Consider the following 122,811-nt stretch of genomic DNA (forward strand, 5'->3'; position numbering starts at 1 on the left):
GTTCTAGCACCCCTGCTGTTTATCATTTATATTAATGGCCTGTCCAACTGTTTAAAGAAAGCTACCCCCGATGTCCCAATCATTTTAGGAAATCCCTTGCCCGTACTTTTATATGCAGACGACGCTGTCCTTTTGGCACGTACACCAAACGCCTTACGTCTGCTTGTACATAGTTTTGTAAATTTTATGGAGGGACTGGATTTAAAAGTTAATTTTAAAAAGTCTTTTATTATGCCTTGTGGGCCGGGCAAAAGGAAACTCGGCACTATTCAAATTGGAACAGATAAACTTGAATCTGTCCATAAGTTCCCTTATCTGGGGTTGGTTTTCGCTGCGAACGGCTCCTGGAGTGGGCACGTGGCCCACGCCACGAGCAAGTTCTCGAAAGCCAACAACTCCGTCCTGAGTCTCCCACGCCCTAAGAAAATCGGCGCCACTAAAGCTATTGTTCAAATTTTTAAATTACAGTGTTCCCCTGTTGCTACGTATGGAGCCGAAGTTTGGGGATCGGCCAGCAGCATTGATATTCAAAGAGAGGAAAACCGTTTTTGCAGGAAACTGCTGGGAGCACCAATTTCCTCTTCCAATTTCATCTGTCATAACGAACTTAACCTCCCATTTATAAACGACTTTATTAAAGCAAGACCAGCACTCTTCTGGATTAGAATCTGGAGGAATGAGGCTGCTGCCCTTACGCAAAACATCATTAGGGACTGCCTCAATAGTGATAATGGCATACAGATCCCCTGGTTTAAAGAAGTTTCTAAAATATTTAATGAAATTGGAAGAGGTATTTTGTTTACTGAGCCAACGGCTATCGAACCAAAGGACAAACATGAGGTTCAAAAGGCACTCTATGCACTTTATCGTAATGAACGGCTTGGAATTGAACTACAGAAATCAGGGGTCAAAAAATACATTGGTAATGGTCTCTGTATGCAAATCATGCCACCCTACCTATCACTGCCTATGTCAAATTGGGAACGATCTCTACTGTTTCGTTTAAGGGCAGGAACTGTTAAATTTCTGCTCTCTTTTCCTCTGGGGTATCAACACCATACTGTTCTTACCCCCTGCCCCTGTGACGGTACAAGCACTCAAGACGATTTGCACTTTCTGTTTTTCTGTAAATATTATGTGAGATATACCAAATGGCTTTTAACCCCATATTTTAGAAAACTCAGACCTCTTACACTTCAGGAATCCCACATGCTGCTGCTCACCCTGGACAATGATGAATTGACATTTCGCACTAGCACTTTAAGACTAGCCATACGTGCACGCAAGACTATGGAAAGTCCTTGTAATCAGATTCAGTCAAAAAATACTACTGCTAAAACCTTATAAGCTAATGGAATTTATTGTCTATCCTCTGTATGAATTGTTTTGTTATTATGAAATGTAAATTAATTATTTAATTGCTTTGTATTATGTGTATGCATATGTTCTTTGATGTGTCGGTACTTTTATGAATTTTAACAAATTCGAATAAAGGTCTTTTGAACTTGAACTTGAACATTACTCTTAACAAAAATTGGGACTTAATGGCTTTAATTTGCTCTTTACTAGTCACACAAGGACTAGAGAACAGTTCCGAACACCCTATTGAAGTCAAATTATTTTTAATGTAACTTAACCAAGGGATAGACAGGGCTTTTTCCAAGGACAGACAGTCCTGAATAATTTGTTGGTTTAGGTTTGGTGGCTGTTGCGCCCAAACCCTTAACCAGCCTAGTAGCGGGGCCACTGCTATCTGGTCACTGATATAACCCATCCCTAAGTCCTCATGAATATTAAAAGTGGGGGCAGAGGGGGGTAGAGACAGCATTTTCCGAAAGAAATTATTTTCAACTACTTGGATATTGGGAGAAGCCTTGTAACCCCAGACCTCGCTACCATAGAGTGCCATGGGCAAACACTTCGCACTGTATATTTTTAATAAAGCAGGGAATGGTTTACAGCCTAAGCGCTTTGCGAAGCCCAACATACCGCCTGTGGCACTAGCTAAGATGTTCTTTTTTTGAGCACGTTGTGTAACCCAGGATGATCTGTCGTCAAATGTTACCCCTAAATATGGGAACGACTGGACTTTCGTTAATTCCTGGCCATTGCAGAAAAATTTCACCCTTTTTGCTTTCCCTGAGCCAATCGACATAGAATGTGATTTTTTAAAATTAACTAATAAGTCTAAAGAGACCATAAAATCATAAAATCCGTTTAAAAGAGCTTGCAATCCTCTCGCGGTTCTAGCCAACAAAACTGTGTCGTCTGCGTATAGTAGAGCAGGAATCATTTTTGAACCGGTTTTCGGGGTGTCCTTACAGATCGTATTCAGAACCGGTCCTAAATTATTAATGTAAAGCGAGAAGAGTAGGGGAGCAAGAATGCACCCCTGTCTTACTCCCCGCTTAACCTGCCAAGCATCAGTCTGGCTTCCATCATCCCTATAACGGACGACTGCGGTTGTGTCGTCATGGATTACAGCCAGGAAAGAGATCAAAACCGGGTCAAGCCCCAAACCGGCTAATAATGCCCATAATTTTTGCCGATTTACGAGGTCGAAAGCGGTGGACAAGTCCATAAAAGCTAAATGGAGGTCCCCCTGCTTAGCGACTGTATATTTTCCTATGATAAGGTGTAAATTGAGGCATTGGCCCACTGTGCCCCTTCCTTGTCTAAACCCATATTGTAAATCGGAAATAATGGATTGCTCCTCTAACCACATAGTTAAACGAGCAAGAACTACTTTACCCATGACTTTCATGGCAGAATCGAGGAGAGAGATAGGCCGGTAGCAAGCCGGGTCATCTCTTGAACCTTTTTTAAAAAGTGGGACAATAACGGCTTTTGCCCACGATCTAGGGGCACCGGCCTCAGAAGCTGCATTAAAAACACATGTTAAAAGTTTCGCCCAAAGCTGTGGGTCTGCCCTATAAAGGTCCGCTGGGACACCGTCCGGACCAGGGGCTTTACCAGACGCCGTGGCCTCAATGGCCTCCCGGACTTCCTCCTCCTTAAAAAGGATTCTTGAAGCTAAAGTGTCATCCACATAATTTGTGGGATTAGCTTCTTTTATCTCCGAATAGAGACCACTGAAGTGAGCCACCCATTTGTCTGGCGGGATAAGACATTCTTTGATGGTATTTTCCGTCTCATTAAAGAGGGGACTATTTATCACCTTCCAAAACTGGCTACTGTTTTTCTGTATGCTTGCATCCGTCAAATCATCCCATGCCTTGGACTTTAGCTCGCTTTTCCTATCCTTTATTGCTTTTTTTATAACATTTTCTTGCCTCAGTTATCTTACTGGGGGTGCACCCAGGTTCTTTAAGGGCCAGTAAGAGAGCAGAGTGAGCACTAGAACAGGCATGGTCAAACCAGTTTTTAAACTTCCTAAGTTTTGGTTTCCCATGGGAGGTGAGACTCCCCTCGACGTGTTTGGTGATTCTGTCGAAAGCATCCAGAATCACTTTCGGTTCCGCCCCTGAAGAAAGACACAAGCTGAAATCCTCTGTTTTACTTTCATATAAATTAACGAGGAAATCAGCCGGGGTAATGACATCCCATCTAAGTCGTCTACCCTGACTTGTAGGCTCAAGATTTAAGTTAGAGATCAAAGGCTGAGTGCCATATTGGGGCGCTCGGATGATGTTAAAATCGATTTGTTCCAAATGGTTCCTCCCACATCTCATCGGAAGGACCCCCGTGTGCTGCCCGATGGGCCCCGTCACCAATCGCCTTCCGTCTACAGCATAGACGTCTTCGGGTACAGCTTTGGGAAGAAGCACTAGCCCTAGCCTGCATGCCTCGTTGTGGTCCATAAACATGCCAGTGGCCCCTGAATCCACCATGGCCACAACGGGTATCCACTGGTCATGCACTCCCACGTGCACCGTGAGAAACAGGTGTCGTTGTCCCTTAGAGACCAAGTTGGAAAGTGAAGGGATGGATGAGTGACTCCGAGATGCCCCTTCTTTGGTCTGGGAGTCCTCTAGTTTTCCGCCGGTACATCCACCACGGCTGTTACCGACCGGTTGGCCCGATAACGTGACGTCTTCGGTTTGGCAGGGCATTCACGTACGTAGTGGCCTTTTTTGCCACAATATAGGCACAATCCTTGTTTACGGCGTGACTCTTTCTCCGTGGCTGTGAGGACCGCTCGTATTGCGCCGATGTCCATGGGTTCTCCCTTGGATGCGGTGGAAGTTTCAGGACTTCCCACTGTCACATAGGATGGAAGGGAGTTTCCTTTTCTCCCATGATCCCCCTTTCTTTCACTTAGCCTATGTTCCAGCCGTAATACCAGGTTGATAAGGCCCTCACATGTCTTGGTTTGTGGGTCAATATGAGCCACGGCGTCCTTGAGCTCATCGCACAGCCCGTGATGGAAGAGCGCCGTCTGTTTAGCAACAGGCCACTTGGTTTCCGCAACCAGCCTTCGGAACGCGTTGAGATACTGCACCAGGTCGTTGGATCCCTGTCTCAACTCAAGCATTTCACGGTCCGCCGTGTACGAGTCAGCCCTTCTGTCGAAGACTTTCAGGAATTCCTCGCGAAAAGCACCCCAATCACATAAGAGGGGGTCGTCCCTGCTCACCAGAGGTACGGCCCATTGTGCCGCGTTTCCAGCCAAATAGGATATAAGGAAAGCCACACGAGCCTGACTCGTGGGGAACGCCCTTGGTTTGCACGATAAATGTAGCGCCACTTGTGTGAGGAATACCTGCACTGTGTTAGGATCCCCACTGTACCTCTCTGGTGTTGCCAAGGGGACGGCTACCGGCATTTCCACTACTACCGCAGGGGTCTGGTTCGTGACGGAGGTGCTGGGCGTGAGCGGGTCCAATTGGATAGCATCCAGTCTGGCTTTTACATCGGCTGTTTCTTGCCTGGAGGCAGCCAATTCGATTTGCACGGTCGCTAAAGCAACCAGCACATCATCAAGTGTTGCCATGTCTGTTATCGACCGGGAGACAGTTAGTGTTATTAAGGTCGGATATTTTGTAACGCCCTGAACGTCTCAGGATCGTTTAACAGACACGATAATGAGAACGCAACCACTTGTGAAGGTTTAGTTATTTTAATGAAGGCAAAAATAATACAAGGAATAAACAAAGGCTATAGTCACTGGAATCCTCCAGGCTAAGTACGTTACCAGCCCACAGCACGGATGGTCCTAACCGTCCTCTGCATATACGCCGATCCCGGCGTATGCCAACAGAGGGCAGAAATGAAATGGCCGACAATGCCAATCGGTAGGCTGCGAGGGGCACGAAGAGTGTTGGGGAGAATCGAGGAGTCAGGGAAACACCCAGCCGGGGTCTCTACCTGAAGGGAGCAGCCGCTCAACCTCTTCCTCAGACTGCACCGGGACGCGGAGTCACCTCCTGGTGATGCGTCACCGATACCCCAATCACAAGCAAAGAAGACTGAACCGAGAGCAGCCGCTCGATCGATCCTGTGGACTTCCGAGTCTGTAACGCGGCAAACACCTCCTGGTGTGCGTTACAGCTGGCAGTCCCTGTATCTCTGGTCGGGCTGGGAGTTACGACTCCAACCAGCAAAAGCGCTCTGCGCTTTGACTCAGCCGAGTCAAAAAGCGAAGCTCAATGGTTATCCGGTAGAGCTTCCGGGTCCTTCACAGGTGACGATGGGGCAAGACACGGCCCAGGGAGTAACGACTCGACCTACCTCCGCTCTTGCCTTACTGGAGCACCACTCCGGAACACTGCTCTTCACTAAGCAGGTACGTCGGTGTAAACACAATATCCGACAGCGTTGTACCTCCCAGTTCCTCCCTTTATAGGGCGTGTTTTCCTTGAGTTATGTAACAGCTCTCCTGTTTACATAAGGGCGTGTTTTCCTTGAGTTATGTAACAGCTCTGCTGTTTACATAAGGGCGTGTTTTCCTTGAGTTATGTAACAGCTCTCCTGTTTACATAAGGGCGTGTTTTCCTTGAGTTATGTAACAGCTCTCCTGTTTACATAAGGGCGTGTTTTCCTTCCCTCGCATGACAGGAATTCTTGACAGTCTCCGAGTCTTCTAGATGGCTGATCCTTGATTCTGTTTCCGTGAGCCTAGAGTTGGTATCTCAAATATCTTTCGTAATAGCCACGATTTCCTCCTTTGTGGATTTCGCAAGGTCATGTACTTCCTCAAGTTTATTCAATATGATATCCATTGTGTCGTTGACGTCCTTCGTGCCCTTGATAGGTGAGATCGGGTTAGGAGGTTCGGCCTTGAGCCTCTTAAGATTTTTTGCTTCTTTTTCGCCCTTAATAACACTTGCAACGGAGTACTTGCACAGAGTTTCTCTACTTCACCTTCTGATTGACAGGCCCAGTGGTAATCCCAAGGGCTAGTGAGGATGCCAACGAGGATGAGTAGGATGAGCAGTGTGCAGTATGCCGGGATGACCACCATCAATTTGGAGCACAACCCCTGATCATAAAGGGAGTGGAAGATACCGAAGCCCTTTCTAGGGCCTATGGTCCGTGCGAGCTCAGATCAGAGGGCTCAGAGGGTCTAAACCAGAGGGTATGACTGCACCATTCCGCCTGCCATCTCAATATAGCCTGTCTTTATACAAGCTCTCATATAGTGCCTTCTTCACGTACTCGCCTAGTTATTGAGGTTTTGCACACATGTCTCATCACGTTTTAAGTAGCAGGGCCAGGAAATCGCTTGCATATGCCCCCTCCAAGCGCCATACTCACACACATTAAACAGCAACAGCCCCTCAGAGATTTCGATTTTAAGCCGTTAACTCGCCCGTTAGCGGACCCGCCATTTTGTGAGGTCTTCAGTTTTCACCACCATGAGGAAACACAGGTGACTCAAAGATATCACAAGTGACTCAGGGGTACCACATCATGGGGTCAGCGGCAGCGCAAATACTTGCTTGTTGCTGCAGGGTAAGTGCAGTTCTTATTATGAGTATAAATTTGTCTCCGTTAAAGTTTAGGCTTTAGGCGCGTCCGCCAATTTATATGCGCCGTATGCCGGCGCAGCAGAAATCGGCATTAGAAAGCGGTAGCCAGCGTGCTCAGGTCCGTACTCACTCGGTGGCCTCGTAAGCCTCATAAGCCTAGTTCCTCTCAATGCAAGTATGCAAACAGATACCACGGGCTCAACCGCTGCAGGAGTTGCTCCGTGGCTCCGCGGCCCACTCGTTGTCGGCAGGGTTTCTGGTATCAGGGCTCTCACATGTTTCTCCGCATCAGAGCCGCATCCGCATCAGAGCCTCGTAAAGTCCCAGGATCCAGCCTCGAATGGGACCCGCATTTCCGATCCCCGAATCCGTCATCTAAGCCGTTTTTGCCGCATTCTAGGCATTCCAAAATGTTAAGCTGGTCACCACGGGAGGAGTGAAGCTCTACGCCGCCATTTCTCCCGGCGTCCAAACCACGCCCCCCTTATCTTCCCCTTTTATAACACCTTAACAACAAGTGCTCTGTCGAACTGGAATTGCCAACTAAAGTCCCGGGCCCTGGAGTTACAATGTATGTCCATAACTACTAACCAACAGAATGGGGTAGGGGGAAAGGGAAAAGCAGGGAAGGAGACAAACACCCCGTACGTTGAGATTACATGTCATATTCTCTGTATCTTTTGGGTAACACTGCTGCTCTGCCAGTGCGGGTGCGTGTAGTGGGTACCGGTGTCGTGCGTGTCTCCCTCGTGCATGCTCTGGTTTCTCTTATACTCGCGTGCTGGTCATTATTGGGAGCTGTGGAGGTCTTTGGTCTGGTGTCTGATTCATGGACATTGTGGTCTTCTTGTGGTCTGAGTTGTCGTGTGTCCTCCCGACTCCTCTGTTCCTGTGCATCCCCTCTTTCCTCTCCATTGTCTCTTATGTCGGCGTTTCTGTGTGTGACTGTCTCTTGTTCATACTCCTCATTGTCCGACTCCCACCCGGTGTTTCCGGTACTTGATGCGGCTTCTCTTTTGTCCCATCCAATCACTTTATTGCACTTGGCCATTCTGTTGTGGAACCATACTTTGCCATCACTTAGTAAGGCAGAATGTGCGTAGGTTTCTTTGACTTGCAGGGGTTCACTGAACTTGCTGTCGCCTCACTCGGACCCACTCCCCTCTTTCCAACGCAACATCTCGTACTCCATGCTTCTTGTTGTAGTGGTCTGTGTAAATTTTCTGGGCCTTCTCCAAGTTGCTGCGGACCACCGCCGGGAACCACTTATTTTGAGGCGTCTGATTCATCCATACTGTGTTGTCTCGTGTAAACGGGTCACGGCCTCTTAGGATCTTGAACGGGCTATATAATGTCGACGTGAACGTAATACGATAAGCCCATACGGTATGCCTAATTTCCGTCTCCCAATTCTTTCCTGCGCTGATGGCTGCTTGCACGGACCCTATGAGCACACGGTTTAACCTTTCTGCTAGGCCATTTCCAGCTGGATGGTACACCGGTGTATGTTTGGTCGTGATGCCGTTCCGTTTCGTGAATGCTGTCCATTTCTCTGATGTGAACTGGGGGCCGTTGTCACACGTGTTGACTTTCGGAATGCCCTCTCTCAAGAATGTGGCCGTGAGGAAGGTCACAATCCTCTCTGCATCAACCTTTTCACACAGTTCCACTTCTCGCCACTTGTAGTATCGATCGATCAACACAATGGCATATTTGGGTACACCCCACGAGTCGAGAATGGAACCCAGAATGTCGCCCGCCAATTCTTCCCATGGGCTGGTGGGGTTTGTGAACTTCCCCAGAGGTGGTCGTAGCATGGTTTGTGTTTTGTCTGCGTTGCTGCATTGTGCGCAGGCCCTCACGTGCTTCTCCACCTGGCTGTCGACAGCGGGCCACCAATAAGAGTTTTTGACTCGGCTCTTCGTCTTAACGATGCCTAAATGGCCTTCATGCAGGATCGTGAGTAGGCGGTCCACCAAGTGTTGTGGAGGGATCACTTTGTCCCCTCTTAAGAGGAATATGGCATTTTCACTGATGGATAGTTCCTCTCTTCCCAGAATTTTTGGAGGTCGGCGTCCAAGTGTTTCTTCTCCGGCCACCCCTGCGTGACACACCTTTTTACGGTCTCGAGATGAGGGTCTGCCTCATACTCTGCCTTCCATTCTTGCGCGCTTATGACCTCTTCCTGGTCATTGGTGAAGGCAATCATGTACTCGTCCCATTCCGTTTTTGTGGCTGCCCCTTTCCTACAGGAGGGGTGTAGTGAGATTTGGTGGTACGCCGCTGTGAGGTCGATTGTTGAGAACCATTTGATCCCCTTGGTCTGGGCCAACATTTCATTTATTTTGGGTAACAGGAATTTGTCCACTATGATGTTTTTGTTGAGTTCTCTAAGGTCAATGCAAAGACGCACCTTATCATTAGGCTTGCGCGTGACAACCAAGGGTGCCAATCATTCCGCGCTCTCAATTGGCTCGATCACCCCATTGTCTTCCAGGTGTTTTAGTTCCGTTTGTACCACCTCCCTGCAGTTGAAAGGGATGCTCCTCACTTTGTGGCATACTGGGACGGCTCCTTCTTTGAGACAAATCCTGTGCGTAAATTTTGTGAGCTTGCCTATGGAGCCGCCGAAGACCACTGGAAACTCTTCTTTCCATGTTCTTCCTTCAAGAGTCTGAGGGTTGTCATTCATGAGTATTTGTGTGGTACCACCCGGGTTCAATTGAATCCATAATGCCCCTTGGTCTGCCCACCCCAACACCGAGGGACCTTTTTCGGCTATGTACAGTTTTCCCTCTGAGGTCTCCCCTTAAACTCAAATTGGAGGGGGCGGAAGCCTACCATGGGGATCGTCTCTCCTGTGAAGGTGACAGGGTGGACATCTGTGGGGTATAGGTGAGTGCCTAAGGTGCGCATGAAGTCCCTCTCCCAGATATGGCGCTAAATGATGGTGTATGGGGAACGTGAGTCTGCCACCATGGAAACCTGTATTCCCCCGATAGACAATACACAAGAGGGCTTCTTGGTGCTGTAACAATCAATACCTAGAATCTGGTCATCTATGCATAAAATGCAGTCATCCTCAGCCTCACCTTCCACCCATTCGGTGTCAGAATCCTGTAAAACACATTTAACAGCGGCATTGCTAGGCTTACGTCTACACACTTTTGCAAAATGACCCACCACCCCACAAAAGGAGCACTTGACTCGAAATGCTGGACAGCGTCTGTCATTAGCTACATGCGCAGGACTACCGCACCTATAGCAACAGTTCTTGTGGTTGCTAGAGGCTTTGTGGGGTCTCACTTTGGGTGTGGGCTTCCTATTGTATTTTGCCCCTGCATTGGGAGGAGGTTTGCTCTCATGGGGTTTGGCATCAGTCACTCTGCACACTGTGGTTTTCCTGTCACAGTCTTTTTTCGCAGCAACTGCGCACCGTTTGGACAGTTCCGCTTTCTTGACCATGGCGATGATCTCGTTGAGTGGTGCGTCTCCGCTGACCCACAACTTCTCCTGTATGTTGGTATTGACTGTGTGCATTATTATCTGGTCACGTAGCAGATCGTCTTGCAGGTGTGCAAATTTGCAAGTGACCGCTAACCGTTTCATTGCAGCCACGTAACCTTCCACTGACTATGTATCTTTTTGTTTCCTTTGAAAGAAATGATATCGGTCTATTGCCGAGCAGACCACTGGCTGGTAGTGACTGTCTAAATCCTCCAGCGCGTGGTGAAATACATCAGTGTCATTGGGGAGTCTAGTCTTTTTTACCTCCCATTTCATGGCCGGTTCCCCTGGTTTTGGCAGGAAGGGGACCGGGTTTGTGAGGAAAAAGGTTTGCGCACACATGCTGGCCGGGCGGTGGGACCAGGAACTGATTGTAGCGAAGCGTCTTAATCACGAAGAGGTGGAAACACAATGCCCCCCCAGAAATAACCAGCTGGGAAAAATCACTTACGGTGTGGGCACAGGCAGAAAGTACAGCACTGCTCAGGAAGGAAACTGCAGGACTCCGTAAGTATCCTCACAGCACTCACGCACGGGAATAACAATGTTGACAGCAGCGCTCACCTCGAAGAAAGCTAACACAAACACCTGCACCCCAAGCACACGAGCGCGCGTCACCTAATATTTCAGCTGTGACTCATAACAAAATACACTTGCGGCCTGAACCCACAACCGTAAACTCACCCAGGCCACCAACCGAACACCTAGAGTGCCCGGATCTTAACTAAAAGCATGAGACAAAGTGCCACCCTGAGTTAACATAAATACACCTATATAAGATACACATATCCAGGCCCAGCTGCGATACGTTCCTAATGGCAGTTTGTTTAGTAAGTTACCAGTTTAGACGATTAAAAATATATATCTCTTATTAGCATATTTCATAGACTTATTAGTTACATGCAGAGGTAATCACACATGCGCAGCCCTCAAGTGATAAACTATTGCACACTCTACACGATAACTGAATGCAACTATGTTTAGTGCTATTTTAAATCTCGCAGACGCGATCATCTGTAACCAAAGGAAAGAAGTGATGCAGAACAAGACAGATGTAGTGTACAACTGTTTGCTTTAATATAACGAATATAGAGGAGCGCACATGCATAGTATGTAAATGTACTCATGCTATGAACCCTAGATGCGATACTTGTTCATATATATATGTATATTGTTTTCAATAACCTCAGAATGTTGCTTTAAAAAATGCAATAAAGATATTTAAAAAAAATTATAATAATTTACATATTGCACATATCAGAGTACAGCTATTTTTTCGCAGGTTGTGCACACTAAGTATGAGCCATACTTATCAGATCATAAATCTTCTGCCACATTGTTGGATCCATATCAGGGAAGAGGGGGAGAAAAAGGGGGGAAAAGGGAGAGAGTTGGGGAGGTACATGATGATTTGGAATTGTCCATCTGGTAAGTATATCTAATTGTTCAGAGTGGTCACAAAACCACGCCATTCTTCAACGGTATTGAGTCCACGGGTAATAGAATCTACCCGTCTATCCAGCGGCATTCTAGTCTTCGGAGAATCTCTGTAATATTATCACCTCTTTCCGGTATGGTGGCCACGTCGATCACCTGCCGTTTGATGTCATCAGCAGTGTGGCCCATTGTCTGAAAGTGTGTGACCAAGGGTGCGTTCAATTCACCGCATCTTATTCTGCTGCCACGTTGATTGATCCATATCTTGATTGGATGCGAAGTCTGACCAATATACATCAAATCTCAAGGACAACAAATGCAATAATTTACATTTAGAGAGTTACAATTAGAGAATAAATCAAGTTACTGTTTCTTGTTAGTGTACTCAAAGACCTTTGTATCAAATGAAAAAATACAAGCTGTACAATATCCACACTTGAAGCGACCCTTTATTTGTGGGAGGCCCCATATACTTTCCATAGTTCTCATCTTGTTCCCTTATGTACTTGATGTTGACGAGTGTACCAGAAGATCTTCAATGTTTTTGCCACATTTGAAGGCAAAAAGAGGGTTCAATGTTCGTGAGCAAGTGCCAGTTTTGGTTAAATTGCTTGCACACTTTGTTGGTACGGGGGCCAAAGGTGGTAATACAAATTAGTTTGCTACATGAGGTCTTTTCTTTGGTGGCCATCAGTTCTTCCCTAGGGAAAACCCACGCACGTTTCATGAAGTTCCTCACTATTTTGTTCGGGTAGCCTCCACTGATCAATTTTGTTTTCAGAACTAGGGCCTCTGGCATATAGTCTTCTTTTATAGAGCACTTTTTTAGAGCAGTTTCTGCGTAGCCTTAAAAACTGACCAAAAGGTAGCCCATCATGTAGTGCTGTGGGATGGTTGCTTTTATATGAGAGAAGGGTATTCCTTTTGTTTGGTTTTCTATGAAGGCTGGTATATAGTCTACCCTCCTCATGTCTGATGGATAAGCCAAGGAAAGCAATTTCAGATTTTTTTATGGTGGCAGTAAAGGTAAGGTGTTTTTGGATGTTGTTGAGGTACAGCACGAAGTCGTGAGAATCGGCTTCACTCCCAGACCAAATCAGGAAAATATCATCGCTATACCGCTTCCACACAGAGATGTTGGAACGATATCTATTCTGATGAGACAGGGCATATCTGATTTCAACATGATCCATGTGAATATTCGCCAAGTTTGGAGCATAAACTGCACCCATCGGGGGGCGTGGCTTGGACGGCAGTGGTAATGGCCACCTGATCCTGTCGCTCGGTGCTAGGAGGAGCGATATGTGTGTCATCCTGGAACCACAGTGAGGGTATGACGGAGGGAGCACAGGATTCTCACCCATAAAAGGATGCGGCGTTCGATGGGACTGGAGGAACTTGTGCCTATAGCCCAGTCTGCCTGAAAATCCAAGTTGAAGACAGCGGGGCCCTTCAGGCTCGAACCCGCCAAAATGGCGGCGACCGTGACGGCTGAGAGCTGACAGGAAATGAGGTTGTGTTGTTGAGACTTCTAACTGGCTTCACCACACAACAATCCCGGACACTGAAGGTGGGTGTATATACCTATCGATGCACACCTTGCTGGCACGAAGAGTCTAATTTGAGCAGCCAAGTTGACCGAATTCGATCTGACTGACCCTGTAATGGCGCATGTATGACCCACTCAACTTGCAATTTATCACCCCCATGGCGCATAAATATAAAGCGGACCCAGAAGAGTGCAGCGCCTACCTGATATGATGCCTGATGCTGTCCCTATTGCTGCTGGTAATGAAGAAAGTAGATCGCCATGAGTAGAGTGATGCCTGTTCCTAAAATGGCGGAGATGCTCCCATAATCGAGAGAGAAGAAGCGCGTGCCCGAGTCTCTGTGCGCGATCCCCTGCCTTCACTCTACCGTGCTGACTTCTCCCCAAACGCAAGATGGAACTTTGAGGAGTAGAGCAGACCTGTCAAATTAACTTAGCGCTCCAGTGACACCTGCGGCTCTCACTTGTTCTGTTTACTCGTATAAGGGCAGATTGAGGCTGGAGGTTCTGCTGATGGTTGGCTAAACTCGTGCTGCAACCTACGGGCCGTCTCCCTGTGAGGCATGTGACCAGTTCAACTTATTTTATTACCAGTATCAATGCCAGTATTGCCAGTATTCCCAATACTGCCAATTAATTCATTTCAGCATTAGTCCATTAATCCATTTCAGCATTGCCATACCAGCACTGCCATACCAGCACATACCGGCATTGCCACTGCACTGCCACTGCAACTAGAATTGTCTCTAAATCCATATCCATACCGGCTCGCACCCACCGTCTAAGGTCATCAAGCGACAACACCAGTCGGGGGAAAGCTTGGCAGGTTGCTAAACTTGCGCTTCTACCTACGGATCTGGTATCTAGGAGGCAAGTAGCCAGATCAAATATCAACGCAAGAACTACCAATAACTGCATACCAGCTCCTGCCCGGAACCACCTGCTAAGATTGACCAGCGACGCCCTCAACAGAGGTAAAATCCACTGGTGACCTCATTATTCCTTGTGGTGCGTGTGGTGCTTGTGCTGCGTAGACCGTCTACTCAGTGCCCCACTCAAACCTGACCAAGTACTGCCATTTTTGTTGCTTTTATTCACCTGCTCACTGTGAGTGGTAACGTTCCTTGCTGACCGACCCCAGTTTGGTAGTCATATTGCTATCTTCCTGCCTGCAGACGCCGGTCTACTTCTACCACAGATCCTTTACACCTGTGCAAGATGGCACACAAGGAGTCCAGAGCTCCATTCAAAAAGTCTAAAGCCAAACCGACGATCTCGGACTCTCCAATAAAAGTCAAATCGGATATAAACAGCGCAATGGACATGATCTTAAAGAAATTGGCCGCTGCACATGACCTGACAAAGTCTACTAAACAAAACACTAACTCCATGCAGCTGGAACTTACTGCCATCCGGTTAGACATGAGCACAATTAACTAAAAAATCACTGACGAAGAACAAAGGATAAGTGATATTGAAGATGTAGCCTCTCAAACCAGCAAAGAACTTAAGTATCTCCGAGACACCACCAGCGAGCTTAAAAGACCTATAATATGCAAACCATTGCAATATAACACACGGAGGCCATCCTTAACTTTGCTAGGAAAAACCATCAGGTCTCCTGGGAAGGCCAACGAATAACTTTCATGCAGGTCTATTCAAAAACGACGGTGGATACAAGGAAGGGGTTCCTGTCTCCAAGGGATAAATTGAGAGAAAAAACCATCCAATTTTCCTTTGCAGGCGCAGCAAAGTTCAGTATCTTTGAAAATGGCAAGCCGCACTTCTTCATAAATCCCAAAGATCTGGCAAAGCACTTAGAAGCATCGCCAGTACAAGAAATGGAACTCTCTGCAGGGGCCTAGAATAAACGGAAGACATGATATCCTTTGGTTTTCTGTAAATGTTTCACTCTGCTCTTACCTTCTTATATTCGTAAATGTAAATGTTCTACAAGTGTTCTCTGGTTGCTGATATAGCCTGGCACTGTTATCACAGGCGTAAATGTAAATGTTACACAAGTGCCTCGATTATACTATACATAGGCGGGTTGTGGCTCGTCGTACTTTGGCTAATTTTCACGCTGGTCACAGGTTATGAGTGCGAGTAGTACTTCGTTCACCACTTCTATGAGTGAATCTGCATCTTAGTTCGATGGTTTTATGCATAACTTGCACGTAATTGATGCAGCAATCAGGCACAAATGTTTGTTTCAATAGACCATGTTCTTCATGAAAATTACAGATACTCTATACTCTGATATTTTAGTTCACTGGACAGGGCCTAATTCTGTCTTTACTGGTTAACAAGACATATTGACCCTAATTGACCCTAGTGGCTAAATATTACATACACTAATAGCGGTAACTGATACCTACTGAGTATAAGCCGCAATTACTATTATTGTTACACAAGTAATGGATCTGTGCTAACTCAGTTTGAGTTACTCCAGGTTAGAATCAATACAGGTTAATACCCTCCCGCCTGCCAATTGACGGACCTGCCGTTGCAGCTCCTACATCCAAATCTCTCAGGTAGGGGTGGGAGGGAGGGGTGGGGGGAGGAGGGAATGTGGGTAAAAATATATGTGGTTGTTTTCATTCGTTTGTATGTTTCCTTTATCTTTTTTCATATTTATCTTGAAATGACAGTCATGCTCTACTCTTGTTAGAATGTCAAGGACAGGACCCTTGTGGGACAAAAGAGAGACGTTCCTACCAGCTGTCCTCATTTATGAAACTAAATACATTATTGTGGGATTTGCAAGTGGTGTTTCACGCCTACTATATGGGTATAGCTGATTCTGTAACCATCAATAGATCAGTCGACGTCTCAAGTTAAAAATATTGCAGAGGACCTCAATATAGTCTCCCTAAATGTCATGGGGCTCAACCACCCAGTTAAACGTAGGAAAACCTTCGACTACTTGGCTAAAACCAAAGGTGACATCATACTCCTTCAGGAAACGAAACTCTCAAAGGAGGATGTTGGTTTTATCAATCACAACTGGATCTCCCAGATCTCCTGCTCTTCAGCGGACCATAAGAAAAAAGGAGTTATTACCCTTAAAACCAGAAATTCCAATATCACCACTGTCTCACACACACATGATGATGAAGGGAGGTGGTTAGTCACACACCTGAATAAAGGGGATGACTCAATCCATGTTCTCAATATTTATGGCCCCAATTCCTATGAACCCAACTTCTGGGAAACGGTCTCAGATACTATAGGAAGCTTTCCCCAAGATGATCTCATCATAGTGGGCGGTGACTTCAATCTGACTCTAGACCCCCTAATCGACCGCCAATCCAAGTGAAGATATCAAACCACTCGCTCCCATGAGGTTGTCCATAAAATCTGCTCCAAGTTCAACCTAAGGACTCATGGCGCCTTCAACACCCGGACACACGCGACTATATATTTTATTCAGCCACGCACAATTCATGCACTAGGATTGACTATATCTTAATATCAGGATCCTATACATATCTTATCGACCAAACGGACATTGCTCCTAAACTAGTGTCAGACCACTCTTGCATTAATACCAAACTAGCAGGTACTCATTCCACACTTCCTCCTAAAAGGTGGCGATTTAATGAGGAGGTCCTCTCCGATCCAGTAGACAAAGAAAAGATTGAGAATGCTATCCAGGACTACATTATATATATATAGATCTCCCAGATACAGACACTTTCCCCCTGTGGGACGCGCTAAAGGCAACCATAAGGGGGAGTAATCATAGGGATTAAAGCAAACATCAATAAAAAATTAAACTCGGAATTATGTTGTTATGTTATAACAATTTTTATAGCGCACTAATACCCGTAGGTGTCTAGGCGCTGCGGACATCATACTGTAGAAGGAGACTAGTTTCTAAAGAGCCATGTTTCGAGATGTTTCCTAAACTCAAGTAATGAGGGAGTCCTCCGAAGCTCAAGCGGAAGTGAGGTCCACAGCCTAATGGTGCTAAGTCTGAAACTCCTCCCACCCCAGTTCATCGTCCAGACTCTAGAGGTGGGCATCAGAAAGGCATTGGTTGAACGTAACAGTCTGGTAGGGGAGTACCAGCTGAAACAGTGCCATAGAAAAAGTGGACCTTGTCTATAGAGTGCTTTATGTGCTATACAAAGAGCCTTAAATTTAACGCGTTTGGCAACTGGCAGCCAGTGCAATTCTCGAATCCCGTCCCTAATAGATTGATATTTAGGGACGTCCAGCACCACTCTAGCAGCAGCGTTCTGTACCGCTTGTAGTCTTCCGAGTTGGTTCCGCTGTAGATTTATATATAAAGAATTACAGTAGTCCAACTTAGATAGAACCAAAGAGGACAGAACAATTTTCCTCGTGTTTTTCGGGATGAAAGGAAGAATTTTTCCTAATTGTCAGGAACGCGGAAGACACCACGTTTGAGACCTGGGATTTGAAATTAAGTTTTTCATCTATTATAACTCCCAAGTTTTTAGCCTTTTCTACTGGTGTGGGAAGGGAGCCCAATGAACTTGGCCACCAAACAGGGGACCAAAGAGGGGAAAGCTTTCCAAATAGTACCACCCTGGTTTTGTTCGAGTAGAGCTTCAAGCAATGCCTGCTCATCCAATTGCTTAGAGCGACCATGCAATCATGCAGTTTGCTGGAGTGGTCAACATCTTTGTCTATAGATGAAATGACCAATTGGGTGTCGTCGGCATACGAGGTTGAAGTGAGGTCAAAGCTTCTAATCAAAGGGGCTAGCTCGGATACATATATGTTAAAAAGCGTGGGACTCAATGAAGAGCCCTGTGGGACCCCAAAAGGCGTAGAAAAAGATGTATATTTAAAATTGCCTAGTTGCACTGTCTGTGTTCTGTCTGTCAAAAAAGATGTTAGCAACGATAAGGCTTTTCCTCCTTGACCAATGGCCCTCAGACGTTCGATCAGTAAAGTGTGGTCCACGGTGTCAAACGCTGTGGTCCGGTCCAGGAGGATAAGGGCTGCTGATCCCCCACCATCCAATGCCGTGCGGATTTCCTCAGTTGTTTTTATAAGAGCTGTCTCTGTACTATGACAGGACCGGAAGCCAAATTGACTGTGATCTAGGGTATTGTTATCTAAAATGTAGGTGGAAAGTTCCTTCTTAACAATTTTCTCTAGTATTTTTGTAGGGAGCGGGAGCCTTGCAATCGGTCTGTAGTTTGCTGGATCTGCTGCATCAAGGCTGTTTTTCTTTTAATATCGGTAGTATGCAGGCTTGTTTCCACCCTTTTGGAAAAATTCCTTCTAACAGCATCTGATTGAAAATGCCAGATAATTGGGGATTGATGATATGTGCATTGGAAAAAGAAATTAAGCTCCTAGAAACCTCACATGCCAAGGCACTAGAAAGTAACGATATCCTTGACCAACTAGTAAAGAAAAAATACAAATATGATAAAATTGTGAGTAAGCGGGCGGGAGTGTGGGTCAACAAATTTAAGGCCCTCAAACACTGCAAAGGCAACAGAGCGGGCAAACTATTTGCCTCTTACCTCAAAAATAAGCAGAGACAGTTCACTATCTCTTCAATAAAAGACCCCAATAATAATATCCAAACTAAACAAAGAGAGATACTGAACGCCTTTAAATTCTTCTATGAGGACCTATACAAAAGCAAACAAACATTACACTCGGAAGAGTGTGCCAGATACTTAGAATCACTAAACCTACCAACCCTATCGGAGACAGAAAGTGCAGCGCTATGTAAACCCATTTCTGATACGGAATTAGCCAACTCTATCAGATCCTTAAAAAGTAAGGAGGCTCCGGGCCCAGACGGTTTCTCAGGTTCCTTCTATAAGGCATTCGGGGTGTCTCTACTACCAACCTTGTTAAAAGTTTTTAATACCATAGCCAGGGAGGGACGCACATCCAATTCAATGAAAGAAGCCAATATTATCGTTATACCTAAGGAGGGGAAGGATCCCTTATTACCTAAAAATTATAGACCAATCTCACTGATCAATGTGGACTGTAAAATCTATGCAAATATTCTAGCCACAAGACTGAATGGGGTTCTTCCAAAGCTTATCAGTAATTACCAAGTTGGATTCCTCAAAAACCGAATGTCTAATGATAATACTCGCTTATTATGTCACATACTTGAGCAAGCAAAGATGAAGCCTGACCCATCTGTAGCCATCACCCTAGACGCAGAAAAGGCGTTTGACAGAGTTTCGTGGTCATTTTGGAACACTGTATGTTGTCTTTTAATCTAAGTAGTCCGTACATCAACATGGTTAATGCTATGTATTCAGCACCTACATCCCGCATAGCAATCAATGGAAATCTTTTGGATGCCTTTACACTCGAGCAAGGAACTAGACAGGGTTGTCCTCTTTCCCCTTCCCTCATTCTCCTAGCCCTAGAGCCACTAATTCAGGACATTAAATGTAGCAAAGAGATAAAAGGTATACAATTTTAGGGACTCTCAGGTTAAAATGGCCACTTATGCGGACGATATTCTTATTATTACGGAGGATCGGAGCTCCTACATTAAGGGTCTAATGCGATCTATAGAAGTTTATTCATCCCATTCCGGATAGAAGCTAAACAGGGATAAATCTGAAGTTAAGCCCCTTAACATTCACTGCACCAGGGAGGTACAGGGCGAATCAGGCCTTGCATGGAAGCCGGGATTTATCAAATATCTAGGGATAGAGTTCGGCAATAATATCCTTGAGTCTCTTCAACAGAATGAATCAGTCACCCTGGGAAAAATTAAAAATCTCCTAGACGCATGGTCCCCATGATTCATCACGTGATCGGGTAGAATTGAAACCATCAAGATGATGATCGCACCCTTAGAGAATTACCTAATAACTATTCTCCCTCTATTACTGTATGAGCATTTCCACCGTAAATTAGATATAATCTTATCCAAATTTCTATGGCTTGGTAAAAAGGCCAGAATTGGACTGAAACAAACTTAGATTAGACAAATCCCTTTGGGGGCGGGGGGGTCAACCTAGCAGACTTAACTTTAACAAACAGCATTCTTGGCTAAACAGGGATCATATTGGTTCATAACACACGCGGATATACCCCAGTTTGGCTAGAAATGGAAAAATCCTTGCTCAATAATACAGCCCCAGCAACCCTTCTTACCTCCAAATTCACGAATGTCAGCTGCTCAAAATCCATATTTAGAAACAGAAAACCTGCCCTACTGAAATTGGATAACAAATTAGATATCAGCATAAGACGATCTAACTTGGAGTCCCTATGGGACAACGATAATATTTTATATAAAGGGACTCTACATAATGAGGCATGGATTGATAGAGGTATCTTGTTCCCGCACCAACTGGTCGACTCAGCATACCCCATTACCTTCAAAGACCTACAGTCCAAATATAATCTGGACACCCTGGAATTTTACAACTTTTTAAAGGTTTCGGCGGCACTAACGAAAGCTAAACTACTGCCCTCACCCCCTTCCCTTTCACAATACACAGAGAGAATAAATAAGTTGGGTCACCGAGTTTCTTGGATTTACAAACTTCTCCGCCCAAAACAATCTGCCTTGAATAAGAATCTTATCTCTTTTTGGGATTCACACTCCTCTTCCCTGATCTCCAAAGCTGAATGGTCCAAAACGTGGAGCTCTGTCTCCAGGAATAAAATCTCCCCAGCCCTTTCACAGACAAAATTCTGGCTCCTACATAAGGCTTATTGGGCACCAGCCCGGCTACTCCTATACAAGATTTGTGAGGACCCTAGCTGCTGGAACTGTAAGGAGGGAATAGGGGACCTCGCCCATCTGATACTATACTGCAAATGTGAGGAACCTTTTTGGGACAGGGTATTCGGCTTCATCTCTACACTATTCTCCTGTTCTCTTAAAAGGGAACTTTCCACACTAACATTCGTCTTCTTCAGAGTGGATTCATTAAACTATAAGGATAGTGCCCTACTGGACCTACTCCTGACAGCAGCGGTTAAAGCTATCCTAAATAACTGGAAGGACACACAAAAAAGAGCCTTTTAACTGCTGTCTAAACTGGGTCTCCCATCTTAGGGGCGCTGACAACATTGCTCTCCAAAATTCACCATGGAAACCCCCCCTTAGACATATGTGGGATAGCCTTGATCTATATTTAAAATCACATAAGCCGCCATGAACCGCAAATCTCAGTGAGGAGGGTAGGTCCTCCGTCTGACCACACCCTGATATTATCTGCTCGGCTAAATATTCCCTCAAAAGGGACGCATTTGAACAATGTTGACGTATAATATTGATAGATGCATTCTGTCTATTTATAATATGTTTTATAATATGTATTGGTGTATTCTTATTCATTATGTATTTTGCGTAATGTGGTTTAGTATATATCATGAGACTAGTTTTGAGGTGGTCTCTACAGCCCTTCATGTACCCTACAAAAGGGGTTGTCACAGTTCGAGGAACGCAACGCTTAGAATGGATTGCTACCACCACACCTACCAGGGTAATATGTCCTTTTTTATGGTTTTTCATGTCGTATTTTGTTTTTATCTGATTTTGGTATTTGTATTAATTTTTATGAAAACAACCAATTAAAACTTTTGAACATCATAAAAAAAAAAAATGCCCCCATCGAAGTGCCAGAACATTGTTGATAAAACTGGCCTTCGGAAAGAATATAGTTGTGTTGAAGTGCTATCGTTAATAATTATATGATCAAGTTTGTTGGCACTTGTGCGAGTTGTGTGCACGTGTCTAGTAAATTCTTTATTAGCATGGTGCTCTCCTCCTGTGGTGTGTTTGTGTACAATGAAGTGATATCCTACGTAGCAAGCCCATCTGTGTCGATGCTGAAGGGCATATCTTCAACCAGGTTTCTCATAAATGTGCTGTCTTTCACATAGGTTTCTTGTATAGGTACAGAGTCTTTGAGAATGAAATAGATGTATTGGCCAATTGGTTCGAGAGCTGACCCACAGCCTGATAGTATTGGGCGACCTGGTGGATTGGTGACATTTTTATGTATTTTGGGTAAGTTGTATAAGACTGGGGTACAGGGTGTCTCAATGTTGAGGTATTCAAATTCTTTCTTTAAGAATCCCTGTTCTTTGCCCTCAGTGGTCACTTTCAAAATTTCATTTTTAATAGTTGAGTAGGGATTTGATGTCAATTTCCGGTAATGTTTGGGGTCTGCAATCCGTGTCATACTCTGTACGATCTTGGATAGCGAACCCACCCCCTTTATCTGCTTGTTTTAGAATTCTTGAATGGTCTTTTTTTAAAAAATTTTTAGTCCTTCTCTTTCGGCTAAAGAAATATTGCTAGGAATGAAGCTTTGTTCAGATTTTAGTTTATCTATACCGCTGAGAATCATTTTCTCGAAAGTTATTATTTTCGGTGGCATCATGGCATTGGTAGGGTAAAAGGTGGATGGTGGTTTTAAACCAGAGACCGAGTCTTGTTTAGATTAATCGTTATCCATAAAGTAAAGTCTTAGCTTTTGGAAAAATAAGCCATTCACAATGCCTCCTCCCCCTTATTGCTGTTTTGGCAGTTCAAGTAACTTTCCCTGATCACTTTATTCCAGGTGTTCCATATCATAAGGTGCAGATGAGACCCCCTCATTGCTCGTGGCATCAAAACGTCGTCAACACACTCTACAAACAAACCACCTTCACAGACTCTTAGCATTGTTCTAGAGGACTGATTGATGATCTGAACATATTGTATTGTGGTCGTTTGTTGTACATAGAAACCTTCTTACCACTCAGTCACACCCATTTCAATTATGAGGTTCTATTTCACTTGGGATACCGCACACTTATGTACATTTTTTGAGAAAAATATCACTCAGTAAAACAGTCTGTTTTAATAACTATATCAGTATGTGACTGATTCCCCTTCTGACATTCACCGCCCGCAGAAATATTTGCCATTGGGTGTCCTACCTATAAAGTATCGGATTGCAGAACAAATCAAAACATTCACCCCCAGTCAAGAGATCGGGGTTAAATCCATCATTCTTTTGCTCACCATGCCACCCCAGTTTAGACCCGGCCATATGCAAATCCGTCTTGACCCTGCGCCCAATGGGAAGAGTCCAGTCCGAACTGCCAGGCCAGGTGCTCCCTGGACTGGAAACAAGCATCCTAGGACCGGTTTGGGGCTTTCAGTCCTCATCAGCCAGGATGGCGCTGAGCAGGTGTGAGTGTAGCTTAATCTAAGGCTAGTGGGACTACTCAAAAGGCCAGGTCTTCAGTTTCTGCAGAATAAAAGAAGTGAGGAGGCTCTTATGTGCAGTGGAAGGTCGTTCCACTCTTCAGGAGGGAGGTAGGATCTTTGATAGGATCTTTGGGGCCCGCTACATTGGCCTGTCGAGATGGGTGCTCTCCCTCGGCCTTCCAGCCATGTCCGTAACTTGGGCGTAACTATTGACGACTCATTGACCATGCACCATCAAGCAGTCAAGGTTACTGCCATTTGTTTCACCATCCTGAAATGGCTTAGGAAGATCATCTGGATGCTGCCAGATGCCATCCAGAAAACAGTGGTCCAAGCCTTCATCACCTCACGGCTTGACTATGGAAACGTCCTATATCTTGGCTCCAACAAGGCGGTGACCCGTAGACTGCAGCTGGTACAGAACTCTGCAGCAAGACTACTCTGCAGGGTTCCCAGAGCCACTTCCATTTCCAGCCACCTCCGTGACCTACATTGGCTCAGGGTGGAGAACCGTATTAAGTTCAAAGCCCTGAGCTTTATGTTCAAAATCAAAACAGGCACGGCACCACAGTATCTGCAATCTCTTGTTTGCCCTTACGCTCCCACTCGCCATCTCCGGTCAGCAACTCACAAAAACTTCACGGTACCCAGGTGCAAACATTCCAGGATGGGTAGAAGATCTTTTGCCTATCTCGGCCCTTCCCTCTGGAACTCTCTTCCCCTTACTATTCGCAAAGAAACTATTTACACCCGTTTCCGCAGATCCCTGAAGACCTGGTTATTCAACCAATAATCTGAACCCACTGCCGCTCTGTTTCTCACCCAGTCCATCCTGGCGCCGGGAAACCCTTTTTGTGTAGCTGTTGCGCCTTAAAAATTCAATAAATAAATAAAATAAATAAATAGGAGAAGGATCTACCACCAGATCTGGTTTTCTGTATGCATGGGATGTGGACAAGTTGGAGGCCATACAAGCAGAAGTGTCTGGAAAGTTTGTGAGGTATGCTTGATCAGTGTTATGCAGTGCCTAGAAAGTGTGGGTGAGGAGGTTAAAGTGTGATTTTTTGTGTATTGAGACCCAGTAAAACTCCTTCAGGTGTTGTGTGATGTGATTTCAACGTGGGAGGTTGAGAATGATTTTGGCCACTAAGTTTTAAATGGTATGGAGCCTTCTAGTGAGGTTTTTGTTGATCCCGGCATAGAGGGTATTTCCATAGTCCAGCTTGCTTGTGACGAGGGCGTGCATGATATTTTTCCATGTGCTGATTGGGAGCCATTTGAAAATCTTACCCAGCATCTTCGGTGTATGGAAGTATGAGGTGTTGACGGCATTGACTTGGTCAGTCATGTCGAGTCTGGTGTCAATGTCGAGTCTGGTGTCGATGATGATCCGAGGTGCTTGGTGTTATCGGTCCTGGCTCTGTTGGCTACTGGGTGGAATCCCACAGTGAAGTGCTCTTCCTGAAGATTACAATTTCGGTCTTGTCAGTGTTCGGCTTTAGACAGATGGTCTGCATCCAGTGGGCAATTTCAATCATGCGGGCATTGAACTTGATTGGGGACTGGGAGTCTTGTCCATAAGGGAGAGAATGAGTTGGTAGTAGGAGAGGATGTTGACGTTGTGAGATGATGCTGGCTAGAGGGATCATGCATGCGTTGAAGAGAGTCTGGTTCATGGAGGATCCATGTGGATCCCTGCAGATGAGGTCATGGATGTTCAAGATGTATAGTGCCAGGCTGATATTTGAGCAGGTTCGTCTCACCCGAAGAGCCAAGTCTTGAGGCTCTTCCTGAAAGCTTGCAGTGTGGGGGTTCATCTAATGCTGAGTGGGAGTTCGTTCCAGGTCTTGGCTGCGATATAGGAGAAGGATTGCCCCCCTTCCCCACTCTGCGGATGTGTGTGATTTCAGCAGGGCACGCTCGGCAGAGCAGTGGCTACTATTGGGTGTGTAGAAGGAGATTCTTTTGTTGCGGTATTGTGGTCCAATGTTGTGGAGGAATTTGTTGGCATGAGTGAGGAGCTTGAAGGTCACTCTCTTTTCGACAGGGACCCAGTGGAGTGCTCGTAGGTGCTGGGTGATGTGGTGTTGTCGTGGGATGCCGAGGACCAGTCTAGCTGCGGCGTTCTGGATTGTCTGGAGTTTGAGGAGTAGAGATTTGTTTATTCTGGCATAGAGGGCTTTCCCATAGCCCAGTCTGTTGGTTATGAGTGAGTGGGTGGTGACCTTTCTGGATTCGGGGGGATCCATTTGAAGTTCTAGCGGAGAATGCAGAGGGTGTTGAAGCATGCAGAAGATATGGCATTGATCTGTCGGTTCATGGGGAGAGTGGAGTTGAGTATAATGCTGAGGTTGTGAGTGTGGTCTGTGGATGGGTTGCCAAAGGTGGTGAGACACCAGGTGTTGCCCCATGCAGAGTGGGTGGATCTGAGGATGAGGACTTCTGTTTTCTCTGAGTTGAGCTTTAGGCAGCTGTTGCTCATCCAGGAGGCGATGTCTTTCATACCTTCCTGGTAGCTGTGTTTGGTGCTTTCGTGTTCGTTGGTGAGGGAGAGGATGAGTTGGGTGTCATTGGTGTAAGATACAATGCGGAGTCCGTATTTTCTGACGATGGTGGTGAGAGGAGCCATGTAGAAGTTGAAAAGCATGGGGCTGAGTGAGCATCCTTGGGGTACTCCGCAGCGGATATCTGTGGGTTCGGAGAGGAAGGGCGGAGTCTGATTCTTTGGGTTCGGCTGGCGAGGAAGGAGCGGAACCAGTCGAGGGCAGTTCCCCGGATGCCGACTTTGTGGAGTCTGGCAGTTAGTGTGCGGTGGGAGACAGTGTCGAAGGCTGCTGAAAGGTTTAGTAGGATGAGGGCAGCCGTGTGGCACAGTTCGAAGAGGGTGCAGATGTCGTCCGTGGCGGCTAGGAGGCCAGTCTCGGTGCTGTGATTGGTGCGGAATCCGGATTTTGCTGTGTTGTAGTAAAACATACTCCACTTTCCACAGGGGACACAACCTTAAAGATAATTGCAGTGTCCACAATCTGTTGGGGTGTAATTGAGATTCAGAACAAACAAAATCTGTTATTTTATTTCTCTTGAAATCATTCCCGAGCCAACCCTGCCCACTTTTTCAGTATTTTATGTTTGCGCACTGAAGACCGACCCAAAATGCCATGTGTCAAGGTATTTTCAAGATGCCAAAAGTCTTCAGCCTAAACCAGGGCCGCGAGGCTGGGGGTGTGACTGGGGAATTATCTGTGGTATTTCTAGTATCTTCCCACATGTAAACACTAAAATCCAGTTTTAAGCAGGCACTGTGCTCACAACAAACCTACAGACAGAAGTCTGGTAGTACAAAAAGCAGGGGTCTTCAGCAACCAAGCAGGGGCTCCACAAAAATTGTCTTGGCATCCACTTCTGTCACTTTGAAGTGCACTCCGAGTGTTACTGATAGTACAACAGATCTGCCAAGCAGGATTTGACACTAAGCTGTCAAGTCAATAGGTCCAGGTGGCCACTGCAGGTTTACACTGCAGCAGTAAGGTTACATGGTGTAGGCCTGTAGCGATGTTCACTGCCATGTTAGTAGATGGCACAATGTGTGCTCCAGTCCACATATGCCACTTACCTTCCAGGCCCTGAGTGCAATTTTCTACATCATACACTAGTGACTCACAGGCAAGTTAAATGTGCCAATTGGGAATAAGCCAATCTAACCAAGGTTAAGGGGGGAGCCTACTGGTTTCGAGGGTATTGTGCACAGAGTTCTAAATCCAACAAAGATATAGAGTCCGGCAAAAGGTAAAAAACTCCAGGGTGATCATGCAATAAAGGCAAATTGCCTTCCAAGGCCTATTAGCTCACCCATGTAAAGTTCCTCTTCTTTGTGGTTACCCAGTCCTTCATGCTAACATTGTGAGTGTATTAAATGTGCTGTTTATGTGCCCAGTGTAGCACATGAATGCTGTGCGTGAGTGAGCCAGAGAAATGGAGGGTAGCGGTATCAGTCTTGAATGCTCCTGGTCTTGCACAAGATGGAATTGTGAGTTCTCTGGTCCCAGACAGTAGAAGTGTATTGCTCACACCCCTGTATCTTGGGTGAGGAGACTGTAGTATCCTGTGTGCTGTTTTTCCCGGTGTCTGAACTGGTTTCTGGAAAGCTAAGAGTGGAATACCTAGACAGAATGTTGGTGTGTGGTCTGCAGTGGCAGCTGCGGGGATAGGCACAGTTGGTGAGGGATCGAGCCCTAACTGGACCTGCTAGTTAGCAACAACCTAGTTGTCTTGTTTCTCTGTTTGGTATGAGGTGTCTTAGTCTGTCACACATTTTATACAAAGGCCATTTGTTGTTGAGGAATCCATTTTGATTTGGTTAGGAGTCCATTTTGCTAATGACTTGCTCTGTGATACTCAATGATGGCAGGAGATGCAGAACGTGTGCAAAAGGCAAGGGACCTTCAGTGAGCCCTTGTACCCTTTTGTTATAAACAGCTTTTACGCAAGGCTAGCTCGGAAAATTAAACTTATGACACACCGCATTTAGAGAGCCCAGCACCAGCTATCAGTGTTGCACCATAGACTATGTTTAACATTCCTCCCTGATTGGGTAAAAGAATGTGGCACAATATGCTATTTTTAAAATACTTTGGAAAGTACAGGTCTGAATCATTGAGCATGTGGAAATCACGAAGGCCACCATCTTGTAGCATGCCGGTGGCACAAGCCATTGCCTTTCTCTGATTGGTTATGTTCTTGATAATCATGCGGAACTATTCTCCTGATCAACAGCATAAGATGCAATTGTGCATGATATGTAGAAATGCTCCTTGTGACTGGATGATCATTGGATGTATATTAAAATGCCCTTTGTTGTTTTCAACAATAACAGACCGCACTGGACTACTGCAAACTGGGTTGCTTAGCCTATGGCCCCGTGTACATGTATATAAAATGTATTGATAAAGTCTAGGTCTATTTTTATTCCAGCGTCTACATTGTCATGGAGTGTCTTCGTGGGTACTGCAGAGTTTTAGAGATTGGTGTTGGGTGAATGTGTAAACGAGACATGTTGGAGATGGAGTGGTTGTAAATGATCATTAGAGTTGCTTTTATGCAATGGAATAGCTGTTTTTTGTTTTGTTAGTAATGAAGAGAGGTCTGTTGTATCCTCTGCTCCCATTCCCTGTATGGCTGATCCGGTGTGTGGAATATGTGGCGTATCCTGTATGCTCCCATTCTCTTTATGCCTTATCTGGGGTCATGAATGTATGTTGTATCCTGTACTCCTATTCCCTGTATGGCTGAGCTGGTGTCTAGAATGTGTGTCGTATCCTGTGCCCCCATTCTATGACCTTGCCATTTTTGGCCACAAGAATTTAAACACAACCAAAAGTGTTAAATATAGGATTGACATTGTTTAACCTTATTTCTGTGGTTTTTACAAAAAGCTTTTATGATTCTTTTTGAATGTATTTGGAGAATTAAGTTTTTGTATGTTTCTGATTGCGTGAATGGGAATAAATGATTGAGATGTATGAATTGAATGTTTGGAGTGAAAGGATGAATGTGCTGGTCTGAAAGTTGTCACAGTATTGTTCATTAAGTGTTTTTTCGAGGTTTCAGATTGATTTACCAATTGGAAGGTTAACAAAATGGAAATTAAAGAATTGATTGATTTATTCGACAAAATATATGGTCTAAGGTTCATTTTGTTGGTTTCAAGATGCCTACTCATAATTGATAGTGAGTTTCAAGGATAGTTGCAGTACTAGCAATTTGTTATTTACCCATTCTATGTATGTCTCAGCTGGTGTCTGAAATGTGTATCATATCCTGTGCTCCCATTCCCTGTATGTCTGAGCTGGTGTCCGGAATGTGTGTTGCATCCTGTGCTCACATTCCCTGTAGGTCTAAGCTGTTGTCTAGAATGTGTGTTGTATCCTGTGTGCTCCCATTCCCTGTATGTCTGAGCTGGTGTCCGGAATGTGTGTTGCATCCTGTGCTCACATTACCTGTACGTCTCAGCTGGTATATAGAATTTGTGACGTATCCTGTGCTCGCATTCACTGTATGTCTGAGCCAGTGTTTGGAATGCGTGCCGCAACCTATGTGTCCATACCATGTATGTGTGAACCAGAGTGTGAAATGTCTTGTATCCTGTGCTCCCTTTCCCTGTATGTCTGAGCAGGTGCCTGGAATGCTGTGAGTGAAGGTTGTAAAAGAATATTGGTGTGTGGTTGTGAGGAAATGGGGTATATTCTATGGTATGGTTGTGTTTCTGTGACCTCACCATGTAATACACCTACCAACCCTTTTAGGATCAGTAGGTTTAGTTTGTTAAATGTTAGCTCAACCCTGGGTGGCTGTGGCTCTTAACAGCAAGGTTTACACAAAGGTACAAGTGTGAAGCATTTAAGAAACCACCAAAATAATTGATGAAGAAATAAATTTTTTTATATTTTATTATATTTTTTATATATTTCTAGAAACCACATGATGAAAAAGATCCACTGGAGGGATCTGGAATTTACAAGGTACAGTAAATCAGAAAATATCACTTAACCGCAAATAACGGCAAATCTAACGAATTAGGCACTTTTCACCAAAAAGTTGAACTAGTTGTAATGTGGTCAGTTAGAGTTACTTTGGGCAACAAACTTCAGCAGGGAGCCAGTCAAGGGGACCTGCAAGGCGCTCAGAAACCATTCCCTTCACAAAAGAAGCAGTCTTCCGACAGTCCCAGGCACTTTATCCTCGTTGCGATGGATTCCTAAGGCAGTGGTTCTGATGCAAAGGATACAGCATGCTGAAAATGCTCAAGGGTGGTGTGGATATGATGTGGTTGAAGGAGGTCTTCCTGCAGCTGCTCCCTGGTCTGCAGGTTTGGTGAGGTGATCCTAGCTACATGGTCAATGTCCCTTGAGGTCTTCGCGGGCCTGGCAGAAGTCCTGTTGCCATGAACTGCCAGCTGTCCTGTGTCACTGTCACAGCCAAATCCTTCCCTGGGCTGTAGCTTCTCCGCCAACCTTCCCAGGTCCAGCAGACCCAGATGCAACTTCTGACAGCCAGGTCCTGGTCCTTGGTCCTGCACAGCAATTAGGATCTACGATCAGGGAGATCACTCGCCCTTAGCAGACTTCTTTAACTGTTGTGTTACTATGCTGCGAACAGGAGGTCTGCCAGCTGCTCCTTTGCGTCTCTTGCCTTGGCTGGGCCTGGAAACCAACTTCTCCACTAGCAGGACACAGCAGGCTGCCTTAGGGTGCACCATTCAATCCACTCCCAAAAAGGCACAACCCTTTTCTTGGCGCCCAGAACTCCTTGGCCCAAGGGAGCTAAATTCCCCTGAAAAACTGGTTTGGCAACTGGTTCTCCCTTTCCTGTCTCTAGTGCAAGCCTGTCTATCCAGACAATACAGCAGCCCCTCTCAAATGTGGTTCCCATTTGCCCTTCAAAGGTGGTTTCTGCGTTGAAGCTCGACTTTTGGACCAACATCCTTGCGACTTCCTAGAGGAGGTAGAATACCTACTTCCAGTGAAGGCCCCTATTGTATCCTTTCCTGGGAGTCGTTAACACGTCTCCCATGGAAAGTGGAAAGCTGACTCAATGACAAGACTTCATGTGCAACAGTTAAGGGCACGGGGGATTAAAAGCAACACAGTGGGTTCAGAGCTCCCACATTCTCACTCTAGCAATGATGTCTCTTGCTCTGGATGTGACATTGTATCTCTCAGCAATATTAATATCCTGTGACTTTTAGGTATGTATTCACCCCTAATCACTCTTTAAACACTTCCCACAACGTAGCCACAGAGGTAAGAGAGCCCTGGTTCAAAATGTAGTAGGATAAAATCCCTTGGTGGGTTTCTGTTTAAAGACTGGGTCTAACAGCTCAGATGGTCGCAGCTGCTACATTATAAGTATCCCTGCGTTGCTGGCGATGGTCAAAGCCATCAGAACCGGAGAATGATCGGACAGAGTCCTAGGTAAATGTGTTAGAATTTCAAAGTTGCAAAATCCCCAGCACACAATTAAAATATGGTACAAATGTCTTAGTGCAAAGTGTGAGCACAAATTCGACACCAGTATATGGATTCTTGTTCTCCTTTCTTTTTTATTATTTTCTCAGGTCTTCAAACAGCCAACACGTGTTTCGTCGGGAAATTGTCCCGCGACTTTATCAAGGCTTTGTGGATAAAATGAGAAACATGTTGTGTCACCTAGTGACTTGCTTAATTGTGCAAAGTTGTTCATTTAAAACATCACCCTGTGGTTGGTGATACAACATGTGTATAGTTACAGACATGCACAAGGACTGTACAAAGTGAAGAAGATGAATGTCCAAAATGAAAGAGGGATTAAGAATCCAATCCCAAAGACCACAAGTGGAAATGGTATGAGAGAAGTGAATCCCATGTGGGGAGAAAATAACTATATATAAGAAAAATTATAATGCTCCTAGTGTCCGCACCTGTACGCTGTGCGTGCTATGAGTTAACATCAAGTGAGTTAGTGAGTCCTGATGGCTACGAAGTGACAGTGTTTAGTGGAAGTTTAGATCCCAATGAAGACATTTGTCAGGTCTATATCTGCCTTTCTTCTTCGTTAATCTATCCCTATTGTGAGAAAGACAAGATAGTATCACTATTGTGTCCATACCTTAATCTGCCTCAAAATACCTGCAAAATCATGCAGGCAAGGAAAATTCACCTACGTTGTCTGTGGTGATCCTTCCGACCCACAGAGGGGTGCTGTTATCCTAGAGGTCCGCCGGTGTGAGTTATACGTCTTCCAAAGTTCTGGCTTGACGTCAAAATCTATATTGACATGACAAAATATATTTATGTATAAGTATATCTCTGTGGAAGCGTCATCCTAAGTACCAAGATTGAAGGAACTGACTAACATGAAAAGGCATCTCGGTGTCCCAAATGTGCATAATCTATCAATGCGCTACTCTAATTCCAAAGATTCCAATCTGAAACAAAATGCCTGTATATTAAGGTTATCATAAAGGTGCCCCACATATAAACGCTATCCCTGTGCCAAAATATATGCAATATTGTTATTCTGACATACAACACGGTAAGTTCTTAGTACTATATTGCAGTCCACCCCTTATCAGTGCTGCCAGCGTATAAACAGTACAACTGTGAGCCCTTTAATTCTCCTCATAGCGTCTGGTTTAAAATGTAACAGTCCCACATTGGATCTGAATCGTAAATACCATGACCTCAACATTTGAAGTACAAATTAATTTTCAAAATCCTTACGGTTCCCGTTAAGCATTAACGAAGCATGCCACAATCCGGTCTAGCTCTTACCGTAATTACACATGAATCCTAATCCCCAATCCGCGGACGTCCATACTAGTGCTTTTCCGAGTGCGGAATACTCAAAACCCGTCTCGTTGCTGTGTAGTTAAGCCGGCATCTACTTCCGGGTATTGAAGAGAAGACTGACTAGATCTAAGAGGTTAAGTCCGGAGACCAGTGATCATGGCAGTTTCCTATTGCAAACAAACTAATTTGGCGGCCATCTTAAAGTTAAAACCGCTTTGTGATAAACCTCCCTTGTACAATTATAACGCAGGTTGAATCTTACCCGTCCCGAGTTCAACTTTGCCATATATTGTCGATTGCACATATCCCTAAATCTGCAACTCCAATATTAAATTCTTAGCTTTCAATAATCTCCCCAAATTATACGAGTAAGGTATGTCGTTCCTAATAATAGAGGTTAGACGGTTCAAAATTGTGTATAGTAGAGCTCTGTGATATTCATGCAGCGCGCTCGTGTCGCGTCAATAGTGCTGTGTGAATTTCTCTGTAAGAATACTAATTATCATCATTAAAAGTAAATTTATAAGTCATATGATCATGCCTTGATTCATGTTTTTAAGGGTAAACATGCAATTGTCCTTCTCTCATGTATTACTACCAATAATAATATTGCTGATGTGCCAAGCAAAATGGAGAGCACGGCACATGTGAGAATGTGTTCATGATATTAGAGGCATCTATACAGAATGACAAATAAGCAGATCAATGAATATGGCATCACATACGTTTACAGATATGTGCAGTAATATAGGTAGACAGTTTCTCTATATAATTATCTTCCTAAAAAATAATGAAGTTCTGAATCGACATTCAACCCTATCTCTGTGCTGCGCAGTCTGAGAATCCAAAGTCAACACTCTGTTCCCACCCCTGGGATGTCTCTGAATATGTTCTATGCCAAAAAACTCAAATCGTTTATGTAGTGTCTGTGCTTGGCAATGGGTTATATGTGCAGCAATAGGATATCTGACATCACCTTGTTTTACCGCTCTTATGTGTTCCCCCATTCTCTCCCGTAATGTCTTGATTGTACTCCCAACATAACTTTTTTTGCATTTGCATTCAATGATATAAACCACAAATTTCGTCATGCAGTTGATGTTGGTCACTATTTTGTAAATTCTATCACCTGGTCCTGTAAAGTCTGCCTTTTTGTTAATCGCCCAATTGCAGGTGCCACAATGTCCACACCCATAAAAGCCCTTAGATAGGTATGTAAGCCAGGTGACATTCGGCTCGGTCCTAGGATAACTTGGACGTAGCAAATTTCTGAGGGAAACACCTCGTCTATATGTAATAGTTGGTCTGTCAGTGATATGGTCCTTGAATGTTTTGTCAGCCTGGAGCAAGTGCCAATGTCTATTGAGACTCCGTCTCAGGACATTAGACCAATCATTGTAGCCAGTGATCATGCGTATCTTGTCTGGTTTTTGTATTGATACAGTGTATTAATTAAGTGTATCTTGTCTGCTAATCATCTGTATTCTTCGGTCTGCTTTAGACAGAGTAGCACTGTCATAGCCCCTCCTCTTAAAGCGTGCTAATGTTCCTTTTTTAAATTCTTCAAATCAGGTTCAAAACTGCAATTGCGTCTTAACCTGACAAGTTCACCATAAGGTATTGACTTGATCTGGTGGGCGCTAGACGCATGGAGAAATGCGTTGCACAATGTTTTTTTGTGAAAGAGTCTGCTATGCATTTTGTTGTCTCTTATGTACAGCTCAACATCAAGAAAGGAAATCTTATCACAGCTGTGTTCAAAAGTGAACCTAATGTTGCACTCATTGCTATTAAGATATTGGTAAAATCAGGTTAGTTTCTCACGGGTGCCAGTCCAGATCATCAGACAGTCGTCGATGTATCTGCCCCAGTATAAAATGGAATCATTTCAATGTGATCGCCTTGGGCCCCAGATCATCACCTCCTCAAACCAGCCCATAAACAGATTCGCGTATGAGGGTGAAAATCTGGAGCCCATGGCAACTCTCTGTTTCTGTCTGTACCACTGATCATTAAAAAGAAACCTATACTTCCACTAGGCACCGTCACTTCGTAGCCATCACGCCCCACTAACTCACTTGATGTTAACTCATAGCATGCACAGCATATAGGTGCAAACACTAGAGCATTATAATTTTTCTTATATATAGTTATTTTCTCCCCACGTGTGATTCACTTCTCTCATACCATTTCCACTTGTGGTCTTTGGGATTGGATTCTTAATCCCTCTTTCATTTTGGACATTCATCGTCTTCACTTTGTACAGTCCTTGTGCATGTCTGTAACTATACATGTTGTATTACCAACCACAGGGTGATGTTTTAAATGAACAACATGTTTCTCATTTTATCCACACAGCCTTGATAAAGTCGCGGGACAATTTCCCATGTTAGCGGCGAAACACGTGTCAGCTGTTTGAAGACCTGAGGAAATAATAAAAAAGAAATGAGAACAAGAATCCATATACTGGTGTCGAATTTGTGCTCACACTTTGCACTAAGACATTTGTACCATATTTTAATTGTGTGCTGGGGATTTGGTAATTTTGTATTGAAGTGACCCGGATCACTGATTTGGGGAGACGGGTGGTTCTCCCAACCTTGCAGCACAGAGTTCAAGATATTTCTCGATGTAATACCAGTGTTACTCTCCTGAGTGGCGCCACTAGCCCTATCAAACAATACCACTGAAGCTTACTACAACGTGTTAGAATTTCAACCCAGCCCATCGCATCTCTAGATCCTAACCAGAAATCGATTCTGGAAGATATTGCATCCTCTTCGTAATGGAATGTATACAGTCTGGAATAAGGGCATTCAACATAATACAAGTCTAGCAGTTTGCACTGGTGCCTAATATCCCATAGCTCTTCCTGCGCTTAGGTGTGTCAGCTGGACCTGTTGCCGGTGGTAGCCAAATCAGCTTGCAGCATTAAACTATTTTCCATATATTACAAAGCGAGGGGGGGTGAAGCGTCAACAAGCCTGTTTCTAACATTAGTGGGAAAAAAACAAAAAAAGCAGGGTCGAAGTTCGGCCCATATGTACTGATCAGCGTAATGTGTACCGAACCCAACAACCCCTGTACAACCACATACCGGTACTCTTTATCACAGAACATGTCCACAGACCTGAACCATAAGCTTTGTTTAACCAATATAACCACTTCCGTAGTGGAGGAAAGAAATGGAGGTACGAGCTCCAGATTTTGGAGAAATGATTAACCCCCGCATAACCAGCATGCATCTCCGGAACTAATGAAAAATACACACCTTAGGCCTAATGAGGTATGCAGTTACCAGTCGGACCTTGTGATGGTCATTCACCCCTCTCACATTGCATAAGAGCAGCCTAGCCTTACATCCAGAGCTTGCTCCAGTCATGTGTGTTGTGTCTGCAATTTTGACCACCCCTCTTTCTTCTAAGCTTTTCTGTCAAATCAGAACTATTTGATTAGAAGTATTTCTCCCATCAAAACACTGTGTCACCTGTGTTCTAGTAACAGTAGCCCAAACGGCCCTCCCAACTAACCCCTACCCACATTGTAGGAGTAACCTTAGCAGAGCTTTACAGTCTAGCCTCAAGGTGGCTAAACTGGCATCAATCACATTGATGCCCAGACTCATGTGATGCTCCGCAGTGTTAGATTTAACAGCAGTGTTAGAATACTGTCCTTGCATATAAATGAGAGATATAACTTATCTTGACACTGGGTGGATATTTGAGGATTAGTAGCTGGTGAATTGTGGGCGGGGGAGACCTTTTCTAACTCTCACACTCCACATACTCCAGCAAACTCAAAAACTACTGGCCAATCTCCCTGCTCCCATCCCCAGCGAAGGAAATGGAAAAGATCATCAACAATCAACTCATGACTCACACGGAGCAGAACCAGCTACTTGACGCCTCCCAATCCGACTTCCACATGCAATCACAGCTACGAAACCGTCCTGATTGCAGCCACTGACGACATCCAAACCCTCCTCAACCAAGGGGAAACAGCAGCTTTGATCCTCCTCGACTGCTCAGCAGCCCTTGACACCATATCCAACCACACACTGATCTAAAGATTCCACCATATCGGCATCCAAGGAGACGCGCTCAGATGGATCACCTCCTTCCTCACCGGATGAATCCAGAGGATCCACCTCTCGCCTTTCACCTCTGGACCCGAGGAGGTCACCTGCCGTGTCCCTCAGGGCTCATCCTTCAGCCCAACGCTCTGCAATGCATATATGGCCCCGCTGGTCAACATAGTCAGATCCCATAGTCTCAACATAATTTCCTACGCAGACGACACCCAACTCATTCTCTCACTCAACGATGTCCCTACCACCACCAGAACCAACTTACACATAGGTATGGCAAAAATCGCCGAATGGATGAAGAAAAATTGCCGGCAGCTAAACACAGACAAGACGGAAGTACTGAACTTTGGCAACAGCAGCAACACATGAAATGACTCCTGGTGGAAATCAGACCTAGGACCCGCACCCACTCCTTCCAACCACGCCAGAAACCTTGGAATCATCATGTACAACAACCTCACCACAAATCAACGCCACCTCCTCTGCCTACTTCCACACTCTGTGCATATACAGAAGATGTTCAAGTGGCTACCCCTCCACATGAGGTGCACCGTGACACAGACCCTCATCACCAGCCGACGGGACTATGGCAACGCCCTCTATGTAGGAATTGCCGCACACCTCCTACTGAGACTTTAAACCATACCTAATGCCACAGCCAAACTCATCCTCTGCCTTCCCCGACAAACCCACATCACACCCCTCCTCAGGCAACTCCACTGGCTCCCTGTACAGAAGAGATGACAATTCAAGCTACTGACCACGCACACAAGGCTCTAAACAACCAAGGACCCATATACATTAACCACTGCCTGAACTTCCACCAACCGTTGACAAGACTACACTCCGCCTCCCTTTCACTTACCCATACTTCCCGCATCGACCCAAGCAGAAGTGGAGGACCCTCCTTCTCACACATTGCATCAAATACCTGGAACAGCCTCTCCACACACGCACCTCCGGACCATCACCTCACTTCTGGAATTCCGAACAGCCCTCAAGACCTGGCTGTTTGAAAAAGCCTACGGGACCTGCAAGTGCCTGGACACCATAACGGGTGATTAGCCATGCTTTATAAATCCTTCTCGACTGAAGCCTTGATCACTGTGGAATTAACAGTTAGCCTTTCATAAACAACTGAAGCAAAGCTTCCAGTTTTTTATAGCCTCTATCCAAATATCAATGTCTTCAGGATGATAAAACACTGACCTTTCAATTGCCCCTTCTGTCCATTCAAGTACTGAGGATTTACTTTCGTATACTTCCCACTGTTGCTCTTCGGTCACCAATTAGGCCCATACAGTTCAGTAGTATTATGTTTGTAATAATTGTTACTTGGTGGGAGCCCAGTCGGAGAGGAGCGTGGTATAGAGATATTGCCTTTTTTCATGACAATTTATCATGGTAGACTCTGGAACAGGAAAAGGGCTTTGTCAAGCTGCTTAGTGACCATGAGTCGGTTTTGTAAACAGGACACATCACTGGATGTGTCATCCCGTCACCACAACCAGCAGTGACATCGAAGACCATTTCAATCTAAGTATGCGGGAATAGAGTTGATAAAATTGATACAATGTCTCTTGCGTTTTGTTGCTGGTTTAAAATGTGTATTGTTCTTATATACTTAATCAAAAGAATCACAAATGATAGATGGAATTCGGAATAAATGAAATACTCACCCCCAGTCTGTCGTATAGTTCCTATTTCCCTAAATAGGTTCTGCGCGTCGGGATAACATACACTACAGGTTTGACAGAGGACGGAGTCAGTCTGCCCCTATCGAGAATGCTAACCTTGCTTACTGTGTACCAGCTAGCTCAGAGTCCACTAGAAACTTCTTGACGACAAAAAGGGAATAGTTTCTGGCAACCACATGAACATGAAAAACCCTGATCCCTCAGAATCGTGGAAACACTGAATAACGTTTTGCTCAGCTAATCGTGCAAGCTTGGTTTCTGAGAGTTACACAGAAATAACAGACGGGCGTTTCAATAAGTATTTATTGAACAGTCAGTTTTCTCGTGTAAGAGATATGAGCTGTTACAATCAGAAGACAGTATGCGAGATATATAATCACAGCGTTATCAGCATAAAGAAATAGTATAGCTCTAGCATTGTTCAATACTTATGAATACATTCGTATACATAAAAACATGTAGCTGAAAGTACGGATACTCATGAGATGCGTTCCTAATTCTACCCAAGTGCACCTAAAGTAAGTGTAGGACAAGGAGAGAAGTAGGTGCTGTATGCTATAGGCTGATATGTTATAGTATAGGATGCCAAGAGTCCCCTCTAGGTTCTAGCAGCTTCATACCTTAGAATGAGAGAGTTGTGGAATCTCTTCCCTGGTCTCGAACTCCAACATCCCGTGAAGGGAGTCAGAACACTGGGAGCTGGATCTCTGCGTGCAGGATGGCAGTGTCTCTGGTCAGTGCATCAAGCTGGGAAGAATGGGCTCCTCTGAAGTTGAGCTCTCCTCTAATTTGCTTGGGCAAAGGCTGAATATTTATACCCAAAAGGTGCTATTGTTTGTTAGCATTGACGTAATGTTGTGCAGAGGAAGACGTCAGGAATGAACCCTAAGGGATTAGTGGTTCATGCATAATATATGAGTTCTTGTAGAAATCAATAATCCTGTACGGGGGAGAATCCCTGGAGTGTAAGGGTCTGTTTCCAAGAACTAGTTGTCACGTGGAAGGTGGTCGAATATAGGTGAAAGACCATGCCTATATTTGGAGTGCATGGCTCATGCCTAAATAAGGGTTGAGATTTCTAAGCCTAAATAAGGATAATATGAGTTATGCCTATATAAGGGCCTGTTTAGATATTAGGACCCTTATGAGGGATACAACAGCCACTCCTCTTTCCAAGAACGATATATGCATAAATGCTATACATAAAATAAAGTACCGTACAGGTAAAACGTAACACATGTAAAAGCAGTTTAAAACAATTCTAAAAACCATTTCAAGCATGTAATTTATATTGTAATGCAAACATGTAAAACATTTATCTTCCCAATAATTTATAAACCATTATAAGTGAAACGATGTATAGTTGTTTCTGAATTCTATTAGGAATATTTGTTTCAGTTCATTTTATAAGAATTGTTCTACTGTAAGCAGATAGCTGTGCCATGAAAAAAAAGTTGTTAATTTTGAAAATGTTCCAAGTTTCTGTTCTTTTGTTTTGAGAACATGGAAGCCGAATTCTTGTTTTTTTTTTCCCAGTACACTGTGAGCCAATTCAAAAGTCAGTGTCTGGGCTAGGGGTAAACATGAGATCATCTACTGTTGCAGACATAATATCGTCTACTATTGGTGACAGTTGGAATACCTCGTTTAGTAGGTCAACCACACATAGATGTGAGTCGTTGCTTTCAGCATCGGATGCTTCAGCAAGTTGTGCAGTCGTTGTTACCTGTGTGCCTGTTGATCCATCTCGTACCTCTGCAGCAGGACATGGCATTTGTGAGGTCTCAATGAATGCCATCATCAGTATTGGAAGCCATTGGGAAAACACAGAGCATGGGCCCTAAGCGGGTCCAGCAGAGTATCAACGTCCATTGGCGTGACCGATGGTAATGTCAGACAGATGTCCAGCACGCATTCTATACCACAAAACAGGCAGCAGAATACAGGTATGATGCAATCCTTCATCCTTGGTCAAAAAGTCAGGACGCAGTATTTATTACGCTCCCTTAGTCGAGGTGTTCCCAGCTGGATTGCTATGCGCTTGCGGCACTTCCGTTCCAGGAGAGCTTTCTCCAGGTCGCTGGGAGGGACGCTGTTTGATAGGCCATCCATAGCGTAGCAGTAGGAATAGAATCAGAACCCCTGCAACAATAGCAAGAATTAAGGGCAGTCCACCAAACACCGAATGGACGAAGTTTGGAACGATTCCGAGGACTGTATGGAAAGTGTTTAATAGTCAGGAAACTATGGTCTTAAATACATGTACAATTCCGCTCGTATCAGAAATGTTGAAGATACGTACCATTATTTCTGCGAAATGTGTAGGGCAGTTTGTACCTATCAGAGCCTGTATCTCAGCCGAAGTCCTTGCGACTTGAAGATCATAAGTTTCTCTGGCGGTGGTCAAAAATATGCTCTGTTGAAAAAGCATGGCTTTCATTCTGCTTAGAGTATCAAAACGTATAAAAGAAGCATTCAGTGAAGGCCATTGTGGTAACTCCCTGACTGTGTTTGTTGGTGGAAACAAAACTTGCATACAACAAGTAACCCTGGAGTTGACGGTCACTAGATATGGGATGCCTGGTAACATGCCACAGCAACCTTGATCATTCAACATGAGGTAACTCCCTTTAGAGAGCAGGCCGAATGCTGGATTAATCACGGCAGCTGGTGCGCCTGCAGGACAAGTTTGCCACAGAACCATTATAAGCCCCGTGTAAAACAATGTCTTCACATATAAGTGAACCGCTAAGTGCATTTTTACAGTTGGTACCGCTTAGAAACACTACACGTCCCCCATGCCTACATGTGTAAGTGTAAGGTAAAACCCATAATGTCCTAATGTATTCCTTACCCAACCTTTCATATTTGCCAGCTTGCTTTTGGTTAAGGCAATACTGAAATTGGAAAGTTGTGACCGGTAAATTGATACGGCCATGAATTAGCCATTCAGTAGCTGGGTTTTCTGCTACCGTGAATGGTAATTTTTCCAGTTTTTCAATGCACAGAATTGTATACTTTGCTCCCCTTTGTGCCATTTCGATCTGTTTATCTGTGAGATTGTATTCAGAGAATAGAGATTACGTGTTGATAAAACGCCAAGACACATAGCCTGCACGCAATGATTGCAGCGTCCAGCCTAATGACATTACCGAACGGAACAGGGACTGGCCTTGTTGTAGCATGGCTAAATCCTGTTTGAGTATGTCAATGGCAGAGGATACAATGTTGCCCAGAGAGTAAATTCTGGATGACAGAGTTGTTAAACCATTATCGATCACGGTGAGAGATTTTTCTACATTAATACGATCAAGTTTACGTATTCTCTCTGCGGCCTCTGCCTGTGAAACTTTCCAAACTCTATTATAAGCCGCATAGATGCCAGCATATATGAAACATTTTTTACGTGGTTTTCTTGGACCTAGCAAGAAATCCCTAAGGTCTGCGTCTTCTTTAAGTAAAGATAAGTGTTGTTTCACTTCGTCTAGTGTGGATGTTTGTAACCAATCTAGCCACAATTTCCCTACACTGTATGTTGTAACTACCCCCGGGTGCTGTCGTTGTAAATAACGGGGATCCGGCCTGTGGATGGTAAAACCATGTGTTTTATTCAGGAATCTTTCCTGACAGCGGTTAGTGTCTGTGGACCAGATTAACCATTTCTCCCAATCGGGGTCTGATCTGTTGTATTGTAATACTGTATCTATGGTAACTGTTCCCGGCGTAGTGCTATTACTCTTGGTATTTGCAGGTGTTGGTACACTAGGCAAGTTCAGGTCTTTGATTTTGGCTAGGCCAAGGCAAGATGTTTGTTGCACAGTGTCATTCAAAAACATTAATTTGCTGTGGGATGATGCAAGCTCTAAATAACGCTTAATTTCCCTGCACTTGCCAGTCTCTAGAACCCCAGACAGATTTTGTATCAACAGTGTCTTTCCAAAAGTCAAACCCTTGTCTAGACAGCAGGCAATAAAGACTGCAGAATAGATCTGTTTGGTATTAGTTAACATATTTTTCTGTGCAGTTTTGTTCACATTCCTATAGTAATAAGAAGCTGGATCTGATGTAATAAATCCTGAAAAATATGGAAACTTATTTACAAAAGGTTTTGAACTGCCCTTAGGTGGTGTTGGACAATGTTCCCATTGATTAAACAAACATTTCCAGGCATTGCAGATCTATGCAAAAAATGAGGACCATAGTGGTTGTGGCAGTACATTTGATCATAGTCTGATGAACCTTCCAAGTTTTCAGACATCAGATTACTGACAGTCTCAAAGTGCCAATCATCAGAATAGGTACTGGAGGTTATAAAATCACTTAATGAAATTTTGAATAAATGTGGAATTTTTCAAAGTTCCGTCGAGCCAAATAAATCAAAATCGACTTTGTCCCAAACTATACCATCTGGTATAGGAACAGCTTTGATGTTCACTGCAGACGAGTCTCTTCTTTCACAATGTGATGATTTCTGTGGTTTTAAAATTAAGTTCACCTTTTCACTTGCAAAGTCTTACGAATGTATTTTCCATTTACAAGCATGCTCATAGTTATTACTAAAACTAGCCAGAAAAGAAAGAAAAATATCCCGGATATTATCCATAGTTTTGTCCATGGTGAAACCAGATACGTCTCTTTCAGAAAGTGAAGAAAGTCTTGAACTTGCTGTTTGTAAGTTGTTTTGGCTGGCGTTGTTTCAGGTTCACTTGGATCCTCGGAAAACGTATCAAAGTCAATGAAATAGCCAGAAGCAGTTCGATCAATTGTTGGAATTGCAGCTGAATTTGATGACAGTGTCCTTGTTTTTAGGTCTCGCCTACGCAGCGCGCATGCGTTGCTTAGGAAAGAGACCTTTAGTAAATCGGCACAGCTTTCCCAGCACAAACATTCACGCGTTGCATTGCTTCATATGGCAACGCGTGCACATCTGGCGATTCACTTGCGGGAGCGAGCTGCTGGCGCCATTTGTCATCAATTATCACGCGTTGCTGCTCACTCCCGCAAGGGACTCGCGCAGGCCCCCTCCTCTCTCCCCTCCCCCTGCTACCGTACGAGGCACACGCACTTGTGCTTGTTAAAGTTAACTATTTCCTTTCCTGCTGCCCAGTAACGTTTTACTACCGTATTATGTAAGCAGCTTTTTGACGAGGGTAATAATAATCATGCGCAGCATGAATGGTTGTGACTACATGTTCTTGACATTTACTTCTTATATTACATTCTTTTGTGGTTTTTTCTATTGCTGAATTTTTGCGCTGCATACCTTCCTTACTGTAATGTGATGTACTGCGGTTGTTGTGATGTGCTCTGTTTTAACTGTTTAATGTTGTGTTTTTTAAATTGCGTTGTTTTGCTGCATTGTGAGTTATTGTGTTATGTTCTCTTTCTTACTTTTAATATGTCTACAAATGATGCTACATTTTCAGTTAGGAGCAGCACATTCATTTATAACTCCACTGACAATTCTATATCTCCATCTAAGGTGATAAGCTGCTCGAGCTCTTCAGCTGTTTAACATACCTGTTAGGCTAATATCGAGCAGAAACCTGTGTTAAATTAGCACTTTCAGGACTTGCTCTGTGTGTTATGCCTCCTACTCCCTAAATAAGGTTCTCCAATTGACCCTCCTTTTAGGCATCAGGAGATTTTCAGAGGCAGTTAATGACTCAGACCTAAGGTTGCCATCAGGAAAGCAGCTAACTACCCACTCTGTGAAAGTGCCATATGCTCCAGTGACAGAAACAAATACAACTGTCTACCCCTGCGGACATTTCTGTAATCACAGGGCAATAGGCTACTTACACACACATATTCCTAAATTGGGAAACTATTAGGGAGGACTTACATCAAGAGAGCTATTGTATTAAGTTCTGTGAAAACATGCGAGGAAGGGGTGGGGCTACTGTGGTGTATGAGGATATACACTGGGATTAGACTGGTGGCATTGGTATTTATTTATATATATATATTTAATCTTTATTTCGGCCAATTTGGCCATAAAAGATATACAAAAGAAGCACATATGAACATATAAAACCATCAGAGAAAATAATCAGGAAACACATCAGATAAAAGACCATACAATTAAAATTAGAACTTAAAATTAGGTGGGAGCCTGCGACTTTAAAATACGGGTGCGAATATGCCAGACATTAGTAAGAAATTTGGCTAGTGCAAACACAATTGGACCTGAAACGTCAGTTTTTAAAATTCTATACACCGGGAGGTACTCCCTAGAACCAAGGTTTCTAATGAGTGGTAGGAGCCAATAATTCCTGGCGACCTTGTAAGTTGGACAAAACAAGACCACGTGCAGATCGCTTTCCTCTGCTCCCACACATGCCGGACAAAGCTTAGTAGATGGCAGTGTTGACCAGGAGCAGGTGTAAGTTCGCAGAGGCAATGTGCCATACCTCCATTGGAGAAATAGCTTCCTGGCCAACACAGGAGACATAGCGTCCAGAACCCTCTCCAGCCGGTATGAGTCCTTGCTTTGCGCGAATACAAATGTTAATGACCCCTCATCCTTGCAGTCTAGGGCCATAGATAATTTCTGCTCGTGGTAAGCATTAACCAAAGCTCTTCGTGGGATCCTTAGTGAGGCGTTAGCTGGATCCGACCACAGGTCGGGGAGCCCCAATCCCGTACAGGACTTTTTTATATATTTTATCCACGGGATCTGTAGAGCCTTAGGGTGGGTTAGAAACTCCCTCAGTTCCGCCCTATAAGAAGAAAGTTCTTCGCTGCTCCATAGCCTTCGCCAGAAGACTATGGGTCTGAGACCTAGTTCATCTGCTATTGGTCTCAGCCCCAGGTCCATCCTCAGGGGGAGGAGCGGGGTACTGGACGGGAGTGCTACTATCTGTCTAATGAAGTTGTTCTCAGTAATAGACAAGCTGCAGGAAGCTGTGTGACCCCACATTTCCGCCCCGTACATCAGAGCTCCTCTTGCCTGAGCCTTATATATCTGAATAAGCGGCCCCAGCGGTCGATATGTCGAGCTTTTCATCAACCGGACGATGCCGCCAGTGGCCTGCACTAATTTAAGATTAGCCCTAGTCTGGTGAGTTCCCCACGACATGGTTTCATTCAACGTTACACCTAGATATTCAAAGGTGGAGACGCTCTCTAAACGTGATGCTCCCAGTAAAGGGTTCGGGCGTGATCTTGGTGTTGGGTTCAGGACCATAAACTTGGTTTTGGTAGAATTGATTTCTAACCCCCTATCTGTGCAGAAAGCCACAAAAGAATCAAGGATCCTCTGTATCCCCATAGGGGTTTTGGACAGCAGCAGGGTGTCATCTGCAAACATGATTGCAGGCACCCTGCTGCCATTCAATTTTGGGGCATCAGTGTATTCAGTTCCATTGAGATGGGCGATTACCCTGTTGACGAAGAGGCAGAACAGGGTCGGTGCCAATACACAGCCCTGTCTAACCCCCCTGTCAACGGGGAATCTGTCCGTTGGTTGCCCAAGTTTCCCGCACCTGACCCGGGCATAGTTATTATGGTGCAATCTCTTTAAAATTATCAGGATGTCTGGGGGGACCCCCATCTCAGCCAGAACACTCCAGAGTTTTCCTCTGGGCACGAGGTCAAAGGCAGCCCTCAGATCCACAAATATGGTGTATAAGCTACCCCCTTCCAATATTGCTGCCCTCCAGTAGATAACGTTCAGACGAAAAACCTGATCCACTGTGGAAACTCCCTTTCTAAATCCCGCCTGGTACGGGCTGAGGGCGCCTATTTCCTCCACCCAGTCCTGAAGCCGATTCAGCAGTATCCTGCCAAACAGCTTCTGTGACACGTCAATTAAACTGATTGGTCTGTAGTTGGCTGGGAGCAGGGGCGAGCCCTTTTTAAATATAGGAACCACCTCTGCCCCCAGCCAAGTACTCGGGATTTCCATGCCACGCAAAACTCCATTAAACACAGCAGCCAGATAGGGGGCCCAGACACCGGGCTCCTGCTTGAACAGGTCCCCGGGCAGGCCATCCAGTCCTGGCGCCTTTCCGCCTTTGAGTCCCAATAATGCTACCTTCACCTCGCCCACTGTTATCAAATCCCCGCCATACTCTGCCAGTCCAGTACCGATGTCAATCTTAGTTACTCCCAGCTCAGAACTGTAGAGAGACTGGAAGTGTGCCTGCCACACCCCTGCTGCAATATTTGGCTCTATTGCCGAAAGGAGGTTCCCCGACCCCCCCTTTACTACTCTCCAAAACATTCGGTGGTCTCTAGCTGCGAGGGAAGTGGTGAGCTCCTCCCACTGCTTCTCCTCCCATTCGGTTTTAGCATGGGTAACCAGTTTTTTATAAGCCCGTCTATTTTATCGCAGCTTCTCTCTGCCTGTACCCTCCTTGATGCTTCTAAGGAGTTCTCCCTTTGCCTTCCTGCAGGCTGCATTATACCATAGGGACTTGTGTTGCTGGGTCCTCCTCTGATTCTGAACCCTGCTAAAAAGCTCAGAGGCCGCTCCCTTTATAAGGTCCTCATGAGCCTGATATAATTTCTCATGGTGGTCTATATTGCCCACGTCATTGGCTAGCTCTCCCACTTTTTCCAAAATAGGGATTAAACCTGCGTAGAGCTTCGAAAGTTTCACTTGGCTCGAAGCTAGTTTATCCCACCTGATTCTTCTCCTGTTATTATCTAATAGTAGTTCAGGTTTGAACTCCTCCATAGTTGTTGTGGAGGCCTTTAGCCCAGGATGGCTAAGATCGAGTTCAAGGGCGTTATGGTCACTATCCAATCTCTCCACAACCCTAAAGTCCAAGATAGAAGACCAGTTCACTATCTGCACAAGGGCATAATCCAAGCGGGACTCTCTTCCCACTCTGTTGTACGTGGTTTTGCTTGGTACATCAGACTTAATACGTCCATTGCAGGCTCTAATTCCATACTTTAAGGTAAGGGCAGTAATCTGCAATGCCACAGGCGTCCATACCTTTGGGGAAGGTGCTACAACAGAGGGTACTGACCACCTGGACTCTTCTTCCATGGGGAATCCCTCTACAAGGCCGACCAGCGGCTCGAAATGGGAATTTAAATCCCCTCCCACTATGTAAGGAATGTCTCTTGGCATTTCCGCTAAGTATACTGAAAGCTCCTCTATAGTGGGAGATTCACGCGAAGCTCCCACTGGCCTGGAGTAAATATTTATCAGGGCAAGTTTCGCTAGGTTTGGCCAGGCTAATAAAACCACTAGGATATCCTCTGATGGCACCGGTAGGCGTGAAGCCTGGCATCCTAAGTGGGATGCCACCCAAGTTGTAAGTCCACCAGAGGGGCGGCCCTTACCCTCCCACCTAGCCGGGATGGAAAATGACTCGTAACCTTGATGGTTGTAATCTTCCCTTGCCCAAGTCTCTTGGAGCATACAAACATCCCCGGACTCGATGTAAGTTATCCAGTCTTGAGTGCCCAGTTTGCTGGCTAGACCAGCCACATTCCACCAAATTAGTCTCATGTGCGCTGGAGAAGCCACAGAACAGATTGCAGAGGTGGAAGAGCCAGCGCCAGAGCCAGAAACTACGCCAATTGCTCTAACAGGGTCATTTTCAGAGGTGGGTTCAGCCGGATCAGGAAGTTTACTGGGACCGTTACCCAAGGTCACAGGATTTGAGTCCGGGTTTGGGGGCAGTCAGTCCACACCATCCAAACCGTTCAGGCAGTTAAAACGATTGTGGTCCAAAAAGGGAGTCTCCGGAGGTCGATAAACTGGACGTGGAGCATATCCCCTATGTCTAGATCTTCGTTCCACCCTTGACCAGTTACCTTGTGGCAAATCATGGTGCATGCGAATGGGAGGGAAAAAGAAGGAAACTGGCAAAGTCTGTATGGTAGAATCCAGTGATCTATTTGACCCAGCACAAATGTGTAATACTGTTCCAGGGTCTCGAAAAGACACAATGATACAGTCCCCTGCTATTGATTTCCCCGACTTCCCCAACCAAGGTACCCTTCTTACCATAATGATCTCATTGTTGAGGTGGACTGGGAGAGGTCTGTTCCAATTCAACCATTTAATGGTTTTCCTCTTGAGTGAGTGAAAGTTCTCATTTTCACCCAGTTCTAAAGAAGGAACACCAGCCAAAACCACCATGAGGCTGTTAGCCTCTGGTGGTAGGTCTGGTCCCCGTGGTCTAGGGGCAGGCTTACCAGGGAATAGAGGGGCAGTACCAGCATTAGGTAAGACCCGAGGGTTTGAGCCAGTATCTGTACTTTGGAAAGCTGGGCCATCTGTCTGTGGTGGTAGGATGTTAGGAATGCTAGAAGGAATTGGAACTGAGATAGCCATAAGTGGCTGTAAAAGAGGAGCGGCAGTGGAACCCAGAGGAGGCCCCGTGTGGATCGGTGCGTTTTGAATATTGGGGAAGGTTCCTATTGGTAGGTTGGACTCGGTGGTTCTACTCTGTTTGTTGTCCGAGGTTTTCAGGGTGGTTAAGGTTGCCTCCAGAGTGGTCAGCCTGAGTTCTATTTTCTGCAAGCTCTTGCTAATGGGCAACAGGAGTGATCTAATTAGGGATTCAATGCTCCCCAAAGAGATGCCAGGAAGTAATGTGTTAAGTGGGCTCTTCCCTTTGTCGATGGTAGACGCAGTGGTAATAGTGTTAGTACCCTTAAGGGGAGTAGCCTTGTGCACATTAGCTAATGGCCTATCCAACATAGGTACGGACTTAAGTGACTTTCCAAAATCAGAGTGGGGAGTCTTGGTCTTCCCCTGACCACCCCTCAACTTCCTACTGCGCTTATTTGGTGGTGGGTCATGCACCTCTGCCACCACAGTTTGCTTTGGCTTGTTAGTCCTGGTTTTAGCTCTGGTGTGCGTTTGGGTGAGTAAATCAACTACCGTACTACTGGCAACTAGTAGTGGAGTGGTGTCCGTAGTTTGTTTAGGAAGTGGGCCAGGAATGGAAGAACTATCCCGTAGTAATAGGGGAACATCTTCTTGGGATAAAAGATCCTGGCTAGCATTAAGGGAACCTTCCTCTTGAGAGATAGGATAGGGAGTTATATCACTGAGGGGCCCATTTTTCAGGTGTTCAATCGAGCGACGTCGCTCTGCCCTGCGCGTCTCCAGAGAAGTTTCGTTACCTCCGTCACCCTTTACCGATTTAAAATAATTGTCCAGAGTCCCGGTGTTGCCTCCCCCCTCCTTCGCTGGTGTTCCACCTAGGGCCGATGATGGCATACCCAGAACCTATTTCGCAAACCAAATAGAATCAAGGAAATGCAGGTGAAAGAGAGTGGGCCCAGCCCAGCCTCCTGCGGCCCCTGACGGCCACAGACTGTCCCGCCCTTGTCCCGGGCTTATCCCCGGGCGCTCCCGCGCGCTCCCGCAACGCGGAAGTAGCTGTTTAAATTTGTAGGGGGAGGGTTAAGCTGTGAGTGGGGCGGGGCTTGCAGGGAGAGCGGCCAGGTGGCAGGAGACGCGGGTTAACAGGACTGCTGGGAGACGTAGTCCTGTCCCGCCGCTCGCAGCCCTGCACTCGTCCAGTCCTTCACTGAAACAATCCGCAGGTTTTGCACAAACGGCTCTCACGCCGCACCGGGACCCGCGAAGCGGGTTCCGCAAGGAGTGGTAGAGGGTCCAAAAAAAACGCCAGCAGCAAACAGCAAGTCCACAGGTATCCCGGGGCAGTGGAGCTCAGAAGGGCTTTTTCAGGCTGTGAGTGGGGCGGGGCTTGCAGGGAGAGCAGCCAGGTGGCAGGAGGCGCGGGTTAACAGGACTGCTGGAAGACGTAGTCCTGTCCCGCCGCTCGCAGCCCTGCACTCGTCCAGTCCCTCACTGAAACAATCCGCAGGTTTTGCACAAACTGTTCTCACGCCGCAGCGGGACCTGCGAAGCGGGTTCCGCAAGGAGTGGTAGAGGGTCCAAAGAAAACGCCAGCAGCAAACAGCAAGTCCACAGGTATCCCGGGGCAGTGGAGCTCAGAAGGGCTTTTTCAGGCTGTGAGTGGGGCGGGGCTTGCAGGGAGAGCGGCCAGGTGGCAGGAGGCACGGGTTAACAGGACTGCTGGGAGACGTAGTCCTGTCCCGCGCTCGCAGCCCTGCACTCGTCCAGTCCCTCACTGAAACAATCCACAGGTTTTGCACAAACGGCTCTCACGCCGCAGCGGGACCCGCGAAGCGGGTTCCGCAAGGAGTGGTAGAGGGTCCAAAGAAAACGCCAGCAGCAAGTCCACAGGTATTTATTTATTTTTTGCAGTTTATTATAGCGTGAACTCGACCCGAAGGTATTGAAGCGCTTTACTTGTGTGCCAGTTACATTAAACAAGGACAAAGACTAGGGGAGGGGGCCATGTGCTGTAATCATATTCCAGAATCAAAACTGATGCAGCGTACTGCATTAGAGTTGCCACTGTGTTAAGAACATTGTATCTTCTTCTGTGTGATACTGGAGTGTGCACGTGCCAAGATTTCATTAAAATATGTTCCGGAATTTAACATAGGAGTGGATTTTACTTTCAGGGTAACATAAAAAGGAGGATCATTTGTAAAAAAAAAAATTAAAAAAAAACTGAAATAGTATATTAAGTGATCAATAAAAATAACTAGTTTTACTTGACACAAGTTCCCTGTTCAGTGTGCACACAAACCTGCATGAGGGAGCCATTTTCGTAATAAGTTGTAACAAGAGATTCCCCAGACTATACATGAAACGCGGCTACTGATGATTTACATCAACAGCGCTACCGTATTAGTGTTGTGAAAATATTTGCATGGTAATGGAGGGGCTACTGTGGTGTCCGGTGACATGTGGCATTGTTTTCACCAAGATCTCAGAGCAAGAGGTTAAAGTTCCACAGTTGTAGTTACTGTGTTTAAAAGTTTATTGTGAAAGCAGCTAGCTACCCATTCAGTGAAAGTGCCATATGCTTCAGTGCAGGGCTTTAAGAGGGATGAACAAGCTGGGGGGTCTCTCAAATGGGCGTGACCGATGAAGTTAAGGGCGTGGCTTAAAAAGACATAAGCTAAAAATGTGTGCTTAGCATAGTGCACCGCCTGACCTGTATTTTGCTGTTTGTCATTGCATCCAGATATATGATACAACTATTCACATCATACCTACAACAAGTCAGGACTATTGGCCTTGTCAATGGTTGTTAGTTGCTTAAAGATAAATTAGCAGCAACTATGGCTTGTATATAATATTGAAAGCTTCCACTTAAAGCTCAGGTGACATCCCAACAATGTTGCTGCTCCTGAGTCTCAAAAAGAGAAGGGAAATCCAGAGAGAAAATGACTCTGTAAATGATTTCCCTTCTTCTACAACTTCAGCGGGCATGACGTCATGCCGTAACTTCCCCACTAGTAAGAAGTGAGCAGTGTGAGCACACGCACATCGATGTGCCTGTCACTGCAGACCAGAAAAATACGGTCTTCCGGTGCCAGGCCCCCTTTAAAAAACTGCTGGTGCTCAGCACCGCTGAGGCCCGGACCACTTAAAGCTCTGCTCCAGTGACAGAACCAAACAATTGTGTTCCCCTACAGACATTTTAAACAAGCATTGGAACTGCAATAGGCCTCGCCTTTGATTAAGTTAAAGCCATTTGCATTGCTAATGGTATTGTATAGCAAAGCAAATGGCTTTAACTTAAGGAAAGGTGAGACCTATTGCATTTTTAATGCTGGTTTCATTTTCTCGCTGAATCAGATTCACTTGTTACATTTGTGGAGACCGGTGTGTCTGGGCGAACGGTTACTTGAGTTTCAAGAGGGAAAAGTTCCATAGCATTGTTGCTTAGTCCTTCATTTCTCACTGGTGACTCTTCGATGGTGATAAGTCTTTCAGTTAGAACCTCTTGGATAGTAGCAAGAGGAGGGCGCCTGCTACTATGTTGGAGACCACGAGGCCCACTATGTAGTATGGGCCACATAGTGTGGTTTGATGAGGTCGATTAACACAAATCTTTCCTTCTTTCTTCCGGCAAGGGCAGGCAGAAGTACTGTTCTTGTTCCATGGATTGCTAGTACAGGTACTGTGTTTCTGTAGGAAGGGACGAACTCCTTATCCGTGATCTTCTCTCAGACTTGATCCCCAACTTTTGGGATCCAGACAGGCCTTGCCGGGACTGCCGATTGTTCCCCAGTGGCGATTGGCTTCAGGTCCACGTTGCTTAGTTTCGAACTTAGTTCATTCAGGTCCTGTAAAACAGCCAAACTATCTTTGATGTCAAAGGGTTTATTATCCGCCACTGTGCCTTCACATTCTAGATCAGATACCCACATTCTTGACCCAAAAAGAACCTCATATGGAGTGACCCCCCTAGAGAAGCTCTTGGCATGTTGTTAAGTGCATGTTGAACCCCATAAATGTGTTTGACCCAGCCATCTCCCGAACCCAATACCCTAGCTGTTATCGATTGCTTTATGTCCTGGTTTTTCCTTTCCACAACAGAATTTCCCTCAGGATGATATGGAGAGGAGTACCGCAATACCGCGCACATTCCTTCCACGGCCTCCTTGTAAGCCCGAGAGCTAAATGCGGGTCCATGGTCAGAATGGATCGTGCCTACTGCGTATGTGTCGATAAAGACTAACAAATCTTTTATAACAGTTTGAGCGTCAGCTGAGCGCTGAGGCCACATCCATAGGAACCTTTGGCACGAGTCCACTGCAACCATTAAGTATTAATAATTGCCATCCCTTTGCAAGGAACCGCAGTGGTCCAGATAAACGCAAGCTAAAGGTTTGTTTGAAATTAACAGGGGCGTCTGCGCAGGATGTTTCACTGTGGAGAATTTCATCTGCTGGCATACATCACATGCCAAGACATAGTTCTTGGTCTGTTTTCTCATGCCTGGCCACCAATATCGTTGTTTTAATAGTGAAACAGTTGCAGAAACACCTGCATGAGCAGAGCCTATCCCCTCGTGTGCTGCTAGGATTAGTCCTAATCTACGTTCCGCGTTTGGAATTACTCTATCCACCACTCCTGGGATTCGAGCAAAAGGAACGTTGTTTGCATTAATTAAATAGGAGTATTTGAGTGGAAATTTCTTTGGTAACATTGTGCCACTGTCTTTGCTTAAAGCATTGACAGCCAACATTATCTCACTATCTATTCTCGTTTTTGAACGAGTGATTGCGGCTTCATCAGCCAATGAATTTCCTGCAACGTGAACGCCATCACGCTGGTGACTCAGTGTATGGATCACGTGAGCCTTTGGTAGTGCGTTTTTCAACAAAGCTACCTGTTCCCAAAGTGTTTTATGCTTAATTGTACCATCTTTGGAATCTTTCAATCCATTTTTAAGACAATTTTGTAAATATTCATGTATGACTGGACACAGTAATATGAATCACACACTATGAGTGTGGGAAATTCTCGATCCGTGCTTACTAGGGCCAATATGAATGCTTTTAGTTCAGCTAACTGAGCTGTGCAGTCACCTAGAGACTGTGTTTTAGTGATCATTGGAGGAAATTTACCATCGCGCATGCGACCTTAAACGATTGCACACACCACTATAGGCTTACTTACTCCCCGTTGGGGTTGCGCTGAGCCGTCACTATAAATTATAAATTCATACCGATCTAGAGGCAGGATTTCAGTGGGCAGAGGATATTCTTGTTTATATTGCAGGAATACTTGCGGTTTCAAATTTGGATCAAATCTGTATTCTACATCCATTGCAGCAAGAGAATTAACCCATTGTATCCATCTGGGATGTAAGGTTTTTGAATTTGGAATGCAAGCCTTTGTAACAGTCTCTAAGGCTGGTTACGACAATAATATGTTTCTCCTGAGCCAGAGCTCTTTCTCTTGCTACTGCGGTCTGCACTGCTGTCAGAATTTTCTCTGTTGAAGTGAAATGCATTTCTGCTGTTGTGAACAAGTGTGATTTGTATGCAATAGGTACTGTTTCCCCTTCATTGAAAGTTAAATATGTGTACCCGCATTGACCCGGAATTATTCGGATCACCAAATTGCATACATTTACGCGCGTTTTTAAATGATTTGTTGCTAACATGTTAGCTTGAAGTGAACGCAGGATTTCTGTGTGTTCCTGTGTCCAATGATTTGCTGAGAAATCAGATTTAATTTGCTTGTAGAGAGGTTTAACACTTTCTGCGTAATCCAAAATGTATGTTCTGCCAAAATTCAGGAATCTCAGTATTGATTGCAAGTTCTTCAACATTTTTTGTGATTGTAGCAGCGCACACTTTTCTAAAAAGTTAGCTGCCAGGCTCTTGCCTTCACGTGAAAGTTCATATCCTAAAAATAGGACGTTAAGGTGGGTAATTCTTGATTTTTTAAAGTTGAATTTGTAACCCTCAGAGGTGATTCTCAGTATTACGGGGCTCACTCTGTTCAAGTGCCTATTTAAGTCATCGTCTGTTAGGTATATGTCATCGACATATGACAATGCTTCATCATCATAAATTTGTAGTAACTCTGTTATTCTCGCTGAGAATAACCCCGGGCTGTTCTTGAACCCTTGAGGTAAACGACAACATTGACGCGGAGTCCCCATTGTTGAGAATGCTGTTAAGTACCTACTTTCACACGCTATATTTTGGCAACAGAATGCCTTTGAGATATCTAATGTTGTTTTGTATTTTTAGCGCACAATGTTATTCATTAATGCTGCACTGTGTGCATTTGGCAGGCAAGTGTTTAACATGCGTTTAAATCTCTGTAATCCAAAACTAGAAGCTATGTATTGTCTGGTTTTGCCACAGGAAACAAAGGATTGTTCATTGATGAGGTGCAAATTTCAATCACCCCTGGTATTCAAATTGATCTAAGATCTCCCTGACCTGCTTTTTAGCTTCTTGCTTTATTGGGTACTGCCTTTGTGCAGTTGGTTCATTTTTTTAATGATATTATGTGGTGGGATGAATCCTCATCCCATCCAACATGGTTTTTGTATTATGCTAGGGCCTGGGCAATTGCCCATTTCCTGGCATGTGTGTATTTAAGGGAATTGGGATTAGGTCGGAGAAGGCTGGCATAATTATGTCCTCGCCATGTGGGCACTCCTTGACAAATACTGGTGGCCAATCACATTCAGCTAGCAGGATATTATAACCCTTTGATAGTCTTTCCCAGAATACCCCTTTAATTTTCCTGGGCTTTCTCCCTCGATTCGGAGTTTTATTTCATATAACCTTTGTGGAGCAGTAACCCTGGTATCAGCAGTATGTACTGTGACGCATTCATTCAGGTCCACTATCTCCAGAAGTTCCTTCAGGTTCTGGCGAGCTATTGAGATTTCTGCCACACTGTCCAGCCTCGTCTGAGCCCATTCCCCGTTCAGTAGCTGTGTCCTCAGGATTCTCTGCATGTCTGATTTTCAGACCTGCTACCCTTTTCCTGTTGAATTGTGGTTTTGTTTTATTCTCCTGAATGTGCTGTTTGTCTTTTGACTTGGTGTTTTCTCCTTTGTGGTCTGACTTTGCTCCTCTTTCGGATGTCTTTGATGAGATCTCAAAGGAATGAGAAGAACGTGTATCACTATCCTGATACCTGTCCGGTTTCTTCAAATTATCCCTATTCCTCCAGAGGGCTCCCTTTGAGGAGACCTACCTCGGGATTGAAATCTAATCTTTTTAGTATTTTGTATATAAGTTTCCCACTTCTTTTTAGAAGAAGCAGTATTTTGTTTAAAAATGTCCTTCTCAGGACTTTCTGCCAATTGTGGTTTTGATGCTTTTCCACCCAAATTGTCTCCAGTCTATTGTTCTATAATTCTGGGTAGTTCTTGTAGGCCACGCCCACAACATTGCCATAAATGTGTCGGCCACACAAGCGCAGCGGACGAGCGCAGCGGGAGCGCCGTTTGCGCGCCGAAGGCGCGCTTAAGGCAAGCTCGTCTGCGCTCGTCCGCGCCTCGGCAGCGCCCGGTGCGCCACCCGCGGCCTCGATCCCCCCGTCCACCAGTAGCTCTCCACACTTGACGCGTGAGGCTCTACTCCTCCTTAGAGACTTCGCTCATGAAGGACAATTGTCCTTCCAAGACTCCGCCTATCCTCTGCACGATTTTGTGCGCAAAGGCTTATTCACTGGTGGCTTGCTGAATGTCAGGTCCCTGCCCAAACACGCTCACGAAATCGCCCAGCTCATAGATAATCATCATCTTGATGCTTTATTCCTGACGGAAACTTGGACCCACTCTGACTGCAATATAGAACTGGACTGGGCTTGCCCACAAGACTTCAAAATCCTGCATCTCCCACGACCTAAGGGGCGGGGCGGTGGTGTCGGTGTAATCTATAGAGCGTCCTGGTCAGCAAAAACTATTGCTATGGACCCAGTGGTCGGGACCGAAATACTTGGCCTTTCCATCGACTGTCACCTTGGTACTACCTTTACGGCGGTGATCTGCTACCGCCCGCCGGGAGCTTTTAATTCTACTCAGCAGCAGTCGCTCCTCACCACCCTCACTAATATGGCTACCTCTCACAACAACCTGATTGTTTTGGGCGATTTCAACCTTTGGCCCAACGGCAGCCTCGATTCTGCACTCAACAATCTCCTACTCTCCTGTGAAGGAATGGGACTTTCCCAGCTAGTGAACAAACCCACACACGTAGCAGGGCACCAGCTCGATTTAATCTTCTCCTCCCCCCAGCTAGCACTTCTGAGCGACATTCTGCCAATGTGCTGGACTGACCATGCACTCATCAAATTTCATATAGTAGGTAGCAGGTCTTGCAGACCGGCATTCCACGGCCATGTACCCCCGTACAGAGACTGGAAGGCTCTGGACAAACTCAGACTGAATGGCCCAGTATTTGAAGTGGAAGACAGTTTCTCCATTACTCAACCAGTTGAGGCCAATTATCTATCCCTTTGTACAAGGATTTCCAGCACCTCGGAACGCCTCGTCCCTCTGAAAAAGGGCAAACCACAGAGACGAGCGCCGGCCCCATGGTTTGATGACTCCTTAAGAGCTCTCAAACTAGCATGCAGACAAGCAGAGAGAAAATGGAGGCAGGGTTACTCTGACACTCACAAAACCCTCTGGAAAGTAAACCTCCGGAAGTATAAAACTGCCATCGCCCAAAATAAGGCTAAACATTATTGCTCCATCATCACCAACGCCACGAACAGCTCAAAAAGTATTTTTCAAATACTCAAAAACCTAACCAATCCGGACTGTGTCACCTCTACACAGCCTCCTACCCAAGCCCTCTGCGACAACCTTGCAGTGTTTTTCATTAATAAAATAAACACCATTATTCACAACCTGAAAACACCTCCCTCTCCAGAAACTTCTAACACGCAGAGACCAGACACCAGCTCGCGAAACTTGTCGTCTCCAGGCTCTGTCCTCTTGGCTAGACTGTGGGAATTTCCTCCAATCCCGGCCTTCGAGTTTGAAAGACTTGCGCTTGGTATCACCTCGGGTTCTCCACTCGACCCCCTACCTCCAAAAATCTGGAAAAATTTTGGTAATGAACTTTTTGATACCATGCGCCTAATATGCAACCAGTCTTTGCATAGTGGCTTTGTCCCAACCCCTTGGAAACAGGCACTAATCACCCCTCTCTTGAAGAAACCCTCCCTGAGCCCAGACTGTCTTTCCAACTACCGACCCATCTCTCTGCTGCCTTTCCCAGCGAAGGTCGCCGAACGATGGGTCAGTTCGTGCCTGTCCGCCCACCTAGAACAAAACAACCTTCTTGACGATCACCAGTTCGGGTTCCGTCCTGCCCACGGCACCGAAACAGCAGTCTTAACTGCCATGGAGGATCTTCGCATGCGTGCAGACAGGGGCCAGCCAGTGGCATTGATACTGTTGGACCTGTCTGCCGCATTCGACACGGTCAACCATGGTAGGCTGCTGCAGAGACTTGGTGAAGTGGGAGTGGAAGGCACTGCATTGCTCTGGTTTCACTCCTACCTTCGGGACAGAAGACAGGCTGTCTCCCTTCCCCCTTTTCAATCCGCCTTTGCACCAGTACCCCAGGGAGTCCCTCAGGGCTCCTCCATCAGCCCCATCCTTTTTAATGTGTACCTCATCCCGCTAATCAAACTGATCCTATCCTTTGGGGTCAAAACAATAAATTACGCGGATGACACACAGCTCATCCTCTCGTGGGAAGGTGAAGATGCCATTCCTTTTTCCACCTTCCACGACTGCCTAAGAGAGACGGCTGGATGGCTACACAGAAACTCCCTCCAGTTCAACCCCGCTAAAACGGAGGTCCTGTTTTGCTCAGGCACTAAGATACCCCGTCAGTTTCCGAATGAATTTTGGCCTCCGGAGTTTAGAGACAAACCTCTGCCAGTTCCTTCGGTGCGCAACCTGGGAGCCATGCTGAACAACAAATTAAGTATGGAAACCCAGGTGATGAAAACTGTGGGGATCTGCACAGCCCTGCTTCGATCACTGCGGAAAATCATGCCTCTTCTCCCGGCACAAGCCAGGGCGTCGATAGTCAGGTGCACGATACTCAGTCGCCTTGACTATTGCAACGCCCTGCTCCTGGAGTCTCCAGTCACGATGATGGACCGACTACAGCGAATTCAGTCTGCCGCCGCCAAGCTGGCTCTTGGCTGGACGAGGAGGGCCTCGGCCACAGCGGCTCTGGCTGAGCTACACTGGCTACCCTTAAAACAACGAGTGGCCTTCAAGTCCCTCTGCATTGTCTTTAAGGCTCTGCATGGACTTGGACCCAAACCTCTGCAAGCCCTGTTTCTGTGGTACACTCCTGCCAGAGACCTGCGTTCATCCTCTGCCTGTCTGGTAAAGGTGCCCAGATTCAACAGAACCAGAACAGGGGGCAGATCCTTCAGTGTTGCAGCGGCCAAGCTGTGGAACAGCCTGCCCACTGACATACGTCAGATATCACAGCTTCTTCCATTCAGGAGACGTATCAAGACCTGGCTCTTCCCCAAATAAATTGTCCGTCTGACTGTTCTCCCGGTTATCCGTTAACAGAGTAATTTTCCAGCGCCAGGAAGCCTGCAAGGTGTCAGTCGCGCTTTACAAATTCTCAAAATAAAAATAAATAAATAAATTCTTGTGGTTGTTCGGTTAAGTCGAACTCCCTTAGGTGTTGGCGGATCCCCACTGATGCTGCTTCTCTTTTAACCCGTTGACCGCGGCGCGAATTCCGCCGTGGTGTGGGTGATTTATGAGTGGGCGTGGTTAAGACGGTCGGGGGCCGTCCGACGCACACGCCCACCGTTACGTCGGACTGCTGTGGGCCGTCCGATGCACGCAAAGGGTTAATATTGGTTAATATTATGGTGGATACCTGGTCAAAATTATTTAGTAATTTCATACCTAAATTCAGGGCAGGTTCTGCCCTGTATTAGTTTTGAATTTGTTTTAGGACATCTGGTATCACTGCTAGAGAGGGTCTACCATGAGTTTTAGTATATATTGCGGCAAAGACTTTTCCCCCAAGTGGTGCAGTCCAGCAGATGTGGTGTGATCCCCATTGGCAAGCAGATTGTTAAAATTCTTAGTTTTTCATAAAGGTTGGTATTTGGAAATACAGTTTCAATCTGTGTAATTTTTTGGACTATTCAGAATGGAATTTGTTCACGTGTTGTGGGGATTTACCCATGACTGAGTGTAAAGTCTGTGGAGTCTTTTTGAGTGTACTCCCATATTGAGGGGCAGCATTTGGTATAACCAATGGTGGCTGAACTGTTAATGTCCTAATGACATATAGTACTATTTGTCTACAGATTTTTATTAATTCTTTAATTTGAATTAGTAATTCACCTGGTGTAATTGTTTCAGTGTCCGGATGTGGTGTGTAGCCGGCTAGAATTGGCCATGTATCCCTGGTCTTCCTAATGGACCGAGCCTTGTTATGTCTTTTGTATGTGTTAGGGTGCCATTAAACCAGGTAAAATGTTCCTGGTATGTAAGTGGAACTTCAATATCCTCGTAAGGAGTATATTCCGCGGGTGCTTCATCCTCTTTGAAGTGATGAAAGCAATGTGTTACTGCATTCGCTGCTGGGAATGTAACCAACAGTAGAATACCTCTGTCTGAAATGCCTCGTGTGTCTCTATCACAAAGACTACTCTACCACCCCTAGATGATAGACCATATTTTATAAGTTTAACCGTGAGGGCTTTTCTTATATTTTGAGGTATTACTTCATACCCATCGTCTCCTTCCTCTAACCTTCTGTCTTGTGCGGCAGCTTGGAGGATGAGATCTCTTTTTTTTTTGTCTCCCGACATTGTGTTTAGTACACAAACTGGGTTTCAAGGAAACAAAGATAAGGTGTACAATTTTTGGAACACTGTGTCCTTCAATATTGATAAAAACCAACAGCCAATACATAGGATTTTCCCACTAAGCTGCGGCGGACCTTTCTTTACCCACTCCAGACGTCTTTGGAGTATGTGAGTAAGGGTCTCTGAGAAAAGCCCGACTGAGCTACCATGTCGTGTAGTTCCTATTTCCCTAAATAGGTTCTGCGCGTCGGGATAACATACACTACAGGTTTGGCAGAGGTATGAGTCAGTCTGCCCCTATCGAGAATGCTAACCTCGCTTACCGTGTACCAGCTAGCTCAGAGTCCACTAGAAACTTCTTGACGACAAGAAGGGAATAGTTTCTGGCAACCACAGGAACATGAAAAACCCTGATCCCTCAGAATCGTGGAAACACTAGATAACGTTTTGCTCAGCTAATCGTGCAAGCTTGGTTTCTCAGAGTTACATGAAAATAACAGACGAGTGTTTCAATAAGTATTTATTGAAGTCAGTTTTCTCGTGTAAAAGATATGAGCTATTACAATCAGAAGACAGTATGCAAGATACAATCAGAAGACAGTATGCAAGATATATAATCACAGCGTGATCAGCATAAAAAAAATAGTATAGCTCTAGCATTGTTCAATACTTATGAATACATTTGTATACATAAAAACATGTAGCTAAAAGTGCGGATGCTCATGAGATGCATTCCTAATTCTACCCAAGTGTACCTAACCTAAGTATAGGACAAGGAGAGAAGTAGGTGCTGTATGCTATAGGATGATATTGTATAGTATAGGATGCCAAGAGTCCCCTCTAGGTTCTAGTCAGCTCCATACCTAGGAATGAGAGAGTTGTGGAATCTCTTCCCTGGTCTCGAACCCCAACACCACGTGAAGGGAGTCAGAACACAGGGAGTTGGATCTCTGCGTGCAGGATGGCAGTGTCTCTGGTCAGTGCATCAGGCCGGAAATAACGGGCTCCTCTGAAGTCGAGCTCTCCTCTAATTTCCTTGGGCAAAGGGTGAATATGTATACCCAAAAGGTGCTATTGTTTGTTAGCATTGACGTAATGTTGTGCAGAGGAAGACGTCAGGAATGAACCCTAAGGGATTAGTGGTTCATGCATGATACATAAGTTCTTGGAGAAATCAATAATCCTGTGCGGGGGAGAATCCCTGGAGTGTAAGTGTCTGATTCCAAGAACTAGTTGTCACGTGGAAAGTGGTCGAATATAGGTGAAAGACCATGCCTATATTTGGAGTGCATGGCTCGTGCCTAAATAAGGATTGGGATTTCTAAGCCTAAATAAGGATAATATGAGTTATGCCTATACAAGGGCATGTTTAGATACAACCTATATTAGGATCCTTATGAGGGATACAACAAGTCAAGAGATCTGGTTTAAATCCATTGTTCTTTTGCTCACCATGCCACACCAGTTAAGACCTAGCCATATTGAAATCATTTTCTTTGCTCCTCATGGGAACAGTCCAGCTCGAACTGCAAAGCCAGGTCCTCCCTTGACCAGAAACAAGCATCCTGGGACTGGTTTCGGGGTATCACCCCTCATCAGTTAGATTGAATCCAGAGCAAAGTGAGCCCGGGACCCACAACTGGGCATACCCATGGCCCTTTATATGGTTCCTCCCCAGGGTGGGCTTTCCTATGGTACATTGGCTGTGCGGTGCCCTTCTAATAAATGCCTTGTCACTTTCTGTACATTCATACAGTTACTTCATTAAGAACACTGTCACATTCTCCAGCAACTTGCCCCGGGTTCTGCAAAGCCATCCCTTGCTTCATCACCCAATTTGCCATAGCCTCCGAACACTATATATTCTTAGCAGATCTCAACTACCACATGGAAGACCTTAGCGATGCCAGCACTGACAACCTAATAGAAAGCATGAGCAACATTGGCCTCATCCAACTCATCATCGACCCAATGCACATCGTAGGGAACATGCTTGACTCCAGCTTCATCTCCAGCAAAACAATAGAGTACCACCATGTCACAGAACTCACCTGGACTGACCACTCCATTGTCCACTTCGCCATCACAGGTCCCAATGCTACAGAAACCAAAGCCAAACCACCCAGCACACCTCAGCGCAACTTGAAAACTGTCTCAGACGGGAACTGAACAACACTCTCCATGCCAACTGACCGGACACAGCTCCAGACCTTAAACAGGCCATCAAGAATTTCACAGCCTGGATCCCAGACTATATAACCCCCCCACTGAGCCGAACAAGATCAGAGAATCCACAAAGTCTGTCAACTTGTTTACCCCAGAACTTCAGACCTCTCAATGAGACTTATTGGCTAGAAAGAAGATGGAGTGCCAGTAAGGATCCAGTGCACTACACCACCTTCAGGACATCGATCAACCACTACCACCTCCTCCTTAAAAAAGAGAGCCCTTACATGCTGCATAGAGATCAGCTCAAACCACAGCAATGAACTCTTCACCATCATTAGGAAATTCAGCCACCCTGCGTCCACCGAGAATATCATAACTCCCTTCTGGGATCGGTGCTACATGCTTGCTGACTACTTCCATTAGAAGATCGCCATCATCTACAGGAACTTTGAATCTCAGCTCTCCGCCAGTGACAGCCTCGACCTCCTCACACACACTGGCACTAACTCTGACCTCCGGCCGTTTCCGGCCGTTTCCTGGGACCTCCTCATCGTACAAGACACCACCTCTATAATTAAGTCGATGCACTCTGGGGTACCCACTGATCCATGCCCCCACCTAATCTTTAACCTTAGGAGCAAGGTGATCAGCTTAGCGCTCACAAAACCACTGAACAGATCCATCGCCATGGCCTCCTTTCCAGGAGAGTGGTAACACGCAGAAGTGCAACCATTCCTAAAAAAACCTTCAGCAGACATAGAGCAGACTGATACCCCTGCTCTTGTTTCCGGAAAAAGTCTTCAAGAGGTCGATCCAGAGGCAGCTGACCAGACTCTTGGAGCACAACAACCTCCTGGACTCCTCCCAGTTTGGCTTCCGAGCAAATCAAAGCACAGAGACCGCCCTGATAGCAGCCATAGATGACACCAGAGCCCTCCTGGACAGCAGTGAGACTGCAGCCCTCATCTTCCTTGACCTCTCAGCTGCCTTCAACATGGTCTCCCACCAGATCCTCATCGACAAGCTCCACCACATCGGAATCCAAAGAAATGACCTCAAATGGATCTGCTCCTACCTCACCAGAAAAACTCAATCTGACTATCGCCCTACTCCTGAATCCAAGGACATCATCTGTGGTGCCCCACAAGGATCCTCCGTTAGTCCCCCCCTTCTTCTACATTTACATGAAACCCCTAGCCAACATTGTCAGTTCGTACGGTCTGAAGGTCATCTTCTACACCGACTAGACCAACCTCACCAACTCCAGACAACTTACATAGGTGCACTGCCAACATCACCGACTGGATGAAGCACAACTGCCTAAAACTGAACACAGACAAGACTTCAGTACCCATGCATCACCTTGAAGCAACGCATGGCTCCAGCATTATCATGGACAACAAGCTCTCCATGAAGAAGCAAATCAACATGATCTCCGCCATCTGCTTCCTCACAATGCGCATGCGCCGCAAGATCTTTAGATGGCTCCCCACCAGACACCTGCATTCCGCCTCCCTCTTCCTCGCTTAAACTTCTAGAGTCTAAAGCACCTGGCACAGAGGCCACTCTTACTCCCACCTGGCAGCAAAGACCTGGAATGAACTCCTTTGCACCTGAGATCTGCCTCATCACTGAATCTGGAAAGGTCAAGACCTGGCTGTTCAACTGATCGGCCTATCCGGACAACAACACCTCACCCAGCGCCTTGAGAACCTCACTGATGATTTGCCGAGCTTAATACCCATTGATTGATTCTGTACAGTCATATAGATTTTTCTCAGTGGAGACTTTCTGATGCAGTTTTAACTCACACTTGCCAATAAATGCCTTGCTAAATTCAGTGCGGTCTTCAAGGTTGACTTTTGATGTCAAGTTAGCTCTCAATTTATGAGTGCATGGTCACATTCACTACATTTATAGTTTCTTCCCTGTGTGAACATTCTGACATATTACATTTTGTTTTGTCATCGATCCCTTGTCACATTATATTCATTAATAGGGTTTCTCCCTGGTGTGGATTTGTTTATGCTGCATTAGCTTAATTTTCTTGTGGAAGTCTTTATGAAACTCTATACATACATTGGATTTCTTTCCATGTAGATTTTCGGATATCGCTTCCATTTATTATGAATGCTTTGTGGCATTCAGTACATACATATGTTTTCTCCCCTGTGTGAACTTCCTGATCTTGTATTACATTTTGCTTTGTAATATATCAATCATAGGCTTGTTGAGCGCGACTACTCACCCGTAAGGGTCTCAAGGCGCTGGGGGTAGAGGTTCCAGTCCATCAAGGAGGGGGTCAGTCAAAGAGCCAGGTTTTGAGGTTTCTTGCGAAGATGGGGAGTGATGTCTATCTGAGGTGGAGCGGAAGAGCGTTCCAGGCTTTGGCCACGAGGAAGGCGAAGCAGCGGCCTCCCAATCTGGCCTTTCTGGTGCGGGGGTCCACGGCGTATGAGAGCTGGGCTGATCATATGGTCCTTTGGGGTGAATGGAATTTGAGTCGGCTGTTCAGATATGCTGGTATGGTGTTGTGGAGGGCCTTGTGTGCATGGGTGAGCATCTTGAAGGTGACTCTAGCCTCGATGGGGAGCCAGTGGAGTGTGTGCAGGTGCTGGGAGATGTGGCAGTGTCTTGGCAGGTGGAGGACCAGTCTTGCAGTAGCTTTCTGGATGTTCTGTAGCTTGCGGGTGAGGTTTTTGTTTATTCTGGCATAAAATGCGTTGCCGTAGTCGAGTCTGCTGGTGACCAGGGCGTGAGTGGCGGTCTTTCTGTGTTCGAGGGGGATTCATTTGAAGGTCTTACGTAGAAGGCGGAGGGTGTGGAAGCAGGACGACGAGACGGAGTTGACCTGGCGGTCCATTTTGAGCTCAGAGTCCAGGATGATTCCCAGGTTGCGTGCATGGTCCGTGGGGGTGGGCAGGCTTTAAAGGGCGGGAGGCCACCAGGTGTCATTCTAGGCATCGGGGTTTGGGCCCATGATGAGTACTTCTGTTTTGTTGGCGTTTAGTTGTAGGCAGCTGTTTTTCATCCATTTGGCGACGGCTTCCATGCCTTCTCGAAAGTTGTGTGTGGTGGTGTTGGGTTCATTGGATAGGGAGAGGATGAGTTGGGTGTCATCTGCGTATGACACAATGTTGAGTACGTAGGTTCTGATGATGGGGTGAGTGGAACCATGTAGACGAAGAGCGTAGGGCTGAGGGAGGACTCCTGGGGGACTTGAAGGACTGGGTTATTCTTAAGACCCAGCGGTGCCAGGGAACAACACCTGAAACCTTCGTGGGTTACCTGTTCTGGCGTACTAAACACAGAGACACGGAACACTTCCAGCGACGTCAGAGATCAGCGTTTATTTACTGCAGGGATACAGAGGTCACAAGAAGTACACAACGTGTAGGTTCTCGGAGACTGCTTCAAATTCGTAGAAGTGGGTCGGTCCTTTTATACAGGTTTTTGCCATAGCGCAGTATGGCGAACAAAGGTTACAACTCAGTTCCCACAATAAACTTCAAAAGGGTCGCGTTCATGTCTCAGGAGGCCGGAACATAATTACGACAGTCTTGCCGGTTCCCAACTGTAAAAACATATTTCCTCCGCAATAAACACATTCCATCCTAACCATAAACACATTAAGAGGAAGGACGAAAAACAGATGCAAGGAAAGGACAAGGATGCACAACGGGTTAGAAAAGAGTGTTGGGGGCAATAAAGGAAACTTGATAGAGGGGTCAAAGACCTCATGTCTAATGTATGCATGGCTGAAACAATAGACCGGCGCGGCAAGATGAGCCTCGAGCGGGGCCATCTGCCTTAGTCGTGTCGTTCCCCTCATCGTAAAAGTCACCTCAAAGAAACACGTGTCCTTCGTGTAAGCTTGAGAGTCCCAGGGTCACGGAGCGGACAAGAAGCCCGTTCGCTGGCTACCTGAGGGCAAGAAACAAAATGGATGCTGTATCTAATATGGAACCCGAGGGTCCAGATGAACGAACCCAAAAATGAGACGAACCATACGTGGCTGCATAGCGAAACTGCGTACACCCATTATACTCGTCATTTGCGGTTCGTAGATACCAAACTCATCCATATTCGTTACCACTCAAAACTGCGGTCCCGTGTCATACGGAACCTCAGACTCCACAGGTGGTTGGTGTAGGGTCAGGGAGGAAAGGGGGGTGGGGAGTCCAACCCACTGCGTTCTTCTGGACAGAAGCGGATCCAGTTGAGGGCCTTGTCCTGGATCCCTGCGTTAGAGAGTCTGCATATTACTGTGCGGTGAGACTGTTGAATGCCGCTGAGAGGTCAAGGGCTACTGTTTCTCCTTTGTCTAGTAGAGTGCGGATGTCTGTTGCGGCGAGGAGGGCGGTTTCCATACTGTGGTGTTTTCTGAAGCCGGATTGGGAGGAATCTAGGTCGTGTACTTCGATGAATGTGGCGACTTGTCTGTCGATTGCTTTCTCAAGGACTTTCGAAAAGGGAAGGGGACTTGGAGATGGGTCTGTAGTTTGAGGTCAGTGGGTCAGCCGAGGGTTTGTTCAGGAGGGGGTTGATCTCTGCATGTTTCCAGTCATCGGGGAACGAGGCGGTTGCCAGGGAGCGGTTGATGGTATGGCGGAGCATGGGTGCGATGGTGTCGGCGGCTCTGTTGAAGATGTGGTGGGAGCAGGGGTCTGTGGGGGCTTCGGAGTGGATTGACTTCATTGTCTTCAGTGGTGAGGGCTGTCCAGTTGTCAATCGCTGACTTTAGGTCGTCGGGGGTGGTTGGTGAGGGTTCAGTGTGTTGGTTCTCCTCGTCGAAGTTGTCATAGATGCTCTTGATTTTGTGGTGGAAAAAGGTGCTGAGTTTGTCGCAGAGGTCTTGTGAGGAAGGGATGTCGGTGGACTCGCTGGTGGGTTGGGCGAACTCCTTGATGATGTTGAAGTATTATTTGCTGTTGTGCGCATGAGTGGAGATTCTGTCTTCAATCACTTTTTTCCTCGTTTTTCTGATGAGTTGGTGGTGGGCATTGTTGGCGGCTCTTAAGTCGTTGTGGACTTCTGTGGATTTGGTGTTCCTCCAGGCAATTTCGAGGCGGCGGCAAGTGCGTCTGGAGTCTCGAAGTTTGATGGTAAACCATCTGGCTTTCTTGGCCTGGGTGTTTTACTTGAGGGGGCTATGGTGATGTATCTGTGCAGTGTTTGAGGTGCGATGTTCGGGTCGTCGTTTTCCACGATGGTTGGGGTGGAGTTGCTGAGTGAGGAGGTGAGCTGGTCGTCTGTGATTCTGGTCCAGTTTCTTTGTGGGAGGAGGAGCTGGTGTCTGTGGATGGTGGGTGTTCTGAAGGTGAAGTGGATGCATCAATGGTCAGTCCAAGGGAGTTCGGTGGTGTGGCTGAAAGTGATGGATGTTCCTGTTGTGAAGAGGTGGTCAAGGGTGTGTCCTGCTGAGTGCGTGGGTTCGGTCACGATCTGGCGGAGTCCGGTGTCACATTCTGTAAATTCATGTGGTTTCTCCCCAGTGTGGACGCTGATATTGCTTTAACTCTCCCTTTATAATACCTTGTCACATGCGATGCAGTTGAATTGTCACCCTCCATTTGGAATAAATGCTTTGTCACATTTTGTACAATTATATGGTTTCTTTTATGTGTGAACATTCTGATGTATTTTTAAACTTTGCTTTCTAATAACTGCTAAGTCGCATTCAGTACAGCCATATCATTTCTCACCAGTGTGGAATTTCTGATGTAGTATTTATCTTTGCCTAGTAATAAATGTCTTGTTGCATTATGTACATTCATAGGGTTTCTCTCCTACGTGGACGATCTGATGTCACATAAGATGAGACTTTCTAATAAATGCCTTTGCACATTCAGTGCAGTTGAATGCTCTCTCTCCAGTGGGGATTTTCTAATGCGGTCTATATTTTATAAATGCTTTGCCACCTTCTGTACATGGATATGATTTATCCCCAGTGTGGAATTTCTGATGTCGTTTTAGATGTCCATTTGTTACAAATGCTTTGTCACATTCTGTACATTTATATGGTTTCTCCCCAGTGTGGATTCTGCGATGTCGTTTTATGTATTCATTTGTTACAAATGCTTTGTCACATTCTGTACATTTATATGGTTTCTCTCCAGTGTGGATTTTCAGATGTAGCTTTAGTTCTCCATTTGTTATAAATGATTTGTCACATTCTGTACATGGATATGATCTCTCTCCAGTGTGGGATTTCTGATGTCGCTTCATCGCTCCATTTGTTATATATGCTTTGTCACACTCTGTACATTTATACGGTTTCTCCCCAGTGTGTAAGTACTGGTGTCTCATAAGGGTTCCACCAGTAATAAATGCCTGATCACATTCCGTACATTTATATGGTTTCTCCCCAGTGTGGATTCTGTGATGTCGTTTTAGGTATTCATTTGTTACAAATGCTTTGTCACATTCTGTACATTGATGTGGTTTCTCCCCAGTGTGGATTTTCTGATGTCGCTTTAGCTGTCTATTTCTAATAAATGCTTTGTCGCACTCTGTACATTTATACGGTTTCTCCCCAGTGTGTACTTTCTGGTGATTTATTAGGTCTCCACTAGTAATAAATGCCGTGTCACATTCTATACATTTATATGGTTTCTCCCCAGTGTGGATTTTGTGATGTTGTCTTAGGTTTCCATTTGTTACAAATGCTTTGTCACATTCTGTACATTTATATGGTTTCTCCCCAGTGTGGATTCTGTGATGTTGTTTTAGCGTTTCATTTGTTACAAATGCTTTGTCACATTCTGTACATTTAAAAGGTTTCTCTCCAGTGTGGATTTTCTGATGTCGTTTTAGCTGTCCAAGTGTTATAAATGCTTTGTCACATTCTGTACATTTATATGGTTTCTCTCCAGTGTGGATTTTGTGATGTTGTTTTAGCTGGTCATTTCTTACAAATGCTTTGTCACATTCTGTACATTTATGTGATTTCTCCCCAGTGTGGATTTTGTGATGTCGTTTTAGCCGTCCAATTGTTATAAATGCTTTGTCACATTCTGTACATTTATATGGTTTCTCCTCTACGTGGACACTCTGATGCTGCATTAGGTCTTTCTTTGCAAAGAACACTTTTCCAGTCAGTCATTGAAATATGGTTCTTCTCCAGTATGGTTTTCTGATGTTGCACTTGCTCTTTCTCTCCCTAATAAATGTGTTGTCACTTTCTAGATATTCATACGGTTTCTCTTCTGTGTCTTCTTTCTGATCCAGGTTAGCTCTTCCTTCGTAATGAGAACCTTATCAGACTGGCTTCAGTATGTCAGTGTGTTATTTCGTCAATATAGTTCAGGTGATCCCTAAGTGCCAAGTGTAGACCACATTGGGCAGTTTGGGTTTCCTGCAGTAAAATAAGACTTTGGCGAGGCATTAGCCTTCAAGGGAAGACATTTCGAGGTGTACTGTTTTTACATCACTTCCTACACAAGTGTGTTTAAGGCCTTCGCCTTTTTTGTTCATTACTGCATTTATTTCACCTGTTGGAAAAAAGAAAAACACTGGATAAGCTTAAATGCTGGGTCCATCATGAAAATCTATTGCCATTTAATGAGACATTTAATTGACTACATAGACAAGTGCAATGAAGAAATTCTAGATTGCACTTTCAATGTAAAGATGCAATAGGCAGAGCAAGGGCATACGATCCTTCCTTGACGCTCTCCTATCGCGGAGTGTGGAATCAAGGAGTAACCAAGACTCCAGTTGAGTCTTTTATGTAGCACCACAATTCTTCTGACAGCGGTTCTATGTAGATCCATAAGTGTCGGTTTTGATGGGGCCAGAGACTCAGCACTTACGTTTAAATGTGCCTTTGATTTGAGCAAAACTTCAAAGAGGGGTTTTGAAGTGCACCAGTATCTCTTTGAATCCCCGCGCTCACTCCAGACTATCAAAGGGAGTTAACATTGCTTTGTATGGGGTCAGTCTACTACCCCGTGAAGGCTAAGAGTGGGCCTCTTCCTCCCATCTGCCCAGAAAGACCCATCGGGATGCAGATACGTGCAAAATCACACTCCACCCTTGCAGTGTCTGTGGCTTTCTAAAATAGTAATGTTAACTTCGACTTTACCAGGAAAGAGGATTTATCATTACTATAGAAAATATATGAAACATGAAAAGGCTACTCCTTTCCAATCAGGAATTACAGCTTAAAGGTATTCTAAGGAATTCCCAGTTGTAGCCAATGAGAGGAGTGGGCCTTACAGCAGTGAAAAAGTCATTGAGCTGTTTGTCACTACCAGGACATGTAAAACATAGAAGTATATGTTCTGCCTTTTACTCACATAGCGTCCTGTCCTTTGGGTTACCAAGGGCCTTCCTTAGGGGCGACTTATAGGTAATAAAAGAGGAGTTTTAGGCATGGATAGTAGCTTTCAATGCCAAGTCGATGGGGCGGTAAACTTCACACACAGGCACTACAGTGGCAGGCCTGAGACATGGTTTCAGGCTGCATTTGTGGGTGGCAGTCAGTGTTGTAGCCCACTAGCAGCAAATAATTTGCAGGCCCTGGGACATGTAGTGCACTTTACTAGGGACTTATAAGCAAATTAAATAGGCCAACTGAGTATGAGCCCATGTTACCATGTTTAGGGGAGCACTTTAGCACTAGGAGTGGTAACGCGGCTGCAGAGTCCTAAAGCCATAAAAACAAGCACAGAAAATGGAGGGAGGCAGGTAGAAAGTTGGGGAAAGACCGCCCTAAGACTGTCAGGTCTAACAGAGCCTTTTCCAGTGAATGGACCACGCAACACAGAGCATCACAATAACAGTGGGAAACATTATCAATTGCTGCAAGGGGGTCCTTAATACTATCAGAGCCCGTGATAGGACCTGGACAATATTCTGAGCATCTTTCACATAGTGTAACTCCAGAGATCAGAGGCTCTGACCAGAGCTACAGAAGTAAAAGGAGGTTTACAACCACAATAAACACACATTGGCAAAGTCAAGTAGTCTCACTTTTTCGACATATAAGCTTTCCCAATGCTGCACAACATCGAGAAAGAACAAGCATTTGCAATGCAATAGGTCTCGCATTTGTTAGAGTTGGAGCTATAAGTATAAATATAAATATGTTTTACTTATGCGTTTAGTAGTGGATGGATGTGATGGCAATTGTGTGATTTACAATTAATTTATAAGCAAGCGTATCGATTGTGTTTCTGGTGTATGGTGCATACTGGGATACAGTTTAAAGCAATCCTGGATTTGTTTTAGCAAATGAATACTATACAGTTAATAAGGACACGATGAGAATGCTTTACTACATAAAGGGAAATGCTGGGTATGGACATACTGAACCCAAGAGAATAAGTCACCTGATTATTTTATTTGTTGGTTTTTAATAAACGTTAAGCAGTATGATGGTGCTCATTTTACCTGGTTTTTAACACCCCGTTGAATGTCTGCTATGAATCTGGTGCGATTATCCCTAGGGGCCACAACAAGCAGGATAAAGAGAAATTTCAAGGTTGTAACTGGTAGGTTTGTGCACAGACTAATGAAGCATAGCCAGAGGTAGTAAAGATAGGATGAGCATGGAGACAGAACCCTGGGGATGCACTGAATGCATAGGCACGGGGAGCAGAGACACAATGAGCAGGGCTACAGTAGACAATGTGGGCTGAAGCAGAAACAGGAATTACAGGTTATGAAGGCAGCCAAAGGGGGTGCATTTGGGGGGTGGACACACACACACATTGGAGCACGCGGTATCAACCAGGCATAAGGTAAGAAGAGGAGTGTTAGAATCCGGGTTCTCTGGTTGGCACAGGTAGGTACTTGTGTCAAGCAGGGAACCTTTCCTCTAGTCAGGGTAAGGGGGTACACTCCAATAATAACCCCTGCTCACTCTCTAGGTAGCTTGGCACGAGCAGACAAGGCGTTCTCAGGGCGTTTAGGTTAAGCATTTGTAAATACCCACACAGTAATACAGTGAACCTCCACAAATGGACTCCACACAGGATATATATCAAAAATACTTTATATAGAATTATCAGGCTTAGCACAAGACCAAAATGACGTTTAAGCAGGCCACAATACTTATTTTCAAAGAATTCTTAAGTTCTAGCGTAATTTTAAAGTTCTGTGCGCTTCGTTCCTGTCCGTACGTGTTAAAAACTGCTTGGGAACGGGTCTCACACGCACTGTAGGCGCTTCGGGATGAAGCATACACCCTACGGTGCGAACAGCCACAGTACCTTTACTTGATGAGTTCGTCATGGATGCTGCGCGGACATCAGGCGCAATGTACGGTGCGTTGTCCTCCTGGTGCGATGCGTACTACGGTACGTTAGACCATGGGCGTGCAGGGCTTCAGGGGACGGTGCATAGGTACAGTGCGTTCAAAGTTCGTCGCGGCGTTCGTGCCGTACCAAGAGATCGGCAATCTTGATTCGAAGCGCAGGATACAAGCGAACAGTACGCTCCGCACAGGGGAGACGTGTGCAACTACCGTACGCGCCGCAGCCTTTCCAAAGCAGGGGAAAGGAACGTATGCCGGCAGTACGGTTCGTAGGGGGTTGCGAGCTGGTACGGTGATGTCCTTCAGTCACGGTGCGAGCTACGGCTCGTAGGGGCAATTACTCGCGTTGCTTGGGCTGGCAGTACCTTCCTTCGCGGTGCGAGCTACAGCTCGTAGAGGGGCAAAAGACGCGTTGTTCGTGCCGGACAGCGGGATATCAGCTCACAGGGAGTACGCTGCGATCAGCAAGATGTACACACCAGTTCGAAGCGAAGATGTGAGGAAAACGGTCCGTTTTCCTCAGCGATTCCACGGCGGTGAAGTCCACTGTTCCTGGGACTTCGTTCAGGGGGCAAGCTCACTCACAAGCCCTTGGAGATCTTAAGCACAAGTCAAATAAAAGTCTTTGGGGTCTTTTCTTCCTCTTCTTCAGCACCAAGGGAACCACTGCAGGCCAATCCCCCAGGTCAGAGACAGTACTCCTCCATGCAGCTTTCCCGGTTCCTCCTCGTCGGACAGAGGTTTCTTCTTGGCAGGACAGGATCTAATTTCTTGGGAGCAGGGCTCCTACATTTATACAGCAATTCTTTTGTTCTGCCAGGCCAGGGGGGCCCTTGCCTAGTCCAGTCCAGTTTCTGAACACTTTGTTTATGCGATGCAGGCTGCTTCTTTCAGGGTACAGGGCAGAGCCATCAGACGCTCCACAGGGGGCGGAGCCAGCATTGTGATGGCAGAGCACAGCCCTATTCAGAGTCCAGGTGTACTCCTCCCACCCATCTATCTGCCAATCTTCCTATTCACCACCAGGCTACCTAGCCCTGCCCATCTGGGTTTCCCCAGCCCTGTCACTCACACAAGCCAGAAAGCAGATACACATCACGCAGAGGCGGGCTGAGATGTTTAGGCAAGCAAAGGCCAACTTTCTAAAAGTGGCATTTGCAAACGCAGAATAATAAAATAAACCTTACTAAAAGATGTACCTTATTATTCTGAGTTCAGGCATACTAAATTCGAATTTCTACCATGTTCCCTGGGTCTGTTAGGATCATAGAATGTAACAATTCTGACAGCCCGTTCTGGCCTATGGGAACAGGTAGCCTTCCAATAGTGAAAAACGAAAATGGCTGTAATTCACTATTAGGACATGCCACACACAACAGGGCTTGTCCTACCTTATGCTTACAATACACCCTGCCCTTGGGCCTACCATAGGGGTGACTAATATGAAGTTAAGGGAAGGTTTAGGGACTGGCAAGTGGGTGCACTTGCGCAGTCAGCATGACAGTACCAGACTGCACGCAGGTTCTGCAATGGCAGACCTAGACACATTTTACCAGGCCGCTTCTGTGGGTGGCACAACCAGTGCCGCAATCCCACCAGCGGCATTTGTATTTACACGCCCTGGCACTCCTGGTGCACTTTACTGGGGTCTGATAGTAAACCAGATAAGCCAATCATGGAATCCAACCAACAGATACACTTTACATAGGGAGCACTTGCACTGTGGCACTGGTTGGCAGTGGTACAGTGCTCTGAGCGGCCAACACCATAAAAACACGAGAGGCACAGCGACAAAAAGTGGAAGGGAGACTTACGCCAAGGTGCCAGGTCTAACAAGTGTCCCCTCCAGCTGAAACGTGGGGAGAACTACCCTACCCCAGGGAATTCCTCATCACTAAGGCAGAAAAATCTGGACAGACCGTCAGCATTGGCGTGATCTGTACCAGGGCGATGTTCCACCGTGAAATCCATACCCTGTAGGGAAATGGACCTCAACAGCTTTGGATTTTCACCCCTCATTTGCATCAACCATCTGAGGGGCCTGTGGACTGTCTGAACCCGGAAGTGAGACCCAAACAGGTAGGGTCTTAGCTTCTTCAGCGCCCAGACCACAGCAAATGCCTCACGCTCAATAGCACTCCATCTTTGTTCCCGTGGTAGTAACCTCCTGCTAAGAAAGGCTACAGGTTGATCTAGGCCCTCTTCATTAATCTGTGAAAGAACAGCCCCCACACCATGCTCTGAAGTGTCTGTCTGAACGATAAACTCTTTGGAGAAGTTGGGAGCCAAAAGCACGGGCACCGTGCACATAGCAGCTTTCAGGGCCTCAAAAGCTTTCTGACAGGTGTCAGTCCAAATCACATTCCTGGGATGCTTCCTTGAAGTGAGCGCTGTCAAGGGGGCACCAATGTTGCCATACCCCTTGACAAACCTCCTGTAGTACCCGGTGAGACCTAGGAAGGCTCTCACCTCTGTCTGGGTTTTGGGCGACTCCCAATTCAGGATTGTTTCTATCTTGGGTTGAAGGGGTGCCACCTGGCCACTCCCAACTTGGTGCCCCAAGTACACCACTGAACCCTGCCCGATCTGGAACTTACTCGCCTTGATCGTGAGGCCTGTGCTCTGAGCGGACAACACCATAAAAACAGATGAGGCACAGCGACAAAAAGTGGAAGGGAGACTTACGCCAAGGTGCCAGGTCTAACAAGGAGGATGAACACCCGTCAAGGCACAGAAACTGGGGTTGCATGCAATGGACACACAGTGGGAGCGAAGGTGACTAGTGAGAGCATATTGCAGGGATACAGTTAGCACATACAGCTGCAGAAAAAACAAAGTGATGTATCTCTGTGAGAACCCATTAGGAGGTAGCAAAGAAGTGTCCTGAATTTTTACACTTATCGTCCTAAATTTACACCAATGACAGTTGGTCACCTAGCTGATCGAGATGCTTAGAGTGCATTGGTGGGCCAAGGAGAAGGGGCAAAGGCTAGTGCCCGAGAGGAGGGAAAGGAAAGGCAAGCAGAGTGCTTTAGGTGAAGGAGACAAAGAAAGTGCTCAGGGGAGAAGGGGCAGTGAGGATTGCTTCAAAGGAAGGGCATTGTAAAAGAAAAACCCAGCGCTGGTAAATCACATTCTCAATGACATTGAGTCATCATGTAAACCTACCTGGTCAGTAAAGCCTTTGAGGGTGGAGCCATGCCAGGTTTTCACAATATCCACCTGAATCTTATTTACATGCGCTAATGAAAATGGGAACCAGAATGGGTGCGTAGTCTGGCCCTCGTCAACCTGCGTTGGATGACCCTGATGTATAAACAATTACAAAGCATTATCACTATGCTTCCACAAGAAGAGCAGGCATCGTTTTGATGCTAATAATCATATCCAAAATTAAACTCACATTTATAAAAAATAAATGCTCTCTAGCTAGGAAGGCATGTGTTATTGATATGTATGAATGACTAGATTATTGTCTTATTAAAAATACAAACATTTTGAAAAGACAAGCTGCCTGCCAAGAGTGCTGGTTATTCTTTCCTCCTCAAGTGTCACACATGGCTTGCCAGTCAGTCAGTCAATTTGGTCTTTCTTTCGATTATCAAAATCATTAAAGACATCGTACATCAATAAAGAAAAGTCTAACAAGTTCATATAAAACCGTTTGTTACATTCATAAAAACTTGTAGCAAAAATAGATCACAAGAATAAAACAGCGTTAAAACTAGTCGAGCAAGATAAATATCAATGTACATGAGCCACTAGTGTGCCACATAAGGGGGCTTTCACAATTTGGAAAACTACAACACTCAATTTTTAATTAGAAGGAGAATTTATATAAATGAGCAGTAAGATTAAGTTATTATAAACTCATATGTATTAAAGCTATCATTAAAAAAAGTTGTCACGACCATGGTGCCCTCAATTTTTGCTCAAATGAACCACATCCATCCCAAAAATGTAGCAACGGCAATCGATATGGGCTCACATGTGTCTGACATTAGAATCCTTGGCGCCTCTACGTCCGACCTTGTGCCGAGAATTGAACAGATTGGTTTGAGCCATCTCTTCCTGGGAAGCTGGTAAGCGGGGCAAACAAACAGAACATGTGCTATTGTTTCCTTCTGTAATGGACACACAGTGCATTTGTCTTCATTCATGGAGTGCCATTTGCAAGTGAAGAATTTAATAGGAGGGGAACCCACACTAAACTGATGGTATAATTTCCTATTGTTAGGTACAGTAATGAAATCCCAATAGCATTCATACTTGTGCTCTTGTTTATGGTCCAGAAATTCCCTCGTCAGCGTATGCCTTGTTAGAGTTGAGAATCGCTTCAGCATAATCATGTTCCAGTAGGCAGCCTTAAATTCTTTCTTAGATGGAAAAAGGTTTCTTGCGGGATTCTCCCATAAGCTACTCATCCCCATATCATTCAGGGTATCTTTTAACCTTCTTAACCAGGTGATCTTATATGAGCTATCAGACCCCTGGTTTCAAGAAGTGCTTGGGCGTACAGGGACAGTTCAAGAGTAACCCAGAGACTCCTCCAATATGCCACGGGTCTGTAGTGAGCTATATCCTCGATTTTATGGCAGCCCAAGTCTAGATAAAGAGGCATCAAAGGTGTTGATTGTGGGAGACCTAACAGTGCCTTCGGAAATTTGTTTTGGGCTGTAATCAAGGGGCTAGATCCTCAAAGCCCCACAACTCCGCCCCGTATAATACAGAGGTGCTGATTTTGGTTTTATAAATCTTTATAACAGGCGCCACTGGCTTTGTATGGGAAAGTCGCTGCTCCTTCATGAGTACTGTCAGTTGGGCGTGTTTAAGAGCCAGCATATCGATCTGGGGTTTCCAATTTAGTTTTCTTCCTAAAGTGATTCCCAGTAAAAACGTCAGTCTGCTCTAGTTGATCTTTGTTCATTGAGACACTCCCTTTGATGACTTTACGGTTGTGGAGAACCATAAACTTGGTCTTCTCCACATTTAACACAAGGTCATGATCGTGGCAAAATACCTCAAACCTAGTAAGGGCTGACTGCAGCCCCTTCTGGGTCTTGGAAATTATCAGAGTGTCGTTCGGGAACATTAGCAGTGGTATCTTCATGCCTGCCAGGCAAGGGGCATCTGTGGGGTAGAGTAACACTGCACGACCTTGTTAATGAATAGAGAAAACAGGGTAGGTGTGAGAACACACCCCTTACGGACCCCCTTCGAAATGGGGAACTTGTCCGTAACTTCCCCATTTGTTCCCCAGCGAACCTGAGCGAAATTGGAATCATGTAGGGTGATTAGGATAGCCAGTATTTCCATAAAAGCTCTCCACATTTTTGCACGGGACACCAAGTCGAAAGCCAATTTAAAAATCGATGAAGGCTGCGTACAATGTACCCCCTTCTATAATAACCACCCGCCAGTAAATAATCATAAACCTAAAAATATGGTCTATAGTGCCAGTATGTGGCCAAAACCCTGCCTGTAATGGTGACACAACCTCGGTTTCATCCATCCACGTCTGGATTCTACATAGTAACAGCCTGGCTATGATTTTTTGGATGCAGTCAATGAGGCTTATTGGCCTATAGTTCCCAGGTTTAGATCGATACCCCTTTTTAAAAATCGGGATGATCTCTGCTCCAGACCACGTTTCCGGGATGGGGGCGCTTCTAGCTATAGCATTAGCTAGTAGCTGAATATAGGTCACCCAATTATCCCCATCGTGCATAAACAGATCCGCTGGTATGCAATCTAGGCCAGGAGCCCTGCCTTTCGGGATTAATTTGAGGGCATTTTGGACCTCTAACCCAGAAAAATGCAGATTGGCGGTAGGGTTGGACATAATGAAATGGTCGGTGCTATCATCACTAGCAGCAAACTGGCCCTCAAAATGTGAGGTCCATAGCTCGGGAGCAACAGGATTGGCGGGGGCTTGGTTTGATACGCCACTGCCCCATTTGACAAGATGCCAAAAGTTGGCCATATTTTTTTCCCTACTGGCCCTAAGCAGATCTTGACAATGGTTTTCATCCAAGGTCCTTTTGGCTCGAGTTACCGTTAGCTTGTACCCAGCCCTTGCCTTTCTAATGGTGTATATGTTCTTTAATTTAATGGCTCTTGATAGTGTCCTGTAGGCCTCTCTGCAGGATTTATTGTACCACGGGGCTGCCTTTGGGCAATGTTCTTTCCTAGATGTTTTTATCTTTTGAGTAAAAAAAAAGTGAGTTTTGTGAACAGCTCATTGTGAACCTGTAAATTGGTTGAATCTATGTCCTCCTGGGTATTGCCATTAAGGAGGGTGGCTGTCGAGCGCTCAACCAGCGCCTTTATCTGTTCTAGGTGCCCTTCGTTAGCAATGACCTTAGCCCTTTTGAATCTCCTGGAGTCATTAGTGAGCTTAACTTCAACAATAGCCTTCACAGTTCCGTGGTAGTTGTAGATTGGAAGACCTGGAAGCTGCAGTGATACGACTAGGGGATTGTGGTCACTTTCAGTCCGTTCCTGTACTACCATGTCTTATAGGGAGTACCAGAACTCCAGGTTAAGAAAAATATAATCAATACGGCTGCTCCTCAACCCATTATTGAAAGTATGAGAGCCCCGCCTGTCTGACTTAGACCTCCCATTCACTGCCCCTACTCCCCATTCCAGGCATAACCCTTTCAACTGTAATGCAGACATTACCTTGTCTAACGCTGCCACCGCCAGGAGTCATTCAAACGACGTAAGCAGCGCCGCCACCGCCAGGAGTCACCAGCAGCCACAAACAACGTCGCCGCCGCCACGGGGCTCCGATTCCCGGCAGCCACAGCGGCGGCGCATTCCATCGACGCAGCGCCAGGAGGCGCATCTAAGCAGCATTGAGCCCCGCTTCGCGGAACGCGTGCGGGCAGCGCCGGGCTAAGCCCGGGCAAAGGGCGGGCCGTCTGTGGCCGTCAGGGGCCGGAAGAGGCCGGGCTGGGCCACCCCTCCGACATTGATGGTGAGTTAAGGTTCTGCTGTCGTGGATAGGCAGTTGAAAATGGTGAAAAGGAAAGTTGCCGTACCTAAGCATAATGGGGGAACAGGGGCAACCCTCGACTCATATCTAGTCCGAGCTGCAAGTGTGTTAACTGCAGAGATTGCGTGAACTGAAAGGAGACCGTCTATGGAGGTAGCGAATGTTACAACGGCTTTAATTCACAACACCAGCACGATCCCCGATGCCCAAGTGCGAATTCCAACACCTTCATTCTCGCCGGGGATACCTAGAGATTTTGTAGATGGGTCCGTAGCAGTGTCTTCCTCCATTTTTCCCCTTGAAGAGCTGACGGAGCAAAGGCCCTTGATCGCTCTCCCTAATGATTTGCCTAATGTCGTTCCCTCCCCAACTGCACCTACCTTAGGCAGGCGCACAAGGGGGGGTGATACCAGCTACGAAAAAGCAACAATTGGGAAAGGCCTCTAAAGTTGGGACGGCTTTTTCATCATGCCCCGAGGTCTTATCTAAAAAACTTTGGGCAAGCATCAAAGAGAAAATTGACACTATCATGGCACCATGGATTATTAGACTTGACTCGATTGTTGACACGGTTATTGTACTAGAACAAAAAAATCAACCGTATTTTTCCATCTGCCCAACCTCCTATAGATCCTTTGGTTACTTCTAGTGCTTCTGTTCAGCCGGGGTTGTTAGAGCCTACATTGACCACGGAGCCATCTCTTATTAGTAACGCTACATTGATACCTTCCATAGCGGACAGTTCCAGTGATGTCCTAAAAGCTAATCATCCTGCTCGAGAATTTAATTCTCCAAATGCTTTTGCCCCTAAGATAGGTAACACGATCACTGCTCTAAAACCTGATACCGGGACTTGTTGTGAACCAATTCCAGGTAAAAGGTTCACATTGGTAAAGGAAGCCTCGCACTTGGTTCTTGTCCTCGCTAATGTCCCTCGCTTGCGACCAGATCAAGTAGAGACATCTACTACCCTGATGGATAAAGTTCTACATTGGTTAACTAATAATATGAACATCAATGAATGGGGTGGTTTTCAACTAGCTAAAGAAATTATCATGGCTAGACGTGTTCCATGGGTGGGCGTTGGTGTGAAGAAGTTCAATGGGGATTGCATTGTTGTCAACTTTTCCAATGTGAATGTGCTTCCTAATGTACTAGCCAACTTGTTGCCCCCCCAGAAGAGGGCCCCTGGTATTATCCCTCCAACGATGGGTTTCTTTCAATCTAGTCCCATTAAACCGAATGCGAGCTCAAAGTTTGCTTACACACGGAATGGTCCGCCACATATGTTATGTTATTTTAATTTATTCAGCGCACAGCTACTCGGAAGTGTCCCGGCGCTATAGACCGCTGGGGAACACGTCCTGGCTATCCCTGTGAGATGGTCCCTTTCTGGGTATCTCCAAGGTGAAACCAGGCATCCCCGGCGTCTGTGGGGGGCCGTTGTAGAGATGAGGCAAGCTTAATGCCCAGAGTTGCCGAGTGTGTTCCTGGTTAGAGTAGGTACCGAGGCGAGAATTATCAAGTCCGTTTTGACCCTGGTCCACGACCCTGCCGCGTCGGGAATTGAACCCTGGTCCCTGGCCGATTCTCTGCTTACGGATCTGCCGCCTCTCACCAGTGAGCCACACCTCTCCACTTAGGAAGGTATTACCAGGTTATGTGAGTGAACTTAGTCTAGACAACAGATTCACAGCTCTCACTGATCTGGAAGAGTGCGATTGACACAGGGAGGTTGGCAGGGTTGTAGCGTTGGACCCCCCTGTAAGCAATTCACTGACTGAGGACCCATTAAAAAATCCACATTGAAGTAGTTTATTATCTACCCCTCTACTGAATAAAGGGAACTTAGTCTCACAAACGCAATTAGGTCATAGCACAGGTCGTGAGATCACTAGTCCCCCCATGCTCGTAAAAGCAAATCCTTCACTCACTAGCACTAGTAGAGAAGGTAAACTGTCTCTATTATCCTGGAATATTGCAGGTATCGGGCAAAAATCTGTGTCAGAGAATTGGGGTAATTTCATAGACAAATATGATATATGCCTGTTTCAAGAGACCTGGGCAGTGGACCCAGTTCACCGGGTGGGGTATCTTAACTTCTATATCCCCACCATTAAAAAAAACCAAGGGCGACCAGCTGGTGGGCTGGTGGTATGGGTTTGTCAGAATTTATGCTGTGGTATTGTCCCCATACTATCCCCGAATAGCGATATCTTAGCCCATGAGGCCAAACAAGTTTAACAGCTAACAGTGGCCCTATTTAATGTCTATGCTAGAGGCAGCAGGGGTGGTACAAGGTCAGAGGTAGTAGCCGCCCTGGATACCCAGCTGGATGCCCTCCCTAATTCTATTTTGTCAATTGTGGGGGGGGGGGGGGTTTAACACCACCTTCGAACCATTAGGGGTCGAGGAGCAGGAGATAGCAGCGGAACAGGATTTGATATGGGGCATTCACAAGCTCGAGATCCCCGCTGTTAAATAATGGACCGACGCTGCCATCCAGTTAAAGGTATTGTGTCTAGAAAGAGGTCTTAGAGCTGCTAATGGGCGCACTAGATCGGACCCTTCAGGAGCCAATACCTTTGATAACGGACGCAACTCCAGCCGGATCGACTACCTATTGGTAGACGTAAGACTCTGGCGGTGCCTCGAGGATATGGAGATCATATGGCGCATGGAAAGTGATCACAACCCTCTCTGTTCGGTTTTCTTAATATCATCCACAGAGAGGGTTGTGAACCCGACTGAGGGTCTTGTATCATGTAACTTGGTACTATCTAATAATAAGCGCCGGGTGAAATGGAACAAGATCTGTGAACTTCCTATAAAGTTGGCCGCTCTTAAATCAGAGGTTGTGGAACATACGGCCTCTATAGGGTCCAGAGTTAATAGCCCAGATTTCCCACTAATCATGTATGAATCTCATTTATCCTTATTTGCCATGTTAAAAACCTATTTTTTGCACGATGCTAGGTCCAGTAAGCAGTCCCATAAATCGAATAGGGCTGGCTGGTTTAATGCCAAATGCAAAATGGCTCGTAAAAAACTGAGTGAAGCGCTTAAATTCAAAGATCTCTCTGGGGTAAGGGAGGCCAGGGATTCCTATTGGCGGGAGCAAAGGGAGCTTAAAGAGAATGGGACAACGACAAGTGGCAAGATCTAAGAAGAGCCTGTGCAGCCAAAGATTCCAAGCAATTTTGGAACATTGCTCACTGGGACCGGGGAGGGAGCCCAGATACTCCTCAAAACAATGTAGCACAGACACAATGGCTTGCCTTCTTTAAACCACAATATGCGTGTGCCCCCTTGGGAGAAGTCCCACCTTTGTTTCCTTTTAAATTTTATCAAGGTACGGTGTTTTCCCCCAAAGATGTAGATATAGCACTTGATTGTGTGTTGGGAGAGAAGGCCCCTGGAATGGATGGCATTCCAGCCGATGTCTTTCTAAGTGACAGACTAACCTGGTGCCAGTATATTGCCTTTTTGGCCAACGCAGTGGCTAATGGGTCCCCAGTGCCACCTTCTTGGAAGGGAGCGGAGATTATCCCCGTATTTAAGAAGGGAGACAAATCTCTCCCATGTAATTATAGGCCCATTAGCCTCATAGATTTGATACAGAAGGTAGTGGGCCGTTTGGTGCTTAACAAAGTTCAAATGTGGGCGGAGCAAGCAAAAATCTTATCCCCATTTCAAGCTGGGTTCCGTCCCTGCATTAGCACCATAGACCAGGTTTTCCGGTTTATTACAATTTACTGGAAAACCGTGGTCTTGGGGGAAGGTTCATTATACGCTGTCTTCGTTGACCTTAAGTCGGCGTTTGATTTAGTATCACGTGGGAAACTATGGAGAGTGCTAGGGGACATGGGGATTGAGCAGGAATTGCTAACCTTACTCGTCCGCTTACATGAGGACAATTTTGCCAGGATCAGATGGGGGATGCAGGGTGAGGTTACCGACACCTTCCCAGTCGAGCGTGGTGTTCGACAGGGATGTGTGCTGGCCCCCACCCTGTTTTCGCTGTACATCAACGGAGTGGTAAAGTACCTCTCTCGAACGCCATCTGATGCCCCCACACTGGCGGGAACTTATGTCCCAGTCCTCATGTTTGCGGACGATACACTGATTATCTCCAAGACCCCGAGTGGGTTACAAAAGGCTGTGAATTCATTCGGTAATTTCTGTATTCAGCGAGGACTTGAGATTAACACTTCAAAAACCAAGTTTCTTTCTTTTAATCAGCATAAGTCCTTTAAGGGAAGGATATTTTTAAATAATATCCCCCTGGAACAGATGGATGTTTTCATGTATCTAGGCATCTCCCTCCAAAAAGATATGGGCTGGAAAAATCATCTGAACCTTACAGTACTAAAACATCACCAGCATACAGGTGCCCTGCTGATGAAACACAAAACGTAGTTTACTAAACCTGTAACTCCGGCCTTGGAAATTTATGACATCAAAGTGTTGAGCTAAGCTCTATATGGAGCTGAGCTATGGGGATTTAGCGATTTAAGATGTCTACCTGTGGCAGAAAGTAAGTTTCTTCGCAGCCTGGTCGGGGTTCCTCAAAGTACACCGATGACCCCACTTCGTTTAGATCTAGGTAGGAAGAAAATTGAGGATTTGGCAAAGTTACGTCCACTGTTATACTGGAGGCGACTATGGTCCACTCCGGAGCTCTCACATTTTGTTCAGGGCCTAAAAGATGTGATTGCTCTGGACCGCTTTCACAAAATAGGTTGGCTCAAATATTAGAACCATACTCACTAAACTTGATTTATTGTGTTTATGGGATTCCCCAGCTACTTCTGCCTTTCCATCCAAGTCGGAACTAAAGAAAAAATATTGGGACATGCTATTTACGTCATCATTTAGTGTGTTCACAGCCACTAGCTTGTCAGGCCGGTTTTTGGATTTCAAAACCAGGCCTGTTTGTGAGTTGTTTTGGGATCTAATAGAGAAGCCACTTGATCGGAAACTATATTTACAATTCAGGATAGGCTCCCTCCCTACAAAATCCTTTACATGCAAATGGGACTCATCTACGAGTAGTAAGTGCCACCATTGTCGGGCTGAGGACGAAACTATTCCTCACATATTTTTTGCATGCCCGCTATATCTGGCTCCACGCCGTAAATGGCTGAAACCAGCTTGTTCCTCCTTGGGCACACGGAGCTGTATGTCTGCTTTAAGAATTTTAGATTCCGATTGTGCTCCTAACTTAGCTATTGCTGTTGCTAAGTGTCTGGGTTGGTCATGGGCCATTCGCACTTGCACTTTAAAATCCCCTGCTGTTGATCAAACTTAAACATTGATATTTTACCTATGTTATGTGAGTTTTATAACTTTTTTTATTAAGGTTTTATCACGGTTTTGGACCTTTATTGGAATTTAATACTATCTTATATTGTTTAGTGTAAAGGTTATATTTATATTGTCTTGTGTTGTATGTTGTACATGTTTTCTTTGTGCTTTTATGACAATTGTCGAAATAAAGCTTCTGAAACTGTAATGCAGACTCAGTCCATCTTTTTATAGGCAGGAGATCAAGGGACAGAATGTCCCATTGTGAGTCCTCCTCAATACTGAGGTTGCCATCCTCGTGGTCAAGGGGCTCAAAGGTGCAGTTGAAATCCCCTACTATTATCAAATTACTGTGTCCCCTGTGCTGATCTAAAAGCTATCTAAGAGCACCACTGTACTAGAACCTCTACCCCCTGTGGTCCCTCTAGCGTAGACATTGATAACCAATATATCCGGAACATTAGCCATCCGGAGTCTGCTGATTATTATATCCCTACTGTCGATCTGGACTTCCTCCACTTTGTAGCCTGCTTGCGGTCTGACCCAGAAGACGAGTCCCCCTATGGGTCTACCCCTCTGTCCCTCCATGGACGGTTTATTAATAATGAAGGAACCCTGGGTGATAAGTTTGTTCTAGTGTCCAGGTTTCCTGAAATGCCCAAATGTCGTGGTTGTCAATAAATGCTGACCATTCAGATGAGGATTTTTTGGAAGAAAAACCAGCATTATTCCAACCAACTAAGGATAAATTTGGTTTATTTGGCCCTTGATTTGGAATGTTGGGAGTAATCAAGGGGTTGGGAGCGTAGGCATTATCCAAATCAATCTCACCAGATCCGCTAATGGGCATGGGAAACTCTGCATGAAGAGATGTAAAAAATTGGTCCAACATCACTGCACTACTCCTGTCCACCCCACCTTGTCCTTTGTCCCCCCGAGATGTCAATGCCTCCCACATATCCTACCCCTACCTGTTTAGTGTTCCTGTTTGGAGTAAATTCCATGATGTTGGTAGAATTAGGTTCTAAAACATTATCACAAATTTCCCTTAGATCGTATGTGCCTGTGGAGGATAGACCGGTATTAGAACCAAGTCAATCGATGTCATCTAAGGAGGCAAAAATGTCAAAACGGTTATATGTAGGGACTGAATAATTATGTTTGCCATACACTTGTAATACCACCCCGTGTGCTGCACCCGTTACCTGAAGGTGGGTGATGAAAAAAAGCCTAGCGGGAGGATGTTAACATCATTCATCTTGATTTCCTGCCCTTTCCATAATATGTTGAACCAGACCCGGAGACCCAAAACTTAGAACCACACAGTCCCCAGCCAGGGACTTGTGTGATTTACCGATCCATGGTACTCTTCGAGCCATTTTAAAATTGCGGAAGAGGTCTTGCTATATACCTGTCCCATTTGTCAACAGATGTAGTGCCCTGTTCCTCAATGTAGACCAGTGTTCCTGCTTGGTAGACGGTAATACTGGGACATTGGCCAAGACAACTGTGTAGGGTGTCGAGTCCGGAGGGAGATGTAAGGACATGTTGGCATTGGTATTGCTAATAGCACATTGCTGGGGAGCCCAAATACATGAATCACCCACTGTCTGAGCTAATGGAGGAGGTACACTGCTATGAGTGGGATGCAGTGATAGGTTGGCCACAGATACTGTAGCTGCGGGGGTTACGGGGCAATGATCAGTATTTGTGAGTGCCCTGGTGTGTGATACATTCACTAGCTGGGAGTCTGACCCTTCCCCCCTGCCGCACATTGGGATTGGTTAGCAGGGTGCTCGAAATACACTGCTCTATTTTAGCCAGCCTTACTTCTATCAGATTCAATTTGTCTAAGAGCGGGTTGTTCAGGGCTAGGAGTTTGTTCTCTATCCGTGTTCAAAATGCAGCCTCAGTTGGGCATGATAATAGGTCAGTTATTGCAGAAGTGGAGGTGGTTATACAAACATTGCTGGGAAAAGTATTGGTCTTTAAATTTGCTTCTCTCCCATTTTCACCCGCCTTACGATTGGTTGCTCTAGGTACCTGCTGGTTGGATTCGATGGGACCTCAGGCTTACCTTTATTTTGAAGGCAGTCCCCCGCGGACCAGACTAGTCTTCTGGCTCTGTGTGTGTACCATGGGGGTCTCCGAGGTGTGGGCTGTGCTCCCCAAGATGGAGAATGGAGAATGTGGTGGTGCCAATGACGTCTGACTAGACAGTGGATTTACATAATCGGTGGCAATGCAGTCAGGGAGAGACGATGGCGCTGTACCACTCGGGGGTAGTTGGGGTTCCAGTGACAATCTGCGTTCGGTCAGCTGAATCTCATGAATCAATGCTTTTTCAGCCCTAGAAAGGAACGCATCAAGTGTCTCCACAACACCAGAACCCACCAACGCCTTGCGCTTATTCATTATAGCCATAGTTTGTAATTCAGCAACAACAAGGATTGGTAGTTACAATGCTTACAGTGGAACATTAGGGGGGTGGTCCAGCCCAGGCTCTGCCAATCTCTGACAGGCAGAGACGGGCCCGCCCTTGGGCCGGGCTTTGTCCCGCACGCATCCTTTGTCACGGGTGGAGAGAGGCAGTGCTTTTATGCGCAGTGACCACGCCTCCCCCTCACTCACGGCAGGTGCGTTTTTAATGGTGCACCCTGGGGGTTGTAGTCTTCTCCGAGGGTGATCAGGCAGTTCCCAACGGGAGTGGCGGCACACGAGCGTCCCGCGTGCCGAGAAACGGCATTGGAAGGTCTCCCAGTGGTGCAGATAGCAAGGTAAAACAGGGACAGCTGTGAGAAGGTGGCCTGATATATGCTGTCCACTAGTTCTAGTGGGCACCTTGTATCAGTCCAAACAACCCCTTATGGTGAATGGTTAAAGACAACCTTAATTGAAAGCTATCCTAGTGGTAGCTATGGAGAGCAGCCTTCAGGCGAAGTCTTGAAGGAATGTAAAGCAGCTTGTTTTACCAGTCTTTAATCTCTTGAATGATCAAATGAAAAAAGACAACCACAACAGGTATATATTTAAAATATATGTATTTAGGTTAACACACACCCCGTCTAGTCTTTTAATGAGACTGGAGTTCAAAGTACTTAAGTTACAAGATAGCAATCCTCAGTAATAGCACAACTACACGTTTGGGCCCAAGGGGCGTACCAAACCATAAAGTGGTATAAGAACCACGACTGGGATAGACACTAGGCCTATAGCCTGTAGAATTGCTGGGACCCCAAGGAACCACCCAAGGTAGTGACACAGGTAAACACAACCAGGGGTTCCCGTTATCTTCTATGGGCAAAAATTTAAAAATTAGGGACACTTCTAATCGAGTCAGGACCAAACCCTTTTGGACTTAAGAAGTTCTAGGGCTAGCACCCTCGTGAGCACCGGAGTACTCGAGTTACCTCACCCAGGAAAGCCAGGTGCATAGGTGTCTTTTGGTGTCGGGTTACGTCGATTTCAATGGGAGCCTGTAAAGAACTGCTGCTGCCGTGAAGAGGAGAAGTGTCTGCAGAGATCCAAGCCTGGATCTGGGGTGGAAGGAACCTGAAAGCAGAGGGGACAGAGTCTGGGTCACTTGCCAGTGACCTAGGGCAGGATGGACCAATACCCACAAATGTCGGGTGCTTCAGGTGAGTTGATGGGTGTCTTGACTCTTCAGCCACGTGGTCCAGGAGGAGTTGACGAAGTCCACGAGCCGGACTCGAGCTGTCCCACGAAGTCTGTCGAGTGCTGCGGTGTCAGTGACCAGAATGGACCCCACAAACCATGGCAACGGTAAGTCACTGGAATTTAGAGAAAGGACTGCGGTGCAGACCAGCAAGGTCTGGGGGACTCACACAGCGAGGGTAAGTCAGGGTACGTCTGGGGCAACCAGGAAAGCCCAATCAGAAAAGGAGTTGCCTTCGTGGGGACCTGCTAGCCAACGGGCTAGTGATCGCGAAGGAGCCTCGAGCAGTCGCACTTTGAGCTGGCCCACGGGTCACTCGTGGAGTGGAGGCCAACAATCGTCGGTGCAGGAGGTGCTCAAGGCTGGGGTTACTCACAGCCCAAAGCACAACTTCGAGGAGGACCAGGAAGATAGTGTTGCTGCAAAGGTTCACGGTGTCCAGGGGTCACGGTTCCATGTCACCCACTATAGCCACGGGCCTCAGCTTTGCTGTGGACTCATGGTAGCCTCGGGGAAGTCTGGAAATCCACCTCTGGTGATGCAAAGACTTCGGCTTCCGGCGGGAGCTTCAGCGATGCAGACCGGTCAGTTGCTTCTTTGGTGCCTGCCAAGCAGGGGAGTCACTCCTTGACCCCAAGGGAGATCTCTTCAGTCTTCTAGTCAGGATAGAACGTCAAAGGTCCAGGATGTATGTTGCAGAGTTTCGTCCAGGGTATTCTAAAGTCCTAGGGACTGGATTCCTATACTTATAGTAAGTTTAGGGGATGGACTAACTAAGGCCCCACCTACGGGTGGGCCTGGAAAGAGGAGTGGTTACACCCATTTCCTTTGTCCAGTTTCGCGCCAGAGCAGGGGCAGGTAGCCCCTGCAACCGGTTTGAACTGGGCTATGCACAGGGATAGCTAACGGTCCCCTAGTGCAGGACTTCAAAGCACCAGAGAGTGCTCCCGCCCAGCCCCAATACACATCTGCCTGTCTGGGGTGGTGGTCACACCTCCCTTCGACAGGAAACCTATGGTCCAGGCCTCCCCTGCCGGAGTTTCGGTCAGCAGCAGGAGGCCAGACCGGTGTCTGTTGCAGAGGCATCCATTTTGCGATGCCAGGGCTCAGGAAATGCTACCCCCGCCACCAGAATTGGTGGTGGGGGTAGTATTCCAAAGTGTTTGACACCAAACACAATATGTTTTGATGCAGCCATCCCAAAGTTAGCATTTACAGCGAGGTTATAATGCACTTAAGAGGATATGGTATGGCTGTATCACAAAAGAGCCATAAGGAAGTATTTCCGAAAGCTGCAGAGGGGCTCAGATCATGCTTGGGCACCCTCTCACATAAAACCAAGCACTCTGCCTTCAGGATTGTCAAGGCCTGCCATAGGAGTGGCTTATAGGTTCATATGTGTCTGTATAGAGTAGTGCTATAGGTAGTCTATACCACTGCAAGGGGTGCAAGCACACCCTTACCCAGGCTGCAATAGCAGACCTGTGGTGCCATTTTGGAGTGCTTCCCAGGGGTGGCATAATATATGCTGCCCTGGTAGGCCTCTGAGGTACCTATGTCCTAAGTACATAGTATACCATATACTAGGGGCTTATAAGGCACTCCAGAGTCCATTTAGATATGTACCTAATGTACATGAAAACCATTTTAGAGAGGAAGCAGCTAGGCTGTGGTCCCGATTAGCAGGGCCACAGCCAGACTAAGGTCGAAAAACAGTGAAACACCAGCAAAAAGTGGGGGTACCCATGTGAAGCGGATCCTACTCTCCTACAGCAGCTAATACTAGAAAAGTCTCCCACGCCGCGGGGGAAAGGCAGCGCTTTTATACGCTGTGACCACGCCTCCCCTTCACTGGCGGCAGCTGCATTGTTGATGATGCAGCCTGGGGGCTGTAGTCCTCTCCCAGGGTGATCAGGCAGTTTCCAACGTGAGTAGCAGCACAGGAGCGTCCCACGCAGCCGACTGCCTGCAGAGCGGAAAAACGGCAATGGAAGGTCTCCCAGTGGTGCGGATAGCAAGGTAAAACAGTGGCAGCTAATACAAGAAAGGTCTCCCACTCTTGCCACTAATAGAAAAGTACCAGACTCCTGGAACAGGAAGGGATTTAGCGTATGACAACTCTACAGAGGGTTCATTTTACAAAGTTGAGTTTTTAACACACCAGTGGGGTATAAGAGGCCACTTCAGAGAACGGAGTATACTTCAGAGGTCAAAAGATTCGAACACCAGTGTGGCTGACTAAGACCCTCGTTTCAAAGATCGTGCAAATTTAGCTGTGATAATAATGCCTATATATCAAAGGGGGGGGGGGGGGGGAGTAGAAGCGTTCTGGGGGCCCCACTCAGCTTCTGGATATATATCACTAAATCAAAAAGGAGTGGAGCCAAGAGGCCTCGAAGGATCTGGCACAAATATGTAGAAGACCCTCAACGGCCATTATCCTCCATTGGTATGTTTGTTGCCCTTGGTGTAATCTTGGCTGATAGCATCATCTTTGGGTCTTTCGTTGGCCTCCACTAGGAGGAGATCCTGAAAAACTGGTTAGGATCTAGTTTGTGCAGAATACAAAATTTAAAATTACCTCTTTATCATGTGGTGCAATTTATTCTAAAAAATGATAGGGTAAGATTAAAAACGGTGGATGTGAAATATGTGACGTTCAATGTGTCCTTCACATCACTTTGTCAACATGTTTCAGCCTGCAGGCGCCCTTGCCGGTTCAATGGCTTTCGTCAAGACCTTCTTGGGGAGAAAAACTAATCCCTCTTTAAATTTCTTACTCCCGTCAGGTGGAGTACTATCCCCTGGGTTTGGTGATACCACTGGTTATAATAATTCCGGTATCAACAATCAGTAATGGGGAGAACGCACAGGAAGCTAGCGTCTGCATCACAAGAGTGCAGCCAACGCCTCTCTCCAACAACCCTATGGGGAACTCCTAAAAATCTTAAAAGCAGAGGAGAAATGCTTCCTTCGTACCCAAAAAAATGTGATACCGCAGGGTGCAGTATTTATTGGATATAATGTTACAAGACTAGAGTGATATTTGGATGTATGAACGGGATAACTTATAAATAGCACACGTTTACCACAATTCTGAGTTCCTCAGTCTCGGAGCTCGGGAAACGTGTCAATTCAAAGTCTAAAATAGGAATTCAACTGTTCGAGAATAACACTTATTTTACAAAAGACAATTACATTCTATGCACAATATAGATATGTGATTAAACTCGGCATCTGTTTTCTTTTAGCTAGCCATAATTCACATTAGCCAAATCCACAGAAGTCGGTGCTGTAAAATAAAGATTTCATGAGAATTTTTATGCTTGTGGGAGAATGTACGTTCATCATATGACTGAGAAATAAAAACGTCATATTTGTTTTTTATTCTCGGAGGGACAGATTAAGGAATGAGTAAGGGCGCAATCACACAACGCGAGCTAATGGAAAATAATTTTTTAATTAAGAACATGCGGAAAACGGTCTGTAAATTCAAACATATGTTGTGCTGAGGTTTTTTTTCTGAAATAGAAAAAAAACCACATCTGCGCGCGCATCCAAAAGGGGACCATTTTTAGAAAATCCCGAAGGTTTTTCAAATTAAGCACAAAAAACACATGGATTGTGTTTCGATGCCACCCGGCATTTATTTGCGGTTCAATCTCGCCATTTCTCCCGTGCATTTTATGCCAAGGGAGAATGACATTTTTTGGGAACAGCGCTTGGTATTTTCACACTTGACTGCCACAGCCAGTCAGGCTTTTAACAGCCATTCATGGCCTCCAGATAACTGTGCGGCTCAGGGGAGGGTGATGCGAGCAGATCCCAGCCTTTGGTGGACTGGGAATGGAGAGGGGACCATGTGCCTGGAACCCTGGCCCCAAAATTGCAGCCAGGCGAGCCCAGTGGTAAGTCAGTGCAGGCAGACAGAGAGTACACAGTATACTCATCTGCTGTCCGTCGGTCCTGTAAGAGCAGCTGATGTCTAGATGTCTCTTCAACCCACTGCCAACTCACTGGGGAGTTGGTGCAAGGTTCATTCCTGCCGTAGCTCTCTGGCCAAGACTCATTCAATGTTTACTCACAAGGGTCATCCCTGCTGTAGCTCTCTGGCCGAGACTCATTCAATGTTAACTCACAAGGTTCCTTCCCTGCTGTAGCTCTCTGGCCGAGGCTCATTCAATGTTTACTCACAAGGTTCCTTCCCTGCTGTAGCTCTCTGGCCGATACTCATTCAATGTTTACTCACGCTCTGCCTTGAAGCCGCACATGTAGCGACCACCGGGTTTGCACAACTCTGCCGTTATCCCAGCTGAAGCGGCGGTGCTGCTCAAATTAAACAGTATAGAAAAAACCACAGGAGTGTAACCCGTAGACCAAACTGAGATCAGGGTAATAACAATGTAATTGCAACAATATCTCAGCAGGAATTATTGGATTATATGCAATCGTATGTACAAGACATTACTAACACACAGAGAGAAAAAGAGGCTGCAAATACTTTGATTAATGCGCCCATAGGCGTCATATATTTAGACAAGAATAACGAAAGAGTCAACAAATTGTAACAGCACTGTTTGGTCTAAATACCAAAACAACCCTAAGGGAAAAGGTGTACAATGTGCTCGTGACATAGGTGTGACGGCGCAAGTGACAACGTGAAGAAAACCATAGCAAGGGGCGCAACACAGTATATACAGAATATGTACAAGATAAAGGTTCCAAACAACAATTTCAATTGTTCATCTGAAAATTTTCAAGGAGTTTTTTCTGAGGGAACCAAAAGATCAAAGAGCGCCAAAAGGATTTAGAGCTGATGGACACAGGTCGACGACGTTTCGATCCTTATTAATTTAGGATCATCCTCAGGACCAGGGTCGCAAATTTCAGGGAGTGCTGAGGCCCGGGGGAGGGGGATTCTGTCATAGAGGGTTCCGGGTAGACAGATGAGTAGATCACGAAGTGTCCAGGTGAGACTTCAGAGGGGACTGGAGTGAATTTAAGCGAAACTCGGTTGAGCTCCGCACACGTCCGTGGCGGCTTGGTGTACCTTCGTGAAGTTTGGACCACGACTCCCCTGACCTGCTTAATCTAAAATACTGAAGCGCCTTTCTGCGCTCCCTCCCCGGTTCCGCAGCTCCGCTCCTGCTAGCGAGACGCTTAAATTCACTCCAGTCCCCTCTGAAGTCTCACCTGGACACTTCGTAATCTACTCATCTGTCTACCCGGAACCCTCTATGACAGAATCCCCCTCCCCGGGCCTCAGCACTCCCTGAAATTTGCGACCCTGGTCCTGAGGATGATCCTAAATTAATAAGGATCGAAACGTCGTCGACCTGTGTCCATCAACTCTAAATCCTTTTGGCGCTCTTTGATCTTTTGGTTCCCTCAGAAAAAACTCCTTGAAAACTTTCAGATGAACAATTGAAATTGTTGTTTGGAACCTTTATCTTGTACATATTCTGTATATACTGTGTTGCACCCCTTGCTATGGTTTTCTTCACGTTGTCACTTGCGCCGTCACACCTATGTCACGAGCACATTGTACACCTTTTCCCTTAGGGTTGTTTTGGTATTTAGACCAAACAGTGCTGTTACAATTTGTTGACTCTTTCGTTATTCTTGTCTAAATATATGACGCCTATGGGCGCATTAATCAAAGTATTTGCAGCCTCTTTTTCTCTCTGTGTGTTAGTAATGTCTTGTACATACGATTGCAAATAATCCAATAATTCCTGCTGAGATATTGTTGCAATTACACAGCTCAAATTAAACAAGCATTTGCAATGCAATAGGTAATGCATTTGCGAGAGTTTAAGCTATTAGCATTGTAAATGACAGTGCCTGTTATTTATCGGTTTTGATAATTAACACATAAATAAAAGGCAGTGTCATTTAAAATGCCAATAGCTTAAACTCTTGTAAATGCGAAAACTATTTCTTTTCAAAGAAGCGGCCGCCATTATCCCGGGCTGCTTGGAAAGTGAAAGAGTGCATGGTTCGCTGAATGTTGCAGGAAAGCATGTCGTGGCTGTAGTATGAGAAACTCATTAAAGTAGTGTTTACAGACTAAATAAGACATACCATGTAACAACAGAAGTAAAAGTGTAAGTCCTCATGGGAGGTTACAAACTAAGACAAGGCGGTACTAAGGAGGCACAAACAAGCCTGTTAACGAATCAGAAGTCAGCATGTATGAAAAACATTGACACAAGCCAATGACAAATATGGGCAGACAGTGGGCAGGGCTTCACGTCTATTCTCGATTACAGCATGTCTCGCAGAGCAGCACATGCACTCCCCAAGTTCAACCTAAAAAGGCAGTTCTCCTTTTCTTTGTTTAAACTGCACCTGCTATGGTGCTCTTTGACCTGCCTTTCACCCTGGCTGTTGCTCTGGCAGCAGACACCATGTCACAACTCAACTGTAATAAGTTATTACTGTCTAATTGTGGCCAACCGTAATAAGAAAACAACAGATCTACTCTACTGTAATAATGTATTAGATTCCAGCCGAGACGTCACGGTGCCCCCAGCAACATACTGTAGAGAATATGAAAGGCGGGTCGCTGGACAGAAATGTCGCTGCCACCTAAATAAAGTGAGACTGGACATAACCCTCTATTTCTTCAGATCTTATTCCCCTGGAAATTCTTCTTCAATAGCTGATAAGGATGCACTTATTGAAACAGGTTTACTTACTGCACCGCTTGAGTTGCTATACGACAACATGAATATATCTAGGTCTTACCAGACATCATATACACGGTTTTGATACTGGAGCTACATAACATTTTGGCTACAAGTGAAAAACAACTGATTGTCAATACTAATGATTTCAAATTTTTCATTAAAAAGGTGCCACAAAAGTTTAAAAGAGCACTGAAGGAAAGAAGATGGAGTGCCTGACCAAGAACTATAACATAAGTAAAATATCCCTACCATATGTAAACAGCATATGGCAAGTCACTGGGAGGTCCATGACTTTATCTTGCAACATCCTTATAAAGTAAAACGGGGGTAGTTTATACCTTATATTATTCACACATTTCTAAATGTGTCAGCAAATGTGTTCTGGTATATTCTGTTGCAAATTCCTTTACCGCAATAAGTAGTTCTGTCTTCTACATGGTACAGTCGTGTACAGCACCCAAATAGATGAATGCCTCATATTAAAAAAAACCATACCACAGAATGCTTGAATCACATGTTTTAAAAAAACAAAACGCAGATAGGAATTCCTTTTGACAGCTGATTGACTCAGAAAGGAAGCTTCAGATCTGGGGGTAAAGCAAATGGACGTTAACCGTGTCAGTTAATATAAGCAGGGGCAATTGCAGATGTGCCAGGTGGTCCATACACCCAAGTAAATAAATAAATAAATCTGCAGGTCTTCAAGAATAAGGCTCGTTTTCATAGTTGCTCCTATTTATTTGCAAGACTTGTTTTCCTGCTAGTGAGCAGCTGATTGCACAAACGTGTTAAGAGGGTGCTGTAATTAGCACACGCACACATGCAAACGCTTTGGGGACCGGTCTTCATAGCACGCTAGTCCTCACAGTGGTGTGTGTCTTGTTTTGTCAGTTTTATCCAACACTGGGAGGAGCTACCAGTGTATGTGAAAAAAAGAAAACACACACACACTAAAAATACTTAGATTTTGAAATGTACTGATTTATGCAAAGAAGAGGAATCCAAAAATGACCCAGTGCAGGTTTGCATTTCTGCGCATATTTGGAATGTATCATGTGGAAGGTCAATGAAGGCCCTTGAGGGAGTTAAACGCTGGATGTCAACAAGCAGCATTTCAGTCTGGCAGAATGAGTGACGTGCCTTGGAATTCCTGCCATGGACGCCAGAGTCTCAAGACAACACACAGATGCACCTCTGACCCACATATGAATGTGAGGGGAGGCTACCAGCAGCGCAACATGAGACAGACAGGGAACCCATTACTGGAAACTCCGTGTAAACATAGATTTGAGGGACGCTGCAGGACTGCGCCACAGCAGATGCTCAATCTCCAACAAGATATCCTCACCCCAGTTCTTTTAATACTTGATTTTTTAAAAAATATTGCCCAAGGCATCAGATGCGTGTCATGTTTCCCACAATGTACACCAAGCCAAACATAACAGCATTTAGACGAGAAGCAGAGAGTAGCCTGTCCACATGTTGACAGAGGGCACACTATACGTCTCCCTGCTACAATTAGGTTAATAAAAAAATGAGACAATTGTTGCCTCTGGCCAAGAAATAGCGCAGAGATTTGAAACAGAAAAATAACAGTAGAGATGAACCCTGGCGTTTCCAGAGGTACGTAGTGAATTAGACTCCATTATAGCTATAAACCAAAAAGGAAGCACCACGGAGATGAGTCCATCTTTACACGCCAGGCCGAGGCAGCAGTGACAGCATGCGGCCTCCTCTGAATTCACGCAACTGACAGGCAAGAGAAGCTACACCCACCCTCCCTTCAAGCAAACGCACACAAGAAAAAGAAAATGAATCTACAGCAGACAACTTTTATTTTATGTGACAGTGGGACAGTAAATCTTATTTTGATAAAATTAAATTAAAACGCAATCACTGTACCTGTATTCTAATATATATAGTGCTGGGTCTTGGTGGTGGGCGCTCCTTGACAGATTCGCAATAGAAAATGTAACAAAAAACAGAATACGGATAAGCGCCGTCAATAACCTGATGGGTTATTACCAATAGTCTTCTCCACTTTCCCTTGCCCCCTCCCCCATCAACCCCCTACATGTTGAAACAAGCACCCCTGTCCCTTTGAAGACCTTTAAACTATGGCTTCACTTTGATCTTTAACACATTTTAACAACCGTTCTTGCTGCTGACATCACCCTCTGATAAAAACAGAGCCTGGCAATGAATCAGAGCATTTCCTCTAAGCAGCGAGCACCAGTAACATTACCCAATGACATATTCATATTTTTTGAAGCCATGAGGAGATTAATCGGCAGCTCTGCTAAAGACAAGGAATGTCCTGAGCTGCCAAGTAATCTCCCGTGTGTACCAAAAATATGAAACTGAAATGTGTAATGTAGCTGGTGCTTTTGCAAAGCACTACGGAATGAAACAACAAGCCCGAGAGCGAGCTGCTGCTAAAGCGTGGCTTGAGGCGAACAAAGAGCGACTCCAGAAGGGATCCCCAGAGCGAGAGGACGTGGCTCAGCAGTCAGAGCTGCAGACGTCGGAGCTGGGGATTCGTGTTTGAGCCTCGGCAGTCGGTTCAACATCCTGTGAATGATCCTGGAAATGTTCTTCTCCCTAAAGTGCACTAAAAAAACAACTAAAAAGCATTGATCGATATTGGAGGGGGTGGTGGGGGCCCACACAAGCACCATCGTGGGAGGGGTTGGGGGGTGGAGAGCACAGGAATATTAAGTGCACAGGCAAATGATAAGTGAGCAGGCAGCAAAAAGTTTTTGTTTTTTTTAAAAAGCCAAATCCCACCTTAGAAGGAAGCCCACACCAAGCTATCCTACCAAAACAAAGCCCAACTGACGGCAAACTTCTACAAGTGTCGCAAGTTAAATAAACCTAAATAAAATTCAAGCAACAGAGCGGGAAGCACGGCAGGGGAGGCAGCAGTTATGTAACTGTGGCATTGAGAGGGGATAGAACTAACACATATTTAAAATATAAGCAGGTAGAGAGCTGAAGTTGAACACTAACAAACAATAACAGGGCAGGAATCGAAAGCAAAAAAATAGTCCCTCAAGAACAGATAAAGAACCATAGTGGAATGAGACAGTACTAATTCCCTGCTCTGTGGGAGGAACAGAAGAGAGAAAGGAGGGACAAAGAGGCAGGACTGACCACTAGCAAGCAGGGATTTTTGAAGGACGCTGAAATAGACAAATGAACAGCAATGTCAAGAAAGGGGATGGACTTTATGTCCACAGACCGATTACAGCAGGTCTCAAAGAGACAGCTGCGCTTTCTAGCTCGACCTTAAAAAAAGCATTGAGAGAGAGAGCGTTTCCTGCCTGCAACAGCAGGCAGTAGAAAACCAATTAAGAAAATAGTGCTCCCCGGCTCCAATTAAAGCATACATGTAACAACCGAAGTAAAATGGCCAGTCGCCATGGGAGGTTACAATTCAGGACAAAGGAGGTACTAACAAGCCTATTAACCAACCAGAACCCATATTAACTAAGGACAATGACAAATATGGGTGGGGCGTCAATTACATACAACAATACAGCATGCCTCCTGGAGCAGCGTATGCGCTGCCCAGACTCGACCTAAAAACATTAAACATTTCACTGGGACTCATGCAAGATGGCTTCATCGCCGTGACCGTTCCTCACAATTCTGGTGAGATTTACTGTTTAATCAACACTACGTTAATCAGAACCTTAAAACTCTAGACCCAATCAGCACAACTTGCGGGAAACCGATTGAAGAATGTCTCCCTTCAAAATAATGGGTGGGTATTTAACAAAGGAAACTTGATCTAAATGTTTTGTTCTAGCAATAACATTTAGTATTTATTCTTCATTACAGATAAACAGGACAGTCTATGATTTCACTTACAATTTTCAGTAAACAAGTTTTCCCTGGGGGTGGGGAGGGCGGCCTACTTAAAGTAAACAAACTCAAAGTAAACTTGACTTAACTAAAAAGCAAAAGACACGCAATTGATGGACTGAATGCAGAACAAATCAAAACATTCACCACCAGTCAGTAAAAAGGTCACAAAGTGATGCCTCCATTATTAAAACAATGGAGTGTGTACACAACCAGGCAAGTGATGGACAACCGTCCAACGACACAAACAGCAGAGAATGCATGCGAGCCCCGACAAGAACACACCCCTAGTCCTCACAGCCAACCTGCTGCCACGATCAATGTACACTACTCAGGCAATATATAGCTTGGGTGGAAGGAACTCCATTAAAAAAGGCTGACATCAAAGTATGTGATCCGAGTGGTCACTCTAGAGACCTGTCACTAAGTGAGAGACACAAGGATTGAACCAATGCCCCACACGCAGGAACAAAGGAGATGGACAAAGTGCCAAGGAGAGCACCAGAGGTGGAAAGAGAGTGGAGGCAAGTGAGCGTGGAAATAAGACACAACATTAACAAATGGAGCACAATTGTGCCAAAGACACAAGAGCAGCAAATAATACGTGTGCGCGAGCATGCAAGACTTGGAACAAGTGCCCCTAGAGATTAACAACCAACTAAAACCGCCCCCTCCTCAGAACAGCAATCAGACTCGAGGCCCCGAAATCTGCACAGACCCTGGCTTGTAAAGCCTGCCTGTGAACGGGCCCCTCAAACTCCGCTTGTGTTAGTGGGGGCCCTTTTTAAGTGTGAAAGAGTCCCTCACACATTGAAATGAAAGTACTGCATGATGGGGGTGGAAGAGTGATAGAAGGGGTGGCACTGCCATGCTCGCGGGCACACAGCTGGTACACTTTATCCACTTAGTGCCCATGGATGCACACGTCACTTGTGCCCTCATGCCAGACCAATGAAGAGGGGGGGCGTGCTCTCATGCCAGACCAATGAAGAGGGGGGGCGTGCTGTCATGCCAGACCAATGAAGAGGGGGGGGGGGGGCGTGCTGTCATGCCAGACCAATGAAGAGGGGGGGGGGGGCGTGCTGTCATGCCAGACCAATGAAGAGGGGGGGGGCGTGCTGTCATGCCAGACCAATGAAGAGGGGGGTGGGGCGTGCTGTCATGCCAGACCAATGAAGAGGGGGGTGGGGCGTGAATAGGACGTGATGCCGCTCACTGGAAGGAAAGCGGACTGGCACAAGGGAAGGAGCCCTCTGACACGAGGACGTATTGAGTGCAGAATCCACACATGTGGCACGGGGCATCAGCTGTAAACAGAGGTCAGCAGCAGGGGTCACACGGTCAGGTTGAATGCAAGAGAGAGTCCGAAGAATGAACTAAGACCACGACCCTGGCTCGCCTGTGAAAGGGGGGCCGTGGTAACCCAGTGCCCACATCTATAAATTAAAACATTACACTTCGGCTTGGAACACGCAGCTGAAAACTGCACGAAGTACAAGCACAGCACCTCCGGGTGAAAGTAATGCGAGTGTCAGTGTCTGCCACCCACAACTCACCTGCAGCAGATCACACGGCGCGCTCACCTCACACAGCACCACAACTCACCTGCAGCAGATCACACGGCGCGCTCACTTCACACAGCACCACAACTCACCTGCAGCGATCACACGGCGCGCTCACCTCACACAGCACCACAACTCACCTGCAGCAGATCACACGGCGCGCTCAACTCACACAGCACCACAACTCACCTGCATCAGAGCACACGGCGCGCTCACCTAACACAGCACCACAACTCACCTGCCGCAGATCACACGGCCCGCTCACCTCACACAGCACCTTCGGATGAAAATAATCCGAGTGTCAGTGTCTACCACCCACAACTCACCTGCATCAGATCACACGGCGCGCTCACCTCACACAACACTGCCGGGTGAAAATAACTCGCCTGTCTGTGTCTTCCACCCCACAACTCACCTGCAGCAGATCACACAGCACCTCCGGGTGAAAATAATCCGAGTGTCTCCCACCACACAACTCCAATGCAGCCGATCACACGGCGCGCTCAGTTGACACAGCGCTTCCTGCGTTGAAAATAACTCGCCTGCCGGAGTCTGGCATTCAGGACTCATGTGGTCCCCCCGCCATTACCAGTGGCGTCAGAGGTGCGTCATCCAGGGGGAGTGGTCAGACGGGGGGGGGGGCAGTCCCAAAACACCCTCTAGTCACCCCCACCCGAAGGAAACTTGTTTGTTATGCCCCTTGGTTCGGCGCCCCTCCCCCAAGGGAGGGGGGTGTGTCTGGACTGGGGGCGGGGGGGCTTACTGGACCTTCCCCCCTCCCCTCCCCGAGCAGAACCGGCCTGGACTGGGCGGGGAATGGGGAGTGAAGGCGGGGAAGGGACGGGAGCAGGGTTCAGCCCAGTCATAAAGTTGAGCACAGGAATGTGGGGGGTTATTTATTTTGTTTGCATATTTACATAGCGCGAACTCGACCCGAAGGTATTGGAGCGCTACACGAGCACCGTTTTTACATCACACATTCAAGCTCGGGGAGATTACGGGATTTGCCCTGAATCACGGGGTGTGGACGCGACCCCGAGGCTCGAACCCAGGCTTCCAGCACCAAGGTCGGCAGTCTAGCCCATGCGGGAGGGCCCCCCTCTTCTACAGAGAGGATGGAGGGCTAGGGATGGAGGAGGTGCAGATCATGGCCGCCGCCGCTCCCTGCCTGCATCAGTGGTCACGGGATGGTGTACCACTAGAGCGCTACACCTCATATCTCCCCCTTTTATAACGCCTTAACAACAAGTGCTGCGTGAACTGGAATTGCCAACTAAAGTCCGGGCCCTGGAGTTACAATGTGTGTCCGTAACTACTAACCAACAGACAGGGGTAGGGTGAAGGGGAGACTCAGGGAAGGAGACAAACACCCCGTACGTTGTGATTACATGTCATATTCTCTGTATCTTTTGGGTAACACTGCTGCTCTGCCAGTGCGGGTGCGTGTAGTGGGTACCTGTGCCGTGCGTGTCTCCCTCGTGCATGCTCTGGTTTCTCTTGTACTCCTGTGCTGGTGTTTTTTGGGAGCTGTGGAGGTCTTTGGTGTGGTGTCTGATTCATGGACATTGTCGTCTTCTTGTGGTCTGAGTTGTCGTGTGCCCTCCCGACGCCTTCTTGTGGTCTGAGTTGTCGTGTGTCCTCCCGACTCCTCTGTTCCTGTGCATCCCCTCTTTCCTCTCCATTGTCTCCTATGTCGCCGTTTCTGTGTGTGTGTCTGTCTCTTGTTCATACTTTGCCATCACTTAGTAAGGCAGAATGTGCGTAGGTTTCACTGAACTTGCTGTCGCCTTTTTACCGTAATTGTGCCCGCTTCACTCGGACCCACTCCCCTCTTTCCAACGCAACATCTCGTACTCCATGCTTCTTGTTGTAGTGGACTGCGTACATTTTCTGGGCCTTCTCCAAGTTGCTACGGACCACCGCCGGGAACCACTTACTTTGAGGCGTCAGATTCATCCATACTGTGTTGTCTCGTGTAAACGGGTCACGGCCACTTAGGATCTTGAACGGGCTATATAACGTCGACGTGAACGTAATACGATAAGCCCATACGGTATGTCTAATTTCCGTCTCCCAATTCTTTCCTGCGCTGATGGCTGCTTGCACGGACCCTATGAGCACACGGTTAAACCTTTCTGCTAGGCCATTTCCAGCTGGATGGTACACCAAGGTATGTTTGGTCGTGATGCCGTTCCGTTTCGTGAATGCTGTCCATTTCTCTGATGTGAACTGGGGGCCGTTGTCACACGTGTTGACTTTCGGAATGCCCTCTCTCAAGAATGTGGCCGTGAGGAAGGTCACAATCCTCTCTGCATCAGCCTTTTCACACAGTTCTACTTCTCGCCACTTGTAGTATCGATCGATCAACACAATGGCATATTCGGGTACACCCCACGAGTCGAGAATGGGACCCAGAATGTCGACCGCCAATTCTTCCCATGGGCTGGTGGGGTTTGTGAACTTCCCCAGAGGTGGTCGTAGCATGGTTTGTGTTTTGTCTGCGTTGCTGCATTGTGCGCAGGCCCTCACGTGGTTTTCCACCTGGCTGTCGACAGCGGGCCACCAATAAGAGTTTTTGACTCGGCTCTCCGTCTTAACGATGCCTAAATGGACTTCGTGCAGGATCGTGAGTAGGCGGTTCACCAAGTGTTGTGGAGGGATCACTTTGTCCCCTCTTAAGAGGAATATGGCATTCTCACTGATGGATAGTTCCTCTCTTACTTCCCAGAATTTTTGGAGGTCGGCGTCCAAGTGTTTCTTCTCCGGCCACCCCTGCGTGACACACCTTTTTACGGTCTCGAGATGAGGGTCTGCCTCATACGCTGCCTTCCATTCTTGCGCGCTTATGACCTCTTCCTGGTCATTGGTGAAGGCAATCATGTACTTGTCCCATTCCGTTTTTGTGGGTGCCCCTTTCCTACAGGAGGGGTGTAGTGAGATTTGGTGGTACGCCGCTGTGAGGTCGATTGTTGAGAACCATTTGATCCCCTTGGTCTGGGCCAACATTTCATTTATTTTGGGTAATGGGAATTTGTCCACTATGATGTTTTTGTTGAGTTCTCTAAGGTCAATGCAAAGACGCACCTTATCATTAGGCTTGCGCACGACAACCAAGGGCGCCAATCATTCCGCTCTCTCAATTGGCTCGATCACCCCATTGTCTTCCAGGTGTTGTAGTTCCGTTTGTACCGCCTCCCTGCAGTTTAAAGGGATGCTCCTCACTTTGTGGCATACTGGGACGGCTCCTTCTTTGAGACAAATCCTGTGCGTGAATTTTGTGAACTTGCCTATGGAGCCGCCGAAGACCACTGGAATCTCTTCTTTCCATGTTCTTCCTTCAAGGGTCTGAGGGTTGTCATTCATGAGTACTTGTGTGGTACCACCCGGGTTCAATTGAATCCGTAATGCCCCTTGGTCTGCCCACCCCAACACCGAGGGACCTTTTTCGGCTACGTACAGTTTTCCCTCTGAGGTCCTCCCCTTAAACTCAAATTGGAGGGGGCGGAAGCCTACTATGGGGATCTTCTCTCCCGTGAAGGTGACAGGGTGGACATCTGTGGGGTATAGGTGAGTGCCTAAGGTGCGCACGAAGTCCCTCTCCCAGATATGGCGCTAAATGATGGTGTATGGGGAACCTGAGTCTGCCACCATGGAAACCTGTATTCCCCCGATAGACAATACACAAGAGGGTTTCTTGGTGCTGTAACAATCAATACCTAGAATCTGGTCATTTACGCATAAAATGCAGTCAAGTCAAGTATTTCTTTATTCGGTTTTTAGTAGATAGAAAACCATAAAAGCAATCACAAGAAACATTTACAATTCATAACAATTTTAAAAACGAAATACTGACAATTTATAAAAATACAAATATAAAAATACTATTTCCAATTTTCCTTATAAAAAACCATAAAAATCGCTTAATTGCTTCACTATGTTTTATATCTAGTGTCAGCAGAAGTTCATTACTAATATGTACAATATAGTAGCGATATAACACTATCGCTTTGCTCAGATAGGTTACCCTAGGGTGGGCACGTTTACAAATTTAGTCGATGTCGGAAGATGCATTTCAGAAATTTAACTATGCACTTCGACATCCACTCCTCCGCCAATGATTGTAACAATAACATAGCCGGATGGCACTGTCTTATTCCAACATGTTTTAATAGCGGGATTAGCCAGATCTTTCTATGCTCTCTGTAGAATTTACAAAAGAAAAAGGTATGAATAGTGGTCTGAATTGAGGTCTCATCACACGGGCACATTGATGGTACTGTAGCCCATTTGTTCCTTTCCGGAAAAGCAACCGGACGATGGAAAATATTCAACCTAAATCTTATTAAGAGAAATCTCTCAAAAGTGGTAAGATCATAGGTTAAGTATGGTTGAATTGATAAGGTTGTTTGGACAGCAACACAGTGTTGCACAGATGGTTTGAAGGCTTCTTTCGTTAATCGAATTTCTTCTAAATGGGCCAATGAAAGCGCCTGTAATGCCTTTCTTGATAGTGACCCGATTGTAGCGGGGGCCAAATAATATTTTTCCAGTCCCAAATCAAGTAAGAACCCTTTAATATAAGCCAACAATCCAATTTTAAGTGAGTGATCCAAAGCCATACAATCTACAATAATTTGCTGGGTGAGTGTATTTTTATCCACGGACCATATACGATGCCAAAGAAGAAGTGGCTGAATTTTTACTAGGTCCGTTAAATATGGGATTCCCAGTTCTGTGTGGCATGCAAAGGTAGATGTGCTTTTGGGTACTGCTAAAAGGAAGCGGAAGAATGTATTTTCTGCCATTTGTAAGTTTTTAATATTTGCATACCCCCACACTCCTGCTCCGTATAATGGTACTGACTGACACTTACCTCTGTATATCTTTATGAGCTCTGCTGGTGGTCTTCTGTCCAATTTTTTGAGAAGTTCACAAGAGCCATAGTAGTTCTTACTAGGTGAAATTTTCTAGACTCTATTGCGGGGGACCAATTTAACTTGTGGTCAATAGTAATGCCCAAATAGGGATATTGTGCTGTTACATCCAACTTCTCATTATATAGAAATATACTTTTTGACCTTAGTTTCGCCAAAACTACACTCATAACAAAAGTCTTTTTGATGTTGATGCGTAGATTCAGCTCTCCCATAAAATGGGAATACCTGTTTAGGGCCTTCTGAAGTTCTAGGGGGGTGCGTGCCAATATCACGGCGTTATCCGCATAGAGCAACGCCGGAATCGGACGGTTGTTAACTTGGGGAAGGTCCTGGCTCCCGTTCAACATGGCCTGCTCCAGGCCGTTGGTGTAAAGCGTGAAGAGAAAGGGAGCCAGGACACATCCCTGTCTCACACCCCTCTCCACTTTGAACGGCGCCGATAACTCCCCATTTGCCCCGTACCTCACCCTAGCTGATGCATTTGTGTACATTTCACGCAGAAAATTTACTATAGGTAGTTCCACCCTGTGGAAATATGGATTTTTCTGGTCAGTTATGTCCCCTATCTTGGACCCCAACGGTTCCATGTGCATGTCACAAGTACATGTATGTTCCCTCCAGTTCCAGTTATGAAGACGCAAGTACATGTGCGTCCACCGTCAACATGTCCTTTGACAGATCCGCCATGTATAGGCCGGATATCCCATTCCTAAATATGAAAGGCCATCGGCTTTATATGGTTCACTTATGCCACTTTTCAGTCCAGGCAAGTAGGCCCTGATTCTGTCATCAAAACTCCTCTTGCCTTCTGCCTCTGAAAGCTCCAGCCCGAGCCTGCATCTGTGACCATGAACTTTGTCTCATTCTCTGCGCGGCTCACGAAGCCTGACATCAGCTTACTCTCTGCCAAGAACTGTATTTCACCTTCGAATTATCTGCCTCCCCCCCCCAGCCGATGCATTCCTGCCTAGTAGTTTAAGTAAACATTCTTCCAGTTACCAAGCAAAAAGGCCCATCTTCTCTGTCCTCATGCAAGTAATTCATAGCCCTGTTACCATGGAATATTCCTACCCCCTCGCATTCAGTGTAGACACTTAGACGCTTGTACACGCACGCACAGTCAGTATAGAATAGATTCTGTCCGAGAGTCCCTCTTTTTTGGATAACATAGTTCTTTAAACATAGGATGTTAGATATGATTTGGGATTAGGTTGACTTGACCCCCCAGACTTCTCGTCTCCACATATAGAGCTAAATGTCAAGTCCCCGTCACCCCCTAGTTACACGTCAATTACACGTCATACTGCTGCGTGCGCATCTATGCCAAGTATTATCTTATAGATCCACCTATGTATTACATCATAACCAATCATGTTCCTTTTTACTCATTATTACACCCATTTTCGGTTACGCAAACCAAACGTCAATGTCCTTATCAATTGTTACGCCTACTGTATTCACTTCATTATAATGTATGTACTATAAAAGTTACTTCTTGTCAATAAAGTATGTACTTCACTTCCTGAACCCCCGTGGTGATGGAACTTGAGGCATCCGATTATAATCGATTATTGGAATAAAGCCCATTCCGAAACTCTGATATCACGGATTCTGCCTCTCATTTTACTGAGCTATTTTATAATGTTTCTGTATCAAATTCAGTCCCGGTAAAGGAATTTTTATTTACCACATGATGGCGCCCGAACAGGGACACTTTCTCATCTCACGCGCCGGCGGTGCGTTGCAGGCCCGGTCTCCTGCCACAGCTGGACGGACAATAACGCGTACCAGCAGGATTTCCTGTATCTCCCTCCGGTTAAACGGGGGCGACTGAGACTGCGATCAACACCCAGACGAGGCGGTGAGAAGTGCGAAGTATCCCGACCAGAGCCTAGCTGAGAGAGCAAGATCCGAGGTATACAGAGACCCACCAGTCCGAAGTCAAGTCCAGTGTCCGACGAGTCGAGTCGAGTCCAGTCCGAGTCAAGTTCAAGTTACTGAGGCCTTCCGTTTCCGAAGCTACCCGGTGAGTACCATTACCGGGGAGGCATTTCTGACGTGCACATAGGTTGTGCCGGTCAAGACGGGTTTGGGTACACAAATCCGGTCTGCACTGTTTTAGCAGTGTATCTGTACTGTTTAGCAGTATATCAAGTATTCCGAAGTATTCCGAAGTATCTAGTTATTGTCTAGTTATTGTCGAGAATTAAGCTTGGTGATTAGTTATGCAGACGATCATCATTGTTGTTTCAGTTAAAGGTTTAATGTTAAATGTTTAAAGTGTTTAAGTATGTTCTGTATATCGTGGTATGAATGACTGTTCATTATCGTGTTTATTGTATTAAGTCTGTTCAAATTCAAGTATCAGGTCAAAATCAAGTATAAGGTCAGTTCTCAATATGCCGCTCTTTTCGAAATTAAGACAGATCACTACCAGAAAAGGGGTTCTCGAAGAAGCCGTCCCTATTCCTCCTAGGGACACTCCAGGGCACTTTATGTATCACAAACATGGCTTAGACGCTATATTATTTCTTGATTTATGGGTAGACTATACCAAGGGATTACCAGAAAGTCAGAGGTGGCCCACAGCGGGGACCTGGGATGCAGAGTGCATCATGAAAGTCGAGGAAGAGTTATGGAAAAGAAAAGTCAGACAGTCACAGAAAGACGCCGTTGAATTATGGCGTAAAGAATCACATAGACGAACAGAAAAAGCACGTAGACAGGAAGAGAAGAGTAAAGAGAATTCCAATAAAGTTCGAGAGAATCTATTAATTGAGGAAGGTATCCGAGTGAAATCAGAACAAGTAGACAGACAAAGAAATGCCCTTATGAATGGTATGTATCCCCTTCTGGCCGAAGGATTACCTAAGGCTACTCCAGAGATACCGAAAGACTTGCCACCCCCATTATTCCCAATCAAGGTACATCCTAAGGGGCATCCTAGAACCGCAGAAGATGTTTTTCTTTCCTCATATTTAGATGACGCAGCTCCCGAGTATGCTAATTCCGTCCCACGTAGACCGCATACCAGGGAGGTCCAACGCCAAGATCCAGCACCCGTATCCCTGCAGCAACAAATCGAGTCACAAGTTCCGGCAAGCACATCTGTTTCTGCATCTGTTCCTACAAGTACTTCTATAGCTGAGTCCACACCTATAGTTGCTGTGTCACGTTCGACGAATCCTTTCACACCCGACGCCCCAGACGGGGCCACGGGAGGTGCTACCAATATTTTTTCTACGCCACCTAGAATAAATAAACTTATTTTCCAAGAGTCAGCGCATTCACGTACACCCAAATTCGTAAGTGATCGTACGCTTAAGGAACTTCTTATAGATTGTAGATATGACCCGGTGCTCGGTAAAGAGGACGAAATGATCCTGGCATCATTACGTATCAGACGAGCCGCAGGGTATTTAACGAAGCTACCAGGAATGACTGCGCATCTAGATAAAATATATCATTTTGTTCAAACAGGGCGAGATCCAGAATGTATTAACAGAGCTATGGAATACCAGAAAGTAGAGATACAGGGGGAACTGTTGCGTTTCCTCATAAACTGTGTGATCAGAAATCAAGACCGACCGGGGGTAGATCCGGAAGCAATGAAAATTCTTACAAAATGGAGCCAGAATATATCAGAAGGGAGACACGATAAGCAAAATTGTATAATAGCCATGTGCCGAAAGATCTGTAAAGAAATAGAACGCCTACACGAAGAGAGATTAGAGACAGACGAGTTCGAGCAAAGCGAGGAAGAAGGGTCAGGACTGCCCGCCGGACAGTCAGACACCATAGCCTATGTAGGTAGAGGAAGATCTTGTAATAGGAATCAGACTAGATGTCATACTGACCCAATACGTCCAATATGTCCAGATAATGACAGGAATTTCCAAATACCTATAATTAACATAAGGTCTAACGAGCATTCGTTCCAAACCGCCGACAAACTACTCCGAGAACGAAGGGGTTATCATTTTCTCGATTCTATGGATGAACAAGATTTAGCGAGGGCAGCTGTTCATTGGGTGGACAGTCCCGGAAAATATAGTGATGAGACAGTAGTACGCACATTTTTGAATCTCACCCCAGATGAGCAGAGGTTAGCTGGGATTTATATGATTCAACAACTCATTATACTATATCAGAGTCAGCATTCGGACCCTGGTCCCTTACCTGACATATTGACTGAATTGCTTATGAATAAATGGAGAGGTCCAGGTACCAAATTAATTAAAGAAATTCTAGTATCTAGAAAGCAGTATCTTCTTTTTGTATGCTCAGAGCATGTCTCATTGCCTGTCAAGGAAAGAACGACGTATCACCTGGATAGACAGAATCCCTTACGAGAAGTACACCCAATAAAAGGCGAGGACAATGAGTTTAAACGTGTATTTGTATGTACGCCTATATCGAAAATAGAATTGTTAGAAATGAAGAAAGTAGTACCCAGTCATGACAAGGACCCAGCGGGTTTTCACCGAGAAATTAAAGACATGTTACTCATGGGAGAGTATACCTACCCCGACATTATGACAATATTAAAGGTGTTGATGCCTACTGGCATTTATGAGAAACTCAAGGAAAAAGAGTGGGAGGTAGGTGATCAAAAGATAGAATGGTCAGCATTAGAAGCAGAAGAAAGGGCCCGAGGTCCAGGTTCGGGGCTTGGGGACAAAACTAAAGCACTACCAGGTCTACTAGTACAGGTACTGCCACGTTTATTAACTACGAAAAAGGAAGATTGGGGTACAATTTCAGCCTGTAAACAGAAGCAAGATGAAGACACTAGCGATTACTATGCCCGATTCGAGAAATGTTTTGGTATAAATAGTGGCATAAAAGCAAGTAGCGAATCATACCCGCATCTGTTTGTAACAAAATTAGTGGAAAATGCCCTGCCCCCAGTAAAGAATAGAGTATTAAAATTCGAAAGTACCTGGCAAGGTAACACTCCAACACAAATGTTACAAATGTTACAGTACCACCACAATAGAATTAAAGAGGAACAAGAACATGAACACAGACGCATGAAAGACACGAAAATGAAAATGCTAGTTTCCCAGACAGTTCCAGCTGAAGGACATAAAAAGGGTATGACACATTCCGATTCAGCAGGACCTGTAAAAGGGACATGCAATTATTGTAAAAAGCCAGGTCATTACGTACACGATTGTCCAGTGCTAAAACATAATATCGCCATAGGTAAAACACAAGAAAGATCACGGCCACTAAGACAAGATCAGAATGAACAAGGAGCTACGCAGCATGCCCAGGCCATGCCAGCCGCACAACAGCCAATACAGTTTGTGCCAGCTGCACCACCGTTGCCTGTTGCTGCCACACAGACAACAACACGACAAATGTATCAGACTGCACAGTATGAATATCCGGAGTATCAACGTTACGCATGAACTAGCCTAGAGAGGGAAGTTGACTTACCCCTTATCGAGATTCCTGTAGATCAAGAAGGACCTTATGTACATAGTGAATTATTAGGTCAAGATAGAAAATTTTTACTCGATACAGGGGCAAGTCGAACAACTATAAAACGAAGTGAAGTCCCAGGGGCACCCCTCTCAGGCTCACAGAATATTTCCCTTGGTTTTTCAGGAAAACCTATTGTTAATGAAGTGTCACAGCCTCTTCCACTTACGATAGGACCTCTGACCCGAACTACAGATTTATTGCTTACTAAATCATGTCCAGAAAACTTGTTAGGAATAAAAACGTTGAAAGCCCTAGGAGCCATAATATGTTGTTCTCCGGAAGGAGTAAGGTTGTTTTTACGTGATTTTAAAGGTCACTATGTATCTAGAGACATGGATCCCCGACTGCAGACTTTACCTACACATCTATGGGCACAAGGCCCTACTGATGTTGGTTGCATGAATATTACACCATATCGAGTCACACTAAAGGCAGGAGTGGTGCTACCACGAATGCGACAATACAAGTTACCACCGGATGCTGTAACGGCTTTACTACAAATCATTGACGAGCTTATTGCCCAAGGAGTAGTTGTAGAAACAGACTCCAATGTATGTAATTCACCGATAATTCCGATTCTTAAACGAACAGATCCTACAGCTCCGCCAGTATATCGATTGGTTATTGATCTGCGCGAGTTAAACAAATGTATTGTGCCACAATTTCCTGTGGTCCCAGATATCTCGTCATTATTGACAGCTATCGATTCCGAAGCAGCATTCTTTACTGTAATTGATCTCAAAAATGCCTTTTTCAGCGTCCCAATAGATCCGGAAAGTCAATATTTGTTCGGATTTAGTTTAAATGGGCGTAGCTTTAAATTCACCCGCGCACCTCAAGGATTTACAGAAAGCCCCAGCATCTATAGCCAAGCACTGAAACGAGAACTTGACAGTATCCACATGCCGGTTAACACTGCCCTGCTTCAATATGTCGATGATCTGCTGATCACCGCTAGAAGCGAACCCGAATGTGAGAAAGCATCACTGACAGTTTTACAATTTCTAGCCGAAAAGGGGCACAAGGTGTCCCCTTCTAAGCTGCAATTCTGTGTCCAGCGAGTTGTTTATCTTGGACACTCGCTGGACAAGGAGGGAAGGCAGCTTACACCCGACCGCATTCAGTTAATTGCTAACATGTCAATACCCAAGACACAGAAGGAGGTGCGGGCTTTCATAGGCCTCACTTCATATTGTAGACAGTGGATCCCTCAGTATGCATTTCTAGCAAAACCACTCATTCAATTGACAACACAGGAGGCAGCCACATCGACTGTTCTCCCTTGGACTCAGGAACACACACAAGCTTTTGAAAGCTTAAAGAAAGCTTTATGTCAAGCACCCGTGTTAGCAACGCCATGTTACAGAAAACAGTTTACACTCTTTGTTACAGAACGCGAAGGTACGGCCTTGTCAGTACTCACACAGGAACAAGCAGGAGCACACAAACCATGTGCTTATTTTTCTAGTACATTAGATCCCGTAGCTCAGGCTTTACCTGCATGCCTAAAATCAGTAGCAGCAACAGCTTTAGCAATCAGACAAAGCGATGCCATAGTGTTAGGACATCCATTGACAGTTCAAGTACCACATGCAGTAGAGGTTCTTGTAAATAGAACGCAAACACAACACTTGACTGTAGCGCGACTTACAGGATACGAGCTTACATTGTTTCAGCCACATATAGAAATCAGACGCTGTAACACATTGAATCCTGCCACACTTTTACCAGTAGTCGGAACAGACCCACTAGCCCATGACTGTATTGAAGTTATTACAATAACAACAAAACCCAGACAGGACTTAACCGATGTCCCATTGTCAGATCCAGACCTGACCTTGTATGTAGATGGTTCATGCATGAGAACAAGTACAGGAGAGTTAGTAGCCGCCTACGCAGTCACAACAGATACTGAGGTCATTGAAACTAATCGTATAACTACTTTGTCAGCTCAAGCCGCAGAACTTATCGCTCTGACACAAGCCTGTATTCAAGCCATGAATAAAAAAGTCAACATATACACTGACTCACGTTATGCATTCGGAGTTGTACATGACTTCGGCGTGCTGTGGCGAGAGAGAGGTTATTTAACTTCCCACGGTGCCCACATTCAGCACGGACCCCTCATTCATGCATTATTAGATGCAATACATCTACCCACTGAAATATCAATTATGAAATGTAAGGCTCATACGAAGGTTACTGATATCATTTCCCAAGGCAATGATCTAGCCGACAGAACAGCTAAACTGACTGCTCAAACTCAAACCCCCGATATGACAAAGACAATAGTCCCGACACCGACACATTGTATGACAGTTAAAGATCCTACTCTTGACGTAATTGACATACAGACACATGCTACACCAGACGAAATAAAGAAATGGACTGAATTAGGAGGGATCCAAACGGACCAAGGATGGATGATGAAGGAAAGGTCTGTATGGTTCCTTCCTGATTCAATGGTCCAAGTCATAATTAACACTATACATAGTCCAGCACATTTAGGAGAAAAAGCTATGCTAGACAGCATTCAACACATTTGGTTCAATAAACATTTACGAGCAGCAGCAAAACAAAAGGTCCGTACCTGTATGATCTGTTGTCAGTTCAACCCAGGAAAAAGCGTCCCCGTAGAACAAGGTGGATTTCATACCCCTAATCATCCTTTTGAAGTACTCCAGATGGATTATATCCAGATGGAACGATGCAGAGGATTCAAATATGTTCTCGTAGTTGTCTGCGCTCTGTCCCGTTGGACGGAGGCATACCCGGTTTCAGATTACACTGCCCCGACTACTGCCAAACAGTTGGTTCGAGAATTCTTCCCACGATACGGTTTACCACGTGCTGTCTACTCAGATAACGGCCAGCCGTTCTCATCCGAATTAATGAAACACGTTTCACTTCTGTTAGGATATCAGTGGAAATTCCACTGTGTCCGACATCCCGAGGCAGCAGGTCTCGTAGAAAGACATAACCAGATACTGAAAATTAGAATGTCCAAAATATGCAGAGAGAAAGGTGTCGACTGGGTAGTAGCGTTACCAGTTGCACTCTTTTACATGAGAATGGTAGCACACTCTCGAACAGGGCTATCCCCGTATGAGGTGATCTTCGGTAGACCACCAAATATGTGGGGGACGCCTATACCACGCAAAATAACTGATGTTGACTGTAATATGCTGACAGATTACTTGGCTTCCTTGATGTCTGCACTACAATCTTCTCGTTCACAGGTAGCTGCAGCCTTTCCCGACAACACTGAGGTGAAACCCCATGACGTTGTTCCGGGTAATCTTGTCTTTGTGAGGAATTTCGACCGAAAGACTCAGCTGGAGCCCAGGTGGAAAGCACCCAAGTTGGTCCTGTTGACCACAAGAACAGCCGTGAAGATCGAGGGCCGCAAGGGCTGGATTCATTCAAGCCACATCAAGAAATTTCATGGACTATCTTCGGATATAGACATTGTGCCCTGCACTCCCTCACAGACTGATACAAAACTCCCTTTTGTTGAACCTAACAAATCTGAAAATTACAAACTAAAGCTTAGGCCCAACCAGTCGAGCAATTTGATTGTTTAAGTCCTCTCCAAGGTGAAGCGGTTGAATTGTCTCTGACATGTATCCCTTGGACCTGAGTAGAGAAAATACCCGAAAAATGTTGAAACGACAGGCGTATTGTAAATCACTGCGTAGCCACTGCATAGTGACATTATTAATTTTGTTTTTATTGAGTCTTTTAATAATTATTACAAGTATGTTGTTGCACATATATTACCCTATTTCTAGACATGTTTATAATGTTGCTGCTGAACATTCTTTTAGTGACTTACCTCCGCATGAATTGTCTTATAGACTTGCGCTGCGCAATAACACTTTCATTAGTATGTTACATCATTCCCATCAGACTAGTAACGCCACCAATTGTTGGGTGTGTGGCCGACTCCCTCCCTATCAGAATTATGAAGGAGTCCTGCCTTTCTTTCCACATCCATTTACACATAATGGCTCCTGTGGAGCATGGTTTAGTTTAATCAATTCCATAGACTCAGACACAGCGGTTTACCAAGATCATTGGGTATGGGGAAACCTGAACCTAGTTTTACTCAAGGTCTGCTACCCTGACAAGGAGGGTCGCCCCAAAAGAACAGGAACTGATCTAGAAAATGAAGTATATGGATTAGGTAATTTTACACCTAATCTCATGATTCTAAATGTCGTATCTGAAATTGAACTAGTCTTACCCACCATGTCAGTATTCCCAGCGAGGGGTGAATTATGTGTAAGAAAGGTTGGTTCCATACATATGGGCCATAGTAAATGCACTACTATGGTAGAATTCAGTGATCAAGGAAAATCTTCATTTAGAGCTTCTCGCCACTCCTACTTTATATGTGGTCAGACTGCATATATGCGTCTACCTCTAGATTGGGATGGTACCTGCTACATTGCATTCCTTTTGCCACCTGTTTTCCTAGCTCCTCCTGATTATTACAGAAATATTCATTTAGTACACAACAGAGAACGGAGAGATCTCGCCATTGTCGATTACACTGAGACGGCATGGGACAAGTATGTAGATTTTAATAAAGGCATCTTTCCCTATATAGGTACTGTTACTAATAGTAAGCTGATACGTAGATTAACTAGAACCCTTGAAGCAGTAGTGAATGAGACTATTTCCGCCTTAGGCAATTTAACGGAAGAGCAGTCTGCTATGCGGATTGTTGTGCTTCAAAATCGTCTTGTCCTTGACGTCATCCTGGCTGATAGGGGCGGAGCTTGTAGGGTCATCGGATCAAGCTGCTGCGTATTCATACCAGAAAATTCGCCATCTGTATATAAAGCCATCACTCGCCTTCATAAGATTGTAAGCCAGATACACCAGAACCCAGGCACTTGGACTTGGTCCAGTTGGTTTTGGAATGCGGTATCAGCCTGGGGATGGAGAGTTTTATCCTTCCTAGGTATTGGCCTTCTCATACTATTCAGTTGCTGTCTATGTCTACAATGTGGACCAGCAATTTGTGGTCTGTGTGCCACATCGTGCATTCCACATCAAGATTTTCATTCAAGATCCCGGAAGAAGAAAGAAGAACAAATGATGCTATATGAACAGATCAATGGATTGATGAAGATTGATATCTCTTGAAGGGCAAGTAGGGGACAAGGAGGGAATGTGGAAATATGGATTTTTCTGGTCAGTTATGTCCCCTATCTTGGACCCCAACGGTTCCATGTGCATGTCACAAGTACATGTATGTTCCCTCCAGTTCCAGTTATGAAGACGCAAGTACATGTGCGTCCACCGTCAACATGTCCTTTGACAGATCCGCCATGTATAGGCCGGATATCCCATTCCTAAATATGAAAGGCCATCGGCTTTATATGGTTCACTTATGCCACTTTTCAGTCCAGGCAAGTAGGCCCTGATTCTGTCATCAAAACTCCTCTTGCCTTCTGCCTCTGAAAGCTCCAGCCCGAGCCTGCATCTGTGACCATGAACTTTGTCTCATTCTCTGCGCGGCTCACGAAGCCTGACATCAGCTTACTCTCTGCCAAGAACTGTATTTCACCTTCGAATTATCTGCCTCCCCCCCCCAGCCGATGCATTCCTGCCTAGTAGTTTAAGTAAACATTCTTCCAGTTACCAAGCAAAAAGGCCCATCTTCTCTGTCCTCATGCAAGTAATTCATAGCCCTGTTACCATGGAATATTCCTACCCCCTCGCATTCAGTGTAGACACTTAGACGCTTGTACACGCACGCACAGTCAGTATAGAATAGATTCTGTCCGAGAGTCCCTCTTTTTTGGATAACATAGTTCTTTAAACATAGGATGTTAGATATGATTTGGGATTAGGTTGACTTGACCCCCCAGACTTCTCGTCTCCACATATAGAGCTAAATGTCAAGTCCCCGTCACCCCCTAGTTACACGTCAATTACACGTCATACTGCTGCGTGCGCATCTATGCCAAGTATTATCTTATAGATCCACCTATGTATTACATCATAACCAATCATGTTCCTTTTTACTCATTATTACACCCATTTTCGGTTACGCAAACCAAACGTCAATGTCCTTATCAATTGTTACGCCTACTGTATTCACTTCATTATAATGTATGTACTATAAAAGTTACTTCTTGTCAATAAAGTATGTACTTCACTTCCTGAACCCCCGTGGTGATGGAACTTGAGGCATCCGATTATAATCGATTATTGGAATAAAGCCCATTCCGAAACTCTAATATCACGGATTCTGCCTCTCATTTTACTGAGCTATTTTATAATGTTTCTGTATCAAATTCAGTCCCGGTAAAGGAATTTTTATTTACCACATATCCAACAGTACTGACCACAATTTAGCATGGCAAACTCAGTCAAAAGCAGTGGACAGATCCACGTAAACCATGTGGACACTGCCTGCTTTTGCACATACGTATTTCTCCAGGGGCAGGGTTAGATTCAGGGCCTGTTCAACTGTCCCCGACCCTCACGGAATCCAAACTGGATATCCGAAAGTATCCCGCCGTCCTCCGCCCACTGATGGAGACGCTCCAAGATGATCCTACCTGCAACTTTACCCAGAGAATCCAACAAGGAGATTGGGCGGTAGCACGATGCCTCCTGGCGATCCCCCTTTTTAAAAATTGGGATCAAAATTGATTTTGACCATGAGTCCAGTAATCCCACCTCACAGGCTGCCCGAAGTACCCTTGTAAGTAGTGGTGCCCAAAGCTCTTCATTTGACTTAAATAAGTCTATCGGGACGCAGTCGGGGCCTGGGGCTTTGCCGTTTTTACTGGTTTTAATGGCTCGTTGAACTTCGCCGATGTCCATATCTATTTCTAGTGGATAGGTGGTATTGGATGAAAGAGCAGTTGAGTCTGTGCTTATGTCTACTCGGCCCTCTCCGAATATTTTTGAGAAGTAATCTACCCAGGTCAATTCATCGATTGCCACCTCAATGGATGGTTGATTCTTTTGTTCTAACAGAAATGGGGATTTTACCACGGCCCAAAACGCAGAGCTATCGTTGAGTAAACAGCTTTTGTGCAATTGGTCCCATATGGCCTGTTTGAGTTCTAATTTCCTATCCTTTAAAGCTTTGTTATATTCCCGCCTTAAATTTGCTATTTTGTGGGGCACCCTATTTGGGTTTTGTAAGGCGACTTTCAATTTAGAATGCGCCACAGTACAACAGTGGTTAAACCATCCCACTTTCTTCTTTTGGGTGTTATGTATTTTTACAAACAATACTGCTTTTATTGCTTTTGTAACCTCCTCAAAGTTGCTTATTATTTCTTTACTGTTTACTGACAGATCTAGGCTTTTAAGGATGGAGCTGTGAGCCATTTGAATGACTTTTCTTATAATTTTTTGTGGATCAATTTTTACCCATTTCAGTGAGAAACCATTAAGTCTATCCAGGTTACTTTGTGTGCTGACGAGGGTTTGAAAGTTGGTAACTCGGTTCATTGAGGAATTAGAAATCAAAATAAAATCTATGGTAGTTTGGCAGCCTCTTCCAATGTAAGTTGGATCTAACCTCTGAGTCAGAGCGTTAGTTTTATTTACAATTTTTAAATCCAGATTGAGCAAGGATTCATTTAGGCAGTTTCCAGTACTTGAGTGGGAGAAATGGACCAATGGTTCTTCATTCTCATCTGTTAGCCCACACAAGTTGTGTGACAGAATTCACAGGGATGTTGATTAAAATCGCCCCCCCATAAGATAGTGGCCCCTTTTGCAAAATCCCTAGTCAAAGTCGATAATTGGGAATACAACTGTCGCATAACAGTTTGAAATTCCCTATCTGACAAATTGTTGTAAAAATTCACTAATAGGACGGGCTCGTCTTTACTAAAACGGAGGAGCAAGACTTGATAATTTGTTTCCAAAGCTAGTGGACTAATGGCCAAGCCCCCTATGGTATTTGAAATAAATACTATCAGCCCACCTTTTGCTCTACCTGAAGTTGAGTGTATTGCAGGGGAAAAAAAGGTTTTATAACCTACCAGATGAATTTCGGTTGTTAACCAGGTCTCCTGGAGAGAAATAATATTACATTTCTCCAGGAGACTTATCCCCGTATCGTTTTCTAATTTCCGGCGTAATCCAGCAATATTCCAAAATAGGAATTCGATCGAGGAGTCTATCTTGGCTGGGGAAGTTTCCACTAACTCTAAAGGTTGTTCCGTTGAAAACTCTTCAGTAGATTCCACAACATCTTCTAAGCCATCCGTGTTAATGCCCAATAATGGCTTTACTGCCAAGGTAGATTGATTTTTTTACTTTATTGTGGCTAATCGGTCTATTTAGAATAGGTTTCGGGGTTTCGGTCTGTTTATCGGGGTTTGAATTAACTTTTAGAGTTGGTAAAGTTTCTGTGCGTCTTAAAACATAATTCTCCCCGATATCTCGGATGGACAGTCAGTCAACTCCTTCCAGCCCTGAGAGCAAGGGGAAATGGTTAAATGTGGGAACATCGAAACCAAGGCCATTTAGACAAAGGTTTTCCCTCCTGCACCCATAAAGGACACTGGATCTTGAGGGGTGGGCAGAAGGGATTGTGGGTAGAAGTAGTTAAGATCATGGGTAGAAATTTCTTCCCCTCTTTTCTCAGAGTACCAGTCAACAATATGTTTAGTTGCCCTACGGTCCCTAAAATTTATTATGACTACGTCCCCTCTAATGTCTTTTGGTCTTCATCCTACCCACCCTAACCTTCTAACATGAAGAATTTCTCCGTTTATGTTAGGGGGCAGCGGCCTGTTATTCCTCAACCAAAATATGACTTTATTTTTAAGTCCCTGTTGGCCCTCAGTTTTTTCCCACTGGTAGTTCCGGGACCCCAGTTAAGACTACGACGTAGGGTACCGCTTCTGGTGGTAAGTCAATTTTTTGCTGATGTGACATATGAAATTCAGCGGCAAGGGGCTTCCTAGCTGCACTAGTCTGAGTATTGTGTGTCATATAAATTGGCTGCTCCGCTTTATCGTCCCTGTTCGTCATTTGTGGGTCAGTATGGGAAAACTTCTTGAGGGCATTGAGCTTAGACTTATCTTTTAGCGTTGCCTGGCTCTCCGAGCTCACTTCCTGAAGTCTAGAGTGACTATTGTTTATTATCGGGGAAACTACAGTTTTCTTAACTTGTGTTGTTGACATGATATACAAGATGTTTTCGCCGGTGTTTTTGGGCCATTTAGTATCATGCGATCTTGTTGGTGGGGCCTGGCCTTAACAAATTCATTAAGTAGATCTGTATTGATTGTGGTTGCTTTTTCTATGCTCGACAATTGGTCAGTCATTCTTTTAATTCGCTCTATTAATGGTAATATTAGCGATTTAACTAATTTCTCCATTGTGCCCACTAAATCATTAGTAAGGGTAGTAGGTTGAATGTGATTATCTTGTGTTCCCTTTCCCACGGTATTCTCGATATTTTTTAAGTTGTTCCTAGCTAATTTAGGCGTTTTTGTGTGTTTACGAGCCTGATGTGTCCCCCCACTTTTCCTTTTACCTATTATTTGCCTAGGGGCAGTTGTATTGCTGTGCATTTCCTTGTACGTGGAATCCTTAGAAGAAATAGTAGTAATTAGCTCCTCTGGGGTAGAATCTAAAGTCATGTCAGTAGATGTATCATTCATATGTGATGGCGTTAAGGAGGTTCGATCTTGAAGTTGACGTGGGATACTGGTGTCAGTCTCTTGGGAGTTGTCAAGGATCTGGGACGTTGGAGTTATTGCTGACTGTATTTTACCCAGGGATGAACGTTTACTATGCGAAAGTTCGAAAGATAAACGCCTTTCCGTGTTTTCGATCTCACGTTCGAGCACGGAGGCAGCCCTTGTAATAAAAAGATCAAGAGTGCCTTGAACCGAGCCTCCCACCAGAGATTTCCTAGTTTTACTATGTCGACCAGTCATGCTCCTAAGAGAGTTAAGAAAGATACAATTTAATAAAAAAATAACTAACAAACCGGTGTAAACGATTGCTAAATTTAACACTATGGTATGGCACTGAGTAGTTCTGGCATGGACATAAACATTTAATCGAACTGCTAACAAAAGTCTTACTTCGTGTGTCTAGAAGTCAGTGTCAAGGGAGGTACCCCAGCCAGCCTCGTCCAACCTCGTCCTGCCCCGGACGGCCACAGACGGTCCCGCCCTTATCCCGGGCTTCTCCCAACGCGTCCCGCGCCCGACCTCACGGGGCGAGGGAGCATGCTATCCTTTATGTGCCTACTGGCGCTAGGGTGGCGGCCTGGCCCAGGGGATCCTGGGTGATATAGTTTAGGAGACCGGCGGAGCCAAGCCCAGCTGGTCCCTCAATCCCGAGTTGTTCGTTGGATGGATGGGGGCGGAACCAAGCCCGTCCACAGACACAGCAGCAGGAATCCAAGCGGGGGCAGGAAAACACCAGTGGAAGACAGATGACCTGGAGTTGGTCCGGAATTGATCTGGGCGCGGGGACTGGCACAGGCGCCGGCGCAGGTGCAGGCGCAGGCACGGGGACGTGCTCTTCCGGGTACAGAGATCAGCACAGATTGCGAGGGACTCCGGGCAGCTCCCGTTTCTTGCCCACTCGCTCAGCATAGCTCAGCCTGCTTCGGCACTGAGGCACAGAGTTCAGGGCACGGCAGGATTTCAAACTTCAGGGCACAGGTCGCGGTTGTGGTATCTCCGGTCACGCTGCCCACTCGCTATGCCTACCTGCTCCTCACCCGCTCAGTCTCAATTCAGGGTACAGGTCAAGGTCGCGGGTACCTCCAGGCACTCACTTTCCGTTCCTTGCGGGATTTTAACTTCAGGGCACAGGTCACGGTCGTAGGTACCTCCACGCACGCTCACTCCGCCTGCTCCTTGCTCCTCACCCGCTCGATTACAACCTGCAATCTGCTCAACGCCGCCCAACCTGCTTACGGCTTCGGCTTTGGGTTTCAGTCATTCAAGCCG

At 45.6% G+C, this 122,811-nt stretch overlaps 1 protein-coding gene across 4 annotated transcripts; it reads right to left on the minus strand.

The window, feature by feature from the left end:
- Nucleotides 1-39,016: 39,016 nt before the first annotated feature.
- LOC146822431 (uncharacterized) lies at nucleotides 39,017-102,125 on the minus strand. Of its 4 annotated transcripts, none has more exons than XR_014963302.1 (3): nucleotides 101,833-102,125; nucleotides 76,482-76,619; nucleotides 39,017-40,863 (listed from the first exon to the last, which is right to left on the minus strand). XR_014963302.1 is itself a non-coding variant. In XM_085613530.1 (3 exons), exon 3 carries the CDS (start codon nucleotides 70,115-70,117, stop codon nucleotides 68,939-68,941), a length of 1,179 nt encoding a protein of 392 aa, XP_085469656.1. In that variant the 5' UTR covers nucleotides 70,118-70,545; nucleotides 76,482-76,619; nucleotides 101,833-102,125; the 3' UTR covers nucleotides 61,398-68,938. The 4 variants fall into 4 exon arrangements, 3 of the variants coding, with proteins under 3 accessions (XP_085469656.1, XP_085469657.1, XP_085469658.1); XM_085613530.1 differs by lacking the exon at nucleotides 39,017-40,863 and adding an exon at nucleotides 61,398-70,545; XM_085613531.1 differs by lacking the exons at nucleotides 39,017-40,863; nucleotides 101,833-102,125 and adding exons at nucleotides 61,398-70,545; nucleotides 101,461-101,493.
- Between the last annotated feature and the right edge of the window lie 20,686 nt (nucleotides 102,126-122,811).

This window comes from Triturus cristatus, chromosome 6 (genome assembly GCF_964204655.1).
Source record: "Triturus cristatus chromosome 6, aTriCri1.1, whole genome shotgun sequence".
Classification (NCBI taxonomy): domain Eukaryota; kingdom Metazoa; phylum Chordata; class Amphibia; order Caudata; family Salamandridae; genus Triturus; species Triturus cristatus.

Excerpts from the sequence above, each read along its gene's own strand:
- LOC146822431 (XM_085613530.1), bottom strand. The coding sequence starts at position 70,117 with ATGCAGCATCAGAGTGTCCACGTAGAGGAGAAACCATATAAATGTACA.